Source organism: Biomphalaria glabrata, chromosome 10, assembly GCF_947242115.1.
Source record: "Biomphalaria glabrata chromosome 10, xgBioGlab47.1, whole genome shotgun sequence".
NCBI classification, from domain to species: domain Eukaryota; kingdom Metazoa; phylum Mollusca; class Gastropoda; family Planorbidae; genus Biomphalaria; species Biomphalaria glabrata.
The window spans coordinates 37098803-37241140 of record NC_074720.1 but is presented as its reverse complement, the minus strand read 5'-3'; the positions used below and the strand labels follow the sequence as shown (position 1 = coordinate 37241140).

Genomic DNA, 142338 nt, shown 5'->3' with positions numbered 1-142338 from the left:
AACATCCAAGGCCATTTCGCTAACATTAAATGGTTTCATAAGCATTACGATTCTTAAAAAATGCACTACAGTGGGGTTTTTTTACGTTTGACCCCTAACCCTCTTCAGTTGATCTTTAAATAATGAAAATCGTTTGTGTCGAAATAACAATAGAAATCATTTCTTCTTCTTCTTCTTCGTTCTCATTTTTTTTTTTTTGTTGGAGTGTTCAGATGACTAGACCAATACATGAGATGAACTGCGCAGTGGTTTCCAAATTAGGGAGCTCTCCATATAGTTTTCTTTCTATTGGGGAGAAATCATTTAACTCTTTGGATTTTGTCGTCTCTTGTAGCAAGATTTTTTTTTTTAACTTTTACATTTTGTTCATGGTACCCCACGCCTGTCTCATGTCACTTGTCTTAATTAATCGCTTGGTGCGATAGTTTCTCCTCCCTTCCTCAAGAGCAACGTTAAGATTTCGTTGAGCTCTTTTCCTCTCCTGTCTGTCGCCACTCATATATGCTCAGACAAGAATATATCTAGATGTTGCTTATAAAAAGAATCAATAAATTATTCACTATTTGGTTTTACAACTAAAGTAGTCAGCAGTGCTAAATTAAAAATTAATTTATTAATCTGAAACCAACTACTATAAAAATCAGTGATTAAAGGGAAATAACAGAGATCTTCCATTTATGAAGAGTTTTCAAGCTAATAAGAGAAATTGTAATAAAAGTACAGTATTTTTTAAAAATCCTTTAAAAAAAACAACAACAAACAAAGCTTATCTAAAAGGGGAAGAATTCCGTCCTTAAAACTATATCTACCTAGCTATTTCCCTTATTCGATATCAAACAAAATAATTAATTATCAATAATTTATTGACTAATTGAGTATTTTTGTAGGCTATATTGATTCATGTTTGTTAGGTACAATACATAATTGTTTAAAGTATGAACTTAATCGGAGAATGCGTGAGGGAGAAATAGTGTTAACTATTAATTAATGGGACTAAACCCAACAAATTTAGCCACATGATCTGTGAATACTGAAGTATTAGTTTCCCTTAATGTTATTAAACAAAATAATGAATAACCAGTAATTAATTGTCTAACTGTTTACTTTTTTTTTATTGATTCATGTTTTGTCTATGTCAATGAATAATTGTGCGAAATTCTAGCTTGATCCGAGAATGGGTGTGTACACCAGACAGACTGACAGACAAAGTGAGTTGATAAAAGCTTTGTAAAAATACAGACTGGTTTCAGCGAATAACAATAAGACCAGCTGAATCTAACATTCCGAAAATCAAGACAAGAAAATCGTAAATTGCCAGTTTGAAGTATTTCGTTTATGAATAAAACAAGAGGTTATATAGATCTAGATCTCACTGTAATTAAACCTTGCAACAACCAGCAGCTGTAGCCTATTTCAACGCGATTCTTTCCCAAGAAAAATCTGTCTGTCTTATGAGTTTCGGACGTTGCTTCAACAAGGACGATTATTACGTCCTAACACTAACAGGGGATGGCAGTGCGCACGATTTAAACTTGGAACAATACTGACCGGACGTAGACCATATAACTAAGCAGTTATCCAAGCAGATAAAGCAATACCATGGTTACGTAGCCATTAAAAAAGACCAGGTCGCTTGCTATGGCGCAGCAGTGGCGAAGCTAGGAATTTGCCATCATTCGGGGGCCCAGGAGCTTGACCTCTTTAGGGGCCCCTGCATTTGGACACTCGACATTATAACAAGAGATAACGGCGAACACTCATTAAGGGGCCCCCCTCAAGTGATGGCCCGGGGGATTTTCAAATTCTCACCCATCCCCCACCATAGCTACGCCACTGTGGCGCAGATTTGCTTTCAAAAACCATACGACTCTAGAAATGTAGATTCTAAGTGACTTTATTTAAGAGAAAGTCTGCACTCTAACAAGAGCTACACTGTTGGAATTAAAAGCTTAGAAAAAGGAAAGGTCATGCACAGACACTAGCATTGTTCACTTCCCACAAGAAGTGACTGTTGGCTAAACATTGCGAACGAATTTTGATAAGTGTATTTAAACTGTTGACCAATTTTCACTGAGTCGACCTACATAATAGAAGCTCTGGAAAAGTTGAAATAACGAAAGAATGAGATATCAACGGTGAAGATAATAATGTAATAATAATGCTAATAATGATGTAAACATCAAACATGAAGTGGCAGCATGAGAAGACAAAATATGAAAGATAGAGTCAACAAGAAAAGCATTTTTAAAAATACTTAAAAAAACAAAACAAATCTAACTTTAGCTAACTCGGTATTGAAGTTGAAATACTAACCACTGTGCTAGTGAAGTGTTTATGAAAATAGTTATCTAAAGTTAGTTTCAAACATTAAAGCGGACTAATAAAAGGGACTAATTCAGCTTATATAACCACATCAGTCAAGACAATATCTTTCCCAAACTAATTGGTTAATTTTTATTGATTCTTGTTTTTTCAGTCAAAAGAAATAATTGTGCAAAATTTCAGCTTGACCCAAGTTTGGATGTCGGAGAAATAACGTGTACAAACTTTTTACAAGACAGATAGATTGAGTTAATATAAGCTTTGTATACGAGTTAGTAAAAAACGAATCTCTTCAACCCATTATGCTACAAACAGGAGATCTAGCTAATTGATCAGGCTATCATACTTTGAATTTTGAATTTATTTTGTTTATATCTTAGACATATTGTACAGGACAGGAAAAAAGTATCATCGTGATACTCTGTAACCCTCCCTGACACATTTCTGACGAAGCTTTTAACAAGGTGGCAGACACTGTAGTGTTAATTCAACAGATGGATCCATTAAAAGTATCAATCTCCACCAAGCCTGGTTCTCAAATAGTTACGCATTAACTCTTTCTCTCCGTTATTGTTTAACACGTTCTGATGGAATCAACGTTGGTATCGTCAGTTAGGAGAGAAAGAGTTAATAATTGCCTTCCTTTATCTTCCAATACATTTTTTCCTCGAATAGATAAAGAGTGGAGGGAGAGAGAGGGTGCACACATCACTTTGAAATATCTTTATAATCTCTAGGCAATGCTGCCAAAGATAAAACAGATTGATGAATGTCTGGGATGTGTGTCTCAGTGGCATCAACCACTTGACTGCCTATCAAGAGAGCTAGAGCTCCAATTTCGACCTAACTAGATCTCGAGATAAATGTGTATAAAATGGCATTTTCTCAGGCCCGTAAACAATAATCAATTCATTTCTGCTCACCGAGATTTTTATTGCTAATTGTTGTGTTAGCAGAGGACAATATTTTGTTGTTGTGTTGGCTGTTTCACTTTTATGAAAGTCCATTCTCCATCCACATATTCGCTTTTAATAGAAGACTACCGTTGCGTCAGGGGGCGCGGTGGGTGAGGGTTGTGGGTTCAAATCTCAGCGATTGAAATTTAGAGTTTCGGGATTTTTGGGGTGCCCTTGAGTCCACCCAACTCTAGTTGGGGAAAGTAAAAGAAGTTGGTCGTTATGCTGGCCATGACAGCTTACTCGTTAACCGTTGGCCGTAGAAAGAGGTGACCTTAACATCATCTGCCCCATAGATCACAAGGTCTGAAAGGGGAATTTTACTTTTCTTTACTTACAGTCCAGTCGGTTAGAGAAAGAGTATATTAAAATCATATATATATATCTGATAAAACTGAAGTTTTGAACTTTTTAAAATATTAAGAAAATGAATTTTTGACGGAATTTTTTTTTTCTGTATCAATTTGGGAAGCGGATAATTCTGCGGAAGAAAAAAAAACTTTCAAAAGAGACCCAAAAAAATGCATTCATCGTGCCAGTCTAATAATGTGGACTAGTTGTAGTAAAGAAAGATGAGACAATTAACTGAAATCGTTGACTTTTTTTTATATGACTGATGCGCTAACAGACAAAGATTAAAAAGAATCTAGTTTTATGGCCAGAAAAGACACACAAAAAAATGACAATTGGGCAATACAAAGTGTTATCTTCACTACAATACTTGTTTTGATATTCGTTCAATAATATGTTTTAAAAACATGTTAAGATGTAAAATATTAAATCTATTTGTTTTTTTAAATATGTTTCTCTCTTTAAATATGATATGCGTATACATAGTATATGTCTTCAAAGAGGGTAGGAGCCTCTATAAAATATCCTGCCCAGGGCCAGCACTTACTTAACTCCGCCCCTGAGTATATGACTGTACTATATCTGTCAGATCAGTTTGTTAGAGAATGGGGTGTCAGAATGACCTTTCAATAAGTGAGAATAAACATGTACGTAAATAACAAGCATGGTCCACCTGTTGCGATTCTTTGTGTAAACCAGTGGATCTCAAACATTTAAAATTAAGGACCAATGTACACGAGAGTAAAGGTTGATAACTGCAAAAGAAAACTGTGACATTGTCATTAGCCCTTTATTAATATCGAAAGTATGCATTTGTAGAAGACACCAGGGGGCTGATCGACAACTGTCAGGGAAACCGCATTGTCGCAGTGGCTGAGTGGTAAAGCGCTTGGCTTCCAAACTGAGGGGTTTCAGGTTTTCGAATTCCGGTGAAAACAGATTTCGGAATATTTTATACGCCCAGAGTTGACCCAACTTTATTGAGTACCTGAAACTAGTTGGCGGAATTAAATGAGGCATGGTCGTTATGCTGGGACAAGATTCCTTCATTAAACATCGGCCATAGAAACAGATCGAGTTTCACATCGAAATGCCCTTTAGATCGTATAGAGAGAACCACTGGTGTCAACGCAGATGTCAACGTCTCATTGCCAATCTCCCACATTTACCTGTCGAACTAACTAGAATATTTGAAATGCACTAGTGCGTGAATCTAATCATCCGGAAATTAGAATGTTAAGTAGGTGAACAGTAATACAATTACTCATGGAGGATGTAGGTAGGAGTTTGTCAAATGACGAATAACAACAGAAAAAATATGATAAAAACAGATCAGCTCACGTCAAATGTATGTTTGTCTCATTCTTGACGTCGAAACGACTATTGATTTTTAAAAAAGATCTTTGTAGATTCACGACAAAGATAGAACCAAGAATCTCCCATCACTTCATCACGCTGTCTTTCAAAACAATGTTGTACCCAAGTCAGATAGCAAACGAAACATGACAATAATTGTGATCGTCTGGCGAGGGCGGCGGGTTGTTTTTCTCATTGTACCCAAAATGACACCCAAAATATTTTATTTTTGTTAATATGCATATAAATTTCATCATCACCATTTGTCCCTTGACTTTAGTCGCAGGGGTGCTGTGACAGTTCTCTTTCTCTCTCTCTCTCTCTCTCTCTCTGTGTGTGGGGGCGTGTGTGTGTGTGTGTGTGTTTGCATGCTCCTGAGTTAATATTTTGTTATCCATTTGATATTTACTTTCATCGTTAGGAGGTATATCAACATAAAATAGTTATCAACGAAATTTAATTGCTATTATATTATAATTATACAATACAATTCCAACATGATTTTTAAAGCACATTCACAAACTCCATATATATTCCCAGCACAAAGCTAGGGATCTATCGAGCTGCCATCCTCCCTACATTACTCTGTTCCTCAGAAACGTGGACAGTATATAGAAAACATGCACACACACACAAAAACTGTACCACTTTCACGTCATCTAAGAAAAATACTAAATGTTAAATGGCAAGAAAAAATTCCAGATACTGAAGTCCTTCGAAAAGCGGGTCTGCAAAGCATCCACACAATCCTGATGCAGTCCCAGCTGCGATGGGCAGGCCACATCCCTAATCGACTCCTCTATGGCCAATTAAGGGAAGGAAAGCGATCACAAGGTGGACAATGAAAACGCTTCCTGGTTCACTAAAAGCCTTCAGCATTAATCAGCCACTTGAGAGAAGGAAGCACATGACAGAGCACCATGGCATCACGCTGTGAAAACTGGCGCACACATTGCTGAGGAAAAGAAAACAGCGCTGGCAGAAGAAAAACGTCACAGAAAAAAAGTAAGGCCAACGACACTAGCTCCAGCTGGAATAACCTGCCCGGTGTGCAGCCGAGCATTCCGGACTCACATAGGTCTTACCAGCCACTAGAGAAGGCACAAAACGCCAATGCAAAATCAGCCCCGTGGAAGACAAAAGTGGTCAGCATCGAACCATGATGGATGAACTATATTCCTACACTTAAAAGCAAGTCAAATTACTGTAATTACTGCAAAATCTACAAAATCTAAAACAACAGTCCTATCAAATACATTTATTAATTCAGCAATACCTTATCACTTTAAAACTTAAGTAATTCTAGAGTATAAGATCAAACAAAGTAGATTTAGAGATCTTTTTAGATAGCGAAATGTGTGTCATTGCAGCTGCAGGAACAGCCGGGTGCGGGAGGGAGGGGGCATGGTTGGGCGACGTAGAGAATTATATATACAGAGAAGATAACTTGTTCTCCCCGCCCCCTCTTTTTTTCTGAGCCGCGCTCTCTGTCGCCGTGAAAGTTACGTGGGGTAACTCTAGTCAGAAATAAAAGAGTTATCTTTCCATGACTTTTTCTTCTAGGGTTAGAGAGTCGGCGTGCGTGCGTGGTGTCCCGCATGGTTGGGCGACGTAGAGAATTATATATACAGATGAGATTCGCGTGAAGGGTGATAATTTACAGTTATGAACTCCTAAAAGTGTTCGTCCTTGATTTTACTTGAGAAAACAGTGTATCCTTGTGTGCTATTAGCAAGACACAACACGCTCTATAATAGTGTTGATGTCAGTATCAAAGATAACGAAAGGTAGTTACTAAACACACTTTTACTTACACTATTATCAGAGGTGCACAGTGTAGATTACCTGGGCAGCTAAACAAAAACAAATAACATTCCTAGGTGTTATAGGCCTAATACATGAAAAGTCATCCATCGAATTGCCATATTAATGCAATTATTTAAAGCACTTTGGTTTTTAATGAAAAGAAATGTGTACAAATCGAACGGAAACATAAAACTAAAATGCTATTAAAATTTTGTTTCATCAATGTAAGAATAATGTACACTCTGTTTGTGACCTCTCAAATCAAGAGAACCTAAACAAAGTAGAGCAGGCACAAAATAGAGTGGTGATATTTATAACAAACGAAGTCACATTTGAATAGACATTAGTAAACATTTGACATTAGTAAAATCAGTAAACTCAGAGACACTTCAGGACAGAAGACCATAAAGTAAAGTAGAAATAATACATAAAACACTAAACCATAATTTTTAAATACACAACTAAAAAAATTACTTAGACACAAAGATGGAAGCACATTTCTTATTCTGTATGCTAGAACGATTGGACTAATTCAGAAAAGTGTTCCTTCTTCTCTTCTTCTCATTAGAGCATGGAAATGGTTGCCTGAATCAGCCAGGAAAATCAATGACTTAAGTCTTTAATTAACATTCACGACTAGATTGACCACAGATACTCGTAGGATACTGCTAGGGGAAAACGTCTGTAATTTATAAGATAGGATAATAAGAATTAGTTTGCGGGATGGGAGGTACGGAATTTGGGGATTTTTTTTTAGGGAAGGATAATATAAATCTATCACATACAAAGACCGCATCATAAATGGGAAATTCGAAACAAAATCACAATGGAAATTGACCCACACGATGACCTGACCTCAGCTAGAAACTTAAATTGTACGCCCATATCACGGGGTCCGCAGAACTTGCAACGACCTTCCTGCAGGGAACAATACCAGGCATAAGAAGAACAGTTAGAGAATGGACCGACCTATCATTGAAAGAGATTCTAGTCATGGCGAAAGACGGAAAGGAATGGATCCCAAAAGTCCAACAGACTAAGCGATAGGTGGTGAAAGTGAAATGAATATAGATATATGCATAAGTACTTTGAAGAACGCTAGCATTCCCTTAGATTTACGTTGAAACTAATGAAAACTTATGACACTACACAAATGAGCTTATATAAAAAAAAAAAAAAAAAAGAAGTTCATCGTTGTTATTTTTGGTGCCTAAACCAGAGCTGCGTAACGAGGCATCCAAAAAAACAAAGAATGTAGCCTAAAAGAAAAAACAAAAACATTTTTAAAAAATGCATTAAAAAGAGTAAAGCTTATAATAAGTCTAATTGTATCAATCTCATGTAATTGCGTGTAACTATGTTGACTATAACAAACATAACAATCTGTACAATTATAAATATTTCTACACATTGTTTTAGTTTAGCTTTCACAGTGCGCTATGATCCTATCAGTTGTCTGGACCAGCTGTGAAAGGGGATGGGGGGAAGGGAGGAGGAAGGGGGATAATAGTGAATGTTTGCTTGATCGTTTTGTACATGCATACAAAAAAAAAAGAGCTTGAGTCCTCAAGGGGGCTAATTCAACTTATGCCACCACATCTGTCAACTAATAGCGTTTGTAGAGGTTTTAAACAAGGCAAAAGACAGGGAGGAATGGAGAAAGACGGTCGACAAATCTTGCTTGGTGCCCCAACGGTCCAACAGACTATGGGATAGGTAAAAGGTGAGGTGTGTAGAAGGACTTCCCCCGGAATAAAAATTCTTTAAATTAGGACTTATCTTACGCTTAAGCAATCGTACCAAAGAATTTTTTGTAAGTGCTCCTTTTCGATGAAAGGTATTAAGTATTACATACAAAATATAAAAAGGACTTTTTAAAAAAAGAAACATTATATAAGGGAAAACACCGCATAAACACTGCATACAAATCACTACTGCAATATTTATCTCCCTTTTTCTAAATAAAGCAAAATTAATTTATTGACTTCGACGATTAATAATTGTGCACTTTTCAACTTGATCCGACAATGGGAAGTGGGAGAAAAAAACGTAATCGAATCTTCACTGACAGACAGATGTAGTGAGTTAAGTGTACCTAATATAGGCCTAAGATCTGAAAGAAAAAAGCAGAGAGTGAGGATAAAATGGGTGATAAGTCCTGATGGGGAGTAATTCTCCCATTCCCCCCTCAGTTGCAAAAAAGATTCGACTTGCTTATTAAGCATTTTTAACAAGTTTAACTGTTTTGTTAAAGGGGGGGGGGCGGGATTGCCCCCAACTCTCTTTTGCGCGGATCCGCCAGTGTTACTGCGTGAGATCCGCAAAAGTTATTTCTCTACGGATCTGTATTGTTATCGTGTCTGTGATATGACGCTGTATCCGTATCGCCAGATTGATCTGATATACACTCAGACATGTTCTAACTGTAGCTGTCCACACACAGACACAATAATACGTACACTCACACTGAATTCAAAGGCGAATCCAACTTTTCATCGACAAAGGGTGTCATATAAGATTAAAGGAAAAAAAAAGCTTGCCCCTATCAGTCGTCCACTTATCAGCAGTAAAAACAAAACGTTTTTTAAATTGAGTCTAATTCAACGAGTTTACATTGAAGTCTGCACTTGGAGCCAATGTGAAGGTCGGAGTTCTGCGCCACTTCTAGGCCTGTCGACATAGTCTAGGTATACAATACAGTTTTTAGTTGACTAAACAACAGTTACTGTTCTCACCTGTGTCACGCACCAGTGGAGCCTATTCAAGCGAAAATGTTCACCCCACTGTTTCTCATCGTGTTGGATTCACCTATAAGCAATCTATAAGCAACACAATCTATAGCTAAGGGTCCCCACTTTTTTTTTTGCACCGCCCCCTTCCAACTTCCTGTGATATTTTTAAACATTTAGAAAAAAGAGCAAAAAGAAAATCGCCTAACTTTAATAATAATTTGGGCGTAGCAAATGGGAAGTTCGATTTTTAAGGGCCCCATATCTCAAATAGCTGAGGTCTAAATCCGGTCCTGAATATAACTTTTGTATTTATTTTCTGCCCCTCCTTCACAACAGAAGGTATGTAGATCCTACGTGTATCCATATGCCGTGCATGTTAGCGGCTTAAACTCCACTAATTGTTGTTGTTGTTTTTTTGTTGTTGTTTTTTTGACAGATTCATATAACCTGTTTTATGCTTTAGTGGCACTAGAGAAGACCACTTTTTACAAAGCTATATATCTGTCTGTCTGGTAAACATTTGAACATGTTTTTCTCCCATTTCCCATTCTCAGATCAAGTTGAAACTTGCACATTTATTCATTGTACCCGACAAGACATGAATCAATAAAAATAAATTAGTTATTTAATTATTGGTAATTGATTATTTTGTTAGATATTGAAATAAGGAGAATAAATGCTACTTAATGAGATATGTTGGATGTATATATGGATTTAATCCCATTATTACGTTTTGACACGTTTTTCCCCACTTTCCATTCTCAGATCAAGTTGAAATTTTGCAAAGTTATTCATAATCGATGACAATACACAAATCAATCCAAAAACTAACCAATTAGTTAATCAATTAGTACTAATTAATTAATTTTGTCTTAAATAATAGAAAGGTAGCTAAACCCTGCCCTTTTCAGATAAATTGCAGTAATTAGTGGTTCTTTCACCTTAGAAAGCTTTGTTGTTTTTTTTAAGTAATTTTTATTGTCTTTTTCTTGTTATAAGATTATTTTTTTTTTTAGGATTGAGGGGTTCAAAATATTAAATTTAGTTTCATGCTCTGTTTGATACGTAAAAATTCCTTTTAATAAACTTCAATTTCAACTTGTTCGATATCTAAATTTTATTTATTTCATCGATGTATGGGATCCATTAACAGTGACTCCTATGTATTTTGAGTTTTTAGTCTCTCTTCCCCCTTTTTCTCGACTACTGTTTCTGTTTAAAAGGCCGGACTTAAGTATGTTGACACCATATGCAAATCGGCAACGGTTGGTCTCTCTTTTGCAGCATGGGAGTCTGGGGAGAGTAATGTGTGCTGACTAATTTCATGCAATCTGAGCTGCAGAGATGCATAATTGGGGCCATGAAAATTAGGGCGAATGCCTGGTGGACAGGTTTCCCAGGTTGTCGAATGGGGGCGCCTTGAATAACTGGAGGGCACTTTAAAAAATATTGTAATATTTCACGCATGCATACGCTTATGCTAAGCTTTCGATGCATTATAATGGTTATCATATGGTAGTCAATTAGTGGGCCAATGGTAAGGTAGCACCAGAGGCAATTATAACACCCAGTTCGCTCCTGATTGAGCAGAAAGACAGTGCTGAACAAAAGTGTACCCAAACTGGCGAGGTTCCTCCCGTCTTGATGACCTCTGCGGTTACGCACTTTACACCCTCCCCCCCCCCCATCCCAAACTGGGCCCTCTGTCTGGCGTCTTTTTCTCTCTCTCTCTTTCTCTCTCTCGTTAAATATGTCAATCCATTTGTAAACATATATAAATTCAATTATAGTTCATTGTTTGACCATTTCTGTTAAACAATGATACTAAAAAAAAAAAAAATAAGACGCCCCTCACATATTTTTTCTTTTAAAAAGTTTCTCTTAAGGCTACTCAATGGATTCAAAGAAAGAATGCTAAGAAAGACCTGTGTAAATCACAAATCGATCAAACCAAAAAGAAACTCAAGTTCTATTCTGTGACATTCTAGATACAACAATATTCACTCGACTCTCTTGAGATATTCTCCTTCCGGACAAAATGCGCAGGGGTGGATAACTTATCCGTCACTACTACAAGTTTTACAATGCCTCTGTATAGTGCCACTTAACACTGACACACCTGTATACAGTGAAATCACAACGCTTGACTTGTGGATCGATGTTTTGTTTTGTCAATGCGATCATTCAAGTTTTTAAACAGTTCCCTAACACGAGTTCTGCTGTCAGGAATATAATTTATATTAAGATCAGATTTCTATAGCAAGCTGTCAAACAGTGGCCTAGTCATTACAATAATGTAAGTATGAGGTTAAATGTATATAGTATATACTAGATCTAATATAATACTGATAGCTATCTAGCTGGTGCTTCACAATTATATGTTTTATGTCGGATTAAATATTGAAGTTATAGAGCTATAACTAGGGATCTTAATAAAACAGATAGGCCTACAATGTAACGAATTGTCTTGAATGTGTGTCTACAAAGTAATTTTACTTAAATGTAGGCGTATCAACAAATACGGAAAACAATTATGTAAATTTGTATTTTGATAAATAAGCCGATGCAAAATTTTAAATTTTATTAGTCGGCATACGGTAAAGCACGTTGATTAGTTCATGTCCTCGACCTTTGTTCGGACAGACAAGATTAGAAGTTGGAAGTCGCCCTTCTCCCTACGCAGTCTGTGTGCATTGTAAATGCATTATAGCCTACATGCTGTCCTTCAACCAAAGTTTTTGTGGTGTGTTTTAGAGAATTTGCTGCCATGACTTCCAAGTGTTATTTACGCTGTAAGTTAAGCATGGCCAGCTTATATTTTATTAGCTCACACTATCTTCGTTGTCAAAACCAAAAATCTGTGGCATCTTCCGCCTCTAGAGGTTGAAAACAGCCTGTAAAAGTTGTTTACAAAGGAAACTTCTCATCTATTTTTATACGCCAGTGTAAAGAAGAAATATGAGGGAACATTTTGTATTATGTTACTATAAGACTACCTCCGTTTTAAAAAAAAGTGGCTCAGAGTATGGTGTTTTCAACATCATTAATGCAATGAATTAAAGTCTGTCTCCTATTCCTAAGTGTTAACTATCATATACAGTATTGAGAGATGACCATTGAAAATGTCGTCATTAGCGATATCATGTGAAAGCTTCTAATTATAATGTGAACCCGGAAGGGGAAGGGGGGCTTAAAAAATGTAGCACTTATAATAATTATTTTATTTCATTTTATTTTTGAATTTCCATATTTTAGAGATTTACTGCAAACGTATCAATTTAACACAACAGTTTTTAATAAGTTTAATTTATTTACTTAATATAGGCCTACTATTAAAAATGTAGACCTAATGTTTGAAGTGCATAAACGGTGAACATATTATCAACAACCAAATAATGTAAGAGTTGTAGAAATGTTTTTATCTATTTTTATGAGAACAATTTTATATATGAGCTTGTTGATGATTGCAGCTTTTGTTTATAGATGCAATCATTTTTTGATATAACTATCACAGTTTAAGAACTGTTGAGATGCCATCTTTAAGTGCTTAATGCACATTTTTACACAAAGGCCTTCAAATGAAGAACATAACTGGCACAGAGCCACAAAAGGAGTTGCCAGAAAATCCTAAAGAAATAGTCATAATGGGTACACTGAAAATTGTCGTTGAAAATATCAAGTGTCAAGAAACCAAAAAAGCAACTAATTACAAGCCGAACTGACACATAAACACACACAAAATTACAAGAAAAAAAAGCCTGGGCTTAAAGCCCTATGATCTTAATCTTAGAGGAGGAGTGGATTACGCAGATTTAGACATGAAAACGAACGACTTACTTTTAACTTGCCTTAAAGAGTGAGAAGCTTCGTAGTATGTCAATAATAAACAAATAGCAGATTACTCTGGACTACGTTTGATTGTTCTACCATAAACTTACATATATAAGTCTATGGTTGGAACTTTTGTTATGAATACAGTATTTGATCAGTAATAAGTAGGCCTAATATGCGCATTTGTTTATGATTTTTGGGGGACATTGCATGTCGGGTCGACCCGAGCATTATAAACAAAACACATTTTCTAAAACAAAAGCTATTACAAAGTTTTGTCTGGTAGATGTTATATTTGTAAGGTAATAACCCGCACTAAGAAGATAAGATTAATTGATTTAGCGTAGATCTAGGTATTTTTATGCGAAGAAAATGTATATCATCATAGACATTGAGGAATATCAAACTGTTTTTGTTTTTCTGAAGCATCACCAAAAATTTGTTGTTGTTGTTGTTTTTTTTGGTACATTGGATGCAATGTGGACATCTGTTTAAATCATGATGTTGGTCGTGTGTTCTGTACGTAGATCTATTAGACTCCATTAACTCGCCACCCCCCCCCCTTTTTTTTTTCTAAGTTTCTCCAAATCTCTTTCCCTTCTTTTTTTTTTTTTTTTGTCTTCCTTATTTTCATTACTCGTCACTCTGGTTAAAAATTAAATTACACATCAAGTCATTAAAAATGAGCCACAGAAACTTAAGTTACCTGTCTGCCCAACTCTTCAAACGTTCGTTGAAAATATTGCCTTTTTCTGCTAGTTTAAGAGAACTCGATTCATTCTTCTTGGGGTGGGGAGTAAAAGAAGTGGTGAGCTCTATTTGGTTACCAGTACCAACTCTCTGTGTATGTGTGCGTGTGTTTGGGTAGTGACTTCATCGTAACAGTAGGGGGTGGGGGGAGGATGAATCTTTCGAGTGGGTAACAATAATATTTGTGTAATAACAAAATCCTGTGTCCATGAAAAATTTTAAAACGCGAATAACCAAATGTTCTAAAGGGTTACTTGTGATAGTAAATGTATGTGTTTTGAGTTTCTGGTAGCGCAGTGTGTGTGACTGTGTATGAAATGACCAGTGGACCTTGAGTGTACATGGTTGAGTGAACAGCAGTGTGTCAGGACTGTGTGCAAAAGGAAGTCAGTTTAGAGAACAAGTGGCTGGAGTAAAGAACATAAATAGAGACGAATAAAATAATTGTGTTTATTGAAGCTCGTGTTGGTTTAGTGTCTATTACAACTAATGGGTTAGCACGGGCAGTACAATGGATGGCTGCCTGGTCGTGTGGTATGCGCTCTGGGCTGTTGTTTGGTGATGTCGAAGGTCCCGAGGTTCGAATCCTGCCCGCTGCCATCCCCCGTCTTGCTGCGGGATATTTGGACTAGGACGTAAATTATCTGAATGAACATCCGAAACATGTAAAACAAAGGAATCATGTTTTTCTTCGTGTTGTAGAGTTTAGATGACTAGTCCTATAAGTGACATTAACTCGGCAGTGAATTTTCAGATCAATTTGCTGTCCATATAGTTTGTTTTGTTTTTTTCTATATGGGTCCTTGTTCGGACCTCTCAATAAAATGGAGGATATGGTCGGTATTCTACGGTGCCACTTCAAAAAGGCATATTTCACTAGTCCAAAAGCCACCATGGTATTTTCTGTTCAGTGTTCTACGGTGCCACTTCACAAAGACATATTTCACTAGTCCAAAAACCACCATGGTAGATGGCAGCGGGCACGGTATGAACCTGGAACCATCGAGAAGTCCGAACGACAGTCCTGTGCGCATACCGCACGGCCAGGCTGCCACCCTGGTTTATTATATTATAGGTTTTTGGTAGCCTTCGTACACGTGTTTCAACAATTGTGTGTTAAATAATATTTGTAGGCCTTTATAGTGTCTAGATCTAAATATACACCTGAAGTATAGACTCTAAGACTAATTTTATTGAAAGCCCTAGCTTTGCTCTGAGCTGTCACGTTATTTTCTTCTTTTAATTTAAATCTTGATCGAAACATGTCTTAGACCTTTGAGGATTGAAATGTTCACAAGTAATGAAAAGGTCTAATTGTATAATTAAAAACACGCAAGTAGGCCTACACACACACATACACAAACACACACACTCAAGTGTGACGCGAGTGTAATGAACGCTGTATACCTGCAGTCGCTCAAAACAAAGACACTGAACACATGATAAACACGCGATAGTGTCATTTCAAGACTCAGTGGTTGCTTCAAAAATCAAATCCCACAGCTGTGGAAAGAACGCAGGAATTGATTGGATTCGCTTCATCGAGCTTAGTCGAAAAGCCTCAAGAAACAGTCAGGCACAATTGTTTGTTTGTTTTTTTTTAAGCTGTTCCACGAGAGATCCACTGGCGGATCCAGGGGGGGGGCGGTAGGGGCGATCGCCCCCCCCACTCGGCCGACCCCCCCCCGAAGGGGGGGGCGGACGAATTTTAGTATAGAAGTCACACAATTTGTATACGAATTTATTACTTATGTTAATAATATATACTAATTATTTATATTTCAAACTATGTTTAGATTATTTCGCCCCCCCCCCTTCTAGTATGTTGGCCGATTAGGTGGGGTCGGAAGGGGGCGATAGCATCAATCCGCCCCCCCCCCCCCAACCATAAACTTTTGAGTGGGGGGGGGGCGGTCCAATTTATTTGTAGAAATCACAGCTTGCCAAAAGAATCAATTAAATATCTATATGATTAAAACTTGTTATTGGTATTTTAACCGATCTTTATATTATGTCGTTCCCCTGTTGTCCGATTGGTGTGTGTGGGAGGGGGGGCGAAACCTCTACTGCCCTTCCCACCTAAACCCTTTGAGTGGGGGGGGCGGTCCTACTTGTATGGAGAAATCATAGTTTGTGAGCAAGATTAGTTGCATTGATATATAAATTTGATATTATGTCGCTCTCCTTCAGGTTTCTTGGCCGATTCGGTGGGATAAAGGGGGGGGGGCGATTGCATGTACTGCCCTCCCCGCTCTAGCCCTCTGAGTGGGGGGGGCGGTCATATTTTTATGGAGGAATCATAGTTTGTGAACAAAAAATAGTTGAATTTCTATATAATTGATATGTGAAACCATTTGTATACTATGTCGCACCACACTCTAATCTCAAATTTTATGATTAGTAAATATAAAAGGAAAAAGGTGGAAGGGGCGATACATGCCATCTCCTTTCCCTCATCGGACGAAGCAATAATTTTTCTTTTTGTATTATAGTTAAGAAATTACAAAATGTAAAAAAAAAAATCAGCCACTAATATAATTTATATATGCTATAAATTAAATTCTCGTATCGAGTGGCCCCACCCTTATTCTTTAATGCCAAATGCAATTATTAGCAGAAATTATAAAAAGGAGCGAGGATAAATCGTTTTCATTCTACCGCCCCTCCCATTTCCAGACAGAGTTTATGTAATTTCACATGAATTTATCATAATTATTTTAAGAAAAACTTTGCTTTGGAAAAGTTAGAATTCAAACAAAAATTTTCATTATAAGAGTCACGATTTAGATGAGTAGCCTTTTTTCCAACCTCTACTCAATCTAATATTTTTCTAGTTAAATTTGGGACTATAACACACAATCTATGCTTGAATTTTATTGAATATTATTTATCGAATTTTTTTTTCGGCGGCGATCCTCAAAGCCATAATCTAAATATGTGGGGTATCTGATCTTTTCAAGGAACAAATCGGATTTATTTGCAATGTATTAAGGGCCTATAAATTCATATTAGAATATTTTTGAAGTACAACATTATTCAAAGGTCCTTTTTTAATAGGATGAATAATGAGCTTTAGGTAAGGAGAATGCGTTTCTTCAGCGAAGAATGCAAGAAAACGCTTTTAGCGTCGGGGCTTCGCCCCGAACTCCACTGATTAATAATGAGCTGTAGATATCAGGAGAATGCGTTTCTTCAGTGAAGAATGCATGAAAACGCTTTATGCGTCGGGGCTACGCCCCGAAAATCACTGATGAATAGTGAGCTGTAGTTGTCAGGAGTAGGCGTTTCTGCAGTGAAAAATGAAAGAAAACGCTTTTGGCGTCGGGGCTTCGCCCCGAACTCCACTGATTGATAAAGAGCTGTAGATGTCAGAAGCAGGCGTTTCTGCAGTGAAAAATGTAAGAAAACGCTTTTTGGCGTCGGGGCTTCGCCCCGAACTCCACTGATTAATAATGAGCTGTAGATGTCAGGAAAATGCGTTTCTTCAGTGAAGAATGCATGAAAACGCTTTATGCGTAGGGGCTAAGCTCCGAAACTCACTGATAAATAGTGAGCTGTAGATGTCAGGAGAATGCGTTTCTGCAGTGAAGAATGCATGAAAATACTGAGAAATACTGCTTATTTATTCTTATATATATATATATATATATATATATATATATATATATATATATATATATATATATATATATATATATATATATATATATATATATATATATATATGTGTGTGTGTGTGTGTGTGTGTGTGTGTGTGTGTGTGTGTGTGCTGTACGCACGTTTATGTATAGGGTTAGGGTTTACTGGGCGTTAGGGTTAGGGTTTGGAAAAAAATCGCCCCCCCCCCCACTCCAAAGTTCTGGATCCGCTAGTGGAGAGATCTTGTAAGTTTTGGCCGTTGTTATTTTCTGTTCATAATTACAAGTATCGGTAAAGTACCAACAGCGTTATTGGAATCACCCTTGGGACGCTGGGATCACTTATTTTGCCTACGATGAAGAGGACTCGAACCTTTAAGTCAGTGTTTCCCAAACTTTTTCCTTAACGGAACATTCCGCACATTCTGAGTATTTTGCGAAACAATTTGCGTATTTTTTTAGAGAGATAAATTCCCGTGGTGGCCTACTAGTTAGTTATTCCAGTAGTTCGCGGGACACCTATTCAGGCCTCGTGGAACCCTAGTGTTCCGCGGAACACAGTTTGGGAAACACTGCTTTAAGAGTTACCGGCATATTGTGAACGAGTTTGTTTTTCCTTCCAATCCCACTTCGAAAAGTGCCAAACATTTTTAATGAGATTCAGAATTAATCTCGTTACTTCCATAAAAGAAAAAATACGACTACTAAATTGGGAATCGAACTACAGCTCTCTTAGTTGGGGAGCCATCGTCAATAAGTTACATTTCATATAAACAATATTGTAGATTATGATATATTTGTTAGTTTTATAAAATAATTGATATTTTATAGATTATATATCGTTCTAAACTAGTTGCTTAGTGACAATGACATGTCGGCACAAAAGATCTAGACCTAATTGTTTTATTGATTTGAAATTAAAACATTAATAGAGACCACTGATAGATAGGGTATAAGCATAAACTTATATATAGGCCTACTACTGATTAGTATATAAGTCTATGGTATAACGTATAACCATAACTTTAGTTTTGAAGCATTAAAATAAAATCCCATATGAACAGGCCTATAGTTCGATTAGTCTGGTTCACACCTAATAACAAATAAAGACCTGTTAAGTGATTTAAAGCTTTGACAACGGAACAAGAGTGACTTTCTCTTTATGTTACCCAAACCAAAAATATATAGGCTAGGCCTATATAAAAAACTTCAACAAAAATGTATCATTTTCTTTCTTTTTTTTTTACTCTGATTGACTAGACTCTTTCCTTATGTCTTAATAACGTTTGCTCAAGTGGAGAATCTCTGCTACCCAGGTAAAAATTGTACATTGAAACAAAACAATAAGCAGTCGGTCATGTTTATGGTCTCTTTAATGATACGCCTTTCTTCCAAACACCTTTCTTTATTGACAACTGCTTTAGTTGACCTATCTTAAAAAAAACAACAACAATTACTACAGTGTTTGGGTTTGGAAGGGGGGTGTCTTTAATGTCGGTAGACTTTACACATTCCATTTACAAAGAAAGACCCATAAAACTTAATAGAGTTAAGGGCTAATTTAACAAACACAATTTTTATTATAGGCCTACGTTCGGTAAACCCAATTACTTGTTTATGTTTAGGCTATTTGTCTCTATAGCCTACTTGTGTGATATGAAGTTGTCTGTTAAATACTTAATCTTATTTGCTAATAACGTAGGCCTAACATACTTAATCTTATTTGCTAATAAGGTAATCCTAGTGAGCTGACTGATAGATCAAATAGACTTAAGTTCCCCTTTCAGACCTTGTGGTCTATAGGGCTGAGGATGTAAAAGTCATCTGTTGTTGTTTTTTGTTGTGTTTTTTTTTTTTGCCTACGGTTAACGAGGGTGTCATGTGGCCAGCACAACGACCAACCGCCTTTACTTTTCCCCAACTAATGTCAGGTACCCATTAGAGCTGGGTGCGCTCACCGCGCCTCCATCAAATAGACTTACGGGCAAGTAAAGGTGACTAGATTGTGCTGAAATGTTTTTACAATCCAACATACAAGCTAACATGCAAAATAAAAATATTTTATTTTACAAAGCTCATCTAAGGGGAGTAACCCCAACTCACTGCCATTTATCTCAATACTGCTGGGATACGCATCCTTTTTTCTATCTAAAACAAAATTTATAAAGTACCTCTAATTGATTAACTAAATGGTTAATTAGTTGATTAATTGGTTAATTATTTGATTGATTCGTGTGTAATTCGATACAACATTAATTGTGTAAAGTTTCAACTTGATCCGAGAATGGGTGTGGGAGAAATAATTGTACAAACTTTTTGCCAGACAGACAGACAGAAAGACATACAGACAGTGTGAGTTGTAAAAAAACGACGACGAAAAGAGCTAAATAATTAGACTGTACAGAGAGATAGAGACTCAAAAGCTTCACTACTTCCTTGTAGATTAAATCGCGTCAAATTTCTAAAGTCGTAAACTTTATATTTCCAGCGTTCGTCTCGGAGTTTCCAATGTTTGCAGACGAAGTCAATCGGAGCTCCACGGTAAGCTCCAGATATCTGTTAAGCAGATACAGTACACGGCGCGACAGAAAGGTAAGGATATATCTCTAGGATATACCTCTAGAATATAACTTTAGGATATGCCTCATTGAAATATCTCTAAGATAAGCCTCAAGGATATAGGCCTACCTCTAGAATGTACCTTTATAATGTTCTCTAGGATATACCTCTAGAATATAACTTTAGGATATGCCTCATTGAAATATCTCTAGGATAAACCTCGAGGATATAGGCCTACCTCTAGGATATACCTATATAATGTTCTCTAGGATATACCTTCATGATGTCGTCAACCTCCAGTAAGTCACCAGTCCTTTGCATTGTTAAGGCGTGACAATTTTTTTTTTTTTTTTACATCAACAGCCTGCTGTCCAAACCATTTGTCATAGCGTTGTTATCTTCCCCTTTCTTTGCTCACCTTTGCTTCATCCTGCTACTACTATACCGTACCTTATCTTTTGAAGTCACGAAGAACTTGAAGAACTTGTAATTAGAGGCGTAGCGAGAGGGAGCCAAGGGGGGCACAATGCCCGAGACGCCACCCTCAAGGGGGGGGGGGGGGGCGCCACACGCAGAGAGGCGCCATAAAAAAAATATATTAGATATTTTAGTTAGGTAATACATTCTAAGGTTCCTTTTATTAAATTATTATTAAATACTTTTTATTTATAAGCCTATATTTCTATGTGATGTTCATGGAAAATGGGGGGGGGGGGCCAATAAAGTTTTTTGCCCAGGGTTCACGTTTTGCTCACTACGCCTCTGCACGTAACATAGTCGTCTTATCCAAACTCGCTATGAACATAAAACGAATTATAAGAAGAGACATTCAGAAATAGTTGAACCATGCAGTACAAATCTTGTTTACGAAGGTCTGAGCCAGTGATGCCCAACCTAATTCGACCTGCGGGCCAAAATATTTTTCCGGCACTCGTGTCGTGGGCTACATGAAATTGACCTCAAAATTTTATTAGAAACCTGTGGATATAGTCTTTACATGCATTAATGGGACATCTGAAAGTTATCTCTTTTGTGTGTGTGTGTGTGCCTTGTGCCGACGTTTCGGCGGGCCGGATGAAACCACGTCGCGGGCCATGGCGTAGCAAGGTACCTGTGGTCCCGGGTTCAGGAATGCGAAATTGGGCCCCCTCATAGTGTGACTGAACCCAAGCTGGGCTCTACTGTATCTAATGAGAGAGTACATGTCAATGAAAACAACTTCTACGCCAGGCAGTGCACAAAGTATATCTGTTCCTCACGGGGTAGAAGAGAAAATTTCCTCAAGCTGTGGACCTGTGTTGTCTTGGATTGTGTGTGTTGTCTGCTACTACTTCACTTATTTTAAAGCGAGTCCGAACACATCCAAGGGACACAACAATTAACTATAAAATACTTGATAAAATTTATGATGAAGATTTCAACTGATGTTTAATTACAGATGGGGATGATCGTCTTGTCTGTCTATTTGGCTAGCAGTCTATTCAATACCCATCTTTCTACAAGCCCTAGCCATATTCTTCTCTTATCATGTATTCGTATTTTGCAAAGTTATTCTCTGTATGACTATGTCACTACTTTTACCGTCTCCAATTAAATGCACAATATACAATGACGGGACAAACATAATCTCTAAACTAAACTAGTCACTGCAGATCATTTGAAAGGACCATGTCATTGATCAACCATGTAACATGTCGCGACTCCGAGTCACATGTTGAATCTTCAGATATTCCGAATGTGTATTGGTCGTTACAGATATGGAGATTCGAGGACTTCCCACAGCGCTATAGTCTTGTTTTACATCAGCTTCGTTAGTTAGGAGACGATGGTTTTTAAAGTACCTTTGTAAAGAAATTAATGTTCAGCCTGTGTTCTCAAGTTCGGTTTCCAAGCACAAATGTTTGTTACTTCGAATAATTGGAAGACATATTGTTTCGTTGATTTCTATATTAAAATAAGATTTGATATAGCCATTCTAACGAGATTTTTTTTTCAACTTTGAAGACTTTTATTGGGCCCAGCAACAATTTGTTTACAACAAACATCTTTTTGAAAAAACTTTGTTCGTTAACACATAAAACCTGAAAAGTCAAACACTTGTACAGAGAGTGAGACAAGAACCAAGAGAAAGTTGGGCCATAGTCAAGGTTACATGACTTATGTTATGACATGATTAGGATTTAGTTATTTGTTTCGGGAATAAGGGTAAAGTTTTACTTAGCGACGATGACGTAAAGTTGGTTTAAAAAAACAAGAACGCTCTAAGTGACGCTACAAAGAAGACGTTTCGTGAAGAGCAATAGAATAGATATACGGATTTACGGACATGGCTGACATCGGACGATTCCCTTCTTGATGATTAAATATATTTGTAAAACAACATCAGCGTCGACTACATATTTTGATTGTTTCGGCCTTTCGCCGGTGTTACTGAAGTAGTTCGAGTTCAGCATTACTTCCAGTCAGACGTAGATCTACACTAGTTATATTTCATAGAATTAACACCGAGCGGAAGCCTTAACACTTAATCACTTTCCAGGGTTTCCTTTTCAAACAAGTATTCTCCAAGGCCTGAACCCACACGCTTCAGGTTAGTGATGTTGTCAGCAATCTGCTTGATGGACTCCACTTGCTCCTTCAGATACTCGGACTCCAAGAAATCAGCCATCTGGTGGACTTCACGGTCTGTGCAGACTTTGTGCAAGTCCAACAAAGACTAGTTGACACTCTTCCCAAGTTGAAGTGCAACTTGCATAGCTTCCAGTCCAGTTCCACATTCAACACGACCAGGTTTCTTGATGTCCTGAAGGACGACTCTGCCGCCACGTTTGTTCTGATATTTCCTTTCGGCCTGTTCTCTCTTGAAATTGCTTCTTAAAAAATTTGTGAAATCCAGGAAGAAGTGCAACATGATCATGTTCAATGTAAAAGGCCATTGACTGATAATTAAAGCTTTTATATAGCGCTACTTTCATGCTTATAGCATGCTCAGAGCGCTATGGCCCAATGTCATTTATGGACCAGTTGGGGGGGGGGGGGGGAAGAGGTATCTGGGAGAAGGTTTTCCGTGCTGCCTTTAGGCGCTCAGTGAACACAACTCGGGCCCCCTTCATAAGTAACCAAGCCAAGTCAAGTTCAAGCGTACTTAACCTCTCGACCACGCTTCCACGTGTAGCTAGCATACAGCATGACAATCAGCATGGTAGTTTTGACGACACTGACTAATGGACATTTTCAGATCTTTTGTTTTGAACAAACTTATTAACAAAGAAAGGATATCTTAAGACATTGCGACTCAAGGTTTCGGCTCTAAGTGTTTGAGATTGTCTGAACGTAGACAGACGCAGTGAGACAACATTCTCAGTTCTAATGAGAATTATTTTTAACGAGATGTTGTTTTTTTTTTTGGAATAATGTCTCTACATACTAATAGAAACTATTACTGTACATGTATTATTTACTCATACAATTAATTCAAGTATTTCAACTAGTCAATATGCATTGTAATATTAAAGAAACTAATAACGCATGGAACAAAACAAAAGCAAAAATAATTCATCTTATAGAACCCTTTCACAATGAGTAGCTATCGTTATTAGTTATTATTAAATAAACAATCGAACACGTTAGATTTAAATGAAACGTTGTACTGACAATTTAAGAGTTACCTTCCTTTAATAAATTACATTGTTATTTTGCTCGAACACCGGAAATAGAATTTAAGAACAACGAACATGATTTAATTGAAATGATGTAATAATCTGATGCATAAAACTCTTATAGTCAACATATTCCCTTACATAACCCCGTTTGGGCCTCTGGTGGTCGTGGGCCCGGGCGCAATGAACCCCTTCACGCCATGGTTGCTACGCCATTTGCCGCGGGCCCTATTTTGGGCATGTCTGGTCTAAGGTTTAAAAAAAAAAGAATATTTAATTCTTAAAAGAATGTTGAGTGTCTTTGTTTGCTTACATTTTAGAATGGCTGGACATTGCTGCATAGAGCTGCCCTGTCTGCACCAAGAGATGTTCATTTAGCTGCCCGTGCAGGAATATCTATCAACGCTCAAAATTCTGTAAGTATTATTAAATGCGTGTTCTGGACTAACTGGATGTCGTGTGGTGTTCGCGTCAAGGTTGCCAGAGAAATGTAAACAGGAAGTTGTTTTTTTTTACACACTTGCTTCTGGAAGCTTCGAGGTTCAATACAAAAAAGAAAATAATGTTGGGTAATAAAAATAGTTCCAGAAAATAGAAGAATATTTTTATGTTTGGGGAAACCAATAAATAGAAGAGACGAACTTGTATCAGTCAATAAGTTTTAAGCCTTATGATAAGTCTACTTTTGAATATGATTTATAAAAAGCTAAGTCCCCCCTTTTCAGACTTTGCGATCTATATGGCTAATGATGTATGATGATCTGTTTCCCTTACAAGGATGTCATGAAGCGATCACGACGCCCAACCGTCTTTTCTTTCCCCAACTAATCTCAAGTCTCTTTAGAGGGCGTCCTAAAACTCATGCAGCTCAAAATCCTAGTGTGTACTTGGATTCGAGCTCAGGACAACTCGGTTCGGAAGCCAAGCGCTTTACCATTCACCCACCACGCCCAATGGATTTCAATGATCAAGTGTATTAATGCTTGATATATAACTGCTTCTTTTTGGTGATTTCAACTTGAAGGATGAATTTATGCTTTTTCGAAAATAGACGTTCTGTTGATTCTTCAGCAGTACAAGAATCCCCCGGAAATACATAGACATATTAACCACCCAAGACAGTCGTACATTGGAAAATAGTTCCTATGTTTATTCTTAGTGGTTCATCTCATCTAGGTCATCTATAGTGGATAGTTATCTCATGATTGTGGAAATAGATAAAGAATTCGTGCTACAAATTGAACTTTGTGTCGGGGTACTGTTGGTACCCGGGAAAAAATTCGTAATTAGACATTTTTAAAAATCGGTTTGATTGCTCTGAGTTCCAATATGTGTAACATTTTGCCTTTGTCTAATTAAAGAAAAATTGTGTGAAATCTTGGGTTTTGGACACTGTGTGCGTGGTGGCAAAAAGAAATCAAACTTTAATTATAAGACCCTATGTAAACCCAGTTTTCTGTTGCATTACACTTCTCCAGAGATGGTATTTTCTGTTTACAACATCTCACGTGACTTAAGTAGCCAATCCGTGAGACACACCTACGATCACAAGTTGTGTAGTTAAAAACACTAGACGCTGCAGTCTTTTTTTTTTCCCTCTACCTTCTGGTATGTTCACCATCTATAATACAGGATCCTTTCTTTATGCGATTTTGTCCATCAATCACGTATATAATATGTATATGTGTGCAAGTTGTATTTACAAAACAAATCAGCCTGTTTATGGTTCTTCTTTGTAAAGCTGCACTGACTGAACGCATTTATTGACTACGATATCCGGGTTGGCTGGAGAATATCTTTGTTTATGTCAAGGATGGGGTGTTAGGATGTATAACCTTTTTATTTGGTCAAGGGTTGTTGTCAGGTGTCATTGTCCCTCTCTCACTTGATGGGGTCCGTACTACATTAGGGACCAGCTCATTTACAGCATTGCATGCTATGTCGAAGGGTGTTTTGGGGTGTGGGCTGAATAGATTCTGGTGTAACCACGAATGTTAATTGATTAATAAGAAATTAAGGAAGAACAGCTGATGAAAGTCAGTTCAGATTTAAATGAAAGTGAAGAACAGCTGATGAAAGTCAGTTCAGATTTAAATGAAAGTGAAGAACAGCTGATGAAAGTCAGTTCAGATTTAAGTGAAAGTGAAGAACAGCTGATGAAATTCAGCTCAGATTTAAGTGAAAGTGATGAACAGCTGATGAAAGTCAGTTCAGATTTAAGTGAAAGTGATGAACTGCTGATGAAAGTCAGTTCAGATTTAAGTGAAAGTGATGAACTGCTGATAAAAGTCAGTTCAGATTTAAGTGAAAGTGAAGAACTGCTGATGAAATTCAGCTCAGGTTTAAGAGACAGTTGACTGAGAGATAGAAGCTATTAGGAGCTACAACCTAATTATCTTGTAAACACTGAGATGGTTTTGACAACAAAACTTCCCTTTTCGTTATAAAATCTAAAGCAAACTACAGTCACCTAATTCCAAGAGCGTAGTCAAGAGAGGTTACAAATTTACCAGTGGCTGGGCTCCATTAATAAAGTGCAATTAATAGTCATCAGCCGAAATTGAAAAGACTAAATGTGGCTCAACAAAGATGGCTAAGACGTATTTTAGGAGTCAGTTATAGAGATCGGGTCTAAATCAAGGAAATCCTATGCCGAACTGGGAGTCGACCCCTTAGTAAGGCTGTGACAGAGCGTCGCATGAGGTTTGCAGGACATGTTCTCCGACAAAATGAGTTGCGATGACATGGAGGCCATTACTAGAAAAGCGCAAACAGTGACATCCTAGTACAACTTGGCGCTACACTTTCATGGAGGTCCCCAGAGCAAGTGGGAAGAGGCTTCAGACATCGCCAGTGACAGATGTTTATGGAAGCAGCTTGCCGCCCAATGCGCCGAACGACGCGGGAGGATCTAAGTCAGTAAGAATAGCACATAAGGTTTTTGAAATAAAACTTTTTAATAGCAGGATAATGCACTGTAGATACCTCAGAATATGCATTTTGTTGGCTTTTAATACCGGAAATAGCGCTTGGCTCACAGCCCTCCCACAGACCCCCTTGCAGGCAAGGGCGGGGAGTCTACAATTTTTCCACTTAGTCTAAGTCCAGGATGAACCTAGAACCTATTCTAGGGTACAATACAATAAATGTCTTTCGGAAGAATGTAGGGATTAATTATGTACACACACACGCCCACACACACACACATGATTTTTTTAGACGTGGGGGGGGGGAGATAAAAAAAAATCCCCCCCCCCACCCCCCGAAAAAAATCCTGGCTACGCCCATGATAGACATTTTTAAATTACTCTCTGGCAGGATGGTGATACCGCATTGCACGTGGCAGTCAAGGGAGATAATTACGACACGGTGGAAGCTTTGCTGCAATGTAGCGCGGATGTTACCGTACGAAACAAGGTATACAACTGTGTAAATGTCTGAAGGAATAACTCTCCAAATTACATCCCCTTTTTTCACAGACAATAAGTAGTTTAATTAATTAGAATAGTATCTTTTACAATTTATATCTTGGAGAAAAAATTATTTCTGTCTAATGTAGAGTGAAATGTAGTTCGGATGCAGCTATATTTTGATAATCAATGTTTTTAAATAATTTAAAATGTTTTGCTTAATGTAAAATCAGAATAATCTTAACTTTAGGTAATATCAGTGACTAACCAGGTGAGAGTAAACAAATATAGATCTAGTTGAAATGAAATCAATAACTTTAATGGCGTACTGAGGCATACATCTACTGATCTTTTCTAGATCTAGTCTACCAGTCACCAGTGGCACTGGCAGTAGACCTTACTTGATTCAAGAATATCTTATCTTATATAATTATTAATACAGATGTGACGTTACTTCAAAAGAGAAGATGATTACGGCCTACGCTTCTTCGTGCATGTTAACCAATGACATAAATTATGCCAAGTCACTGGTTTTCCTGGCTGGTTCAGGCAACCCATTCCATGCTCTAATAGCACTGGGGGGGGGGGGGGGGTTGTACAAATTTGTCCTAGCATTAGGAACGAGGAATGTGCATTTATTTATGTGATGAAGGCTATCAGTAGGCCTACATTTGCAAAAAGATATTCCAGTGTATTTACCACCCTTTAGAAGTAACATGCACTGAATTTAGAAAGGAGTTCTTACAAGTATCATGTACTCAATGCTTCTATGTCTTTTTTAAAGTAATAAAACACTATATTATTCTATTGCCCCTGTTAGTCTCAAGTCTGGGCACAATAAATCTTTCAAACTTTGAAATGGCTTGGATACTACACCAGTGAATGAAATTCATAGTCTCTTTCAGTTGTGTAAACCTGAATTCCAAAACAAGTTTAGATAAAGTGCTGGACACAATGTCATAACAAGCCAGCAAAAATGTTTTTATACTTCTGTTAATATTACTGACCAATATGCTATGACAAGATGTGGGCTCTGTAAGCTATTGAAACACAAATGAAAAATATAAAGGGACAATTTTGAGTATTCATAAGTTCGAATAGGTTGCTTCATTAAATTGTTTCAGATTATAAAGGCAAAGCACAATATTGTATTAGAATTTAGAATAATATACAATTTTGATTTAGTATTGGTGGAGAAAAAAAAAGGAAACTTTTTAAAATTGCTAGGAAACAGGTCAAACATAACTTCTGAAAGTGATGAATAATTTAAAGTAGGCCTATATATGATTTTCATGAAATTAATTTCAAATTTATTTATTTTTTATCAACTATACTCTTATTTTCTACATTTGTCTGTTCTGATCTTGTAACTTTCTAGCTAGCACAGAGCCCGGTTGATATAGCACAAGGCGAGATACTAAACCTGTTGTCACAATATCAGGTGAGCCATATTATAACCAATATTGTTTTTTGTTTTTTTTAATGCAATTTACAATTTTTATCTAGATCTATATATTTAATATTCATATTTATATTCATATTGTATCATGTTACATTGAGTCGTATTTTGTTTCAATTGAAAAAATTAAAATATCCTTATTCAAATAATGTATTTTTATGAACAACTTATTGTACATTATTATGACAAAATTTGTTATTAGCTCATTTATAAATGATATGCCATTGTAAAGATCTATTATCTGAGATAAATACTTATTCCCCCCAGCCTGGACCTTTGGCAGCTTACCTGGCAGGAAAATCAAATTCTCTAACCAGGATTTTAAATAATTTTTGGTGTGATGTTAACTATTGTAAAGTACAGGTAACTTACATCTATATAGTGTTAACTAGTTCTTAAAGTATTTTTTCTTATTATTGTTAAAAGTTTAGTTGTTTTTTTTTTATTAGCTCTAGATCTAAATGATTATGGAAATAAACTTTTCGATATATCATAATTAGGATGGCATGAGCCTTTTGGATTTGGTCCAGTCTAAAGCAGAAGAAGGGGAAGAGCCGACAGCATGTGCCAGAATTATTGAGGACTTCAAACCTGTTAGTGTAAGTGACATGTGAATTACATAATTTACTGAACAGGGGCATAGCTTGGAATTTTCCATCATTTGGGGACTGGGGGGGGGGGCTTGACCTCTTTGGGGGGCCCTGCATTTTGCGTAATATTTAATATAAAAAGTAAAAAACTCATTTGGCCTCCCCCCCCTTAAGTGGGGCCTGGGGGGATTTTCAATTCTTCCCCCACCCCACCCTAGCTACGCCACTGTTACTGAAACAAGAACATTCATGAACATTTAAGTGGGTCTAAACTGCTTTTCTTTACCCCTTAGCAAGCAAGTTGATTGATTAAAATATTTAAACCTTCTGCTGAATTGAAGGGAATGGGAGCAGGCAGTATTCATACCCGGGACCATTGAAACTGTAGTTCAGAAAGCATACAACTTGACTACATAGCCCCATGATTGTATAAGGCTTACATTGCAATTCTAGCTTTTTAAACTTTTAGCCTTGATTTGTCTAAGGCCTTAGTCCCAATGGATATCAGTGATTTTATTGAAACATATTTTTTTTCTGTCATGATTAGGAGCTAGTCCATTGTGTCCTGAATGAAGATGTTGATCTACTAAGAGACCTTTTGTCTGCTCCACGTAAACGTCCAGTTAATATCAGATTTCAGGTACTTAAAGTGAACTACATGTGTAGCCTACTTATATTAAGATAATACAACTGGCTGTAAGCTTATCTATAATCTAATAGATATTACATATTACAATTGAGCTTTAACTTGTTAGAATAATTAGTTTTAAACTTACACCTGGTAGTTGTCATCTATTTAAAATCCTGGCAGAAATTTAGATTTTACTCTGGGTTTTAGGACAAAGCTTTGATAGGGTATAAAACTTTTTCTGTCCATTAAATGTGTATATTATATATCATTAACTGTAAGCTTTTTTTTTCTTGTAATAAGGATGCCTATGGCAAGACATTATTGGCATATGCTGTAGACACCAATAACACTGAAGTGGTGAAGTTGCTGGTTGCGGCTGGATCCAAGATTGACAAAGTCAGATGTAAAGAAAACGGAGGGGTTAGCGATTATATACTTTCATTTCATTTGCAGTGTTAAAGTAAATCTAATGTGCCCCTTTCAATCTATAGGGCAGATGGTTTTTATGCGAAGGTCATATGTTTCTATGACCAATGGTTAATAAGGGTGTCATGTGGCCAGCTCAATGGGTGGACACAGTGTGTCATGAAAACCCAGAAATTCAAAATTCCACTCTCCATAGAGATTCAAAACTGAGACCCCTCTGTTTAGAAGCCAATCAATGATACTATATATAACATTACAACAAGAGGACATAAATACATATTTACATATTGAAAGCTTCCTTTGTGGTAGTAATAGATCTAAGTACCAGTAAGCATAGAAAAAGGGATGAAATCAACAAAACATGCTTAAGTATCCATTGTAGGTGGAACAACCTTTATTTTTTTGTTACTAAATGAACACGACAAAAATGAACCAAATGATTAACAAGGAAATTTTGTTCACTACCATTCCATCAGCAACAAAATTGGAGATTAAAAACTGTCAACAACTTTGAATATCTTGGACCTGTGGCTTCAGGTGAAGGATTCAGATATGAATAGCTTGCTAGCATTGCATTGAGCACAACACTAGTCTAAAGCTTGAGACATCGGTTTATTTGTGTAGTTCTTGTATTCTACCTGAAGAAAAGCCCAAGCCTTTCAATGAGATGAAATCCTTTAGAATGTTATAGGCATCATTTACAGAGACCACATCACAAATGAAGAAGTTTATAACTGATCAAAAACTTGGTAGAACCTCACAAAGACATCTTGAACAAATGTAAAAAATCCAAACTCTGGGTGTATAACCACGTTGCAGTATTGTCAGCAGACTTCATATGCATCTTAGGCTGGATGAACTCTTAAAGTTGATTGAAAAAAAAAAGAATGTTGTGAACTGGTTGAAAAATAATTTTTTACATTGACCTACATTCATTAGCTTCATCTTGTATCTTTCATTGAAAGTGCAAATTATATTGCATAGTTAGATCTCAAAATCTTGTCTAGTTGTTTACATTTCAGAGAAGAAAAGAGTCTTTCAAATAACAATTTTGTCTGTACTAGTATTTCTTATTCTTCCTTTTTCATATCCCCACAACCAAAAAATTTTCCAATGTGATTGAATTTACAATGCAAAGAGTTAAACTGAGACTTATCTTTTACATTCATTAATAACCAGAATGTCATTTTCTTCATTTCAGTTGTACCTGAATGCATGGTTGTGATTTGAAATCAAATTAGGATTGATAACCATTTGAAAATTAGGGAAATAATAATTTAAAAAGCCAGCTTATGCATTTTTTTTTTAATTCTTTGCTTACTTTCTTATAGAGCCTGCATTCAAGTCCTTTATTTCATCGCTGCTTGGTCCCAGAGATAGATTCTGAATTAGCTAAATACTTACTCACTGTCCAGAGTGAATCAGAGATGAATGAAAGGGATATGGTAAGTAATAACTGTTACATTACTTACCAAATTATCTGAACAGGAACATTATTTGAGTTAAAAATTAAGTAACATTCCCCTTTCATATTTTGCAGTCCTGACACACGTTAACTCTTTCTATGGCTGACAGTTAATGACTGCATCATGTGACTATCATAATGACTAACTGCCATCTGAAAGAAAGTTCAAATCTTTTTTTTTTTAAGCAGTCAGTGAGCAATAGTTGTATACAGGTACTTTAAAATATTAGAAGGTATTCATTCTGTGGCAATCTTTCATATGATTCTTTCCTTTCAGAATGGTAACACTGCTTTGCTAAGAGCAGTTGAAGAAGGTGCCAGCTTACAGACTATACAATACCTTTTGGATGCTGCTAAGGGATTGAATCTGACTCATAGAAATATGGTAAATGTGTTTTGTTAAATAGATGTGATAAATGGTCTGAATTCATGGAATGGAAGGTCAGCAGAATAAAAAATAAATGAGTTTTATTATTCTAAATAAAACCTTAATGAGTTTTCTGGAGACTGATTGGTGATTTCATTTATCAGATTTGCAAAATAATCAAATTGCAATGGAATAAAATGTAATATCTTTAAAATGTTTTTATTAGGAAATTAGTGTTTTAAATAGTATTGATTATTAGAGAATAATGATTATTATGTAGATTCATCTCATGACCTTGGTTTGAAGGAACAAAATATTAGGAATAAGTACATACTAATTAAACATCATAAACTTAAAAACTACAAATATTATTTTAACTTGGGCATTGTGTAAATTCATATCTAAAATATGTCACATGGTTAGGTTTATGATCATGATTTTTTAAGATCACTGCAGTTAATTTATGCATTGTATTGGAATGGCATTTAAGCTTGAAATTATTGACTTAATATACTGTATATTTTACTCACACCTCTTTGCATATGCACTTCATTTATAAGAGAGAACAAGATTGTTAACCTGCTTATTCCGATGCAATTTTTTTTACTATTCAGAATGGTTTGACTGCCCGTGAACTAGCTGGGTATAAAGGTCACACAGACGTAGTACACTTTTTTGACAAGGTAAACATGTTTGATTGGTTATATATTATTTCTTGTGTTAAACTGTTGCAACAAGGTCATTTTAATTTTTCTAAATGCAGGACCTAGTTATAATAATTAAGCCTTACATTTTCATTTCATTAATGTTAAAATATTTGTATCTTAACAGTTTGTTAATCAACAAAGAGGCAAATCTTTTTTTCTGCATTTAGCTGTCAAATTTTATGGATCAAGTAACCTTCACATTACAGATGAAGTATGTTTTTTTTTTTATTTATATTGATGTACTGTCAATTCTGGTTCATCAAACTATATTGGGATGTCTTCTTATCTTATAGATTACTCAGTTACATTAAAAGAGAAGATGATTGCATTTCATGTGTCAATCTAGTTATGCATGTTGACTTAAAATTAAACTCTGCTTATTTGTTGGTTTTCCTGGCTGATTCAGGCAACCCATTCCATTCTCTAGTGGCACTTGTACGAATTTTTTCCTAGCATTTGGAATACGAAATGTGCCTCTATCTTTGTGTCTTTCTGAGTATTTCATTAGGTTTTATTTTTCTATTTGTAAATTATAGTTCTGTGTTTTATGTATTATTGCTACTTAACTTTTTATTCTTCTGTCCTGAAATGTCTCTTAATTTAATGATTTCACTAATGATGTTACTCTCACCAAATATGAATATTTGTTTGTTATAAATCTTATTTTTTTTTTTATGTTTTCTTGTGTTAAGGGATCCCAAACAGAATATTTGTATTCTAATATTGCTCTAACAATAAAGGTTAAATAGCATTTTAGTTTTATGTGATCATATTGGTCTTAATTATTAAGTAATCCTATAATATGAACAAGCTCGTGGTCTCCATTTGGGACACCTGCCTTTTGGTTTGGCCTGTGAACAATCTTAGCTCCTCTGTTCTCTGACATTCTTTTGAGGTGACCTACCCAACTTCCATTACTATCAAATGGTCTTCATATAGCTGGTGTATTTCTTGGTTTCCTCATGTATGGCACCCTCAATTTTTCTGAGGATTTTCCTTTCCCAAGTACCGGTATTAGCAGATTTTCTGTTATTTTTGTCAGCATCCAGGTTTCATTTGCATGCATAACTACTGGTCTTATGATTGTTTTGTAGACAGTTTTGTTTTCTTAGATATAAATTTACTTTTAAGTATGTGTTGTGCATTATAAAAATCTCTATTGCCTACCACTAGTCTTTTCTTTACTTCTGTCATTAGGTCATTTTTTGAATGTATCTATGTGCAATAGTTTTCATTATATATTTGCTAAGAATTTTTTTTATTTGTTCAAATTGATGGTTATTATATGAATGCAGGAATCTGGCAAAACACTGATAGAGTCTCTTGAGCTGGGAGGCTATTATGAAGATGTTAAAACAATCAAACATATTGCTGATATTGAGGTATTTTATTTAGTATTAAATATTATCTTAACCTTTTTTTTAAACTCATCACAATAATCTATCAAAATACTTTTGTTATTCTAATTCAAACAAGTCCTCTTCTTATTTATTCTCATTTACATTTTAACAAGAATTTTTGTTTATTATAAAATAAAATGAATGAGAAATTTTTTTGTGTAACAACATCTCTTCTAAATTTTTTAAGTGAAAAACTTTTTATTCTCTGAAATTTTAAAATAAACTTTTTCTAATGTGTTACCAGAGGAAAGGCATACAACTATTGGAAGCTGCTGCAAAAGGCAATTTAGAAGATGTAAAGAAACTGAACACTGCCAATTTTCAAGATAAAGTTAGTGAATCATACTGATATCAATTTTTATATGCTAAAATGCTTTCAATACTTAAAATTTATATTGATCACATTATATTTTGTTAAAATTTATCTTATCTTATAAATTAGAAACATTCCATCAAAATCAAAAGAGAAATAATTATGTCCTACACATATCCATGTGTTAATCTAGTCATGCATGTTAATCACAGACCTAAGCTCTGCTAAGTCATTGGTTTTCCTAACTGATTCTGACAACCTGTTCCATGCTAATCTCACTAAGGAAGAAGGAGCACTTGTATAAATATATCTTAGTATATGTGCTTTTATCTTTGTGTATTTCCTAGTGTTATATAGATTTTGGTTTTCTATTTGTAAATTTATGGTTCAATGTTTAATTTATTAATTTCACTTTACCCTTTATTCTTCTGTCCTGAAGCATCTCAAAACTTAGTGATCTTACTAATAATGTCTAATGGGAATAGTCTATTTTATTGTTGCTTTTTTGTGGCTAATGAGATAGATATCATATTATTGATAATGTGATAACATTAAAATTGTATAATTATTTATTTTCCATTACAGAATGGATATACTGCTCTAATAAAAGCTGTGGCCCATGGCCAGGCAGAAGTGGTCAGATTTCTTACCAGCTCAAGGCCAGCATTGAAAATTATTCCAGATAATGTAAGAAAGTCTAAAACATTTTCATTTTTATTGTTAGAATTTATTTTACTTGATAAAACTATAGGCTATTAATATAAGATTAGATATGTAATAACTTTATGAAAATGTTATTCATTACTAAATCTTCTTCTTCTTATTATTATTATTGGTAAAATCAATAAAGAGCTTATTACACAGTTAAAAATATGTAAATCTGATGAAGACTTTTTTTTTCTTTGAAAGATTAAGCTCCCAAAAATAGCTTTAAAATTTTTCACATTTAGTCTGCAAAAAAAAAGAAAATATAGGCTTATCTTAATAATTTATAAATTACTTTTCCTTTGTAGAATAATCGGTACCCTCTACATTATGCGTATTCATTGCCTGATGAACAAAGTATTATAATGACCAACATATTACTGGCTAGTAAACCCGAGGAAATAGAAAAGAAAGCAGATAAGGTAAGGTACCATACTTGACTAGCTGTTGTAAAAATATTCTTTTAATTTTAGTTCATTAACATGAAAACAATACTCATACTAATTTAATAAGACCTATAGGTGTTGATCTACCCCAGTAGTTCTCAATTGTCTTCTCTATTTTACCCCTTGAGGGGTCTATCACAATATTCAAATTGAAAAATAGATGAACATTATAAAATTGCAGTTGCTGATCAGTGGAGAAATACTTTCATTTTGAAATGCATCCCTTTTGTCTGCATTAAATTTTTATAACTTGCTAATTGTGTTTTTCACACTGTTAAAAAAAAAGAGTCTGGTGCCATTAGTATCATTTATATCATAGGTTTAAAAAGGATCCAAAAGTTTTACTGACAACTTATGTTTCTTCAATAGGATGGAATTTTTCCAGCTGAATATATGAATCTACGTGAAACCAGTTCTGTTATTCAAATGCTGACAGATGTATGTACACTTGATGCTTATGGTCAGGTATACTAGAGTTTGTATATTGATTTTCATTTATTCATTATAAAACTAATCTTTTTTTTAGACTGGTCTCAATAAGTAGTGTGACATTGATCTAATAGCAATATTAATTCTATAAATTGTTGTATAGAGATTAACAACATTTTTTTTAAACAGCTTATAGGATGAAGAACACATTCAACTATATAAATAAAGCCACATCTGTATCTATAAAAGGACAAGAACTAAAAGGAAAGACAGTTACAACAGGATACCATATCAGTATAGGCCCTACAAAATTGTTCCACTCAATAGTTTATAAATGCATGATCTTGAAGCACATGTCTTTTCTTTAATTATAATGGTATTTATTTATGTGATTTTCTGTTGAAATATTTTACAATGGATGTTTATGTATAGTTTGTTTTTAAAATGTTAGTTTGTTTGTAAAATGTTTTACATGTTTCGGATGTTCCTTCAGAGTTGAAGATAATTACTTCCTAGTCCAAACCTCCCGCAAGACGACGGGGGATGGGAGCGTGCAGGGTTTGAACCCTGGACCATCGATAAATCTGAACGACAGTCCAGCATGCAAACTGCACGACCAGGCAGTTATAATGGTATTTATTTATGTGATTTTCTGTTGAAACATTTTACAATGAATGTTTATGTATACAATTAAATAGTCTGTTCAAAGACTTAAGATTTGTCTTTTGCTTGCAATGAAATGTATTATCTCCCTTTGGTTATACAGCTCTCATTTTAAATTTTCTTGAATTACTATGCTTTAGATGGTTTACTGTTTTAAGTCATTGGTTAAGATTTGTCTTTTGCTTGCAATGAAATGTATTATCTCCCTTTGGTTATACAGCTCTCATTTTAAATTTTCTTGAATTACTATGCTTTAGATGGTTTACTGTTTTAAGTCATTGGTTAACAAGCATGGATGACATGTAGGACGTAATGATCTACATTTTTGAAGTAACATCAGTATAATACAAGATAAGATAACATTTTTAAAAAATAGCCTTTATAGACATATTGCTTGTTATGATGGGTGGAAGGAAGTCTCTCTGTCCACTTCTGCAAAGCTAAACCTGTTTAACCTGTATTCCTCCTTTGTAGGCTTAATACATGATATGAAGGAATGATGCCCCTCTGTCTACTTCTTCAACACTTGTTTTCTTCTTTAACAACCTTTTTTTTTTTGTATACAACAGGATTGTAATTTTAAAACTAATGATGTTTTGTGATTGAAATGAAATGCATTTTTTAAATAAATCTTTTTTTTGTAATAGCCTACTTATTACATGTATTTTTTATGTTTTTAAGTGTTGATTTTTTGTGTTAAGTTATATTGCAGTCTTATTCAACTTCCTCCATGAAGGTGCAGAGCCAAGTTATACAATTAACCGGAATGTCTCTGAATGTATTTTCCTCATATCGGCCTCGATGTTATAGCTACCTTTAGGATGCACAATTCCTTATGCCAGAGGACAGACATGTCATTGATTATTGCAGAATTATTAATTAAAAATATATCAGGTCAATTAAAACCTATAGTGTTGTCAGTGGATGGTTGCCTGGTCATTTGGTATGTGCTTTGGACTGTTGTTTGATGGTCAAGATGGTCCCAGGGTTTAACCCTGTCTGCTGTCATCCTTTTGGAGGTTTGGGCTAGGAAGTACTTATCTTCAAATCTGAAGGAATAATGAAATATGTAAAATAAAACTTAATAGAGATGTCACAATGTGTATTTAATATGTTATAGTAATTCCAAATACATAAATAGATTTTTTTGACACAACAAGGACAAGGATCTGTAGATACAAATACACTAAACACAAATCCAATTTATAATATTTAATTTCCCGAACTTGAATTGTAGAATAAAAGAAAATGTTCCTCTTCTTTTTGAGCAGTACAATTCTTCTTTCAGAGAAAAAGATGTTTTTGCTAAATCTATATATGGAAAAATAAATAATTGACATCTTTTTAGGCCGCCTGAAGTTTAAGTCTAGTTTAGTCTAGCATAAAATACTCAGAAAGACACAAAGATAAAGGGGCATTCCTTTTTCCATATATGCTAGGACAAATTTGTACAAATGCTCCTTCTTCCCAAGTGCTATTAGAGCATGGAATGGGTTCCCTGAGCAGAATTTAAGTCATTGGTTAACATGCATGACTAGATCCATGACGCGTAAGATGTAATCATCTTTTTTTGAAGTACCGTGTAGCGTCTTTATTTCATATGATAAGAAGATAAAATACTAATTACTTTATTTTTTAGATTAAAAATGATATTTATATAACCTCTACTCTAAATTTTAATATCAAATTGTGACAGGTGTCAGCCAGAAGTAAATCAGCATCAAGATTATAAGTTTTGCTTCTATAGTGCTGTTTTTTGTTGTTGTTGTTGTTTTTTTTTTTGTTGTTTTTGTTTTTTTCTTACAAACCGAAATGTTTATAATGTCAACAAAAAAAAACTCAAGCATTTCACATAGACTATTAACTATTTCGAGGCCCTATGTTCCATGAGGAACTCAAAGGAATGATGATGATGATGATGATTAACTATTTCAAACTTTACTTGTACATGCAACTTTTACTTAATATTGAAATATTTAATGAAATTCTCTTCATGTCCCCCTGCCTACGTGTCTGAACTACCTCACTCTTACCCACTAGGGAACACAGATCATATAATCTATGTTTTGAGAATATACTGAAGCTAATATATGTTCCCCGTGTTGCTAATTTCTTTTGGCTCATTTCCAGATGACTGGGAAATAAAATGTCAAGACATTCACAAATAGTCTAAATAATACAAAGATTAGCCTATTTGCAATCTGCATGAGTAGCTGGAAAATAAACCTACATATTGTTATAACTCTGCAATGCGCATCGCTATCCAGGCTAGTGCTAGATGGTGCGCACTGTGATGACTAGACCTAAAAGGATGTCAACATTAGAAAGGAGAACGATTTCCGCCCGAGAGAGCCTATATGAAAAGACTGTGCCTAAGATAGATGTTGTTTTGTATACCTGTGATGTCGTGTAAATAAACATCTATGTCTCGTTGAGTTGCCTCCCTTAAGTTATTACAATATTATGGCCCATTTTGTCTTGAGAGGCAATGTAGGTTATGTGTTTATAGCTATTATAGCACAGTGCAGGACAGGCCATCGTCCTGTTGGCTCATATCTCTCACGGCTATGGCCAAATTTCGATTCACGGTGCCCCCGCTGCGGGGAGGAAGTGGAAACCGTGCCTCATATTGTTTGACTGTCCCAGACTTGTTGATCTCCGTCTCGACAGGTCTGGGAAACCAAAAATTCTCGACCTGTATGGCGACATTTATGCACTACGCAAGACAACAGGGTTTCTGTCCAGGGCTTTTGCAAGAGAGGATTTGAGCCTCTCAAGCCCTCACTCAAATGGAGTTTGATGACGATGATGTGTTTATAGTTTCCTCTGTAAAGAACATTCCTGAGTCTTAGAAAAATGGATCTTTGTTTATCATTCATTGTTAGAGTTACAAGACACTTGCTCGCCAAAGCAAAAAGGTAGGCTATAGAGGATAATAGAGGAAGTTTTTTTTTTATAAAAATAAACTTACAGTGTATTGGATGAAACGTCATTAATCATTAATACGGTGGCAAGACCGCACTACAAACAGCGATGTCCCTGCGAACGCCGGTATGGACAGTATAGACTAGTATAGAGGGACTTCTTCCCAGTTACGCTGGGCAGGGCACGTATCCAATATGAGGGACGAACGTATGCCAAAAGATGGTCGACGTAACAGATGTGCCCCACGGAAACGCTTTAAATACCAGCTTGGCGCCAACTTGCCTAAGCTGGCATAGCTGGCTGCATGCGGCTTCAGAACGAGACATCTGGAGATCACTCACAAAGGCCGAGGGAAACACATTTGAGATCAAAAGAAAATCCGCTGCCGAGGACAGACGCAGACAGTGAAAAGAAAATCTTAATCGACCACCGGCGGACAATGGTTATGCTTGCCATGCTAATGGCAAAATATGTAGGTCACATCTGGTGATGCGTAGCCACCGGAAAAGCTGCGCTCCTCATTAATCTTCGGACTTAAAGACAAGCTTTATTATTATTATAGTATTTCTTGAGGCGGATTTTCGAAATAGATCCCTTCTTAGTCACTCTCTACCTTGCTGGTGTAGTTCAATGAAATCCTATAGTTGTCAAATATGAACAGCATCAATGTCACAGCAAAAAGATCCCGATTCCGATGTCTTAGACATCTAGTTCGTATTCCGGAAAATCGCCTTTCTAAACGACTTCATTATGGGGAGCTATGTGCTGGAAAGCGCTCTAAAAGACACATTTAAAAGCTCCCTCAAGGAGTGTAATATTGATATTCACGGTTGGGGAACACTAGCTCTCGATCGCTCGTCATGGCGTGAAGCCGTGAGTGTCGGAGTCTCAAGATACAAGGCAGGTGCCAAGGAGAGCGGCCAGCATGAAAAAAACGCAGAACCATCACAAAGCTGAAGGCAGAAGCAGGTCTTTCTGCAGTAGACCCAAATTACCCATGCCATGTGTGTGGCCGGCTTTTTAAAGAGACGATTGGACTTAACAGTCATCTTCGAGTTCATAAGAAATGTGCTCATCTTCGACGACGAAGGAGGAGCTATAAATAATAGTTTAAAGACATGCTCTGCATCAGACGTGGCACCAGCCCAGTTGTATTAGCTGTCGTAGGGATTATCATCGTTGATAGGCTAACTCCCAATACATGACCTACATAGTGTGAACTCCAGAAGAGAACGTTCGGGCAGTCACCAAATGTGTGTATGGTGTCACGCGTGACAGCACACAATCGGCTGAAACCGTCTTCTAATAAAGCAGGGCCTGTTAAAATGTATATCTTTGTGCTAATATGTTTATATTGCGTCATTGTTTGTGGTGAATGTTTTGTGAGAAAGTAGGATGTGACGCAATAAAAAAGATAGTCTTCTATGTCTACTTGTATAAACACAAAGTCTCTGTTATTATTATTGTTATTATTAATTAATGTCTACAGTAATTTATTTACTTACCTGTGACAACAGAACAGTCTTCTCTGGAGGTGTCAGCAACATTAATATCGATAGAAAATTATTTGAAGAAGACATTTTCAAACACGATTTTTGTCGACTTTCTTTTTGTCAGAAAGGTCGAATTTGTCCCAAATCGTTTCCTGACTAGATGTCTTGTTTCTCACATTTTAGTATTTGCCAGAGCTGCCTCCTTCTTTATTGACTTAATTTGACATGCGTTTTGGCTCATCTCGGCCATTTTATTCCACTTTTTATTTTTATTATGAGTTAAAGAAAAATGTGTTGTAGAAGCCAGGTGTAGCCTATGAATTTCTGAAGCTTCAATACTAACTCCGGAAATAATTTTTAATATAAAAAACAACTAGGCCTTTTATCTAAGAAACACTATTTAAAAAAAAAAAAAGGATTAAATGGACTCTGGACTTTCATTTTCGATTCCAAATATGTAAATATTTTTTTTTTTTAAAGTAAAGTTTCCTTTTCAGATCTTGCAACCTATGGACTATGGGGCAGATGATGAAAAGGTCATCTGTTTCTGTGGCCCACGTTTAACAAGGGTGTCATTTCATGTGACCAGCACAACAACCCCAACTAAAGTCGGGTACCCATTAGAACTGGTTGGACTCAGGGACGCCCTAAAATCCCGAAATTCAAATCACCGTCTTCACTTGCTTCCTCCGGGTATCTCGCTTCTGGCGAAACTCTCCAACTGTCCCCACGTCTTGCCCATCTGTTAATTGGCGTTTGCTTACAAGTCTCGTCACTTCTACTTATAGACCGCTCCCTCTTCCTCTTTCCTTAGTAGTTCCAGGTTAGGACTTGCGATTTTGGATGTCATGCCTTGCTCAAAATCAAATTGGTATAGAAATTCAGCTATGATATTTTTTAAAAATATTATTTGATCTTGGTAGGCTGTCTCAATTAGCATGATAGGTCTAAACTCTAAACTGTCCTAAATATTTAGAAGGAAAATGGCTATTTCAAATTTGCTTTTTTATAATTGGCACATTGCACTTTTCAAGCCGTAGCATGCCTCCTCTATATATGTTGTTATCATTTTCTTTTTTCGTATTAAAACAGTATAGATCTGTTCGCGAGCTGGTTTAGGCTATATATATAACTTATTAAATAGAACTTATTCTTTTTAATAAAAGAGTAAAAATGCGATAATTAAAAAAAGAGCGAGAGAGTTGAAATCATTTTGTTGACAATTTCCGGTTTAGAACTTCCTTTTCTAGGGGAACAGAGGAATCGGCGCTAGGTAATGGTTATATAGCTTTTTAAATCGTTAATGATCACCTGTATTATGCTTCAAAATATGTTTAATCCTCACAAGAATTACATAAGTGTCGATGTTTTAATTCTTCAACATTTAAATTTCGTTAGATTTGTGCACCCACTTAAAAATGATTTTTTCTCCATAATGAAAGATATATATTATATAGAGAGAAAGAGACCTAGATTCTAGATCAAAGATACATTCAACATTGACTATGTCAATTGCAGATTAGTTATTAGATCTATATTTTTCCTTTAGTATGTTAGTATCTAAGACTTAAGGTAGATCTAGAAATAGATCAATCTAACATTATCTAGGGAGGTGAAATAAAAAATTGATCTTTGAAAAAATAAATTTTCGTTAGTACATCATTAAAATACTTATATCGAACTTTCCAATGGTGTTTAAATTATGACTGTATGTCTAATAGTTAGAAAGTTATTAATTTTTTTTTGTCGTTTTGGCCTAACATTGTTGCCATGGAACAAAAGAGATGAGTCATCATGAGAGCCTCTCTCTCGCTAAGCCAGCGAGACACCCCCCCCCGCTCAATAAGTTAAAAAGTTGGAATTGAGTTTCGTAGAGGATAAATCTACTTATTAAATAAGAAATTTAATAGTAGATTTAGTATTCATAGTGAATTTCTAGCTCACAAATCAAATTTCATTTATATTTATGAACTTTACTTGTTTAAAATGTAAATATTGATGTAATAAACAAATTATCGGGTCTAGATCTACAAGAATTGTCAGAGAGGCGGGGACAAAATGGCGGCGTTCTGATGGCAGAAAATAACAAAATATTTTAAAAGTGGGATCAAAATCGTCTGAAACAATTATTTTTCAAATGCGCTTTATAATTCATGCGACGACGATTAATACATAAAATCTATTTGAATATATCCAGAATATTAGGCCTTACATGGCCTCCAGTGGTTTTACATTGATGACGAAATTTTCTTATCAAAATTCAGTAAATTCTGAAAAACCCATAGCCCCCAATGGTAAACCGTATTTTCAAGTTTGTGAGCGATGCGACGGAGATATCGAGATAAAACTTGGCAGAATTATAGCCAGGCATGATATCTACCATAGGAAAAAAAATGAATCATTGATCATTTTCCTGGACCCTGTATTGCTAAAAACAAAAAATGAGTATTTTTTATAATAAAAGTAAAAATGACAAATAACTTTTAAAAAAAGCCTTAATTAAGCTTTATATAGGCCATGGTCTAAAGTAATCGATAACACAAGTTTAAAACTTCTCTTATTTCATTCAAAAGTGTGGTTCATGTGAAAAAAAGTCAAAAACGCAATCTCAAGTTTATCGGTCATTTTTTACTTTCACACTTCCGCGTTTTTTCGCCTAGCTACATTATCTGATTATGATTATTCACTCTTGTCTTACTCTTACCCACTCACTCAACTCGCTGCCAAAAAAACTTTTAAAAAAGGCTTGTCTTGACTCAAAATTGAGCCCTTGTCACTTGGTAGGGATGTGAAATAAAAAATTTATCTTTGAAAAAACAATTTTTCGTTAGTACATCATTAAAATACTTTGAAAGAACTTTCCAATGCTAATGGCAGTAATGGTGTATAATAAATTATGACTATGTTTAACAGAAAGTTATGATTTTTTTTGTGTCGTTTTGACCTAACATTGTTGACATGGTCATGGAGTATGATGGAGCAAGTGTGATGAGAGCGTCTGAGACACACACCCCGCTTAAAAAGTTGGAATTGAGTTTCGTAGATGATAGATCTACTTATTAAATAAGAAATTTAATAGTTAAAGTCCACAATATAAAATGTATCCATATTCACCTCTTTTAGCAACGATTTCAATGAATTTAAAATAATAATAGATTTCAATCAAGGCGCTTTTTTCAAGGGCCTATGTACAGAGAGTAAGAAAAACGGATCTCAAAATTTGACGCAATTTTTTAACTTCCTGTCTTACGGATTTTCACATAACTACTACACTTGGCTTCAGGAGGTTTGGGCACCAGCTAAGAGTGGCCGGATCGATGGGATTAAGACCCACAATAAATTCCCCACATATCAAGGTCTGGTGTGAAGAAGGCACAACCCTCTATTATAATTATATATATCTAGGATTCTACATCACACACTCCTTTACTAGGTACTTTGATAAAAATTTCAGACTCAATATATTGTAATGAAACTAATATAGTTAGTTAGAGCTTTTGGAACCGAGTTTATTGATACCTCATTTATGTTTCAAAGTTGATTAGAACAAAAGTTATAACAATTTTAGTGGCGAAAATTTTGCCTATATTTTTTCTTTAAAATTGACCGAAAAAGGAAAATTTCACATTAAAGATGCTGTAACTTATTTACTATTTGAGTTATTTGCATGTAATTTTCACCAGAAATACATGATTATGTCCTCATATTTATTTTAATTTCAAACAAGTGGTAGACTGTAACATTACATTCTTATTCGTAAGAAAGTAATGTATTCAGGAAGTAGGATCAACTGCTAAAATCACTTACACATTTACAACAGATATTTTTTTATTGACAAAAAATGTTTAATACATGAAACTTATAATACTTGACTTAGTAACTTGAATAGCTTTTAATGTTCCTACTGTATATTATTGAATAGAGGAAAGAATCCTTGAAAAAATTAAGAGCACTGCATAGCCTTAATTGTGCAGTCAAATTAGGTAGGAAGTTTAGGCTAGGAGTAGGACGAAATATTCTATAGTAAAAAAAAAAAAAAACTGTTCAGGTACATCTGAGATCTAGACTAGAGCTACCTGATTTGGAAATCCTATTCACTCGTATGAATATAGAATCTAATCTAGATTCTATATCTGTTATCTTAATTATAAAAATTAGATTAAGTTTGCATTGTATAGTCGCTATGCTGCAAGCTACTGCATCCTACGACGTACCGGTATGTAGAAAGGCTGATTGGTACATTAGAACATGCTAAATTGGATTCACATTCATACATTTTCACCTGTGACAGTTTACTGACTGCCTCCAACTGAACAAAAAAATGCATGGGTATAAGCTAGTCTAAATCTAATTAGATGAGCCCTTGCATCAAATTTAAAACCAACTCTTTTAATAGGTATAAATTATTGACCTAAAATTAATTTTGCAGTGTAGGTAAATTTGTCAGGTAAAAATTCTGACTGCATTGTTTATTGTTAAAGTTCATTGCATACTAGTTTATCTTAATTTAATGGGTTTACCTTTTTTATTCAGTTAGATTTGCCAAAATGGGCGCCTACAAGTATATCCAGGAGTTGTACAGGAAGAAGCAGTCAGACATCATGCGCTTTCTTATCCGCGTGAGATGCTGGCAATACAGACAGTTGTCTTCAATCCATAGAGCATCAAGACCCACTCGTCCAGACAAGGCCAGACGACTAGGCTACAGAGCCAAACAAGGTAAGATGTTTTGGTTTTTGTATTTTTAATGCAGATTTATAGAAATTGGCAAAGTATTAATTGGTATGGTTTAGATTTTTACGGCTGTTTCTTACTCTAGGTTTTTTTTGTAATAGTATTTCAAGCATTATTCTTTACTAAAGAGAATCTTAATGTTCTGTGCTGCACAAAAGAACATTTTTCATGTTCTAATAAACTCTTTATTTATTGGGAATTTCTTTTTAAACTGCTTATCTGGAGAAAAAAAACACTCATATTCTTAACAATGATGTGTGTAGTTCACAGTAATCAAATCATCAGTATTTAATATTGCTGTGATCCATTCAGATTATTAGATAAATTAAAGGTGAATGTGTGGGATTATCAATAGACCTCCTAATTAATTTTTTTTTTCATCTATCGCTTCGATGACACCTTTTGTATAAATTTCAGGTTATGTTGTATACCGTGTCCGCATCAAGCGTGGTGGTCGCAAACGCCCAGTTCCTAAGGGTTGCACATATGGTAAACCCAAGACACATGGTGTTAACCAGCTGAAGTTTCAACGTAATCAGAGAAGTGTTGCAGAGGTAAAAATATACCATACATAATTTTTATCTTCCACTAGGTAAAACATTGGTTTCTATGATGAGTTTAATCACGATGGTCTTCTGACTGACTTTTGAGGACATTACTTATTTTCTGATAACCATTGTTTTTATTTATATCAGATTTAGCTTTTACATTCTTGATAACTGTTTATACAGTTGTTTCACTTTTTCAATTTTTCAGGAACGTGTTGGAAGAAAATGTGGTGGCCTCCGTGTCCTTAACTCCTACTGGGTAGGTCAGGATTCCACTTATAAATTCTTTGAAGTAATTTTGGTTGATCCTTTCCACAAGACCATTCGACGTGACCCAGCCATCCAATGGATTTGCAACCCAGTCCACAAGCACAGGGAGCTGCGTGGTCTCACATCAGCCGGAAAATCATCCCGTGGTCTTGGAAAAGGACATCTTTTCAACAAAACTATTGGTGGATCCAGGAGGAGGAACTGGCGCAAACACAATACTGTATCCATGCGTCGCAAGCGATAATTTATATTTGCTTTGGTTATTTCAAACTGTAATAATAAAAGCTATAAATAAAACTTTTCAGAATTCTTTCTTCTGTGTGTGTGTGTAAGTTCTAAATATGTTAAGTGGGAAAAGGCTTAATTTGACTAGTTCCTTCATTTTAGTTAATGTACTCAGGTACCTTTATAGTAGTGGTTACCAGTATACATACTTGTCAACTTTTTACCGTAATTTTCTGTTATTTAAATGCTACTGAATCTCAGTAGATACCTATAATTTATGTATAATGCTACTTTACTCTCTAAATTAAGTAATTTTGCTAAAGGTGTTACTCTAGTTTAATGTTGAATCTCTGCTGTTTTGTGTGTCCTAGTATCTTAATGTTTTCTTGAGTTAAGGGGTCCCAAACAGAGGATGTATACCGGTATTCTATTATTGGCCTAACGAATACTTATTTAGCCATATCTCTGAATGCTGAAGGAATAATTTCCTTAATTGGTATGAAACAAACAATTATCTTGGTATTGGTTTAATTTAGAAAAAAAAAAAGATTCATATACCGGTATTGTCTTCGCCAATGAATAATTGTGCAAAGTTTCAACTTTACCAAGAATGGGTATGGAAGAATTAACTTAGGCCAAAGCTAATTTTTGTTCTCTCTCCTCACCCAACCAAAACATCTTCCCTAATATACTATTTTCTTGGTACATCAGTGATGCCCAAGATACGACCAAAGATGGTAAATCTCCCACACAAAAAGTGTTCAAAATGTATCTTTACCTACGTTACGGCCATGATTTTTTTTTTTAATGGATAACATTTGTGCGTTCATGAAATAGGACTATACTATCTACTATGAAAAGTGAACGGATTTTTACTTTTGTTGTAGAACATGATACCAATGCTAGCCAACATGTTTGTTTTATGAAGAAAGTGTTTAAAAAAAACAATATATAAACAGAACTTACGCCATTTTTTGCTGTGTAAAAAGAAAATTGAAACATACGCGTTTTTTTTTAAATAAAATAGTTTCGGGTCAATTTCATTAAGTTTTTGTATCTTTTCCATCATGTGGCCCGCGACACTAGTGTTGGAAATTAAAATGGCCTTCTGATTGAATTAGGTTGGGCATTACTGGGTTACATCATGAATACACACCATGTCATGCTAAAAAAGCCCCAACTGGTCATATTGTCCGCATGCATCATAGTCGATTTCCTAAACTAAACAATATTCCGAAATTCTTTCTTAATTCTTAAACAATGGGGAAAATGGCTAATCTCTTAATAGCCTCTGAGTACCGGTACCTCGGTGAAGCGCTGAGAAGAGAACATGAAGTAGCCGAGCCTTATGTACCGGTATGTAAAAAGTTCACCAGAAATCTTGTCCACTCCCGCCCTGGCACGCTACGCTGCCTCATCGTGGCGCCCGGGTGAGAGGGGACGGTTAGGCCAAAAGAGTAGCGCAACAAGTGCCTGAGAAAGTACGAGAGTATCATCATTGCTCTGTGCGGGGATGTATAAGAATTCCCACATTGATCTGACAGCGTCAAGGGGCCGTTACATAAATGGCGTGTCCCGCACGGATAGCCTGATAGATCAAAGAAAAATGACGGGGCCCGGTAGTGTGCCCTTCGGCCGCGTCTCTAGTCCGCAAGTACTCTATTACACAGTGGCGTATCAAGGTACCCGTGGGCCCGGGTTCAGGAATATGTTGATGCCTTCCCCCCCCCCCCATGACAAATATTTTGTGTGCTAAAGAAATCCATTAGTTAATAGGGTATGTATCGGTACATTTACTAAAAGACATTCCAATGCAAGTTCCTGAGAACAGCTGACAGAATCATTTTAAGACCATGTTGAAGTACTGTAAAGCACAGTGAACATAATGCGCAAGTGGCTGCTTTTGTTGAAACAATACCTGAAAGCTGTTGTACTGTCCGCTCATATTGAAAAATCATCATTGCCCTGGCATCGTAATTAAAAGTAAGATGGTAGTATTTTATTACTTAAGAGTAATTGTTCAGTCAATCCTGTAGACTTATGGTTCTCACAAATATAAAAACCTACAAATGACAAATTTCTTTGGGTAGTTCGTCATCGGAGTTCGAAATACATTTTTAGAAAAAAAAAATGCGAATTTAATACAATTTTAATTCTCTTTGAGTGCTGTCAAATATGAATGAACAAGGCTCAGATTGGTTCTCCTTTATTAGTATTTTGCTATAATTGCATTGCCTAACAGGTCTATTATGTTGAATCTGTTGGTGGAGGTAACGGTTTGTGGTTTTTTCTTAAGAAGTTATGTAGGCCTACTGCTAAGACATTGTCGTTGTTACTTATGTCACCTAAACGATAATCTTTGCTATGGCCACTAAAAGAAAGGTTGTTGCATGCTTAATCTAGACGAAAACAAACATTCACTATGCGATGAATTACTTTCCGTCAGTAATTGTCAACTTTTTTTTTTTTGACGATTCGGTTATAAAACAAGCAACATTGGTGCTGTGTCAGGGTATAAACTCTAGGCCACTCGAACAACTTTTCAGTGCACATACCAGACGACAAAGTAGCCATTCAAATGAAAGACACTATTGCATGATAAATTTCTGGTAATAAAAAAAAACGATGCTTAATTATTTTGAAAAAAAAAAAGGAGAAGAAAAGAGGTAATACTATCAACGGTGTGATTAACATAGATGAAAAAAAAAAAGAAAGAATGGTAGTATGGGACCCAAACGTCACCACCAGCACACCGTCATCACCTTACAATAAAACTGATGAAAAGCAGTTGCTTACAACGACTCTAGGAAAAACACGGGTTAATGTTTTGATGTTTATATAAAGTTTGTTATGACGTTCTGGTATTTTAAGGAAACTGTAAATTTTTAAAACAGTTTTTACAAAATTGCATTGTAGGGTAGGCCACAATTGATCATTAGTCATGGGACCAGGCAATATAAAACCCCTACACGCCTTGCAACGCTATATTTAGAGTTGAAAAGGTCATACGTTATTTGAAATATGGAGCCCCATAGGCTATAAGTCCAGATATTGTATGTAACTACTAAATATTTCTTGGAGGCCCTAAGCTAGCGCTAGAGCTTATGTTGCATAGAGGTAAATTTGGCCTATTGAGGGACGACTATAGGTTAATAATCACTATTAAGTGTATATATAGAGTATATAATTTTAAACTTTGTTTTTCTAGATCTAGGCCCAGCACCTCGATCGAATCAGTCTAGATTACTTTAGATAGATCTATATAGATAGGTCTAATCTCTAAATATCCAATACTACTATTTCTAGATCTAGACTTCATCTAATTAAATTTAGGTCTACTTCATACATCATTAATGATCTGAGAAAAGAAGATCTAGCTCTTGATCAAAAGCAGTAGAACTAGAATAAGCCTGAAGCAGTAACATAAGCCATAAATTGCGTAACTTGACTAAAACGAAACATGTGAACTGAGGCGCGCGGTACTGCTTGAGCTGAAACGCTGTTCGCTTGACTAGATCAAGAATAAGCCGACAAACAGTAGATCTAACATGCAAAGCCATAAATTGCGTGATTTGACCTAATTTCCCCAACTCTAACATCCACTTTTTATAAATTGGTGTGTTTTGGTCGCCTTCGTTTTCAGAAACTGGCATTCCTGTAAAAAGGAATAGGGAAATACGCTAAGCCATAAACTGAAAAAATTGACATAATTTCCCCTAAACTACGTCATCGACCTTGGTTGTCTGGGAAATACTGATCTCGAATGGCTTCGAGGTCGTGAAATTTAATAGTCCCTAAAACGCACATTAAATTGCTTATATCTAAATAATTACAAATAATATATGTCTAATATTTCGTATGTATGTTTTTTAAGCATTATGAAACTAAAAAAAAGTATTACACCGGTTTCCGCGTCTGACCCCGAAACCTCTTCAGTTGGTCTTTAAAATTTCAAACTTGATCTTCTTTTCACATCTTTTTCCTCATTCAAACATTTTTTTTTACTTGTATTGTGGTACCGGTAGTTCTTCCATGCTTTTGAGGTCTTTTACCAGATAGCACGCTTTTTTTTAAACTGTCGCATCTGTTGAGTTCCTCCTTAATTTCTTGACATTTGTGTTCTATTTTCTTCTTCGCTTTATTCATTTCCTTTGTACTCCATATGTTGATACCTTTGTATTCGTAGAAATATTTTGGGTTGCAATTTTTTCTTTTCCATTTAAGCTCCCAACGCTTGTCACAAAAGTTGGAGTAGGCATATATCCTCTGTTACCCAGGTTTTTTATTTTATTTTGGGGGGGGGGGGGGGGGGCAGTATACCCAGTAGGCCCCTATGTGACTGCTGTGTTCGATATCCTATCCTAGTCATTGGAGCCCAAGAGCGTCCCCCTAATTGTGCCTCAACTATGGCATTGATTTGGGGATCTTTCAGTTTATACATTGTCGAAATTGATACTGGTTTGTCCTTGTTTAAGTTGTAATTTGAAGGTCATCATACCAATGTCATATACAGGAAAACTTGTTTTGGCTGTAAGGATGCTTGACTTTAAACGCTGCGTCACCATGATGGACTTTGACATTTTGAAATTGCTCATAAAATTCTTCTACTGTCTCGTCATCATAGGAGTATTGGCTTGTATGTTGAAGGGTGATGCATTTAACTGCATAGAAATAAGGCGGCTTGATATTCGAAACCATTTTGCAACACATTTGTTGTAGTTCCTCTTAATGACCTCACATTCCATGTTTCTATAGAGATTTTATTTTTGTACGGACAAGCTTAGCCTTTGGTAACCCGGGTGACAGCCGAGCCAGTATGCATTTATTAATTATCATAATTACATCTGATGTAACGAGATAGTTGCATGGCAGGGCGCCCATGCTTGATCACAGCTGAGCACCTCCAATTAGGTGGTTCGACTTGATCCTGAGGCGTTAGTCGAGAAGGCCTTTGGCCCTGTTATCACCCCACCACCCTCACATGGTTCATTGGTCCACCAGCTGAAGCGGTGTTCCAGGGCATGGACCATCAAAGGTGGGCATACTACTTTTTCCAGTGCCATTATGCCTTTCATTTGGAAATGCCAATTTTCTTCACTTCTCTCCCTTATTTCATTGATTATGTTTAATGTATATTATACTCAAAGCCAAATCTGTTAACTGAACAATATATAAACTAGTAACCATTAAAATCGACCATGGGTCAACTGTAGCACGGTTCCTCTGATACTGACCAGAATACAGCATAAAAAGTTGTGTAAGAAAAGTGCTTTCAATAGAATCGCACATACTGAGCATCAGATCAATAAATGCATACAACTCCCTAGTAATAAATTTTAATAGTTGTTTAACACAAGTAACGTTTTTGATGGCCCAATAGTGATTAGCAATGTCAACTCCCTTTCAATCTCTGGTTAACTGGCATACTTAAATTTTTTTCTCGTTCAGGATATTTTTGGTTCATTAAACTAGATTTTAAAAAAGTGAATGAATCCTATCCTTATGTTTAGGAACACAATTTAATTAGAATGATCTAGGTTAGCATTACAAATCACAGCATCTAGCTTTTATTGCTTTTAAGTGTAGAAACTTTCTAGCCTGTTCTGCAAAACTAAACAACAATGACCAAAAAAAAAAAAAAAAGGAAATCAAGACTGTAATTTACATAAAACTTTATTGAGTCATCTTTTCATCAGATTCAAGCCTTGCTAAATCCTTTTTTTTTGCCAGAAGCCTTGGTGACTTTAATAACATTGTACTTGACAGTCTTTGATAGTGGTCTGCATTCCCCAACAGTCACAATGTCTCCAATCTCTACATCTCTGGAAATCAGATAAAATGTTTTACATTAGGATATGAAACACAAAAAACAAGCTAGGTACAACATAGAACTGTATTTCAGATACCAAACAACATCTTCAACATCAATACAGAAGACCATCGTGATTACATTCATCATATAGTGACTAAATAAAAGAATACCAGCAAATCCAAAACATGCCTATTCACACTAAACCTATTGTGATACATAAACATTGGATCAAAAGAAAATGGAGATATTAACCACAATGAACACTCTAGTAGACAATTGAGACTCAACCCTCATTTCTTTGGTGACACAAAACTAAACAGGTGTAAGTGTGATTATGTAATTAGCATGCGTGAGTTAAAACTCAAGTTATGATGTAACATAAGATACTACTTTAAATGAACAAGTAATCATCATTTAAAAGCATGAGAAAACATTTATAAAGTCTTGCTAAAAAATGAGTTTGATTCTACTGATTACCGTGCGTCTAGTAAAATGACAGCATTTTATCTATCAATCACAATAACAAATGATTATTAAATATTATTAGGGTTTTTTTTATTTTATTATTTATCAATTTTTTTTTCTATCTATAGCAAAACCATATTTAGTAATTTAAAAAAATTAAATAGATATAAGATTTCAGTAACTCAGCCCAAATACCTAAAGCAAGGTGACAAGTGCACACTAAGGTTCTTGTGTTTCTTTTCAAATCTGTTGTATTTCCGAACATAATGCAGATATTCTCTTCTGATGACAATTGTCCGCATCATTTTCATCTTTAAGACTCGACCTGTCAGAATTCTACCACGGATGCTCACATTTCCTAAAAAAAAATAAAAATTGAACATATTTTGTTAGGTAATATTCAGCGATTCACAAAGTCATGTTGTACAATGGGAGTGTGTATTAATGCTAGGTGACAATATTTGCAGCTTTATATGTGACTGTTGATAATATACAGGTAGAGAATCAATGGCTAAAACGTTTTTATTTTGCTTGATGTCATTTTACTTTATGGGGTGGTGTAAAAAGAAAACATTTCTGACAGAAAAGCCTGCATCAGTCAAAATTACAATGTCTTCAGTGGAAATTCAGAAGACCATCGTGATTAAACTCATCATGTACAGGAAAGAAAAATGTATAATTTGGTGTAACAACATGAATAGGAATGTTTAAATTTTACTTTCTACTGTTATAAAATCTACGGCTATGTAAGAGATATGTGTGAAGTGGATCAGATGAACAACCAGGTGTGATTTAATAGCTCTTGGAAAGATTATATTTTTTTCTTTGAATTATTTATTTTCTAAATAGATCAGTAAGAGAAATAAAATTAAAAATAAATGTTTTAATAGTTTCTAATTTCAAATATGGAAACTTAATTTTATGAAAAATATAAAAATTAGTAAAGATATAACATTAACAGGATGGAATGTGATGTTAGTAATACTACTAATAGAAAACAAAGACAAGTATAGGGCTAGGCTATTAATGATTCTACTAGTTTAAAAATAGTAACAACCTCAAAATAAAATAACATTTTACTATCACTAGCCAGGGACAGACAAAGAGTTATACCATGTTTGTAACCAAAACCAGTGCTTTTCTTAGGTCCTGTGTCAGAAGGAAAAAATGTCTTCAGTATATATTCAGAAGACCATCGTGATGAGCCTCATCATTTACAGGAACAGGGAAAGAAGAAAAAAAAAGAGACCTTAAAAAAACAAACACTTACCAGTAAAGGGACATTTCTTGTCAATGTAAGTGCCATCGATGGCCTGAAATTGAAAATAAATAAATAAATACATAAATTCATTAATAAAATATTGCTAACTAAAGGTTAGGTTTTTCAAAAGATGAATTTGCAATTATTAAGATGTCCACAAATTGGGTATTATAACTTTTCCCCTTATTTATTAGCTTGAATAATGATACTGGGCCTTAACAATTTTTAACTTCAACTGCACTTAGATTTATAGTTTTTGAAATTTGTGTAAAATGTATTTTCCCATGAGTGCCATGTTCTATCTTTGAGCTTCTTCAGTCTCATAAAAAAAAACAAATTCTGAGAAATATAATTAAAAACACATTTGTTGAGTATGATTGAGACATTTGAGATCAGTTTACATACCTCTCTGGGTGTTTTAAATCCCAAGCCAACATTTCTTACATATCTCAAAGCCTTTTTTGACTTGCCTTGAACGTATGCCTTTTTATTTAAGAAAACTGTAGGCTGCTTTTGAAAAGCACGCTCAATCTAATAAAGAAAAAAAAAATAGAATCAGAATGAGAATGCGACAGATCAAAGTACAATGGATTACATAGATCTAGATTTTTATTTAAAAATAAGAACAGAAGGATCTAAAGCTAGATATAGATCTATCATTCTAAGAACACTAGACGTCTAGATCTTGATTTACAGTTTTTAGTAAGGAGTCACAGACAACTCAGCAACTGTCATGCCGACAGGCGACATGATCATGATGCCGTAGCGTGCAGCGACTGATAAACCTCAGCATAGATCTAGGCTACATTAAAAAATAGCCCTTAATATTTCTCCTATGGATGCAATAGTGTAAGTTTTAAAAAGAAACTATAGTTATAAATATTGAAAGCTAAATTCGGTGTAAAAAAACAAACAAAAAACTTTACACCACATGTACCTGATGATCACCAGTGGCCATGTTTGCAGGAAAGAAAGAAAGATTGGATGATGGGATAGGCGTAGTACAAGGATGTTCTCGCGTTATTTACCTTCATTCAAAGAAAAGTATCGCATTAAAAAAAAAGTTCGGAGAAAAAAAAAGGTGGGGATATTATACTATAAGATTAATTAAAAGAGTATTGTATGCTAAACCAAAGCAGAAATTCATCAATCTACTTTCGATTAATGCGACAAAGTCCATGTGGATATTGCTGTAATCGTGCGCGCATTTTTAAAGTTTTTCTAGCGTTCTTGCTTTTCCTCTTGGTTAGCGTTTCTTACCCTAGATCACAAGATCTGAAAGGGGAACTTAAATTTACTGTTACTACCCTATTTTGATAAAATAATCATTCGATATATGCTTCATTTAATGTAAATGCAGCACCATTGTGTTCTAGAAGAAACTCGAAAGATATGCCTATTTTATTTACCCTCCCCCCACCAAAAAAAAACAAAAAAAAAATAATTTTTTGATGAATGATTTGCTATTGAAGGAAAAGCAAATGTACACATTTCGGTATTTCACACATTTTCAATGGACATATGTATTCGGATGCGAATGTAGATCTAATAATCTAATATGTCATATGCTAAGCATAACTACATTGACAAGGAACATGCGTAGGACGTAAACATCTTATTTTTGAAATAACGTCTCACTAGTCTATTTTTTTTTTGGATAGGAGGGGCGAAATAATTGCAAATTTGTTAAAAGTAAAAGCTAAAGTCCTTAGAATTTGTCATCACCGTGACATAGTCATATAGTCTACATAGTCATAGTGTGGTCTGTTCATATATCTAGTCAATTTGAGCAGAAACACAATTTTGTAGAATATAATCTATATATAGATTTATATATCTAGAGTCTATATAGATCTCGATCTCGTTAAATTTAGTTACGAAGAAGTTATATGCAACCAACGACAAAACAAATATTTATTATTAAAGATTTATAGCTAATTTATAGTTTAATAAATGTAATATTTTGTTTAGATCGCAGATTGGGAAAGATTAACTATAAAATAAATAAATAAATAAAAGATCGAAATGACAAATATACGTCAATGTCAATGTCATTTTCTTCTTCTCCCTAGCAGCTCCAACCGTTACAATGTCTCACAGTCTGAAAATTATTTCAAGTTTAACCAAAGTAACATCTCCTGAAGTTAAACGGAGTTTGACGGTATGTCGTATTTGCTACTTTCTAGTAATGTAAAAAATCAATTCACATTATAGAGTGTAGTTGAGGCTTAATAACCATACCATAGACTGGCATGACAGAGTGAGAGAGTTCAGAGACTCTGAGACTGAGAGACGACAGACTCAGACTGGACTAACCTTGGTTAGGCCAATAATAGAATATGCATCCTCCGTTTGGGACCCCTCAACTCAAGAAAACATTAAGAAACTGGAACAGACACAAAATAGAGCAGTGAGATTCATAACAAACGAATATTCACATTTGACTAGAGTAACACCTTTAGTCTTTAGTAAAATCACTAAATTTAGAAAGCCTTCAGGACAGAAGGCTCAAAAGTAAAGTAGCAATCATACATAAAACACTGAACCATAATCTTCAAATACAAAAACAAAATTTAATAAAATACTCTGAAAGACACAAAGATAAAGGCACATTCCTCGTCCCATATGCTAGGACAAATTTGTACAAATACTCCTTCTTCCCTAGTGCTATTAGAGCATGGAATGAGTTGCCTGAGCTAGCCAGGAAAACCAGTGACTTGGCAGAATTTAAGTCATTGGTTAATATGCATGACTAAATGCATGACGCGTAGGACGTAATCATCTTCTTTTTTGAAGTAACGTCTGTATTATATAAGATAAGAAGATAAGACTGTGGACAGAGAGTCAGACTCAAGAACTCAAGACTCAGAGTCTAGTCTCTAGAATGACTAGATCTAGAATTAGAATTATTACTAGATTTCTATTATTAATAATTAGATCTAAGTATTATTAGAATAATCTAGACTAGATAGTAGATCTAAAATCTAAGACTAGATCTAAATCTAGTTAACTCTAGATTATAGTTATAGTAGATTCTATCTAGTACTTAGTCTTACTCTTAGACAGAACTGAGTTAGTTCAGTTAGACTTCACTTCACTTGGACGACTTGTCACTTGGTCTTAGTAGGCTACTAGGAGTAGACTTATTATTAGACTTAGACTACACTGCTGTCACACTAGCTAGTCAATTTCTTTTGCCCACTGCCCGTGGATGAGCAACAGCTTTCTTTCAACTTAAATATTATTTCTTTCAACTTAAGTATTATTTCTTTCAACTTAAGTATTATTTCTTTCAACTTAAGTATTATTTCTTTCAACTTAAGTATTATTTCCAGCTTACAAAATAAACAATGACAGATCTTGAAGTGTTCTAAGAAACTGGTTTCCTTTGAACAGCCTTGAAAATACATATGCCCACTCAAGAAAGAGGTTTAAAAAAATGTCATCTTTTGGTTCTCTGAGTGAATTTGTGGGTTAGATCAAGGAATGAACTCGATTGATGATATTTTCCAATTGTAAACAACATAGCGATAAATCCTGACATCTTCACACTTTAAGCGAATGCCTGCCCAATGGAGGACAAAAACTTAAAAAGGAGGACATGACCTTTTTTGCAAGATGCCTGATAACATTCTCAGAATCTGTGTGATGCCATGCCACTTTTCATGTAATAAAATGCCTTAGCTTTGACTTAGCAGCCTTTTCTGCCTGATCTCTTTCTCTCAAATGACCAGCATGTCTGTGTCTTATTTGGCAAACATTTGAAATATCTGTTAGACTGTATGAGTTTCATATTCCCAATGCATAGTAAGCACTCACCATTTAATCAAAAGCTCAGTCACATAAATGCAATATATGTGTAATTTACACTACTGTAGACTTCATACAAACTCTATATTATTTATTGAATAACATTAATTAAAAACTTTATTGCAGAGACTCTCACGTGGAGCTTTTATGAGTACAAGTCAGTCTCCACCTGGTCAGTCGGATAAGAAAGCTCCTCCACTTCCACCTAAGAAAACTAAAGGTATGAGTCTTTATTATTGATATAGGAATAGATTTTGCAACAGAGCATCAGGGATAGTCTGAATTCTCCCAGCCTTTAAGTGAATTTATTTTCAGGCATTAATTTCTTGGTAATTAAATACCTATTTTGCAGAAAAAATCTAACCATTCAAAATAATCTTCTTCTTTAACAAAAATCACTGTTCAGACAGATTAGTTTTTTGACATGTTTATATGTCACTAGAGTAGTTTAAAATAACATCTGCCCTGTTAAAGATTTATTTTTTTATCATTTCATAATCATAATTTTTTTTTTTTTTTATTTTATAAAACTAGCGCATAAAGAAGAAGCTCAAGTTGCTGAGAAAGGAGACACCTATAAGGCTGGTGAAAGCTACTTCAGCTTCAATCCATATAGTTTCTATGATTTTGAAAAAGATATGCACAAGCACAGAGCGCCACAGCCAAGTTCTCTTCCCAAGGCATAATTTTCTATTTATTTATTATTAGTTTCAAAGTTTTGTTGGTTAATAAGTTCTTAAAGTTTTTAAAGTTGAAATTGACATTTTAATTGACTTTTTACTGTTATGATATTGTCATCTGAAGATACAAAATTTTTAACATTTATGTCTTCATTTTACTGAAAGCCTAAATATTTGATTGTGTAACAGCACTAAATTTAAGAAAAATAGTTTCAAGAAAATACTTAGTTTTATATTTTTCACATTATTTCTAGCTACTTTAAAAGCAAAAGCAATGCTTGGACTCCTCATGTCAGTGTAAATAGTATACATGTATAATTTGTAATATAGAAACTGGTTTATGAATGATTAAAATATTATATTTGACTTGTGAATTGCAAACAATTTGTTTGAGTTTATTTCTAAATGCTTGTTGTAATGTTGGGAATTTAATCAAAATATTTGTGTGTGTTAGGGTGATTCTTTGCAGACTTTATAAAAATGCTAGTGACAAATAATATTGCATGAGGGTTTCAGTCATAAAGTACATTTCTTACGAACATAATAGATTTCAACTGTGGTAGAAAAACTATAAATCGTTAGCTTTTTTGTATATACTGTGTACTGAATAGGAGGTGTTGAGAATTGACATTGTGTATAAGGAAATATAAACTTAGATTTAGTTTTTCTCTAAACATTGAGCATGTGAGAGAAATTAATCTTAAGATTCATCAAAGTAAACAAATTGAGATGAAGGAATACATTTGTTTATCAGCATGTTTATTTTTGTAATATTACACAATCTCTTTTGAACTTATAAATTGCTTTGTAGCATAACTTAAATATTTTAAATCTTCTGCAGTATCTTAATCTGGAAGTTACACAATATGTATTGTATACAATATGCGATGGCTTTTATTAAAATAGATCATTTGTGTTAAAGTAAAGTCATGGTCAGCCATTGAAACTCGTATGTTAATTTAAATCCTGTAATACAACACAATTTTTTTTTAAAGAAATCAAATAGAAACCAAAAGAAAATTTCTCTTTTGTTTAAGGCCTAAATGAACAAAATCTAAAACATAAAATCTTCTTCGACAGCCAGGCTTACACTTTTGTTATAGCACTAACGTTTGACTGAAAAGGTAAACTTGAAATTCCAAAAACCTTGTGGTTTCTAAAATAAAAGGCCTTCCCTGTTTAATTTTGCATTTTAATTATTGAGATAGTAAAACTGAAATTCAATCATACATATTTACATTTTAATGAGATTGTTATTAATACGTTGCTAAATTGTTTTGTACTGATACTTGAAAAAACAACAAACTTATCATTAACACATCAAATATGTTTGACATGTCAGTGCACAAATGACTGTCTTCAAAGGGATTTTTAAGTAAGAGAATATTGATTCAACCAAGTAGCAGGATGAGTTAGACACTAAACCACCATCATTTACAACAAATGCTTATATTCAGATTGAGGCACAAAACTTATAAAAGAACTGTGTAGTAAACTGAGACAAGGGAGTGTACTCTGTCCTTGAATATCCTTGCATACATTTCAACAACTTTAAATGTACTGGGTGCTTAAGAGTGGTGGGGCCTACTAGCATATAACTTGATTAGTCTTTTCTTTATAGGGGCTAACTTGTGAAGTATAGATATACTTTCAACATCATGTGCAAACATGGCTTATTGCCTCATTATCAAGTGTTTTTTTTTTTTATAAATAATGGTCCAAGAGGTGCTGTTAGGTATTTAGCATGGTCTTCAGAGCTTGCACCTATTTCTTCTTTTCTGCAACTTTGTATGCATTTGAAGACTATTAATGAAATATGAAAATTAAAAAGTAAGTTTGGCATCTTAATAAAACAAAAAAAAAAAGAAAGTGTCAGTTAAACAGTTTTATTACATTTCAAACAAAACTTTTTATGAGATTTTTTTTTCTTTGAGCTACTAACATCATTGAGACAACACTTTATTTCAGGAGAAATATTATTGTAATGAAGTTGAACCAATGGAAGGTAATCAGTTCAATGAATTTAGTATTCTTTAACATTGAGTTGAGTTTTGAGTGTTACAATTGGTTCAAGCTTTCATTTAAGCAAACAATATAACAAAAATACCTGAAATGGTTTTCTTTGTCATAGTCACACATACACTTACTTTTGTTCAGTTTATCACTTTCAAATGAGCAATTCTTTGATTACCAATGTTCTTGTTTTTTATTTCATGATTTCTGGGTTCCAATGTTCATGATTATAAATGATGTCAGTCACAGTAAAGTGGAATCATCATGTAGCTTGTTCCGCCAGTGTCACCAATAGTGATATGAGAAGAAATTATAATTTAATTTCTTTCTTTTATCTGACCTTAATTTAAAATAATTTCTTAATGTCATCAATTTTAGTTTTTAGCATAAATCTCGTACAGTATTTAAAATAAAACATGAGGTTAAGTCAATTATTATTCACCATGTTTTTTTCCTTTATGTGGGTAGTACTGTTTTGAAGTGTAGATGACGCATTCATGGTTTAATTGTTGTCATGTCTGCGCAGCTTTGTTCCTTCTAGGTTTTATTGTCGCTGTCGTGTCATTAACAATGGCTGCTCCACTCTCTGCACCAAAGAAAGCAAGGTTCAGTGGTCCATTTTTTTTTTGTAGTCTGAATGTGTAACAGGGACAAGAATTCATTGAATATTTTGAAGTTCTGGCTCATCCTCCATATAGTCCTGACCTTGCCCCATCAGACTTTGACTTATTTGGTCCACACAAAGGAATTAATGGGCTTTAGATTTACCTTAGATGAAGCAGTGAAAGAAGTGGCTTGCAGCTCAACTAAACTTTCTTGACTGAGGGCTTCAGGAAGCTTGTGCAGGGGAAATTAGTTGAATAATAATACACATGTACATTTCTGATTTTTATTTCTATAAAATTTTGAACTCCATAGCAGATAATAGTTGAATTACCCGCATAATTTCAGAAAGTCTTGTCAAAATGAGGATCTAAATGAATCTTAAAACTTTAAAAGAGAACAATTGTTATTAAAGATAACCTAGTTTGTGTTTTCCAGAGGAGGAAGCAATAGAGATCAAACCACCACAACAAAGACGCCTTCTACCAAATCCTTGGGGCTACTTAGTGGAATGTGAGTTTTATTTACATTTTTTTCTTGTTATTGATGAGATAGAAATACATTTGTTGATAGTTATTGATATTCCTTATTGAAGAGGTTCTAAACTTTTGGGCTAGGCAGGAACTAAAAACAAAGACTCTCATTCTTTTCCTCCATTACCTCTCTTCTTAAAAACAATATTCTTGCTTACTGAGTTTAAGTAATGGATATAGTTTTGTTAGTAATTTCTGTTAATACAATCCAGTGAATTTGTTTGAAGGATATTTTGTCCTATGTAATTAAATGTTAACATACTTCTGTTTGGGAGGTGGAGTGGCTGAGTGCTAAAGCGCTTGGCTTCCGAACCGAGAGGTTCCAGGTTGGAATCCTGGAGAAATTTTGGGATATTCAGGGCACTTTGAGTTAACCCAGTTTTTATGGGTATCTGACATTAGTTAAGGGAAAAAGTAAAGGCGGTTTGGTCGTTGTGCTGGCCACATGACACCCTCATTAACCTTGGGCCACAGAAGCAGATGTCCTTTACATCATCTGCCATATAAATTGCAAGGTCTGAAAGGGGCACTTTACTTACTTGGTAACCTTGTTTTGTCTTTATTTAATAACACTTATTTGTTTGTTGAAGCACACTTATATTTTGTCTTGGGTATAGATACATTTTGATATATGAGATAAAAAATTGGTTTATATATTTATAGGGCCCGGTATGAATGAAGTGAAAGTTCAGGAGGCTAAAAAGAAGCAGGTCAAAGTTAAGAAGCGAAATACAAATGATTACGTTCCTGTGGTTGAGAATGTTTATCCAGTGAAGAGAGACCCCAAGAAAGACCCATTCTACAAAGCCCGCATCAATCTCTGAGCTGCGACCTCAACAAATATATCTGGTGTAAGAAATGTGAACACAATGAGTGGCAACAGAAGAGCTGCTTGTAGAGAGTCTCACACTTTGACAGCAGTTGTCTGGTAGCACCAATGGATTACTTCAGGAGATAAATTACAAACATCAATAGAAAATGTATAGTCTAAATTTAAAAATAAAATTAAAAAAAAAAGACTGTAACTAGAAAAAATAATAATTAAAAAGCTTGTCAAAATTGAACAGGGAGAAGAAGAAAATAAACAAAACAAAACAAAAAATTCCTAGATGTCAATTTTAAGTTTGTTGACCTCTTGATTTTTGCTATTGTCTGCCTCTTAGTTTCTTTCTTTTTCTGTCTTTTTCTTGCATTTCTGGTGCAGTTATCAAATACAAAGAAAAGCTTAACTCCAATATGACACTTTTGTTTGTGAATGCCCAACTTTAATAGTAGCAGCACATTATTTTAAACACATGCAATTTTACCATTTTTTCATATTTGTGTTAAAAAAAAAAGTTAACTCATTAAGATATTTTTGTAGTTTTTAATTCCGTTTTGATGAAATCAAATGGATCAGGAATTAACATTAAGTTTCAAAACTCCTTAGAAATACTTGCTAAGTTTGTAAAACAATTATAATATATAAATATATATGGTTCAGACAAACAGTAAAAGTACATTCATTTCAACTAAAGGTCTGTTGTGGAGAAAAAATATACAGCAAAAGGACCAAAAATACAAATAATAAAAGATTGTATATAGAATAGAATACAAATAATGTCTATCTAAAATTCTAAATAACGGCCTAGTCACAGCTCTATCTAATAAAATCTTGACAGATACAAAGCTACATCTACTGGAGCAAATCTCTGTATTATTTTGGTCTAAAATCTAAAAATTCTTTTGAAATGAATATATACAGACTTAATTAAAGTTATAACTAATTAATATAATTTCTTATACACTGGAGGTTTTATTCTGAATATCCTTTTTATTTCTTTGGTCCAGTAATAACAGGTACCCATAAAATTAAAGCACTTTCTATTTAAGAGGCAATGAAATTTTAAAACATAAACAAATACATTAATTTACTAATTTTGTATATGTCAGAGTATTTATTGCATGTGCAATATAGGTCTAAGCCGATGATTGACTTAGTAGAAAATTATATATAGGTAATAAGGAAATAGGTATCAGCAATGTTTATAAACTGATGCCAGTTTGTTCATTACTTCCATAGTTCACAAACGCATTTACTAAGCAAGCAATGAATACAGGAGTTAATCATGAAGAATTACAATCAGCCAGATTGAACTTACACAATTGACTATACATTTTGTACTTAATGTTGCAACAAGAAACTGTTAAAAAAATGGGTTCAATGTTGTGAATAATGTGGTATAGAGAACAAGCTGTTTTACTAATAAAGTCACTGAAATGTTGAAACCTATATATATATATATATAGGTCTGTGGTTGAAACTTACACACTTTCATAACATTGGCACAATATTTCAACCATAATATGCCTTCAAAAAGTTAGAAGGCATTGGACGATTACCTAAGTAGCGACCAATAGAAATAATAATATCAAAAAGTAAGCTGACGCCAAGCACACTTCTTTCAGCCTGAATCCCATCAGACTAGCGACCAATACATTCATAATGTTTTATGAATAATAGTGGATATTTAATTCGTGTTTGGAAAAAATGTTCATTTTTTCTTTAATGCCTTAAAAAAAATATTTATGCATTGATTGGCATGGAAAGAAAAAATCTGTTTTAACAAGATGGTTTGCAAGACTGGTTGATTTTATGATAACCATGAATTAAAACTGACAATTTTTAAGAAGTATATGACTTCTTGAAACAGTTTTCCAATTTTTATGTATAAAAACAAATTCAAAATGAAGACATAACGTGGGTAAGTTTGCATTATTTCAGACCTAGATAGTAGTCTATGAATCAAACCAGGATGGAAAAAAAAAACTGGTTATAATATCTTAATATTTATCCAGAATAAAACATTTTAAAATTATATATGAATATTTAATTCTAAATTTCAATGTAACAGTACAGATTTTAATGCATTAGAATATATGACTTCTTTTCCACATAAATTTTAGCTACCCCTTTTCAGACTTTGCAATCTATGGGGCCAGATGATGGTAAAGCTCATCTGTTTTCTGCACCTAGGGTTAACAAGGATGTCATGTGGCTGGCACAACAACTGATGGCTTTTACTTCCCCAACATAAATGCCAGATACTTATTAGAGTTGGGTGGAGTCTGGATTATAGGCCTACTAAAAAAATTCCAGAAATTTAAAATCACAGTCCTCAGGATTTGGACTTGAGACCCTCTCAGTTTGAAAGCCAAGCCCTTTACAACTCAGTAACTAGGCCCCAAATCAATTTTACTGACTTCAAGTTTATGGAAGAAGCTCATTTTATACAAAATGTTTTGCAGAGAAAGATTAAATTGTTTCTTTTTATTCAAAATGTTTTGCAGAGAAAGATTAAATTGTTTCTTTTTATTCAAAATGTTTTGCAGAGAAAGATTAAATTGTTTCTTTTTATTCCAACAGTGAGAATAGAAAAAAAAAATTAAAAAAAAAAATCCATATTTTTTTTTGTAATAGCTATAAAACAATGTAAGCCAAATGGTTAAACAAACTCAATTTTTCTAACGAAACATGCATATTTTTATCAAATATCACATTTTAATGTTATTATTGCACTAGATAAACATTCTCACCTGATGAACTATTCAGCAAGACTTGAAGAACACTGAGAGTACATGAACAATTAGTTAGTAGGAATAAACAATGTTTGTAAAGAAATATACTGAGTTATCATTTGTTCATCCTTTTTAAAGAGATTATGGAAATAATTTTAAGAAATTAGTTTAAAATTTAAATACATTTTGTACATAAATTTCTAATATAAAATGACTGGCATGTTTTGCTTTAATAGCAAGAATACATTTTTGTATAAATACATCCTTGTAATAAAAATATGTAATAAAGAAAAAGAAATGTGTAAATTTAAATTTTAGTTTAATTAAATAATTTAGCCCAATAAATTGGATGAATGGATGTAGTCTATAAACTGTTCCTTTATAAATGGAAGCTTCTCACTTATTATTAAAGATGAACACAATCTCTTTATCTTTGTACACACAGACGGCAGTAATATAGAAGTTCAGCACAAGTAAAATTGTAACTTTAGTCATATAGTGTTGAAATGTAATGAATGGGCTATGAACAAATATTTCAGGCCTAGAAGTCTTGACAGAAGGTATTCTGTGCTCTGACAAGTTACGATCTGTCAACTTTAAACTTATGTGAAATAAAAAACAATCCCTATATTTTTTAAAGTAACAAAATAAAAATAACTACAACACTTTAATAATCACCAATATATAAATATTGATTTAAGCTCATAGGCTGTTAGTGTAAGCAAAAATACCAGTTTGACTAATATAAACAGTAGATAAAAGAAATAGGTGTGATGAGTGCTTAAATATGACACACTTGGACAGCACACAGTAATATGACTAGCAAACAGTCTACATCCTTTTGAAGTGACTGTATTATAGCAAAAAAAAGTTTAGAAATTTTTAAAAAGTTATCAATTAAATTGAAAAAAAAACAACAACAATAAATTAATAAATAAATGGACAACTAAAAATTATGGACATACCAGTTTTAACATTTTTTGTCTGTTGAGAAGTATTCACAGCCATACAACACAACATCAGACTATAGCTTATACACTTATCTCGCAGCTCTAATAGTAAATAGATCTACTTTAAGATGAGACCTTCAACCAATGTACTTTTAGCTAGTGTCTTATAAACTTAGCTCACAGCCCTAATTGTAAATAGGTCTACTTTAGGAAGAGACCTTCAACCAATGTACTTTTAGCTAGTGTCTTTTTTATGACACTATCTTGAAATTCCTTTTGTTTTTCATTAGATAACAAACAAAATAATGATTACATATGCTAAGCAAAAAGCTACATGGCATAGAAGTATGCATGCTTCTAAAGGCTTTATTTTTCTCCACACCCCAAAGTAAAAAATGAAAATAAATTATATGGCTTTTTGTACATTTTATTAAATAGGACTTAAAAAAAATATTTGTCCATTGTTTCACAGCAGCTGAAATTCAATTAACTTTTATATTAATGTTTTAGTTGATAAATATAGTCTTTATAAAATAAATAAATAGTTTAATATATTCTTAATAAAATATTACTTTAAAGATCATATTAATACCATGTCAATATACACAAAAATATAATGCTCATGATTCTGAAATCACAAATAATTTGTTAAAATCACTGATTGACCAATCTCACTTCCTGTGAACACTAATTGTGACCACAGGCCTGTTTTGTCCGTCAGTTATTGTGACTGAGGATTCTTTAGTAACAACTACCTTACGGACATCTTGGCTTTGTGTGACGGAATAAAGTTTTCTTTGGACAGGTTTAAGTGGGGCTTCTATTGTCAGCTGCTTGTCATCTGCAATATATGCCTGGATTGTAGAAGGATCGACAGATTCTGTAGAGAAAAAAAAATCCACTTACAAAAATCATGAATGAAAAGAATCTTTAAAATCTGCTTATAACCATCTCTGAATGATACCTTCATTTTGTCGGGGAAAGTATAGGAGGTTTATTGTGCAGGCCAAATGACACCCTTGTTAACCATGGGCCATAGAAAGAGGTGACCTTACATCTTCTGCCATATAGACTGGAAGGAGTACTTTAATTTTTTTACTTTTGTTATACAGTAAGCCTAAGGTATAACTATAATAACTGCAAGGGAAGGTTAAACATTTGTTGAATTCAGATCATGGGGAAGGAAAGAGTAGAAAAAATAAAAGGTAACAAAAGGTCTTTTATGTTCTTTTCTTCACTACTTTGTTATCCATAAAAATTTGTAATTTATAAGATTAAAAAAAAAATTGTTCTATGGTTTCTGTTTTTGTCATGAATGCCTAGCTTTTAGCCTGTACTTAAATAAATAGTAATATTTATGTATATTAAGTTATCTGTTATAGATAAAAGGTTTATTGATTTATTGTCAATGATTTTTAATACACTAATTATTTACATAGTGTCAAAATGAATGCTCTATGGCCCAGTCTACAGAGGATAAACAATAAGTGAACCAATCAAACCAAGATCAATCTTATAGTAGAACAATAGTCTGTGTCACAAGTTTTTCTTCTTGTTGATTGAAGTGCTAATTCATTGATAGTGCTGAGAAGTGCTAAAGTTGTAGACTCTTTCTTGAGATGTCAGATGTTACAAGAAGTTACTGTGATGTGCCAGGGATTCTATAGATGTTTTACTCTAGATCTAAATACTATCTTAGAGATTCAATAAATGAACATCCCTTTTAAATCGAATACTGAACTTTAATTCAAAACTTGGAATCACTATATGTACAGAATTAAAACTGTATCAGATAATAACTTTGTATCAAAGTTCAATAATAAAAATATTCAAATTTACTACTAGATTTAATAAAATACAAGATTGATCTCTACAAATTCTAACTCAAAACTAAAGTACGTCCTATCTCTACAAAATTTACATTCCAACTGAAGGTTCTCGATTGCGCCTTTTCTAACTTTCAATTTAACACTTGGCTTAACCAATGAAATTATTTTCTTCAACCAATCAAAATCACTTCCTGTGATGTGTCAGGCTACTTGATTGATGTATGTCATGGGTATTTCTGACACCTGCAGCCTGTTATCCCATACTTGATATAGCTTATTTTAAATTATACTTTGGTTTATTAAATTGATATGTGACAATCTGTAATGTTGCAACCTGTGGGCAGCTTAGACCAATAGCTTGTTGCATGTCACAGATCATGACATGGCAACAAGCTATTGGTCTAAGCTTACCACTGGTTGGAATGTCGCAGGTCATAGGCCTACTACAACGATTGGTCTCGATCAAACAGACTGTAAAGTTATCAAAACAAAAAATGAACAAGAAAACACATTTGAGTGATACAATCTTAACAATGAATCAGTGAAAAAAACAGCTAATTGCTTAATTGGGCTTTGTGAAAGTGTGAACAAATATGAAAAATTTCTTATGTCTGGGGTATGGTAGAACTTGAGCTATCATTTCATAGTGTAAATATTATTATTGTAGATGTCATAGGTTGCAATATTTTATGTATTGGAGTCTAATAATTCAATTTTTTAAAAATATTTTTATGGATTTTTAAGCTGATATAAGCAACTTTTTAAAGCCAGAACCTTTGGAAAAATTTAGTTGGATTAGGATTCCAAAAAAATTAATTGGCTTAATCAATTATTGTTTTCTAAGTATCACAAACTTTTAACATTATTGAACATTGTTCTGGTTATGTCCCTTTAAATATGATTTTTAAATTTTTTAAAGTAACCTTTTCTATATAGTATTTCAAAATCTCAACATCTTATCTTCTAATAAAATACAGATGTTCCTTCAAAGAAGATGATAATTCCATCCTATGCATGTTCATAGGTCAATCTAGTCATGCATGTTAACCAATGACTTAAAATCATTGTTTAGATCAAATTATACATATGAATAGCATATCATTGGACTGCAGTCAAATGCATATATCAATAAAAAAGGACTATAAATCAGGTATTGGATTTCCTAAAAAAATGAAAGAATGATAATAGAGAAAACTATGTACATCTAGGAAACTGGGGAAGACCAAATGGAAAAAGTTTGTGATAATGTATCAAGTCGCAATTACCTGGCAAATCATATTCTTTGTTAAATTCTTTGTGTAAAGTTCTACCAGATGTTTTTTCTTCATGCTCAGCATGTACTATCAGTTTCCTGTCCATGGTTTTAACTACCACATCCTCAGGCTTAAACTCCCCAATATCTACCTGGAACAGAGAGTTTAACAATGTGAATACAAGTGTAATGTCTAATCCTAACAGGGACATGGCGGTGATAGTGTTATTGTGAATGAGGTCAGTCTGAATTTATAGATGACCTTTTTTTTAAAAAAATTTAGGAATGGCATTAGTTTCATAATCTAACTGAATAATTGAAAAGGGTTTTGTAATAAATAAATAAGCGGCTCAGAATAGGGCTATTTTACAAAAATAAAAAATTAAAAGTTGAAATCCTAATTGGACTTTAATATCTTTTGAAGCTGACTCTACCCAAATAAATAACAACAAACAAAATGTAATTCTATTTCAACAGCCATACAGATATCTTTCTTGAAAGCTATTGAAATATTTTTTTTTAAAAAAAAAGGACACTGTCCAGTTGTGTTGAAGATATTGTTTCATCTTCTCAGCTGTGATAATTGATTCAATTATGTTGATACATTTCAGAGGATTCCTTGACTGAAAAAAACACAACTTGACCTCAAAATAAATAAACCACTGAATGAATACAAGAATAGAAACTCTGAATGCTTAAATAAAAAAATTCAAATAGAATAATCAAACAAATTTAAATCACAAGTCTGAATCACATAAAATATATTTGATAAGCCAAATAAAAAATTATTTGAAAAAAAAATTACCCAATTCTTATCTACAGTTTTGCTCCCTTTAATATTTACAAATTCTAATACCTATGAGATAAATTTTGAATAAAATCTTTATTGGTCTAGGTACATTTACAAAGGCACGACTTTACATATTTAATTTTATACAATTTGTATTTGCTGCTTCCACTTTATGCCACTGTCCTTAAATTCTTAACTTAAAGTAAGATCTGCTTTGTCCGGGAGATGGGATCGTCTGCGAGGGTTTGATTTGGGATAGGGAAGAGAAATTGTGAATATTAAATATTTACAACAGAGTTTTTTAAATTAATAAATTTTTATTATTTTTACTATCTTAGTGACTGTAAAATTTAGGGAGAATAACCCCTGAGTGATTGTGCTGATGTGCCAAAAACCCAAAATATCAAATACATATCTGTACCTGAAGTCTAAGTTTTCTTGAACCATCAGCTTCTGTAACAATTGGATTTTTGACAGGTGTAGCCACATCTAAAGACTTGAGTGGGGATGCACTTTTAATAGGAAATATAGCATCACTGCCTGTCAGACATGGCTGTGAGAGTGGAGCATCCACACTGAGTATTCCATCTTTACTTAGGACGCATTGCATTTTTTCTTGGTCTACGCTGCTTGGAATGTCAACCTGAAATGGTAGAGTGAAATTAATTTTATTCAGCTTAATTTTGATTTTTATATTCAGAACATAATTCAACTCCATTGCTAGGGTCCCCCTCTCTAGTTCATAAAAATTCAACTTCTAATGTTAATGGCGGGGTATAAGTATAAAGATATTTGGCATGGATTCACACCTGGCGACTGTATTCTCTGCTTACTGACGTCTGTGCTGATTTCTCTTCATGTTTGGCATTCACAATCAGTTTGTTCTCTTGAACTTTGACCTGTTTGTCATGAATTAAACATTTTAACCATATTTATAAGAATGCATAGCTATGTTTTAAAAGACTGACAATATTACCATAAAAATCTCAAAACATTACCTTTTAGCACTTCTTTTTTTTTTTAATCTACAGGCCTAATTATAAGAAAGTTTTTATGTTATGGCTAAGGTGATTATTGGGCTTGGGCTTGAAGAAACTATTTATTAAAGATATCATGTAGTCAGAATGGCTAAAAACATAATTTTCCCGACAAATGTCTTATAGGCCTAATCAGAGTAATAACTTTTTTTTTTCAGAACTTCTTTTATGCTTAATTTGTAAACATAATTAGGTATACCTTCTATAAATATACCACTTGCCACTTAGTCCCCCCCCTTAACTTTCACTTTTTTCTTCACTTCAGTTTGGTACTTTGGTTCAATGCATCTATCTGAGCTATCTGCAGAAACACTCTTTTACTGGGGGCTTTTGATCTAGGCCTACTATAATTAACTTAAATCTACCTGTATTTCCTCTGGTTGGAATTCTGTGACATCGAATCTGACTTTAAATCTTTGCACGCCATCTGCGTCAGTTTCAAACATGCTTTTCATGCCAGTGTCCAGGTTCATAGAGGTCAGTGCCTGTGGAGATTTCCCTGTGGGTTTGAGCGTGAAGAACTCTTGGCGCATGCGCTCAAACTCATCTTCCCAGAGTTTTCTCCGTTCCTGTCAAGAGAAGGAAGATAATTTGCTACTATCTATAGGACTAGACCTAGTACCATCTAGTACAATTCTATTTCATTGTATATCTACTAATGATTTAATTTGAGATGAGTGTGATGTGACATGATATACACATGTGTTCAAATATCAATACGTAGCTTATATCATAAAGATATTCAAATAATTTTGTTCACACACTATGATTTCTGCTTAACAATTGGACCGCCCCCACCTCTCAAAAGTCTAGAATAGGGAGGGCAGTAGATGCAATCGCCCCCCCCCCCCCACTCCCCACCGCCACAGAAGCGGCCAAGATACCAGAAGGGAACAACATAATATAAAGATTAGTTTAAATATGTATCAAAAAGTAGCTTTTATCATATATATATATATGTAACTAATATAGTTAAAAAACTGGGATTTCTACAAAACGAAATGGACTCCCCCCACTTGAAAATTGAAGGTGGGGGAGCGGGATTGATGCAATCGCCCCCCTCCCAAACCAAAAAAATCAGCGAACATACTAGAGTAGGTGGGGGAGGGGGGGGAGAGATAATCCAAAAATAGGTTAAAAAAAACCCTCAATTTTTTAAAAGTAATTTCTAAGTGTAGTGAGTTGAAGAGTAAATAAGTAATTTAAAATTAGAGAGCTCTATCTTTTTTATTGATAAAATTCAAATTTACAACCAATTAAAATCACAATTAATATGTATTACTGAAACCATCAAAGACACTGGAAAAGTGGGGTTTTGTTTTGCAGGTTCATCATCCGTTGCTAGGGATACTATGTTTCATATAGGAATTTGTTGTTCTATGAAGTAGTTCTTCAAATAAAAAATATTAATTAATTAATTGGCCTTAAGTATCACTGTATTTGTATTTCTTCATCTTTCACGTCTGACTCAAATATTGGGTCCGCGGTACTGTTTTCTCAAACAGCAGAAGGGGCGAAGTAACCGGCGTCTAAACCAGTAAGCTTTGGTCAGGAGTGGCTCATTAGCCTAGGCTTGCAACCCACCTATCAGGGGGAAATCTGAATTCAAACTTCTGATGCCTTTGCAGATATACCCAAACATGGGAACCGTTTCCTGGGTCAACCCCGAAGAAAAATAAGGAGCAGATGATAAGGCAGTATGCAGCACACAGCGCTACACCTTGTCAGAGCCTGCGAGGCCGCTGATCCCAAACTGTATATGTTGTTTGCAAAGAATTACATAAGAAGCTTTTGTTATAACTCACACCACCAGGGGCAGACTGAGTGTCAAAATCGGACCGGACATTTCTATACAATCCGGCCCACAAATTGTTTGTCACATGAGGGGCATCAAATCATACATGTTCCCAAACGCATTGTGTATCAAAAGTAGTTAGCTATATGAATAAATTATTAGATGATAAGCTCCAATACTGAATGAATAAAGTATTACACTTGGGATTGAGAATTTCTTAATGTGAAAACATTCCTGCTACCATATACATTAACATATACGTGTACTTGACATTCACATTCAAGTCATCTGAAGATCTTCCATCAACGAACATATTGTTTATGATACAGTTTCATATGGACGTCGATTTTCAAACACAACTCTTCATCCTCCGTTATTTAACATTATTTCACAAGGCCATGGGGGCGCAGTGGCGGAGTGGTTAGAATCTCGGTGAAGACTCTATCGGTTACCTGAGTTGGGGAGAGTAAAGGTGGTTGGTCGTTGTGCTGGCCACATGACACCCTGCTCGTTAACCATTGGCCAAAGAAACAGATGACCTTAACATCATCTGCACTATAGATTGCAAGTAATGAAAGGGTAACTTGACTTTACTCACAAGGCCATATATTTCTAAAATTTACTTTACTCACAAGGCCATATATTTCTAAACTTGACTTTACTCACAAGGCCATATATTTCTAAACTTGACTTTACTCACAAGGCCATATATTTCTAAAATTTACTTTACTCACAAGGCCATATATTTCTAAAATTTACTTTACTCACAAGGCCATATATTTCTAAAATTTACTTTACTCACAAGGCCATATATTTCTAAACTTGACTTTACTCACAAGGCCATATATTTCTAAACTTGACTTTACTCACAAGGCCATATATTTCTAAAATTTACTTTACTCACAAGGCCATATATTTCTAAAATTTACTTTACTCACAAGGCCATATATTTCTAAACTTGACTTTACTCACAAGGCCATATATTTCTAAAATTGACTTTACTCACAAGGCCATATATTTCTAAACTTGACTTTACTCACAAGGCCATATATTTCTAAACTTGACTTTACTCACAAGGCCATATATTTCTAAAATTTACTTTACTCACAAGGCCATATATTTCTAAAATTTACTTTACTCACAAGGCCATATATTTCTAAAATTTACTTTACTCACAGGCCATATATTTCTTTCTCAATAGCTTGGAAACCTTGTTTTCCTATCGGCAACTTCATACTTGAGCAAAGCATCTTTGAGTTTCGATTTTGTCGTCTTGGTAATAGTGTTTCTTATGACGTTGAGCCTGTTTTTTTTTTTATAAATGCTGACATCATAAGATTGTAGAATCTCTGGTGCTTGCGAGGAAACATGAATAATTTTACAATTTTTTTTTTTTTTTGCACAGGACTCCAGCAATAGTTGCTTTGTATCTGACTTATTTTCTGTTCCTTCTTTTTTTTTTTATTTAATTCTTTTGCATTTTGATTCCAATCAACGCATTGCTACAATGTTCAAAATAATAATAGTCATTTATGAAGGACTTCGTAACGGGACCAAATCGAGATCTTGCGACAACTCCACCTTACCAATAGAATTCGTATGTGACTGGACATGTTATCTCTAGGACTTAAAACTTTGTTTGTCTCTTTATAGATTCATCCAAATATACTCACACTAAAGTCGATGTCTATAAGATATAAAGGCCTTAAGTTTCTTGTTTAACGTTTAGTATGTATAAAGAATCGAGGTCTACTTGAATCACTATATATGAATGTAGTGTATTTAAGACAATGCTTTAGACTTTATTAGACATAAAAGTGTATTAGATGATATTGCTATTTTTTTAAACACGAATTGTTGCCTTTAAAAAGAATATTATAAAATTTTAATACAATTTACTGGTATTCGTGAGGCCCTGCCTACAGTATTGTTGCTTAAAGAAATGTGTTTAAAATAATATCAGATGTACATTTGCGTAAAACAGTTTTTAAAACTACTTTAACAGCTGGTAAAATCAATTTTTTTCCGTATTTGGCTATAAGTAAACAGATCTTTTAAGATGCGCACAAACCATAATCTTCTCTAAATGACGTTGAAGAGAGATTTTGTGGGCCTATACTAAAGTTTATCTAAATATCAGGGCCGCTTCCCTACCCAAACTTGGCCCCGCGAAATCCGTTTTGCATAGGGCCCCACAATGGTTAAATCCGGCCCTGATATTTAGTGTCTATATACTTCCGTATATTTTAAGGACTTTTTCGTATATTTTGCAATTTCGGGAGATTTCCAGGAGCTCCTGATAAATCGACAGGAGGGCGCGAGAAATCTGTTTTAAGTTATAAAATGGTTTAATTTAATAATTTATACACCTTGAATTAGCGCGGGTGCTATGAAAGTGCAGGGCCCACTGCGGTCGCATAGGTTGTAGTGGCCTAAGACCGGCCCTGCAAAATAGCGGCGTATGCTACGCCGCCGATCGACTAGTTATATAAATACTTTGTGCTTCAAATATAGCTTCTAAATTAAAGTTTTATTTTTGGCTTCTTACGTCTCGAGACACGATCGTTTGCCTTTGCAGTTTCTCATGTGACTAAAGCAGAAAAGGGGGGGGGGGGTGGTAAGGGGGGGGGGGCACGATGCCTTGGGCATCACCCTTAAAGGGGGGGGGGGGCTCCATACACAGAGAGACGCCAAAAAAAAATATTGTAGATATTTTAGTAAGTTAATACATTCTAATGTTGTTTGTATTATTTTTTATTAAATACTTTTTATTTGTAAGCCTATATTTCTATGTGATGTTCATATAAAGGGGGGGGGGGGGTGGCGCCAATAAAGTTTCTCTACAGGTACGCACATTTGCTCACTACGCCTCTGGACCAAATAGGGCCATTCACTGATACTCAACTGTGGTTAGTTATATTATTACAAAATCAATTAATTGCTAAACAAGCAATTTTATTTCTCAAGGCTAGCGGATACATCGGTTATACGGCAACGCGAATTTTAATAGCGGCTCGACCAAAAAGAAAATTTGTGAATAATCATACAACAGTTGCACTTGCTTGCGATCTTAAGTGAATGTAGTGAAGAACTTGTGGCGAAATATTGTAGGCACAGACAAACCACGGACCCCCTACTCGGCACAACCGCAGAGAAGCGTGAGACAATTCAAATTTCCGTTTTAATTTTCTGTCCGGTCTTTTGTTTTAACTGACCCTTTATTCACTATCCAGTGGTCCGGCGCTTACGTAGCCCACTCAAACTCAGCTCACATTCTGCCTTACTAGCTTTACCTACGACTGGAACAGGGCCGACACATGATACGGTATGTGTCGTAATCTGTATATATAATTCTCTACGTCGCCCAACCATGCGGGAAACCACGCACGCACACCGACTCTCTAACCATCCTCTCGAACCCTCCTCGCTCCCCAGGCATGCGCAACAGTGTGTACCCGCAGCAGTGTGTACATCAGTCGCTCTTGTGTCCTCAATCGCTTTGGTATCTCCTACAGTCGTCTGAGCCACGTTGGCTCTTCATTGTTCTCTTCGATTCCGGCTGGTTTGGTTTGCTAACAGGTCTCTCATTGTGGCAGTCTTTGTTTGTCCCCGTACGCTTCTCTGGCTCGCCTTCTTCGCTTTGGAACCCACCCCATTTTGGACGACTGTGTCTTTCAGGAAGTGTTCATTGTCACTAAATAGCGTATGCTACGCCGCGGGTCGGCTAGTATGTTTTATAGTCAATATTCCATTTACTTACTGAAGTAGTCATGTGGGATATGAAGACGATTTAGTCACAACAAAACAAACAAAATGTCTTCAATTTAATTTACTGTTTCAAATATTGTGGGTTCGCATATTTTTAAAATCTACACAATCATTTGCAGCTGTAAAGGAATGGCTTTCTTTTTTTTTTAGCATGGCGATGTCAGATCAGTTAGCCAGGGCTGTAGTAAAAGGAATTCAAGCGCAGATGGTAAGATGCCCCTTTGATGACGTCATTGTGACTGTTGAAGGCAGAGAGTTCAAATGTCATCGTCTTATGCTGAGTGCTTCTTCAGACTATTTTCGAGCAATGTTTCAGTCTGGGATGAAAGAAGATTTAGAGAGGAAGGTCGAGGTCAAGGGCCTTAGTGCTGAAGTTTTCCAATTGATAATAGAGTCAGTGTACTACGCCAGAGATATCCTCACCATTGACAATGTATCAAATGTGAGGCATGCTGCCAATCAGCTGCAAATCGATTATCTTTTACAGGCCTGCGAAATGATCCAATTGAAAAGGCTATCGAAAGAAAGTAGTGTAGACATCTATATCAATGCCAAGTTGCTGAATTCCAGACAACTAATGGATCAGTCTTGGAGTGTGATCATACAGGAGTTTGATTACCTGAGAAAACTGGAAGATATTTTGTATCTTGACTTTGAAGACATGAAGAACTTGGTTAGCGACGACAACTTGTGGGTCCCTTCAGAAGACGTGGTTGTTGAAACAATATTAGACTGGGTTAATTTACGTCAATCCGAGCTCTCGTTGGAGTATGCTGAGTTTCGCGAAAAGGGTAAAAAGGACAAAGATGAAACATCCAACTCGACGAAGCAGGCAGAGCAGGGCACATTGGTCGCTTCCAAAAAGCATAAAAAGAAAAAAAAAAGAAAAAGCTGATAAAGTAGCGAACCCAACCAGTGAAACGGAGCTCAAGGAAGATGTCGATTCTTCAAGTGTAAAAGAGAAAGAAGCGTATTGTCGTACAAGCAAAAACATCTTTCTAGCTGAGCTACTGGCTGCTAGCAAATTGTTTTTAGTTAGTGGAGTATGTTTGCAGAATCTAATAGAAAACAAGCTAGTGTTGAAAGACCAAAAGGCTTTTAGTCTTGTACAAGAAAGCTTACGTTACCACCTCCAGCCTGCCAGACGTCAAGGCTATTGTCCCACGTATGGCATCCACAGGAATGCAAGCTTATATCAAAATGTTATACTGACCCTTTCTAAAGGGGAACCTATGAAATTTTCATGTAGAGCCTCAAACGGTAAATGGTTTTCGTTACCTTTAGACCAAACACTTAACACACCAGCTGCTTATAATGATACATTGCCAGTGGCTGACGTAACACCAACCGACAGCGGCAGAGCTGTTTCATATGAAAATGATATTTACTGGACTGACGATTCCGGCAGTCAGTTTGCAAGTAGATATAATGCCTACACTAATACTTGGAGCCCTGTTGCTAACCTCCTTGTTGCTAGAAAGCAGCAGGCACTTGTTTGGCTCGGCCATTATCTTTATGCTATTGGAGGTCTTGATTGTGATTCCATTGAAAGATTTAATGTCGAAGAGGAAAAAAAAGCTCCCAGAAGTGGCCAATGGGAGAATTATGGCAGTTTAGTTATACCCATGAAAAACCTAACCGCTACCACATGTGGAAATCTTATAGTCGTGTTTGGTAGCGAGTCAGACGAAAGCACAACCACCATGGTTCAAATCTTCAACACTCAGACAATAACTTCCAATATTGTTGTGGACAGCATGTCTGGTGCTGCTAAGAACATAACCAGCTTCAGCCAAGGGAAAGACACTTTCGTCCTGCAAGAGAGTGGCGCTCTATGGAAGGTCAGCGCAGAGTGCAACAAGTTTTTGAATATAGAGTTTCAGTCCATGCTGTGGGGAGATCCTTTCATTCTGCAAGCAGCTATCGTCTTCAACCAGCAGCTTCTCGTATTTGGAGATGGTGTTGATCCACAAATGCCCAGAGAATGGGATGTTATGTCTTTTAAACATTTTCAAAGAATTAAGATTATAGAACGACAGGGTTATTTTTTTCTTGAACAGTGTCCTGTTAAAGAAGTTTTTGGTTACACCAGAAGTTTAAATAGTTGCTTGTGTGTGTTTGTGTATGTGTTATTGCCTTTGAGTTTCATATTTTACTCTTGTAGATTATATCTTTTTTTACAAAGCTTATATCAACTCACTCTGTCTGTATGACAAAAAGTTTGTGCACGCTATTTCTCCCAGACCCATTCTCGGATCAAGTTTAAAATTTGCACAGTTATTCATTGATATAGGCAAGACACTAATCAATAAAAAAAAAGTAACTAATTAAATAATTAATTACTGGTAATTCATTATTTTGTTTAATAGCAACAAGGGAGACTAATACTTCAGTATTCACAGATATGGCTAAATTTGTTGTTTAGTCCCCTTAAATAATGGTTAACGCTAATTCTCCCTCACGCATTATATGATCAAGTAGATACTTTAAACAATTATGTATTGTACGTAACAAAACATGAATCAATAAACAAAAATACTCAATTAGTCAATTAATTATTGATAATTAATTATTTTGTTTGATATCGAATAAGGGAAATAGCTTGTACATTATAGGTAGATATAGTTTTAAGTTCTCTCCCTTTAGATAAGCTTTGTTTTTTTTTTAGAAAGGATTTATTTTTTATTTCGCTTGTTTTATAAACACATTGAAACTTCACATTCATACAATTATGTGTTAATTAGATCTTCAGAAATAAAACAAATCACATTATTATAATAATTTTTTAATAATAATATTATTTGTATTATTAATATTACTTCTTTAGCGCCTCTACGTGCTACCGTATGAAGCGCTCTGGGTCGTTCTTCGCATATTTGGGATAGCTGGAACTGGGAGTAGGTGTCTGTGTATTTCTAAGTCTCTCAGCCTATGATTAGCTGAAAATTATTATCTATGACTATTTCTAATCTTAGTCTCAAACTCAAATCTTCAGATCGACAGCCAAATTATTAATACCACTCAGCCACACGCAGTGTAGGCCTACAAGACATACCGGAGATCCTTTTATGTTCTTGTGAGTGATATCACCTACGTCTTTTAACCATCAGCAGGTAGGGTTATAAATAGGGTCACCGGCGTGCGTCCCAAATTTTCCATGTTCTACGTGGTTCTAAATACTGCTTGTTGTAATTATTTGATAATATACATGCATAGTAAAGACGGGAAACGAGCCGAACCTGAACCGAACGAACCTCACTTACGACTGAAACGAACTTTAAAACTGATCGGTACGAACCGAACGAACTGTCCTTACCTTGACCGAACTGAATCGAAGATTTTGCTATGTTTTTTTTTTTTTCTTTTTACTAAGAACTAAAAACAACTTTCAGTGAGATGATTGGACAGTTATTTTTAATTTTTGGAAAACTTAAATCATTTTGGGTTGTCTTCTTTTGATTCACCGCGAAGAGTATAACGATTTGATGATTGACGAGAATATTTACCATGAAGAGGGATAATTTATTTAAAAAAAATATTTTTAATGTTTTTTTTTTATTTTTTCTGTTATGTGGCCGGCGAAACGAGTGTCGGAAATTAAAACAGCCCGATTATTCCTTAAAGTTTGAGACATCACTGTTTTATCTTATAAATTAAATTGAACATTATTAGGCCTACATGTACACACTTTTGCTTATATCTATTTTCCTAACATCGAACCGAACCCGAACTTTAGATCTGACAGAACCGAACCGAACCCGAACTATACTCGTCATCGATTAGAACCGAACTCAAACTTAAATCTGACCGAACCGAACCCGAACTTTAAAGGTTGGGTTCGATTCCCATCTCTAAGGCATACCTTATCTAACTACGGACATAGATAAAAGCAGAACTGAGAGGATGATAAGGAAGTGCCTCTGTACCTGCATCCTGTTCTCCATCTCGCTCCACTGTTTAATCTGTCGGTCCTGGAAACTCATGTCATCTTTTTTTATAGGCACGTGAATCTCAGAAATATACGTCCTCTGTGCCATTGTGTTGGTTTGTCAGCGAGATAACCGCAGCTCGAACAGGAGTTACTGTCCCTGTATCAATTTATTCTTCGCTTGGCCAGCCGTTTGGTCTGATACTGTATTCTTAGTAGCTATCCAACGATTAGAAATAAAATATGGGGTACACTCTGAAAGAATAAAAACAGAGCACATTAAAGATAATTAAATATTAATTAATTAAATATCTAATTCAATCTTAAGTCATAAAGAATTCAGATCTCAAAGGCACACAGCCTCAGTTACCCATTTATGTGCTCCCATTATTTAGTCGTCTTTACCAGGGGCGGACAGGCCCGGGACAGGGTTTCAAAATCGGCCGGGCATAATTATACCATCCGGCCCGTAAATTGTACATTACATAATGGACATCCAATTTTACCTGTCCTCATTATCAATAGCTGCACACATGCACACAGTGAACACTATATCCTTATAAGAAATATAGGCCTTATGTTGCTTTTAAGTCACTAAGTATGTAGGCGCCAAAAGGATGAAGCCTACTAGATCTAGTAGCACTGTCTACAGATGTATGCTATTACATTATTTCGGAAAATGTGTTATATTAAATTACTCGGCCCCAGTAGAGTCTATATAAGATTTTTTAAAAATACGTCACTTAGAGGGACCGTTTTATAAGAGGATACTATAAAACCTTTAACAATTTAATTCGTGCCGCAGTGGCGTCCATGCCGCCCTTATCTTATAAAAAAAACAGACGGGAATTAAAAAAAAAAATGATAAGGTTACTGTGGTCCTACCAGTCCATTTGAGTACAAGCCAACCGGGCATTTGCCCGAATGCCCATATAGCCAGTCCACTCCTGGTCTTTAGTCTTGATGTTAAAAAAAAGTTTAAAGATGTTTACGACTGGGAGTCACAATTCCCACTGGTTTAGATTATTAAACATGAATTCACAACATTGAAAAACGTAATATTGATGCATAGAACATGAAACGATCTCAGGCAACGGTGCTTCTTCATCTTTATAATTGTCGTAAGAGTCGAAGACTCTTGAAACTTGGCCAAAGGAAGCTCCCTACCATCGGCCTGTCTGAACGGCTGTCCTGTTTAGGAAGGATCCGAATAGATTTTTTACATCCTTATTGCTGATACTTCCGCTGATAAAGAACGGCAAAGTACGGCTGCTGAACCGGAAAAAAAAAAGTGGAAAGATTTTAAGCGAACTGTCACAGCGCCCCTACGACATATGAGATTATCGATGGCTCGGGTTACAGGCGAAGTCGAGGGCCGAGCTTACCGGAGAAACGCCACCATATTCCTTCCCACATCAGCCATAAAACGGCTACTTGTGAACGGATATGAATAGGTTGGATAGGTTGTTGGAGCTCTTTTCAAAGAGCTTAAATATTTTACTCTACAGTGCTGAAAGAAAGCGCGGGGGATAAGCGGAAAAGCGCTTGGCCTCCGAGCCGCGGTCCCGGGTTCGAATCCTGGTGAAGACTAGAATTTTTAATTTCGAGATTTCTGGGCGCCTCTCAGTCCACCCAGCTTTAATAAGTGCCTGACATTAAGTGCGGAAAAGTAAAGGCGGTTGGTCGTTGTGCTGGTCACATGACATCTTCGTTAACCGTGGGCCACAGAAACAGATGACCTTTACATCATCTGCCCTAAAGACCGCAAGGTTTGAAAGTGGAACTACCTTTTACTTTACAGTGCTGATAAGTGCACACAAATTTAGTTTATCAACATTTTCTATATTCTGTACACCGGATGCACCGAATAGCTATCTATTTATAAGTTATCCGCCATATCTGAAAATCCCTACTAAAATATATATTTTGTTAAAGTCTTGTACATAGTTGTGCTTTTCTGTTATATAAATCATCACCGCTCTAACAATATTTTGTTACAAAATATTCATTGAAATTTGGATAAAGGCTAGTGGGGTTAATAATCACAACAATAATACAATAACAAGAAATATATATCTTCGTAAGAACGTCTTTAAAAACTTGAATAATGGGAAAAAAAGAAGAATAGGAGTGAAACAAATTTACAAAGAAATCTATGTGACATTTTTAGATTAAAATATAATCCGCTATAAACAAAGTAATTCATTAAAAGTGACTGGAGATAGATTGAAAGATTAGCGGTTATCATGTATGTTGTGCAGACGTGGCGAATCAGGTTTATCTCCCTTGCTTACATCAAAGTGGAATGTTTTTTTGTAAAACATCTTCAGAAAGATATTGATTTGTGTGTGTGTGTGCTTCACAACATGGTGGATTAACCAAATTCAAAATAATACAAAATACAAAATAACCAATTTTTTTTTCTTAAAATAATAAAACCAAGATTAATGTAAACAGTAGGCCCTAATACTTTGACAAGATTAATGTAAACAGTAGGCCCTAATACTTTGACAAGATTAATGTAAACAGTAGGCCCTAATACTTTGACAAGATTAATGTAAACAGTAGGCCCTAATACTTTGACAAGATTAATGTAAACAGTAGGCCCTAATACTTAGACAAGATTAATGTAAACAGTAGGCCCTAATACTTTGACAAGATTAATGTAAATAGTAGGCCCTAATACTCTGACAAGATTAATGTAAACAGTAGGCCCTAATACTTTGACAAGATTAATGTAAACAGTAGGCCCTAATACTTTGACAATGTGTGGATTGTATTTGATATACAATAACAAGAAAATATTTAAAAAGTATTTCATTAAAAATACGACAATACCTTCTTTATACAACTTATAGATCAATTATTTTTTCTAATAATAATTAATAAATGTTGGATTTAAAAACAATTGAACATTTTTCACCCCCATCCCCCTTTCCGAGAAAGAATCTTGGTTAAGCGTATAGATCTAAAGACTTTATAATTTTGCAATGCTAGGCCTTTAGATCTAAATTTAGAAAACGATGCGCAAAATGGTCCTGAACATGAATTTATTCAACTCTTGAACGAATACGTTGACTTCCGAAGACAAAAAGAGCGTTAAAGATAAATATTTTCTGGTTCTCTAGCCAAATTTAAATTTATTTCCTTTTTTTTTTTACTTTGAAAAATTATATAGGTCAAGCTAGATTTTGTCCTAGAATGGACAACGAGCTAGTAATTCTTTTCACAACGATATACATCAACTGGCAAATTTCTAGGAACATTGTTAGAGCCGTTTTCGAGATCAGTGCCCATTTTTTCCCCACAAGGTTCCATGAAGATATGAGTTGAATAGAGACATTGTCAATACAAACATCACATGAAATCTTAGCGAGCCATCGTGAAGTTTGAGGATCTCATTTTTGAAAATAGTTATTTAAACGTTTGAACTTGTCAAATGATAATAAATCACATACAAAATGCAAGTTGAAAAAAAACAACAACAGTTTTTGTATGAAGGCCCACATGTAGGCCTAGTTGAAAGAGTTGATATATAAAGTGACGATTTCTAATAATCTTGCAAAAAAAACAAAAAAAAAACAAGAAAAGCTTGCATGGAAAATGACTAGTTGGAAGAAAGCGTAAAAGACAGAAGAGAAGACTAAGACTAAGACTAAGTCTGCTTTATTGATCCTTACGGAAATTTGTTGTGATTACAAGGACTCTTATCTCATATAAAGACAACACAACAAAAAAAATACACATAAATACAACAGACAACATAAAGAGTTCATTCAGCGACTATACACAGGTATCTTGGTGCATTTCATGTTCCTTGATCAATGAGTGGCGGTGATAGAAGATCGATGGATGACTTTAAGTTTCCGTGCTCACAACCCAAGAAATTAAAAAAAACGCAATGACTAGAAAACAGTTTCGCATTCTTAGAATAATATATTTTATTTTAATTTACCACTCATTAATGTGCAGGAGAAAAAAAAACAAGAAAAACATAGAAAATACTTTAAAAAAAAAACGAAGCTTATGTTAATTGTAATTGTGCCAATTAGTTGGATCATTCACATATATATCTATGGTTGACCTAGACATAATACATCTGTTCGATTAGAAATATTTTTTACCACCAATAGTATTGTGTTTGTTTAGCTATAATCCAATCACTTGTTTGGACAGTTGGGATAAATGCATTAAAAAATGTTCACGCAGAGCTCAGGGAGACTAATTCAACATATAACACCACATGTGTCTAGTACGATTTCTTTACCTTGTTCAGGATTCCAATAAAAATGATTGATTACCAGAAGTTAATTAACTAATTGGTTAATTTTTCAAATTGATTCTTGTGTTGTATGGTAAAAGAAATAACTGTGCAAAATCAGCTTAAGATTGGGACATTGGGTGTGGGAGAAATAACGTGTAAAATCTTTTTAACCATACAGACAGACAGACAGACGTAGCTTATATACGCTTTGTAAAAAAATAAAGAATTTGTGACGACTTATGTTTACGTACATCACTGACATAAATATTTTTATTTTTGGATCAAATTCGGGCTTTAGCATATCCAGCACTGAGAGGCTACAGTGGGTTCGTTAGTGAGTGTATAAGGATGTTGTACACAACTGAAGGCGAAAGCACTTTAATTCCTAATGAGGAGACACAATGAGTTCATAAAGACGTCATGACTTATGGTTTCCTTAGAAGTCTTGGATGAAATCAGATTCTGGAACATTTAGAAGTTTATTGTTGCATTATACTCTTATAACCCTATTGGCGGCGCGAAAGGGTTAACTGTAGGTTCAGCTGACACACGTGAACTCAGGCGATGGACAAGGGACAGTACTAAGGTTACATGCAAATATGACCAATGTTATGGTCATGTGATCGAAAGCCTGCGCAGACGAGAGACACAGTGTGTAGGAAAGCGGCAGTTCAAGACCGGAGACGGGACTGTTAGTCGACCATGAAGTCGGTCCTGGTGCAGTCCTCCAGTGAAACGTACGAGTCCAGGAAGAGACAGTAGAGTTGATGAGTTTAGTACAGTGATATACAGTCTAACCTTGTCTTAGTTGATTGTGTTGCCAATTGTGTCGTATTGGCTATTTTATTAGCCCATTATTAAAGTACCAGATTATTTGGAGCCTTGTTGCCAAGTTCTTGATGTGTTGTGTTGTGTTTAGCAGTGTTTACAGAAGGCCTGAGTAGGAGAGAGAATCATAACAATACTAAGAAGCACCCATCTACAAAGGGTTCTGGATACTCATCGTCGTCATCGTCATCCGCCCGAGTCCTTGAGCTGCCCAATCCGGTCTCGCCCAATCCGGTCTCGCCCAATCCATGCCTCTTTAACATCCCAACAGACTACGCCTAATGGTGCATGTTTTCCCCTGACCATTTTAAACTGAATTCGGCAGATCGCTGTCTTGCATAAAGACACACGAGACATGCGCGAAGCACAGTTTGACCTGAGTCGTGCAGACAAGAAGGTATCGGGGTCAATGACATGCAAGCCGGCAAAATCTTCTGTACTTAAATCCTTAGTTCTTATCCAGATTTACAAGAATGAATCCGTGGATAAGATTGTATCCATTTAATATTGTAGGTAACCGACATCATAAGCTGCCACTTACGGTCTCAGAATGTACTTTTATTGCCTACACTGCAAATGTACGTAAAATATGAAGACACAAAAATCCATTGAATCGGTCAAGGCTGAAGTCCACACGTCTGGTCAAAGCCATTGATCTCCCTCCACTTGCCTCTCCCCTTGTCCCTAGAAAATCTGAACGAACACCCCCCCCCCACCTGCCCCCATTATAGATCTTGGAAACGGATTACATGCTGGGAGAGTGCGTGTGAGCGAGAGAGAGAGAGAGAGAGAGAAGAGCATAGAGACAAAGACATAGAGTGGGCGAGCAGAAGAATGAAAGAGAGAGAGAAAGAGAAAAACAAGCGAGAGAAATCTATCTTTCTACCTACCTACCTACCTACCTACCTACCTACCTACCTGTCTATCTATCTATCTATCTATCTATCTATCTATCTATCTATCTATCTATCTATCTATCTATCTATCTATCTATCTATCTATCTATCTATCTATCTATCTACCTGTCTATCTATCTATCTATCTATCTATCTATCTATCTATCTATCTACCTGTCTATCTATCTATCTATCTATCTATCTATCTATCTATCTATCTATCTATCTATCTATTTGCCTGTCTGTCTGTGTCTGTCTGTAAGTATGTCTCTCTGTCTGCCTGTCTGTCTGTCTGTTTTCTATCTACCATACACTTCCCTTACTTTCCACTTTTTAATATTTTTTTCGTTCCTTCTTTCCCAACTCCTCCCTATTGTTTCTTCTCTCATTCTCTTGCAATTAAAAAAAAAAAAAGAATCCAATTATCTGTGCAAAATAAGGCCTATCTGTATCATCTCCTGTAATTAAAGTAGAAGCCCGTTAATCATAAAGTAGAATTAAATAACATTTTTTTGTTGGCAGCTAATTGTATTCAAATAAAGAACATACCAGAACGAGATGAGTAGCACATAAGGTTTTCAAATATGTGAAGGCAATTTGTAATACGAAACAAATATCTCACTCCACGAAACTAGGTCACTAAGAGAGGCAAGAGACTTAGACAAATGGTCAGATTTAACGTTCTATTGATTGTATCCCCTGTTTCAAGCCTGGGGTAAACAAGTCATTCATCTCATGCAGTTTTTTCCCCCCACTGGACAGTATAACCAGCCAGGGGACAAGGTTGTGGGGGAGAGGGGGGGGGGAGCATAAGAGGAAGGGGAGATGATACGTGCAGGACAAAGGAATTATTAAGATTGGGTCGTTCAATTATGTCCCTTTGTTGGGAAGGCTTAATATGGATGTGTATTGATTGAAAGTGTGTGTGTGTGTGTGTGTGTGTGTGTGTTGGTGAAGAAAGTGAAGAAAAAAAGAGAAAGAGGGGGATAGAAAGAGAGAAAACAAGAAAGATAAAAAAATGATGAAAAAAAATGAGGAGAGAGAGATAGAGACAGATAAGAGGAGAGAAAGAAAAATAGTTAAACGAAAAGTGACAGAGAGAGAGAGAGAGAGAGAGAGTAAGTGAGAGAGAGAGCTATCGCAAACATTTCAAATGTAAGCACATTTCTGTCCTTACATCTTTTTGGCAACTACAGCAGAGAGCAACAACAATCACAACAACAATAATATCCTGTAATAGTTCTCACTGTACTAAACCTTTATACTCACTCTGTTGTGATGTAAGTATGTGTCAATGTGTCACATTCTTTTGTGTATTTATATCGATCAACATTTTGTGTGTGTCATTAACTAGAATCCCCCCCCCCCCCCCACATACTACATTTCTACATTATATATTACAGACGTTTCTTCAAAAAAAGAAGATAATTACGTCCTACGCATTTCATGTGTCAATCTAGTCAAGCATGTTAATCAATACACTCTGCTAAGTCACTGGTTTTCCAGGCTGATTTAGGCAACCCATTCCATAATCAAATGGCACCAGGGAAGAAGGAGCACTTGTATGAATTTGTTCTATGGAATGAGAAATGTGCCTATATCTTTGTGTCTTTCTGAGTATTTCATTAGGTTTGTTTTTCTATTTGTAAATTATGGTTTAGTGTTATTATTATTATATTATATTATTATTATAGCTACTTTGCTATTTATTTTTTTGTCCTGAAGTATCTCTAAGTTTATTGATTTTACTAATTGTGTTACTTTAATCAAATCGGAATATTCGTTTGTTATAAATCTCACTGCTCTATTTTGTATTTGTTCTTATCTTATCTTATATAATACAGACGTTACTTCAAAAAAAGAAAATGATTACGTCCTACGGGTCATGCATTTAGTCATGCATATTAACCAATGACTTAAATTCTGTCAAGTCACTGGTTTTCCTGGCTAGCTCAGGCAACCCATTCCATGCTCTAATAGCACTAGGGAAGAAGGAGTATTTGTACAAATTTGTTCTAGCATATGGGACGAGGAATGTGCCTTTATCTTTATGTCTTTCAGAGTATTTTATTAAATTTTGTTTTTGTATTTGAAGATTATGGTTCTGTGCTTTATGTATAATTGCTACTTTACTTTTGAGTCTTCTGTCCTAAAGGCTTTCTAAATTTAAAGATTTACTAAAGGTGTTACTATAGTCAAATGTGAATATTCGTTTGTTATGAATCTCACTGCTCTATTGTTCTAGTTGCTTTGTTTCTGTGAAGATTTCTTTTAATAAACCCAAATGTTTTGTTTGATTTTTAAAAATAATTTCATCATTATGGGGATTCCATGATAACATTTTCATTTATTATTACAACTAAGCTTCCAATATTTTTTTCGAAAACTCTTCGATTACATTACAGAATTACAGGTAAATGGTAACACGATATTTCTCAAGTACAATCTAATTATAATTATTAATAATAGGCCTACTTTTGAACTAGATAAATAACAAATTAGAAAAAAAAACTGCCCAGTTGAGCGAATAGTGAATACTTTGGTTATATTGAAATTCATTATCATCATTATCATATGACGTATGTCTTGGGGCAATGCACTGATAGTATGATATACATTATGTAGAGAATTGTTCTCTTTACACAAGCTTAGGTAAAAAAATAAAAACATTCTGATTTTTTTTTAAAACAAAAAAAAAATATAACTTGTTCTCAGTTTGTCGAAGCTGAAATAATAATATAAATAAAACAAAAAAGCGAAACAAAAAACGAAAGGATGTAATCTGAGCTGAAGTGTTTTGTCAGCGCAAACCCAAGAACAATTAACTCTGCAGTCTCAGTTAATTGATGGCGCCAGTTTCCCACTACACACCTGATCGATAAGCTTTGACATCTATACTTCTGTTTCTTCAGCGACCCGATCCATTAAAGCAGTGATGCCCAACCTAATTCGACCAGAGGGCCATTTTAATTTCCGACACTCGTGTCGCGGGCCACATGACCGAAAAGGTAAAAAAAAATATGAACTAAACAAAATGAAATTGACTTTAAACTAATTTTATGAGAAACTCATGGATGTAGTACTTACATTACTTAATGGGATATTGGAATGTTGTTGTTTTTTTTCAGGCGTCGGAAAATGGGTTCATTTCTTTACTTCAAATGTGAGCAACATTTTAACAAGTCTCACCACCGACTCATTTTCTGGTGTCTTTTTGTTAAATATTCCCACCAATGCCGCCATATTTGTTTCATAATGCTGTTCATATGTGTTTTTGTGTTTAAACAGCCAAACGTTCTTTATAAAACAAATATGTTGTCTTATTATCATGTTCCATAAAAAGTAAAGATCCGTTCACTTTTCCTGGTACATTTTCCATTAAAGTGTTCAATGTTGTGGTACCGATGCATTAAAAAAAAAATAAGGGCCTAACGTAGGTAAAGCTACATTTTTCAACCTTTTTTTTTTTGGGAGGGGGGGGGGCTGGGGTATTTATCTAAACTTTGAATCGACGTTTCGGCGGGCCAGGTAGAACAACTTCGCGGGCCGGATCTGGCCCGCGGGCCGTATTTTGGGCATCGCTGCATTAAAGCGTTCTTATCTAAACTGTAGGGAACATAATAAAAAAAAATGCGTCCAATTGTTATTTCCCCCTTCTCTTTTTATGGAAAAGTCCACAGGAAACTGCACTTAAAAAAAAACAACAAAGCTTATATCAACTCACTATGTCTGTCTCTCTGTTTGTACAGATTATTTCTCCCACACCCAATCTCGAGTCAAGCTGGACACTTAATTCTTTTATCTGACAAAACAAAAATCAATAAAAAAATTTAATCAATTAGTTGATTAACTATTGGTAATTGATTATTGTGTTTGGTATCGAACAACGGAAAGAAAGTGTACTTGGCTGATGTGCTGGTATATGTTGAATTTGTCTCCTTTATACTTGGCTAACTATGTTAAAAAACGCAAGTTAAAAATCTATGGCCATAATGCAAGATCTTAGGGGCTCGCAAAGACCCCTTCCTTCGGGGAACAGTACCAGGAAAAAGAAGAAGACAGGAAAAGCGATGGGAGGACAACATAAAAGAATGGACAGGCCTGCCATTAAAAGAGGTTCTAACTAAGGCAAAAGACAGAGAGGAATGGAGAAAGACGGTCGACTAATCTTGGATGGTGCCCTAACGGTCAAACAGACTAAGGGGTAGGTAAAAAAAATACTTTACTTTAAAGTTTGAAACTAACAAGAGATAGCTATTAAACCATCTATTTCCATAAGAACTTCTCTAGTGAAGTGGTTAATCCGCGGAATGAAAGGAACCTAAGAAGACTAGAGCCCTTGAGTTCGAATCTAGTTCGTTCAATTTTTTTTTAAATAAATGCATTTAAAAAGCGATCATGGTAATAATAACCAGGTAGCAGTTTTTTTTCCTCCTTTACCCCTTTCCAAACTGGTTCAGATAAGTGATACAGACAAGTGATACAGACAAGTGATACAGACAAGTGATACAGATAAGTGATACAGACAAGTGATACAGATAAGTGATACAGACAAGTGATACAGATAAGTGATACAGGTAGGTGATACAGATAAGTGATACAGACAAGTGATACAGATAAGTGATACAGATAAGTGATACAGACAAGTGATACAGATAAGTGATACAGATAAGTGATAAGATCATGACGAATTGAGAAAGCTCAATCCAGAAGCATGATATCACGCTAAACAAAAGCATTTGGTAACAATATTTCTAATCGCACAGATTTATTATTTTTAGTCTAAATCTATTACAAATTTAATTACATGACCACCGACGTGGTCAATGATTATGTCTGCGCTGGAAGTGGCAAAGTATGTAGGTCGCAGCTTGGGACTGCGTAGTCACGGGAAATACAGCACTCCTCATTAACCTTCGGACTCGAAGACAAGCCTTATTATTACAGTTTTAATGACATGACTGATCCAAACTAATTGATACAATTACGTTTGATATAAGCTTTGTTGTTTTTTTAAAAACATTTTTCTTCATTTAGCTTGTTTTCACTGTGTACACTCACTGTACGATGTACAGAAATGTGAAGCAGTAGTAGCACAAGTAATAATAATAATATCGATACTCCCTGTTGCTATATCAACTGAGGGGGCACTGACAACTGACCTCATAGATATATTCGAAGCCCTAAGAATTCCCAATAGGATCCTTATTACTGTTACCTATAAAAGCATGCTGCTAGTGCAGACCTGCCACACCATTACATTTTTCAATGGAGAAACTACAATATTTTTTTTCCTTTTACCTTTAACGAAGTTCGACCCTGGCAGTGCCAGAGATTGAAAATTAATTCATTTCAATAATAATAATTTAAATACATTACCACAAAATTCCTCAGGGGACACTGTTAAGGAAACTACAATGAATTTTTTTTTCCTTTTAAATTTAACGAAACTCGACCAAGGCAGTGCCAGAGAATGAAAATTAGTTCATTTCTACAATAATAATTATTATAATAATAAAATAACAATATAATCACAGCTGACAACTGACCTGGCAGACATATGCGAAGGCCCTAAACATTCCTAAGAAGACTCTCGTTACCTGTCACAAGGCCGTACTGTTGCAGACCTGCCAGATCGCCAGAAAATTTCTGAATGGACACTGTTAAAGGGAGACTACAATGAATTTTGTTTCCCTCTAACGAAGCTCGACCCTGGCAGATGTATATTGATTCATTTCTAAAGTTTGCTTTGACTAGTGGGTAGTAATACTGGTAAAAATATATCTAGTTCAGTGAAGTGAATGTAGTTAAGGTGGGACCATAGACATAACTAAATATAGACTGGCCGATTAAAGAGTTTTATGAAACGAAAATTTGTGACTTGCAATTTTGTGTACTTTATTATACAGCATTTATGAGCAGTATAAAAGTTAAGTATTCATATCTATTTCAGCCATAACCTATATAAGTATTACAATATTTTCACTAGTGTTTTTTTTTTTTTAAATCTCTCAGCGTGAAGATCATGTAATTTTTCATATTTCGGAAATCCGAATACAATAGATATACATGTTTTCAAGTTACATGAAGTAACTTCCTTCGGCCAGTCTATATTTATTTATGTCTATGGGTGGGACAGACTCAAATATTTGAAAAGCTGAATCGCAAAACACAGGAATGTACGCAATATAAAACAAAAAAACAGGTCATGATTTTTAGATTTATATATTAGATAAGTAATGGTAAGCTTAGCGTGTGAAGCATACACTAGCAGAGCTTATCTTGGGATAAAGGAATCAAGTAAATAACTGTCTGCTATTGGATAGGTTATCTTTACATTCCTGAAATATTTACAAATGTTTTTCTCCGAAACGGAAAAAATAATGAAAACTTTATTTGATACAACGTAATGAGAATGATTCACAGCTTGTACTTTTTTTTTTTTTTTGGTATGCTAACTTGATTTGTTGCAGCAGAACTAGCCGCTCTGTATTGAGAGACCACTATTATTCATGCCATTGAAAAGATGGTTGTGATAAGGGTATAGACAAGAATGCAAAACTAAAATGGTGTTCAACCTTACTTACACCAATAAGGCTTGTCTTCGAGTCCAAAGATTAACGAGGAATGCAGTATTTCCCGTGGTTACGCAGCCCCAGCTGTGACCTACATATTTTGCCACAAGTTTCAACTTGTTCTGAAAAATGGGTGTGGAGTAATAGCGTGTACAATTATATAAGGGGACGAAAACCCCAAATATTCAGCCATATATGTGATAACCGAAGAATTAATTTTCCCCTTGTTGGTACCAAACAAAATAATTAATTACCAGTAATTAATTGACTAATTGGTTAATTTCGTTAATAAATAATTGTGCAAAGTTTCAACTCGATCCGAGAATGGATGTGAGAGAAATAACGTGTTCAACATTTTTACCAAACAGATAAACCAATAACGTCTATTTATATATGCTTTGTAAAAAAAACAACAAAAAAACATTAACTAAAGCCGGAAACTCAGATCTCCATCTACCAATCTATATTCTATATGCCTATGAAGCATAGGCCACTTTACTATCTGGTTTAGCCAAGAGAACGGACACTTCCGGTGTCAAGCCGCCTGCATTATTTACAGGTAGTCAACAACAGGTGAGATTTCAAGCCTGATAAAAGGAGACCGGGACAATATGGTGGCTATTTGATTAACGAACCTGTCAGAAGTGAACGAGCAAAAAGACATTGATGGGGCGCAGACGATGGAGTGGAATTTTTTTTTTTTTTTAAACCTTTTTTTTTTAAAATAATAAGTTCATAAATTTTAGATTCTGCTTAGAATGCAGAGCGTAGTATGGTACAACATTATGTTTTATATGCCACGATATCATATCATCAGGTGCTAGAATAGAATAGATAGAGCTCAGAGCCATGACAGCATGAAAGGCATCATAAAATAAATGATGTAATTCTATAAATTAGTTTGGATGGTATGATTGGGGAACTGACATAAGAGTACCGGTATGGTTTGAATGACATGATGGTAGAAGTGGCATAATTGCATAAATGACATGATGGTATAAATGACATGATGATATAAATGACATGATGGTATAAATGACATGATGGTATAAATGACATGATGATATAAATGATATGATGATATAAATGACATGATGATATAAATGACATGATGGTATAAATGACATGATGATATAAATGACATGATGGTATAAATGGCATGATGATATAAATGACATGATGATATAAATAACATGATGATATAAATGACATGATGGTATAAATGACATGATGGTATAAATGACATGATGATATAAATGACATGATGGTATAAATGACATGATGGTATAAATGACATGATGGTATAAATGACATAATGACACGAAAGGCGTGGTCTAATGATTAACATAATAAAATTTATAATTATTAAATATCATTAACTAAAACACCAAACTAAATTGCAAGATAACAACAATGTTATGGCTATATCTATATGAATTAACTCTTTACCTTCAAGACTGATACGGAAGTCAAATGTTTAAATATCCCTTTGAAATGACCACAAAGTCAAAGAGTTAAACGTGTATTGCATAGGCTTTGAATTGAGAAACCTCTGTAAATTGTATGCAATCTAAGAAGTGATAGTGATGTTAACCTTAAACTACTGTGCACTGGTAGAACTGTCATACCAAAGAAGTATATTGCAATGAACAGGCCGGCCGACCTTTGAGTGCATAGGTGTGAGGTATTGTTGGTGTGTATGTGTCGGAGAGAGTTTGAGATAAAGACTGTGTGAGCTGCAATACTTTGTTACTGTGTGTGTGTTTGTGTTGGGGAGAGTGTACTGACAGACTTAGATCGATAGAACAGTTCAAAACTGTGTTTCTGAACCGGGCGTATTGACCTAGCGCAGAGTTTCCTCCCCTGCCCCCCCCCCTTTCACATATATATACAAAGACATGTACGCGCTCACATAAATATTTGTGTTAACACCTCAGACAAACTTAATCTCATTGAGTCGGGTTTGACTGACCTATCAACTTTCTCTGACTAAAATATTCCCCCTCCAGGAGCTAAGGTTTAGTACATTTAGCTACAAATGTATATAAACTACAAAGTCGACATGAATTCGAGGGAGAAAAAAAAGGGCGTTTCAGACAATCGGCACAATTGGCGGAGCTGGATGAAAGTAGAACTCGCCATACATTATTTTAATCAGTGGATTTGAATGTTGTATTAATTATTATTATGGCCATTTTGCAAGATCTTCAGGGCTCTCAAAGACCTTCCTTTAGGGAACAGTACCAGGAAAATAAAAACAGACAGAGAAAGAGATGGAAGGACAACATAAAAGAATGAACTCCTTTCATTGGTTCTAACTAGGGCGAAAGACAGAGAGAAATGGAGTCGAATCTTGCATGGTGCCCCAAAGGTCCAACATAATAAGGAAAAGGTAAAAAAAAGTAATTATTTTAGCTATTATTACATTTTTGTTACTTATTACTTTATAAAAATAAAAAAAGAAATCTCATTGTAAGAAGGTCATAGAAATATATTTATATGACGGTAGCTTCGTAGATGTTATATTTAAAGTGTTCGAGTGTTGGAAAAAAAAAGAAAAGCACTGCCTTCGGGCGCCCATTTTCTCGGCGATTTAACTCCAGGGAGATTTATGGAGATTAGGGTTACCATATGTCAGGGAAAAGGAGGGAATGTTCTCCTTTTGGAGGTAGCGTCCTCCCGGCTCTTCCGTCCTGGCATGCATCGATCTAAAGGGTAAAAATGTCTGGCTTTCCCTGTAATGGTTTATTATAATACCATTTTAAATCTCATGGTTTAGACACGCCCATTCACTCATAAATATTGTATTGTCAAGTATCGACATGTATACAGTATCTAGAAAAATGCGTTAACGGACCCCACTGAGGAACCTTACAGTGCTACCCCAAACCATCTAGTTGGTAAAGGATTGTGCAAGGTCAGCATTTTCGTTTAGGGGTCGTTTAAGTAAAAGGTTGAGACGCAATAGTTAAGTTGTTTTGCAGACGTATATTTATCAACGTTTCATCTATTAAATTTGAAGCATGGTTTTTAAAAAACAACAACAAACAAGCAAAATAAAAAAAAAATTACTTATTTTAAAAAAAATTATCTAGGGGAAAGAACTCTAGATTTATAGTCGTAGCTATCAATACTGTTAGATTTATTTACCTTAATCAATACCAAACCAAACTAATTTATTACTACGTATGAATTAATTAATTGTTTTTGTTTTTTTATTGATTCATGTTTCGTTAGTGACATTGAATTCTTCTTCTTCGTTCTCATTGTTATGTTGGAGCCTTCAGATGACTAGACCAATATATGAGATGAACTGCGCAGTCGTTTCCAAATCAGGGAGCTCTCCATATAGTTTTCTTTCTATTGGGGTGTTTTGGGGCCAGTGTCTTATACGGGCCTCTTGGTAAAGAGAGCAGTTTTGGAGGACGTGGTCGGCATTCTCTGGTGACACTCCACATGGGCAGATTTCACAGGTTCCAATTTTGAGCTTCCGGTACATGTGTTGAGTGACATTGAATAATTGTGCAAAGTTTCGACTTGATCTGAGAATAGGAACTGAGAGAAACAACGTTTGCACAAATTGTACCAGACAGACAGACAGACAGACAGAGATGATATATGCATAAAAAAAACAACATTTATGATAGTAAGAGGGTAAAATTACATTTCATATATTTACTGAGGTCGTCGTTGTTACGAGAATAGCATCTGATAGGCGAAACAGAACTTTGAGGTGGCGAACTGCCCAAGAAGCAAACTTCACGCCAACAAACAGGGAAAATAATTGTATGGTATCTTCGCAATTCATACAGACACACACATGCTGACACACACACACACACACACACACACACTCTCTCTCTCTCTCAGTATGTTAAAAAAGAGACTCAAACTGATTAAAACCAACAGTTTGTAATGTAAAACAACAACAACAAAAAAACAAAACAACAACAAAAAAACAACAACAACAACAACAGAAAACAAAAAAAACAAAAGTCCTATTCAGATCAATTTCCCCTGACTGACACAATGTCTGGCATTTGTCCAAGTGGCCAGGTCATCACGATATCATCTCGTGTTCTGCTGTAGTGTACAACTGGTCCCTTTGTTTCACGTGGAAAACATTTTTGTGTGTTTACATTGTGATAATTGCATCCACATCTAGATCTATGTGTGTGTGTATATGTGTGTATGTGTGTGCGCGACTTTGTTATTAAAAGCGTCTATGTTTGTGAGTGTGTGTTTATCTCAGAGCATCGGCATGAATGTAGGATATCTTCTTGTTTTGTGTTTCACGAATGTCAACGTCCTTGTTTGCATATCTTTGCAATGAGATACAAATCAATACAACTAGCCGACCCGCGGCGTAGCATACGCCGCTATTTAGTGACGGGTGAACACTTCCCGAAAGACACAGTAGTCCAAATGGAGTAGGTTTGGGCTTGGGCAAACAACTGTGTGCGCATGCCTGGAGAGCGAGTAAGGCATGGGTGCGGGCGGGAGGGGAAGGAGGTTTAGAGAGTCGGCGTGCGTGCGTGGTGTCCCGCATGGTCGGGCGACGTATAGAATTACATATACAGAAAGATTACAACATGAAATTATGTAGGAAATTAAAAACGATTCTTTAATAGTAGGAAAGGGAGTTAAATTAACAATTAACATTGCACAGAGTTGCTTTATAGTGCATAAAGTAATAAACAAGCAAACTAAATGTATAAATTAACAAATAAATAAATATTTATATATACATTTAAATGAAAAATCGTCTTCAATTCCAAAGATTAAGGAATAATGCAATGTTTTACGAGGCTATGCAGACACATCTGTAGCCTACAGGCTTTTTCACAACTGATACTGACAAAAAAATATTTTTTACAATAACGAGTGTATCATATATATATATATATATATATATATATATATATATATATAGAGAGAGAGAGAGAGAGAGAGACATACTTACAAAGAAATCTCATTAATTTTTTTATAGTAGAGGTTCTTTTTTTTTTTTTTTTTGGCTTACACTAATTAGATCTATATATTGTTACATGCTAACTCGTACAGGAGATTTCTTTGTCTTTAGTGACGAAGCCCTCGTGACCCTAATGTTCTCTTTTTTTAAAATTAAAATGTCAGCTTCCTTAGCCTTCAATAGTCTTTTTTTTATTGATGTATCACTCTATACGTGTTATACACACACACGTTTTAAGAGTAGATTAAAGGGTATTATAAATTGTCAGCTGTTGGCCATTTCGATTCGTAAACCAATTAGAGTCATGTTTTCATTGATCCGGATGTAAAGATTCGAAACCGGAACTTGTAATGCACCATTCCACCGCACATGCGTCCTGTCCCACAGTCTCAGCCACATAAATAGGTCATCCATTAATGATATCCTCACAATGTTTGTTTATATGCTTTGGAACCACCCAACTTTCCAACTTCTGTTCTGTACGGACGTCATATATAGATGACCCCACATGAATCGATTTCTTAACTCAAAGACTTAATTAACTCAAAGGGATTTGGTTAACTCTGTTGCTTCTAAAGATATTGCCTAAAGATCCATATAGTCTAGGTGTCTATCACATGATTTCCGTTTGAACAATTTGAAAGAAAATCTTACGTGCTACAAGAGTTAAACAACACAAGTCCCGTCTGCCACGTTTCTGTAAAGTTTAGTTGTACACAGGGTAAAAGATCTGGATCTAAGTAGTTACTCACCCTCCCCCCACCTACACAAGGTATAAACTATTTAAACAATGTCTACCAAACACAGCGGGGACACGAGGCTCACACATCTCTCACAGCGCGCACAAGATCACACAAGGAAACGGGGGGCGATCTGTTGATGCTGGAGATTTAAATATAGTGCAGGCACGCTCTCGTGGGGCTAAATTTAGATTTGAACTTTCAAAGAGAACGTGTTTTTTTTTTTAATACTCTCTAACACCATCTGCTTCTACGTCTGCTAAAAAAAAACTCACTTTGATTTCAAGCAAGCTTCACATCGTCTGGGTTTTTGAAAAAGTTCGTATCAAAGTAATTTATTTTGTGCTAAAATGTGAGTGGAGGAATGAAAGTTGAGATAGAGATAACACGGCTACAAGTGCACTCATGGAAGTAACAAATAATTCACCAAAACTTAAAGCAAACTTGTCCACTTACATAAAGTTACGTAGAGTCGAGAATTTTTTTGTGCTTTTGATAGTTGTTAAGTTCCCTTTTCAGATCTTAGAATCTATAGGGCAGATGATGTAAATGTCATCTGCTTCTTTGGCCAACAGTTAACGTGGGTGTCATGTGACCAGCACAACAATCAGTCGCCTTTACTTTTCCCCAACTAAAGTCAAGTCTTCACCAGGATTTCAAACCGGGAACGGTCGGTTCGAAAGCCAAGCACTTTACCACTCAGTCACTGATAAATTATTATGATAAAGGTCTAGAGTCTAGTTTTATAAGTCGAATAAAATTAAATCAACAGCTAGAAGTGACTTGTTGAGAGGGGTGTGTGCATTTGAAAAAGTGGATCAGATGGTCTTGGGGTGAAGGCGAGTCTCAAAGAGAGTACTTGTAACATTATAATGCTATTAGAGAGTACATGTAACATTGTGTTTTTATTTAGACAGTACATGCGAAATTATGTTTTTATTAGAGAGTACATGTAACATTGGGCTATAGTTATAGAGTAAAATGTTTGTTTTGTTTGTTAAATGTTTGACATGTTTCGGATGCTTTTTCAAAGTTGAACCTTTATCTTCCGCAGGGCGACGGGGGATGGCAGCGGGCAGGATATGAACCCAAAAAAATAAAGACGAACGAACGACAGTCCAGCTCGCAAACTGCATGACCAGGCAGCCATCCACGAGTACAAAAACTTTTTTTTTTTCAAAATGTACAAAGTGGTCCCCCAAAACTCTTTGCATTAAAAAACATAGAGGGGAAATAACATTAAGGCAACCAGAAGACTGATTACTACTTACTCAAGGGAGAGGTCAAGAAGTTAGCTTCAGTTAGGGCCTTAACCTGAATGGGTCAAAACAACTTGCTTGTCTACATGTTGTTGTTTTTTTTTTAGACTCTATGAATTGTTTTAATAAAAAGACACGATGAGCTAGGCTTAGTCTCAGTGACACATTCTAGAAGTCAACCGATCAACACATTTTACATAAGACGCCTATGTAAAGAGTGAAGAATATTTTATAATAAGAATGTATCATTTTACAAAGATAGAGTTGATTTAAACTTAGACTAATCACGCCAGCGATACCAGAGGCGTAGTTATGGTGGGGGGATGGGGGGAATTAGAAAATGCCCCCGGTGCCCCCAAATGAGTGTTAGAATTTTTTTTTTTACATTAAATATTAAAAATTACGCCATTATCTCATTTCATGATGTCGAATGCTAAAATGCAGGGGCCCCTATAGAGGTCAAGCCCCCAGGGCCCCCATATGATAGCCAATTCTTAGCTACGTCACTGCGCGACACCCTTCAAAATTTCTGCCCATAGTATTAAGCAAAAAAGAAAGAGAACGATTAGACTGTTGTGGTATGAATGTCAGAAATATAATTGGACCCAAAGCCGAAATGTTTGGGTAACACTTCTAGATCTAAATTAAGATCTAAATACGATATGAAGAGTATAAAAATTCATAACTTAAAATTTACAGTTCTATAAAAATAAATACAACATACTTTTCAGAAACCATCTCCATGCGTTATAAATAATACAATTAGAAATATTTTTCACATATTCTATTCAATGACTCAAACAAAAAATAGATCTAGAACCCGTATCGACTTCATTAAAATTAAAATAGGGAGAAATTAAAATAGTTCGAAAATGGGCAATGACCTAAAATGGGTCTGAAGCACTGGCCTATATGTAATAAAACGGTGCTGAATAAAACAGAAAAACATATACATACCTTTACATTAAAACCAGAAAAAACAAAACACAGAGACTGAAAAAATTTACTCCTTAGGAACAATTGACGGAGACAAGATCTAACGTTTTAATCCAAAGAAATAAATAAAAACAAGAAACATTCGTCTGGTCACCTGAGATCTCAAGGCAGAGGATGGAGGGCGAAGCAGACGTCGAATTTGGAAGATACTCTCTCACCCCTCGCCGCCCCATCGCGCCATGTCTGCAGCTCCATTACGTTAGAACGAGAGGGAGTCAATATTCTGCTAGGCTAGACGTTTTCACCGCGCAATCAAGTTGGGACGAAATGTTTGGTTTTGTCAAGTCGGTACGTACGTCTGTGTGTCCACATTTGTTTCATTAAAGTGGCTGGTGGACGTTCAGTGTTAGACAATAACGCCATCCTATTGAACCCAAGAACCAAAGAAAGCTTCTCGTTGTTGTCAGACTGGTTATCGAAGTCAAAGTAACAGTTTCCAACCGTGACTGTGTCAAAGCAATTTCTTCTATGGTCAATAATTAACGAAGGCGCCATATGGCCAGCACAACGACCGACCGACATTACTTTTTACCAAAAGTCAAATACCCATTGAAGGTATTGGAAGCTGGATCGACGTTCTAAAAATTGTATATTGATATACGAGTCTACATTAGGATTTAAACCCGCAACTCTGTGGTGTCAGAAGCATGTATAGTGATACTGAATGTATTACTTTGTTGTTACTTATGTAGGAAAGAGTTGCGTACCTTAACTTAATTATTCCAAGGGTATGAATGTGATTAGTGTGTGCCGTTATGTGGATTTAATTTAGATGTATGAGCATGGGAGTTTTTGGAAATAATTAGAGTCAGTTGTTCCTTCGGAGGGTCAATGGGTACTTCAGCTGCAACTGTGTTTTCTCTTAAACTGTTTTACATTAAAGTGTTTATAACTTTCTCTCTACAATTGGTATTTGTGGAAGGATTGAGCAGTGGCGTGATTTACCTTACAAACAAAGGATGTTAGAAAAGAATTCAATGTTAAGGTATGATTTAAAAAAGGTCAAGTTTAGGTCAAAACATTTAGAATGAAGACACGCGGTAATCAAAGCAAGCTGCCTTTTAAAAAGTTAATTGAAATGTGTGAATGTCAAGAGTTGGTCAAGATAGAAGAAATATTCTAAAAATTCCAGGTCTAAGAGTTGCTGCCCTTTTTTGAACGAAATATCTTTGCAACTAACTTTCTTTTTTTTTTTTTACAAAGAAAATACCCAGAGTAATCTTACTTCTTTACATATATGTAGGTGATACTGTGCACATCAAAACGAAACAAAATCATTTAGACACATATTTCTGGGAGTAAAAATAGTCAGGGTCTCTTAGAATAAATAGTTTTGGCACGAAACGAAATCATTCTTCAACCTCAAAAATCTAACATTTACGAGAAAACAACCGAGCCTCACGTGGATACTGCAAGCTTTAATACACTTGATACTTTTAACTTGGCCTCTTCGCTTTCTGCGACATGGCAAAATTTCAGTTGGCAGCATAAATTTAAACCATTTTCACGACATTAAAAACTTCCACAACAATAATTAAGCTGATATTTATAACATGGAACAAAATATTGCAATCTCCTGCCAAGTGAAATGTAAGTAAAGATCATTTTGAAATAAAGAAGAAAAAAAACCACCATTGAAATAAGTCACGTGACAGCTTGAATTCCAGGAGAGAAATGCAGGTCTAATGGACCTCATTCACCAATCGTAAACAAACAACATTTAGTCACGTGATCTTAATGATAAAACAACGGAAAAACAACCATCATGAATTAAACATTAGATCGTAAATAATATAGAAGCGATAGAGCACCACGTGGCTAAATGTTGTTTGTTTACGATTGGTGAATGAGGTCCATTAGATCTACTAACATGACCGATTTGAAAGAAAAATATTTGTAAAGAAATCTCGATGATCATGTGCAGGGTTCATCTCGACCTAATATGGCTATGTCACGTGGTAGGGCGGAACACGGTTGTTACAACAGCAAAACAGATTTGCTTTGCTTCATTCGCATTTCTAGACAGAGCACACAATTTCTGGAGAACTAAAAATAATCTCAAGGGAAACAATAATCAAATCAAACGAAGAAGTAACCGCTGTTACGAATATTCAAGGAGGAATACTTGGGTCTTCACTATTTAAGAGCAGGAATATTGGATTTATTCATGAGGATTCGTTCTTGAATCTAAATTATATTCCAGAGCCACATGCTGCAAGTCGAATGTCCGTGTTTCGTGTTCTGGTCAGTACATTTTCCTTTTCAGACCATGTGGTCTATAGGGCAGATGATGTAAAGGTTATTCGTTTCTGTGGCCAACGCTTAATCTATATTTCATCCATAGTCCGTCTTCTGTCATTAGAAATATTATTGCTGTAATGCTGCCATTATTTAGGTCTTGAATCTATGTTAGAATACTAAGATGTATACTTGGATATGTATTGTGTAGTAACTTAGTAAGTACTTAAATCTACCAAAACAATGTATCATCAGTTCATACGAAACAAAATGCTTTTGAACAAAGGCAGTTTAGAAGGAAGTTAAAAAGAGAATTAATCCTTACAATCAGGGGCGGATTTACAGTGCAGCGATCCAGGGCTTATTTCTCCACATTGGAGGGCGGTCTTCACAAAAATATGCATACTAAATATAACAAGATTACAAAGACAGTTTGTGTGGAAACACAAAATCAAAATTGGCCCCCGAAGTAGTCTACCCAGGCAGGTAAAAAGGCAGGTTTCAATATTTTCAGAAAGAACATCAGAATGAAATTCATTCAAAGGCAAATGACAGAGAAGAATGGAGAAAGAAAGTTGACCGATCTTATGTGGTGCCCCAACGGTCCAGCAAACCAAGGGATAGGTGAAAGTGAAGGTTAAGCTAGATGTGAACCTGGCCTAACTGATTTCATATAATGATTATCTAATTGATTTAATTGTTTTGTAAAGGGTTAATCTCTTATTCAAAGCCTCAAGGGAAAAAAAAACATTTCCGTAAAAAAAAATATTAAAAAATCCTTTAGTTTAGGGTGCCATGTGTTCGGTTGTTTGGTTGCAGTTGACGCGATAATATGAAAAACTACTCAAATAATTGTTGTTTTAAATTACGTTCCACTTATATGCATATTAAATATAATTTTTCTCTTTAAAAACAAAAGTGAACATTTTTTTTGTAAATGTAGTAGTTGCTATGACAAAACTTACTTAACTTAGCAATACATTTGTAAATTTTTTTTTTTTTGTAAATGTGTTAAAAATGTTACATAGTCATCTCCCTTACTAAATAGCCTCCAGTATTTGTTATTAATAGTGAATAGTTGTAAAAATTTATGCAAAAAAACTGCTTGCATAGTTGATTTTAGAAATTAAAATTTTCGTGTTCAGAAAAGAAAAAATCAAAAATTAGAATGGTCTAAAATATCATGATGTCGGATTTTCAATATTTTTTCTAGTTTACAAGATCTAAACGGGACGGACGAACAGACAGACAGACCACACAAAAATAATAGCGTCTATTCCCCTTTCGGGGGCCGCTAAAAAAAAAGAGAAAAAAATAAGATTAAATGGACAAGTAATCCAATTTGTCCTTACCATAGCATTAATTAGGTCCATTTGCATTAAAAAAGGTATAGGAGGCTAAAAAAAAAAACCCTGCCCAGTTTTGGCACTTACCATTGCAACAAGATTAAATGGTGCTTTTAAAAGATTGATATTAAATTTAGTCGACAATATTTGTTTCGAGTTATATTCTTATCATACTTTTATAAACTTAATAGCAGCAGATTCACAAACTTTAATTTAAATCGTTTAAAAATTATTTGCCGAAAAAAAAAATCAAATAGTCAATTTAGTATATCACTATGTCGAGCAAAGAAGTATTCAAGGCAATTTTTTTTTCAACCATTAAACAAGAGGAGGCTACTCAGTTTGACAAATCACGCAGAAGTAAAATTTGCATTCAGACGAGAGTAATGTTTATTGATCATGGAATATAGGCCAGGGTTGAAAAGAAGAAATAGTGGCGCTGGTGATGGATAAGACGGAATTTTTAATCTGTGGTACTTTATGTATAGAATTTTATATTTTAAACATTATCAATTACTGATCTTACATATCGTTCTCATTTACATATTCTATCTATCTATCTATCTATCTATCTATCTATCTATCTATCTATCTATCTATCTATCTATCTATCTATCTATCTATCTTTCCGTCTGTCTTTCTGTCTATCTATTTATTTATTGTACAATTTCCTAACGTAAACTTTACCTGTAAAGTTTGAGTGAAACTATTCACTTTATTTCCTTAACATTTGTGTAATATATTTAATTTTTTTTTCTGTGTAATGCAATGTAATCTAACCGTCTGCCTCACAAACTCTCTGCCTGTTTGTTCATGGGGTTATTTAGTACATAACAATTAAGTTTTTTTTTGGTTGTAATTGTTTCAACATTCCTGGTCAATGCTTGCTTATAATTAGCATTCCTCCCAAACCAAATCTCTCACTGCACCATATACACCATACAGAAAATCTCCACCGTTAAGAAAACAGTAAAATATAATGCTGGATAATACCAACCAGACTGGTGGAATATTAGAGGCTATAAATAGAACACCGACATGCCGCAGTAGTTCCTAATATTTAGCACACACATAACCATCTTTATATATATATATATATATTGACTTTGCAAGTCCATACCAGCCATTGGGCGGATTGGGCATGGGTTGGGCATAGAATGTTTCAATCAGTGTAATTCTTTTGTCATCTTGGCTACTGTCTTCTTCTTTCTTCAACCTGGACATGTTGCATTGCTCCAAAGCTTATATCAACTCACTCTGTCTGTCTGTCGGTGTGTCTGTCTGGTAAAAAGTTTGTTTCTCCGACACCCAATCTCGGGTACAGGTAAAAGTTGGCACAATTATGTTTTTTACCTGACAACACGTGAATCAATAAAAAAAAAATTAACTTATCACATAATTAACTATTTGTAATCTATTATTTTGTTTGGTATCTCGAACAAGGGAAAGAAATTGTACTCGACTGAAGTGGTGGTATAAGCTGAGTTAGTCCCCTTTTATAGCCCGCCGCTCTAATTTAAAACAAACAATATTTAACTATACAGTTTTCTCTAGTCTTTAGTACCTTACTAGTAGAGTGGTTAGTAGGCCTACGTCGGTCCAAGGAGGCGTGAGCCACGAGTTCGAATTCAGGTTGTTTCCCCCCCGCCCCACCCTCTTTTTTTTGTTAATATAAAATCCACCCAGATATCCCAATTCGTTCTACCCCCCCCCCCCCCATTTACCCATCTGGTCCATATAAGTGATAGGATTAGTGTGTATTGAGATAAAAGATATTGTCTCATGACTCCAATCTTTATTTTTCGTTCAGACTTGTTACCCAACAGGAAATTGTTGCAGAGACAATAGTGACAAAATGAAAGCTAGGAACCACCGATCAGTTTATGGGAGTTGCTTAAATGATCACTTTGAGGGACTAGAAAGTAAATATTGACAGGACTTAGAACATCTTTAAAGAAGATCAATACTGTGTATATTACTTAGTGAAAGTAGACCGCAAAGCGTAGTTTTTATCTACAAAAAAGGGGGTTTACAGGGTGCGGGATGTTAATTTATTGGAATCACTTAAAATAAAATGATTTATTAACCTCGCTTTATCTCCGATTATTAAGTCAATAAATTGTAAATAGCAACTTAAGATAGTTCATTGAAACTCTTACAACAGCAACGGGTGACAATTTTGAACATGTTTTTTTTTTGGTACTACGTACTTGTAGGCTACATTTCTCTTTCAGATAATACAATGGCCAATCGACTGCTATTAATTAGGTAGCACTATTGCTGTAGCTGCTCTTTTTTTGTTCCCTTCGTTATCACTGGAACCAGATGTGCGTAGGCAATTAATATCATCTTTAATTGTCAGACTATCTAGCGCGGTAAGTAGATAATGGTAGAGAAGTGTGTGTGTTTGTGTGTGTGTGCGTGTGTGAATAGGAAACGGAAATGTTGCTAGGTGAGCAGAAGAGAAAGGTCAGCGAATAGATGAAGTCAAAGTTGAAAGGGAAATAACTTCTTTACTGCAGGCGGGAACGAAAGTTGTCTTATCGGTAATCACTTACTTGTAATAAAAGTTATCCTCTTATTATGCACTCGAAATGTATGTTTCCAAGGTAACGACGAGGAAAGGGAGTGTTCGTTTTTTTTTGGTGGTGTAGAATGATGAAACCGCGAGCTGTTCTGTCATCATTTATGTTAAGAAGACGCGCTAGGGGAGACGAATCAGAGACGAAAGAGAGTAAAGACGTGTTAATTGTAATGAGTTGACTTTTGTTTAAAGATAATTTCATTTTGTTACTAGATCTATTATTTATATGTCATCTCAATTTAAACGTGTATGTTGCATTAATCAAACGTTATATTACGTTTTTGTTTCAAGAAATAAGTTTATTCAAGTTATATAAAGTTAGTTCATTAAAAATAGTGTACACCAGTTTATTTGTAGAAGCTGTCTGGAGCTACGAACCAACATCCGACCATTAACACCTCTCTTCTAATATCATATTTTTATTATAGCTTTTGATATAGCGCTAATTTCATGCTTATAGCATGCTCAGAGCGCTTTTGGTCCAATCTCATTTGTGGACCAGTGGGGGGTAGGGGGTATCTAGGAGTTGGTTTTCCGTGCTGCCTCTAGGCGCTTAGTAAACACAACTCTGCCCGAGTCGGGTGTCGAAACCTCGAGACCCCTTCTAGGTAGCCAAAACAAGCCAAGTTCAAGCGCACTTAGCCTCTTGACCACGCTTCCCATATATCGGAATCAACAATTTATCAATCAAACATTTGACGCTTAACAAGTTTGAATCTTGTATGTCGCCTCATGACGGTGTCGCCCATTCAGTAGGACGTAAGATTAAGTTTGCTCATTTGTCTTAATTCGAGTCGCTGAAATGGAGACATTGCTCTGAGAAACTTTCTGTGAAGTCACCGTGCAAGCGTTTCGCACATTCAGTTTTTTTTTTAGCGTCGAGTCAACGTCAAGCAATACTACATTTTGTAATTAAAACTCAATAATAGATTCAAACACTTAACATAAAGCTTGAATTTCTTTCTAACTTATGGACTGAATTTATCACGATATAACTCTTCTATTCCATTTAGAGGTTACCCCCAAAATCAGAAACCGAAAGTTCTTAAATTTTATGGTTACAGAATCTAATTACCCCCCCCCCCTTTTAAAAAAAAACAAAAAAAAACAACTATTTACTCTTCAGTGTAGATGCAACATTGACGCGTACACCATGTACATACGTACATTTTTTTTTAAATTGCTAAATTTATCATATTGGTTTATTAGCTTACTTAGACAAACTGTCAAGCTTATTGCATTATGATTAAATTGCCTCTACTTTTGCCAAATGGTTTAGCAACTGTGAACGATGTAACACAACTGGAGTCATACATGTAAACTCAGCAGAAAGAGGCTAAGGACAGGGGTACGATTATTGCTGTCACTGAACAGTCATTCTGTTCGTTTGTGTGTGAAAGGAGTCTGTCAGAGTAAATAAGAGAGAAAGGAAGAAAGAGAAAGATGGAGAGAGAGAGAGAGTGAAATTGAGAAAGAGAGAGGAGGGAGGAAGAGAGAGGAAAATGGAAAGATTGAAGACATAGAGAGTCGGAAAGAGATTGAGAGAGAGAGAGAATAGTGAAAAAGAGAAAGGAGGAGAGAGCGAGTGAAAGAGAGATGGATGGAAAGAGATGGAGAGAGAGACAAAAAGATGGAAGAAAGCAGAGGGTAATGAGAAGAAGGAAAAGGGAGAGAGATATGTAGAGAGACTGTCCAGAGAGTAAGAGAGATATAGAAAGAGAAACAGAGTTAGAATGGCGAGAGAGAGAATAGAGAGATTGAGTGTGAGTGTGGAGGTGTGTAGCGTGCTGCTAGATCAATACTCTACGTACTCTACGTATTCTGAACTCGGGATATTGATCTACATCAGTGGGAGTTGCCTCCATCGACTGACCCACTTGCTTTATGTTTACGGCAAACATGACCTCTTTTTAGATGATTGATACTAAAAGATTCCACAATTTGACATCTCTTCGACTCATACCATTATAATCTGGTTTGACATATTGGAATTTGACATACTATCGAAAGTATCGTTGCTTTAATCAATATAATGTTTGAGATTTATTGCAAAATCGGAACATCACAAAAGAGAATACCTTTTTCCGGAACAAAACAGAATTTAAAAGAGAACATAAATTAACAAGAACATACAACAAAGAATGATAAAACTCTACAATATAAACTTAAAGATATTAAAACACACACACACACACACACACACACACACACAAACAGTAATTCAGACTAATTCAGAGGCGCACTCCGGCACGTACTGGTGGAGCGGGCCGCAGTTGACGAAAGGCACCAAAGTTTCATCCAATATTTATCTTTTCAAAACGAGATCCCCATTGGTCAGGTCTCTTAGTAAAAGGGCCATACCACGTCGACCTATTTATCAGTTTCAAATGATGTACTTATTTTTTTTTTTAATTTTGCAATGCCTATCAATCAACGTGTTCCATCGAATGGGCCCAATGCGTATCAACCAATGTGTTCCCTCGAATGGGCCCAATGCGTATCAACCAATGTGTTCTCTGGAATGGGTCCAATTCCTATCAATCAATGTGTTCCATCGAATGGGTCCAATTCCTATCAATCAATGTGTTCCATCGAATGGGCCCAATGCCTATCAATCAACGTGTTCCATCGAATGGGCCCAATGCGTATCAACCAATGTGTTCCCTCGAATGGGCCCAATGCGTATCAACCAATGTGTTCTCTGGAATGGGTCCAATTCCTATCAATCAATGTGTTCCATCGAATGGGTCCAATTCCTATCAATCAATGTGTTCCATCGAATGGGCCCAATGCCTATCAATCAACGTGTTCCATCGAATGGGTCCAATTCCTATCAATCAATGTGTTCCCTCGAATGGGCCCAATGCGTATCAACCAATGTGTTCTCTGGAATGGGTCCAATTCCTATCAATCAATGTGTTCCCTCAAATGGATCCAATGCATGTCAATAAACATGTTCCCTTGAATGGGTTCATTACATATCAATAAGCATGTTCCCTTGAAAGGGTCCAATTCCTTTCGATAAACATGTTCCCTTGAATGGGTCCAATGCCTATCCATCAACGTGTTATCTCTCTCTCGGAAAAGCAAACATTGTACATCCAATTGAAACTTTTCAAAATGTTCCAGGCTTTTTTTTTCTGCTTTCAGGCAAAATGTTTTTCTTGACAGACTTGCCAGGTGTTAAAACGTGTGGCAGGTAAAAGAATTTTAAATCTGTTGAAGTCTACATGATGTCTTGGTAAATATCCACCCACTTACCTACAAACTTGTATCTTTGAATAAAAATCTGGCCTCTTTTCAAATTAAACAAAATATTATGGTTTCCTTTAATTTAGAAATGAATATTTGTCGTCTAAAAGAGTCCGTGCATCCAGCCAAAATAAAAATCTAGATGGTATACAAACGATTGGGGGATGGTGCAACATGCCAGTTTGTCCAATCTCTATCTTTTTTAAATTACTAATTGACAGAAACGACTGGATTAGTAGCCAAACACATGTTTATTATTGTTTATGGATGCCAGTCCGGTCGCGTGATTTGCGATCTGGACTGTCGTCTTGGTGGCTCCTGGTTTAAATCCAATCAGCCGCCATCCCTCGCCGTCAAGCTGTGGGGGGTGGGGGGGGGCTAGGATGTAATAATCTTTAATTGTGAAAAAAGAACCGAAACTTTTAAAATGAAAATGAGATAAGTCTGTGGTAATAATACATACTTTTGATTGCTTTGTTTGTTTTTTCGTGTTACGATCTTTTGTTATGAGAACACCAGTTCACGTAAAAAACATTAATTAATACCATATATCACTGATGCGACAAGTGATGAAACTTGTAAGCTCGATCTACTTTTTTTTTTCTGTTAAAATACCAAGATTCTAAGAATTTAAAAAGAATGGGAAAAAAATACAACAGGAAAAACATTGAATATGTGTATATCCGGTGTTTTAAAGATAAACCTAATGATGCTGACAGTTTTTAGAGACATGAGGTATATTAACAAGTTCGTAAGAAAGCAATAAATATTCATAGATATGAAAACTAAAAAAACAGACCAAAAATGGGGTTCTTTTACGGCTCGCTTTCAGAACGAGGCCAAATTCACCACCACAAAAGAAAGATTTAAAAAACCTTTAGAACACGAAATATGAATATAGAGTTAAATATTTGCGTATCACTTTTATTTTATTAAAATGAGGGAAATCTTTGAAAAAAAAGAAGCTATTTTTTAACAAAAACTCCTTACTTTAAAGGAATATTAGAAATAGTTATATTTAATCTCTAACCTATTTCTGTTTGCCTTCCGGTTGACAGTAAAATAAAAAGTGCAAAAAGGGGAGATATTTTATTATGTTTTTGGAGCCCATGACGTCAGACGCATAGATCTGACACGAACTGCGACCTCTAACCTTTGAAGCCCAGATCGTCCCAAATGCCAGACGAATCTCTCTCTCTCTCTTTCTCATCTGATTGAACCTGTTGCACAGTGACCCGATGTCTTTGCTTGGCGTCTGGCAATTTTCAAGGTATGCTGGGCAAATACCCACGTGACTTTCTGTACACTTACACAGGGCATTGACTGGCCTAATTACACGTACTTATACACTCAAAGTATACACACCTACACATAATAAATGCTATCAGACATTGACAAAATGTGCAATTAAAATTTGTAAAGGAGTGCGAACATGAGTTTTAGAAAAAGTCGATATTTTCTACCAACCCTTCCCTCAAAATACATCGCTCCACACCTAACGGTCTGAGGACAACATACTGGTAGGCTATTTAGCTAGGTTCCGTCCAGCCCGTCGAAGCCTTTGCTTACAGTTAATAATGCAGCAGATGTTTGGTTACAGTAGACTCGACGAGTCTATTTGAATGTGACTTCCAATGTTGAAAACGGGTTGACAATACTTTCAAAGTGCATCAATGAGATAAGTATTTTTTATATGAACAATGTGGCCTTAAATAAACAAGAAATTTCTCCTCCACCTCTAAAAAAGAATATATATATATTTAAAAAGCTACTCGCCATTTCCCCTTAATAATAACAGTTCAGCCGGACCCAATATCTATAAGGCTGTTATAACCGGAAGTGATAATGGAAATAAGCACACTAACCAATAAAATGCTCCAATGGTAAGCCTCTCAAATAGCCCCTGACAACCAGTTCAGTTGAGCTAATAAGCAACCATATACCAACGATCCACCACTAGAGGTTAAGAAAGCAGGAATGACCATCCAAGGAATCTAGTAGGGGTATCTGCGTGGACCAAAATATGTACATAATAGTATATGTTAGTTTTAAAGTGCTGCACATTTAAAAACGATGCAGGTTTCCATTGTTCCATCTACCCATCAAAATCTATAGGATGAAAAGAAAAAACAGAAGCCAACTATTCACAAAAGAAGGGAACCCCTCGTAGTCAGACATTGTGAAAAGAAGTTGGGTGCATTGTGGTTAAAAAAAAGTAGACGCCCACTGACCTTTCACCTCAGCATTCATCAATGATTGACTTAATCTTCAGAAAAAAAGCTGACCTGACAGTGGAAGTGTTCTGGACTACACCCTTCCACCTTAGTACAGACAATACACCGACTCACCTGGACGTGAACACGTCTTCTACCTGCACAAAGAGTACATGCAAGGTGTGCAGGTTTGTACATTTGTCTTTTTTTTTTTTTCAACTGAATGGCAGTTATTGTGAACCGACTGAATGGCAAGTATTGTGAACCGACTGGATGTAAAGTATTGTGAAACGACTAGATGTTTAGTATTGTATTATCGTATTGCTCTTTAGAAATAGAGAGTGTCTTATTATTAATATTATTATTAATTAATAGAGAAAAAAGAAGAGGGGGCAAAGGAAACAAATTTACATTATATTTTTTATATTAGACGATTATTTGTCTTAACACTAAAGGACATAATGATGATCAATTTACTAATGCACTAGGGCATTTCATACGTGTAGATGCACTACTGATAAAGTGTGATTTTTGCATTTAAAAAAAATTAAATGCTAGGACTTCTGGGTATTAGATGCCAGGAAAAGAAAACAAATGAATTGGTACTTTTACAAGTCAACCTACTACTGTAAAAAGACGAGATCCGAGCCTATTCAGTTCTATTGAGTCGACTCAATATCATAATCATTAAGTTAGGGAGCCCTGCATACCATAGACTTAACGCTTTTAGTTGTGCCAGGTTTCTCCTTCAAAATTTACCGTTTGAGGCTGTTCCAGTGAACGAATCCAAAGAATTGGAAATTCGGTCCCAATTAACGTGGGAGAACAATAAATAAATAAATTAAAAAAAAATTAATAAAAAAAAAAAACACGATTCCCTAAATGATGACATATCTGTTCAAAATTAATTTTAGGTTAGTCATCTTAACTGCTGTTTTTATGCGTACAAGTTATCGTAGCGCCAATATGTTATATAAATTAAATAATTCATATTATTATTAAGATTAGTTTTTTCTTTCAGCTTCAGCGTTCAGTGTCCATTTTTTACAACTATATAGAAGTATAGACTTCTATGCACTAAGCTAAACTTTATCAGAATGTTTCACTAGACAAGATCCTCTCACTAGTTAGCGCTCTATCAACGGAGAAACGAATGGTACACATGTGTTCAACTGCCAGGTCCCTTTAAAAAAAATCAGATTGAGGATCACTGTAATAGTCTAAAATGAATATTCTTACTGAAACACTACTGAAACACTAGATAGAGAAACAAAAATTCATTTCCCTACATCTACATATGTTCTCGGTTAGTTCATGGTTAGTTTCTCTTTAGTCAAGTCAGTGTTCCATTAGTAGACAGCCATTACTTTCGTCAGTTACGTATCTTATGGACTCAGTTAGTGCTTTACTCCCTTTAGACTCGTGAGTACACACATATTTTCGTCTGTACGTTGTTACTGAAAACTTTCTGATGATGTCATTTTGAAAGTTGTGGAGTTGTCGCCATTGGTACAGCAAATAAATAAGTGTACTCTCTAAGCAGAATTTTATTTCTGAGAAATGAGCGTTGGGTTTTCATGACGATAGATTTAAAAGAAGCAGATGCATTAGTTACTTTTTACGACTACCAAAAAGCAGGCCCGCACTATTACGTGGCAGACTATTGAACTATTTCATTTAGGGACACAATACGGGAGGACGAGACCTGTTCAATCAACAACTAAACAGTACGAAGCCTAGACCCAACTAGATAGAAATGTACTAACTGTTGTTAGTCGGTCATTAGCTTGTAGCACCAAGCAGCTAGTACAGCTGAACCGACGTAGGCGTATTAAATTTCTTAAAAATAAATACACTTTAAATAACTTGAACAAACTTCTCTTGAGATGAGATATAAATCTAATAGTAATAATATGAAAGGTATTTAAAACAAAATAAAACTCACTGCAACAACCCATCATTATTCTTTCATGTTTCTATATCGTCTGCCGTACTTTACATACATTATGACAGACCATGTCGTGATTTCATCATTCTCCAAGACCAACAATTAATGCTCCCTTTCTTCATCATCACATGGGAATCTCGTGTAAAATAATGAAGAGAATTCATAGCTTAGCAAGTAGCGAACCAACCGTGGCACGAATGGATGCATTTCGCCCTGGCACTTGGCTTGTAGAAGACCACAGGGTCCAATGAAAGTTGGTCGTTCATTACTTTTAAGATGTACAAGTAGCTTTTGAGTGTTATGACTCTAACCCTTGTGTGAAGTCATTACTTAAATAAGTGTTAGGACACTTTTACTTATAGAATGTATTACATTCATTTTTTTTATTGGGTGACTGGAGGTCACTCACAAAGGCCGCGGGATACACATTTGATACCAAAAGAAAATCCGCTGCCGTGGACAGACGCAGACGGCAAAATTAGTAGGTCACAGCTGGGGCTGCGCTGCCACGGGAAATACGGATTCCTCACTAATCCTCGGACTCGAAGACAAGCCTTATTATTATTCATTTATACTGCCTTTTTGTAAATGTAGTGATACAAGATGACATGAATTTGAAAAGAGGAGACGGTACCGTCATAGTCATGATTCTGGTCTGGTGGATAAGCCACTCGGGGTATTTTATCTTATAAATTACAGACGTTCTTACTAAACAGAATATAATTACGTCCTACGCCGCTACACGTACCCGTGTGCCAATCTAGTCGTGCATGATAATTAGAGGTCATTGGTTTTCCTGGCTGATTTAGAAAACCCTCTCTATGCTCTAAAGAGTTAGGGTAGAAGAAGCACTTGTACGAATTAGTCCCAGCATATGGAATAGGAAAAGTTCCAATATCTTTTTGTTTTTCAAACTATTTTATTAGGTTTTTTTTTGGTATGTGTTAGTTATGTATTATTGCTACTTTACTTTTTAGTATTCTGTTTTGGAGTTGCTCTCGTTTTTGTTATTTTACTAATGGTGCTACTCTAGTCAAATGTGAATACACTTGATATGACGCCACCGAGGGCAGCGTACCATTTAGTTGATAGTAACAGATAGCGGAGGAAAGTCAAGCTGAAAACTAGAATATAAGCAATGTAAACAAGATGTCAGGTAAGACTGTTGAATAGCTGCAATAAATTCACTCTCAAAGCATCAACACAACACGGCTGTACACAAAGTAGGTCAGACACGTGGTTGTAGTTTATAGGTAGAGTCAGTAAGTCAGTGGCGTCACTAGAGTCAGTGTTGACATACTACAAAACCACTGGGTATATAGTAATCGCAGAAAAAGATGTCCAAAACTGTATAGACTAAGAAAAAACAAAAGAAGGCAATATTAATTTTTGATGATTGTATTAGTAAAATAGTTTGTTATTTAAATAGTTTTCTGGTATATAAACTAGGTTTTAAGAACGAAGGAATTTTATGTTTATTTTTATTAGTAGTATTTCGTTGTGGTGATGTTGTTTCGTAATATAGCGAGAATGTAAGCCTACAAAAAGTGGATATAGATCGAGATCTCAAGCCAAGCCGCTATTCGGACACATAACGTAATATCATGAAAACATTTAATTTGGCATTTAATCGATGTATGTTATAATACCCAGATTCTAAGTATTTAACAAGAATACTGGAGGGTAACAGATATACTTAGGCCTATAATTATAACTTTTGATATTCAATAATTTGTTATAGAGAATCGGTATAAACTAGGTTCTAAGATTGACAGGGCTTTATGATTTTTGATGTTGCTGACTATTTTGTTTTGATTATAGAGGAACTGGTAGGTCTAGGATTTGGATCTTGTTCAATGTTGTCTAGATATTGCATTCTTTGTTCGCCACATTTCTGTAACTAGGTAGGGGAGAGTAATAGGGATGCTCTCTCGGACTCTCTAGCTTCCCTTGATTACCTGAAAGAGTATTAGAGCTCCGACTTTCAATATGGTATACTTTTGTAAACTTCTTGCCACACTTCTATAATTATAAGAATATGCAAATTTCTCTAAACCAAATACAAGATTTATCTAATCAATGACATTGCTAATCAGGTGCGTCAACGTTACAGGGGCATCGAGACATTCATATCTTACAAAAATGGAATGTACAGAAAACAAAAGAAAAGTGTTTGGAACCTTTGATTACGTCATTTCCCCCTGGAGACGTGCGTTATGTTTGGTAAGAAAATAGCGTACCTCTGGGTACGACTCGTGCCGGTGACCGATGAGACCATTTGCTGTGGTTACGTAACAAAGACAAAGCTCAGCAGACGACAAGATGTATTAACTCTGATCAGAAACAGCCGAAAGGTTACAGTTGGAGAAGCGTGGGAGGGGGGGGAGGGGGCAACATAGCTGATACCTTTTGGTGGAAAAGCCTCAAGTGTTTCGTAACACCCATCTCTTGCGTCACTTCCTGTGCCTCACGAGGAACGAGGAACAGATAAGCAGATTGTGGGAATCGGTGATTTGGGGTGGGGGGGGGGGTAGAGAGGGGAAACATGGATAAAAACAAAATATCAATACAAGAAAGGTGGCGTATGGCTTCCGGGCTTTGAGGCTAAATATACGTGTAACTCTTATATACACGAATTCAAAACAATGTCTGACGTCTTAAATACAAAGCAGGCGATGTATTCTTTCATTCAATTGGTACATACCAGACGAGAGGAATTCGACTAATGCGCGAGCCACTTATACGTGAGTGTGCCTCGTAGCTACAGCCCCACTTAGCTGTCAACTAATAGTTTCCCTAAACGAATCTGAGCCTACGCACCAAATCTCGTATATCAGAAGTAAATAGTGTCTCTTGGCCAAAAGCGAAATCTCTCGTTGCCACATAGATCTATGCCACATCGTAGCCTACATGATCATTTGTGTTATTATTATAATCCTAAAGTCGCTTTACAAATTAAATAAAAAAAAAATTAACATTCATAACAAAACGAGGCAACTAGTTACAAGCAAGTTTTATAGTACAGGCCGACATACTAATGCACCCATGCTAAGATAATGTTCCTCATGAGAAGTAGTTAATTATTAATTGACCTTTTCATATAAAAAAAGATTCTGTTTAAAAAACAGACTTGCCAGGACTGATTAATTAGTTCCCAGAGAATTGTATAATTGTGTATTACATCATTGGAGTGGCACTCAAACATTTTCAATTTTTCATTTCGATAAAAAAAATATTAAAAAATACTTTAAAAAAAAACAACAACGCTTATATTAATTGTAGTTGTATCAATTAGTTTGTATCAGTCATGGAATTAAATTTGTAATAGATCTAGACAAACAATAAAAAAAAAGCATTTATACAAAAATGTGGGGGGAAACGACACGAATTCAAACTCATGGCTCAAGCCTTCTCAAGCCAACACGGTAACATCTCTACAAGTGGAGAGCCTATGAACATGGACGATTGTTTATAGCTCCTCCTTAGTGATCGAAGATGACCACATTTCTCATATCCTAAAACGTCAAATATGACTGTAAAGTCCAATCCTCTATAGTCCCGTCCTATTTTTTAGGTTCACTAAATCTCGGATGACGACCAATCAGGGGGACTTTATTCAGCATATACTACCACTTCAATCAAGTACAATTTCTTTACCTTGTTCGAGATACCAAAAAAAAAATTACCAGTAGTTAATTAACTGTTTGGTTAATTTTTTAAATTGATTCGTGTGTTGTCAGGTAAAAGAAATAATTGTGCAAAATTTCAGCTTGATCCGAGATTGGGTGTGGGAGAAATAACGTGCACAAACTTTTTACCAAACAGACATACAGAGCTGATATAAGATTTATAAAAACAAGAACCTAAGCTAGCTTCCTTTCTTCTACTTTTAGTTTCACGTAAAAACGTTTTCAGATGCTCTTTTAAATAACATACACTTTTAATATTCAAGTGTAACTGTATGCTTACAAAAGTTTTGTCGTTTATCGTATACAAATTTGTGAAACAAAAAGGCACAGCTAAATGAAACTGAAACTAGAAGAAAAATAGCTACCTTCAATTGCAACACATCGCAAACAAGATTCAACTGACAATGGCTGCTCAATGGCATACATTTGAAATGTTACGTGTAGGGTTATGTCGTAAAGAGTGTTAAGTAATTAGAAATATGAATCTAACAAGATCTGTACATGTTGGGATGGAATTTCGAAAACAAAGATATTCTATCCCAAGAAACTCAATAACAAACCAGACATTAAGAATGTCTGTCAATGCTGAAACGAAATAATTGCCTTAGCTATAAGCCAATATAATCATGTGCAAAGGCTAATTTAAATTAGTTCCAGCTTGAAACACATGTCGTTTACCTGAAAATGTCAGTTATATTTGCCTTCCAATCATATAAAGACTAGTAATAGCCTGGTCATGTGATATGTGTTCTGGACTGACGTCTTAGTGGTCCCTGGTTCGAACGCTGCAAAGTTCGACCTAGGATGTAATTATCTGAAACTCTGAAGGAACATGTAAAACAATCCCCCCCCCCCCCCATCCACACTCCAAAAAAAAACAAAAAAACAAACAAGGTTACAAAGATAGTTAAACTCAAAATCAGCCCCCGAACTGGGACGGACGGACAGACAGGCCACCCAAACTAATAGCGTCTTTTCCCCTTTCGGGCGCCGATAAAAAGTGAAACAAAACCAGCCTTCCAATGTTATCAGATCGTCTGTATCTGAGCTCCCATTAGCTGTACGTGAACTGGTTACAGTCCTAACTGCTAAAGGTCAAAAGGTTAATAGTAGTCGTTATGAAGATACGTAAAGGGGGACACAAATGAAGGGGAACTCTTATGTATCTAAAGTTACCATCTTACATCTAGTCCCAGAGTAAAGCGTCTATTTATGGCCATACAAAATGACGTAATCTTACAGATGTAGAGCTATTCCAAATAATTATCTAGAATAGATAATGAATCTAGTTTCGTATATCCCCCCCCCTTTATTTTTCCGAATGAAAATTTGACATTTAGAGTTTCTGTGCATTCGTTCTCCTGATAATTAAAATGTCATCTCCAGTTTTTGTTAACGTGCTTTATATGATGGCGTTAACATTTGTTTGCATACTTTTTTATTTTGACATTTCGCTATTTCATATTCGTTAGAAAAGTCACACTACCTATTGATTTTTTTTATAATGCTAGATCTGGACACTAGAGCTATACCTAAATTAGTGAAACCTGAATATGTTAGAAAAGTTTATCTATTGATTATTTTAAATGCTAGATCTGGACACTAGCACTGCATATCTATCTATCTATCTATCTATCTATCTATCTATCTATCTATCTATCTATCTATCTATCTATCTATCTATCTATCTATCTATCTATCTATCTATCTATCTATCTATCTATCTATCTATCTATCTATCTATCTATCTATCTATCTATCTATCTATCTATCTATCTATCTATCTATCTATCTATCTATCTATCTATCTATCTATCTATCTATCTATCTATCTATCTATCTATCTATCTATCTTATATATAATTCTCTTCATGGCTCAATCATTCCTGACACCACCAAGAAGTCATGGAAAGATCACACTTTTATTTCTGCAAGTCGGACTAGAGATATCACACGTAACTTTAGCGGCGAAAAAAAAAAAGGGGGGGGGGGGAGAACATGTAGTATTCACCCGTCACTAAATAGCACGGCCGGACTTAACCATTGTGGGGCCCTATGCAAAACAGATTTCACGGGCCCAGTTTGGGAAGGGATAAGGATAATAAGTGAAATTTAAGAGTTTGTATTAGAAAATAAATTCGTCTTTGCATTTTATTCATTCTTTACTACGTACAGAATTACTTTACGATCCTTGAGTGTAGCGAAGTCATACAGTATATCATAAAAATTATGTTTCCTACATAGATCACGTAGAAAGAATTACCAAATGTTTCAATCTATCTTCGAGAATTGTTGACCTTAAGTAATTCTGCATTAGTTTGATGCGTAGAAGCTTCTTTCACCAGATTCCAAAATTACGGGTAATGCATAATGCCGTTTTTATTAATGGCGCGTAGGATTGGCGTTTTCCATATTGGATGACACCCTAAAATGACAACTTTGTCTATATTTCATGAGATTTTTATGAGCTTTCAAAAGATTTTAATAATTTCCAGAGATTTCCAGGACTTTTTCGTACATTTTGCAATTTCAGGAGATTTCCAGGAGCTCCTGGTCAATCAGGAGGCCTCGGAAAATCTGTTATAAGTTATAAAATGGTTTAATTTAATAATTTACACCTAGGATTAGCGTGGGGCCTATGAAAGTGCGGGGCCCACTGCCGTCGCATAGGTTGCAGTGCCCTAAGGCGAGCCCTGGAAAATAGCGGCGTATTCTACGCCGCGTGTCGACTAGTTTTGATTATTTTAAAAGCTAGATAAGAACTTGAGAGCTCCTCTATTCAAAGTGTGAACGTTGAATAACATGCCCCATGGTAGCATTTCGTGATCTAGACGTGAGTTTTATTGTTATAACTCCACCATGCACACCGCCATCCAAGATAGTGCAGAAGGTGCGCACTATTAGTGACTATTCTAGGAAGGATGTTGACACTAGGAAGAGAGAACGATTTCCGCCAAGTCTAGAGCCGATATGAAGATGCTGTGCTCAAGGCAGATGTCCTATGTGTGTTGTCATGTCCTCTTGTATATATATATACATATATCTCGTTGAGTTGCCTCCCTCAAGTTATAACATTATGTTTCTTTTGGGATTTCTGGCAGTTCGAGTCCCGACACAAGCTCTGTTGTGTTGCTTAATGGCAGCACGGAATCTTTCTCCCTTTCCCCTCTGGTCCATACAAGAGATTTAACAAACACACATACACACACAATAAAAGACACACATCCACACTAATATACACACATTTTTAAATCTTATTTTTCAGTACACCAGTAAGTCACGTGTAAAGAATGTTAGAACCTCTAACAAGAGTGGGTGGCATTTTACTCGTTTTGTTTGTTTGTTTGTTAAAAAGTGAGATCATTACACCAAAATATCAGAGGTCAACGAAAATAGAATCCTTAAATTTTCTTCACCAAACCATAGACTATATATTACATGGACTGCCAACTCTACGCACTAAGCCTATATTTTTCAATAAACAAGTCCCGTTCACGGAGGCGTCCTTGGTTGCGTGGTAAATTGACTTCCGGTAGATTTTTTTTTACGTATAAAGAAACCATTCTCGAAGATTTTTACCACCACTTTTACAGCAAATCATGAATGGAAACTGAATTGTTAAAGAAGATGTTACAGAGGTAAGTGTGCACAAATCAATTTCTGACTTAGATCTATAACTGTAAAGTTTTATAGCTGATTTTCTTAGCCAATATAGACTAATTAGCCAAGCCTGTGTATTTTCTTGTTTACGACATTGATTGAATTGAGGTTCTTGTGAGAGCATAGCCTATATATATATATATATATATATATATATATATATATATATATATATATATATATATATATATATATATATATATATATATATATATATATATATATATATAAACCAAATAGTAAGACTTATTCAGAAGGATAACCCGGTAAATTTAGATCTATATGCTCTTACTATAATAGGCTAAAATGACCTTTCGTTTATAAGTTGTAAAAAAGTCCTATATTATGTGTAGGCCTAAAGTAAAAGTAATAAGTCTAGATGTAAAGTTTTCTCCGAGTTGAAAAATATAAGAAAAGTATGTTTGGCGTTTAGATGCTGTCGTTGATAAAATAGAAAAAGTACATTCTGTGATGTTTTATGGCAAGTTATTATAACACATTGCAGGACAGGCCACTGTCCTGTTGCCTCATGTTTCTCACGGCTATGGCCAAATTTCGAATCCTGGTGCCCCCGTGCCTCATTTTCTGTTTGACTGCCCCAGACTTGCTGATCTCCGTCTCAACAGGTCAGAACCAAAAATTCTCGATCTGTATGGTGACATGTATGCACTACGCAATACAGCAGGGTTTCTGTCCAGGGCTTTTGCAAGAGAAGATTTGAGCCTCTCACGCCCTCACTCAAATGGAGTTTGATGATGTTGACTTTTTATGCCCTTTTTTCTGTCTTGGTGAGAGTTATTGTAAGACTGAACTATTGACCTGCAGCTGTCGAAGTATTGACTAGCCTTTGTAATAATTACTGCGAAAGGTAGTGAGAGCAGCATCGTCGTCAAACATCAGTTCCCTAATCAGGTTATGTAGTTTCCTCGTTTTGGTCAAGCCAGTTTAAGAAGCCTTCCATTCGATCTACTGTGGATATATAGGGCCTACTCCATCTTCCAAGGCGCTATGAGAGTACAGACGAAACAATTCCGAATAGTGTTGATGGCCAAAACCCATCCTTGTTTTACCCTGCTCTTGATAGATAATACCGGTACCTAAAAGTCTTAGAGGAAGAACTGTCAAACTTTACAGTTCATATCATGTGAAGCTAACAGTAGTTTCAATAGCTTATTTGGACAGACAATTTTCACTAGTAAAAACCACTTCTGCTTAGTGTGAGCATATTGCTAAATGAAGTTCATATTTCTATTACTTTCTACTCAAGTCACCCAAGAGAAATTTTATTTAAAGCGAAAACTTTTTATAATACATTTTTCGTTGTTTTTGTGTTTTTTTTACTTAAGGAGCATACTACTTCCAAAAACCTGATTTGATTGTCACTAACTTTCAAATTGAAAGGGATCTACTACAAGTGAGATTTTTTTTTTACTTTCTCCAATAACATTGTGTTATCAATACATGTATCACTTTAAATTACTTGTAATTGTGAAATAATAGGTAAAAAATCTCCTTAAGTACATGTTATATTTAATCCTATGCATAAAATTTATTTACATAAAAAAAAAATCATTAAAGCAGGCCTAATTGTAGAGAAAAAATTATTTCTTGTGATTACATTGAAATCAACTTTAAAGATGCTGTCCATTGTTGTAACATAAAGTAGTCTTACATTTTTTAATTAGCAAATATATATATTTATAACATGTCTAAACTAGTTTGAATTTCTTTTCTTTTTTTCTCAGCTGCTCATGAATTTCGAGATTTTACAGCTAATAGAGGAACAAATTTTATCTACTTCCACTTAGCCAAACAGCATGGAAATATGCTATTGTAATGAGTAGAAGATATTTGTCATTTAGAATATCATGCAACAGCTAATTATCAGTCCACACATTTCAAGATGAGGAAAAGAACAGTATAAGCTACATTCATTGATGCATTATTTATACAAAAATGTATAGTCAACCCAGTCATCACTCCATTTTTTTATGAAGCCAGTTACAGTTACCATGAAGGGATGAAATTTCAGATAATATTCTGTTTATTTCATGAAATGAGAATAGGCCTACATCAGAAATTGAAATGGTCATCTTCAGTATTTAATGTTTCATCTAAAAATGATAATTATATTAATACATATTTGATGTACAAACAAATGAAAACCATTCAAACACTTTTTTTTTGTGAAGTATAGATGATTAAACTTGTAAGTGTCTGAACAATACTACATCGACATTAACTTATTATTACAGACTTTTTACAGGAATGTATCTTAAGCTGGACTGAAAGAGAAAGTTGCTATAATTTAAATAATAAAATTTAATAGTTTGAACATGTAACTAAAAATTGAATAATGCTAACATTTATTGACAAGTGAATTTTGGTAATGATGTGCTTTCTATTTTAATAAGTCAATAATATTAGTAAGAACAATATTATCTTCACTTTCTTAATATTATAAACACAATATTTCCTGAAAAGATTTTTTTAAATTATAGAAATAATGCTCAAGTCTTCAGAAATGGTAGTTTTCAGAATCATCAAATCAAGGACAACATAGTATTCATGAACTTCCAGCTATCAGCAAGCTCCTAGTAGGTATTATGGAGCACATTCTCCTTCAACTCAGAGGATCACAGGCACTGGACAAATTCTAGTACTGTTGATGGAATAGAAACAACATACATTAAATTCATAACAAGTCACCAATTCAATCTTAGTTTCATATAGTACCAAACTTCCATATGTTCAAGTCCTTTACGGATAAAATCAATTCTGAAAACATCTAACAAAACAGTTCCTTAAAAAGTATATTAGGAGTATAGTAAAGTATATTAGAGGTTTTACACAAAAAATGCTATGGGAACATATTATGAAACTAAAATATTACAAAAAAAAGGAATAGTATAATAATAACAATATTTAATCTTTGACATTATATTCAGTAATATTATGAAAATTTAATGAATGATTAAATGCACTTGAAAGTGAAGGGAACAGATTTAAAAAATAAATTCAGGAAATTTTCTGCACAAGCATGCTGAGGTAACCCAAATAAAGAGAGTCATTGAATATTGTACTGAGTGTTTGAAACATAATTTTTTACTGCATACATTAAATTATAAACATATCTTTGCAAATTTAAAGGGAGAATTTGAAGACAGCTTTTATTCTTTTTGCACTAAGATAAAAGTATTAAATTTTAAGCTGCCCTACTTACTGGAAGGAGGCCTGGTGGCTTAGCGGTAAAGCGCTTGGCTTCCGAACCGGGGACCGGGGTTCAAATCCTGGTGAAGACTGGAATTTTTAATTTGAGTCTGAGTCTACTCAGCTCTAATGGGTACCTGACATTAGTTGGGGAAAGTAATGGCGGTTGGTCACTGTGCTGGCCACATGACACCCTCGTTAACCGTAGGCAACAGAATGGTCAGAAACAGATGATCTTTACATCATCTGCCCTATCGATCACAAGGTCTGAAAGGGAAACTTTACTTTTTTTTTTACTTACTGGAAGTTTCGTAGGAAGAGTTTCTGGCATAACAAGTGAGTTTTGTGGCATTCATCCTATTGATAAACTCTTAGAAATAAGAAAGCATCATTTCTTCTTGAAATATACATCTGCGGAAAAGAAAAGAACAATTGCTTTTAATGTGAGCAATAATAAAATTCTAATTAAATTTAAAAAATCTCCAAAATATTTATAGTGACTTAGTTCAAAGAATTATGTAAAGACTTTCTTTAAGCATTTTCTCAACTCATCTGACATCCTTTTCCACCAAGATAACTGGTTAATCTGTACTTCTAATTGAGAATTGTTGCATAATATATTTAATTCTTATGCAAGAAAGTATAATTTGAAGGAAAACACCTTAGATAACAAAAGAGTGGTATTGGCCTGCATGAGAAAATTATCACTTTAGAAATACCCTGCACAGGCTGGAGGGAATATAATATGTTTTATTTACAACATAACAACAATATTGTGTAAATATTCACCTAAAAGTTAGCTTTAAATAAAATAGCACATGGATTCTTACAATTAAAATAGACTTACATAACGTTTAAAAATAAATGATTAATTACTTAAAAACTTACTGTTAAATGTATTTATACAGCTTCTGGCACTGTGTGAAAACTCCTTTGAAAACAATAAGAGCATATTGTGGCAGTATCTGGATAAATACTTGATTCCACACATTGAAGGGTACCATTCAACATCCTTTGTGTACTTCTTTGGTAGTTAAGAGAAAAGTTAAGATCTAGATCTACAGTGAATAAATAGCACAATTTGGTACCTATTGCCTACTAGAATATGTGAGAATAATGAAAAACGAAAATAGAACCGATTAGAATGTCTAGTCCAATCTAGTACAGTTGTTTATATCTAGGCAAGATATGAGTTGTGATCAAAAGAGCTAGATCTAGTACATGAGTAGGGCCTATGTTAATGGGCATGGCTGTAGATAGTAGTATTGCTCATCAGAAACATTAAATCTGTAGTGTATAATCAGTGTATAAATCACAAATGGCAATAGATCTAGAATTCTAGATACAGATTCTAGATCTTATAACTTTGTCTTTATTATAAGTATAAGAGTCTAGGTCTATTATTATCATATAAAATATAGATATAAACTAGATATAGATTCGTTAGTAAAGATAAAGTAGATCTTCAAATAGTTTAAAGAACGATCTGTGACACTGTGAGCCAAGCACTTCCATTCATGATTCACATATGAAGAAGCTAAGGCTAAGGCGCCAAAGCCGCCAAAGGGCTAAGTAAGTACTAAGATGAAGTTTAAGTTAACAAGTCAGGAAGTCAGATTAAAATTAATCATCATGATCAAGGTAAGATGAAGCTGAACATCTAGACTTGAAATTATCCTAGATCTAGTCTAGAGTCAACTAGAGCTAGATTCTATATAATAGGGGGCCTATATAGATTCTATATCTTCATTCTCTGGGTTTATCAGACACACAAAGATGATGAATCTAGAGACTCGACGTTCATAATATTTTTAGTCATAATTTTGTTAAGAGTACTATAGGCATAGCCAGATTTTTTATAAAAACAAATTATTATTTTACAAACTTAAAAATGGGCATTTACATAAATAGTGTTTAGTGTTCTATTATATATATATATATATATATATATATATATATATATATATATATATATATAGTAGTGTATAGTGTGTTGTGTGTAAGTTCGTATTTGTAGATAAAGTTTATAGCCATAGGTCACTACATCTCGTTGAAAGTCTACATGTTAATGTGTACAATCACTTTCTAGTGAAGTAGAGCCTAATGATTCTAAAATTTTATTGGGCGAATATATTCGAAACAATATCAGATCTTTTTATAGCTTTTAGAAGAATTGGATGTTATTTGGGATTCTAGTTAGTTAAATAAAAAAAAAAACTAAAAACTTGAAGGCCGAAATTTTTATGCAGATTTTTCAGTTAGTCATACATACATCGTTGATTTTTTTTTTTTATGGTTGATTTTCCATTACTATAGATAAAAATGCACATTATCTAGAAATTAAAATCAAATTGAATAAAAAAAATATTTGTAGATCTGAACAAAAGTTGGTAAAGATGTAAGATTGTAGGCTTATTGACTCACTATATTGTTATTTTATTTAGACTGACTCATTCACAGACTTAACTTAGGCCTATATCACCCATTATATACAAAATTAATAAATGACACTCTCAGAAATGTATTGACTCTTTCAGTAAATCGCTTATCACATTTAAAATATACATTGTAAAAATAATGATAATAATTATCAAATGTGATGAAAAAAAAAAAAAAGAAAAACAAATAATCCAAACTGGCAGCACCAATTAGCAGACAATTAATGTCGTAAACAAGAATACACGAAATACAGGCTTGGCTAATTATCTATATTGGCTAAGAAAATCAGTTACAAAGCTTTATAGTCATAGATCTAAGTCACTATTGATTTGTGCACACTTACCTCTGTAACATCGTATATGACAATTAAGTTTCCATTTATGATTTGCTGTAAAATTGATGATAAAAATCTTCGGGAATAGTTTCTTTATATAGTAACAAATTCTACCGGAAGTCAATTTACCACGCAACCAAGGACGCCTCGGTGAATGTAACTTATGCTTAGTTTCCTTAGTGTTGGCAGTCCATGTAATATATAGTCTATGACCAAACTCATAGACAGTGTTTAAAAATAGTAACGTACAGCTTGACTAAAAAATAAAAAGCTGGCAATGTGTTCCTTGCAAGAAAAGAAACAAAATGTTGAAAAAAAAAAAAAAGATATAGTCTCATCGGTGCTATATGAGTCTATTTCAGCTGTGAATGATGGAGAGCAATTTCTTTAAGTGTAAAAAAAAAAAAGGGGGGGGGGGGGAACCTCAGGCTCTTTGGTATACCAGTGCTATCTTAGCCAGTATTCAAACGCGAAGAGGGTAGAGAGATGAAGTGATGAATTGATAGTCTGGCGAAGTGGCGTAGCAACCATGGCGCGAATCTAGGTCAAGGCGCCCGGGCCTATGGTCAATAGATTCCGCATGGGATCAAAAAATGTCTGATATTTAATAATTTTAAATTTTACTTCATCCATTATGTATTCAGCATGATTAAACAGTATTTCTATCATAAAAGAAAGTACCTGCCTCGGAATGTTTTTTTTTGTTTCTAAATTCCTATCTTATCTTATATAATATAGACGTTACTTCAAAAAAGAAGATGATTACGTCCTACGCGTCATGCATTTAGTCATGCATATTAACCAATGACTTAAATTCTGCCAAGTCACTGGTTTTCCTGGCTAGCTCAGGCAACCCATTCAATGCTCTAATAGCACTAGGGAAGAAGGAGTATTTGTACAAATTTGTCCTAGCATATGGGACGAGGAATGTGCCTTTATCTTTGTGTCTTTCAGAGTATTTTATTAAATTTTGTTTTTGTATTTGAAGATTATGGTTCAGTGTTTTATGTATAATTGCTACTTTACTTTGAAGTCTTCACCACTACATTCTGGTAGACTTTATTCCGTATTTCACACCCAACCTGAACCATATTCCTGACCCCGAGCCCACGGGTAGGCCAACCTTGCTAAGCTACTGGACCAGTGCTATGATTATTGGTCTCTATTAAAACACAAGATCAAAGGAAATAACGCCAATTAAAAACAAGGAATGCTTATTGGGTTTTTTAAAGCTTAATATAAATCCATTTAGTTTTAACACAGTTTAAATACTGTGTGCATTTAAATTTACATTCTAATTAAAACATGGAGTGCTCAATACGCGAATCAAATCTAATCAACACGCTCACGCTGTTTAGTTTTATTTCATTGGATAAAAAGAAGCGAATTTTTTATTTCCTGGTAATAATCAGATTTATTTTTTTTATTTACGTATCAAGCTTGCTGTATATTTACTGAGAGAAAGTCACAATGGTGAACTAGAGTGCTCCGATGCTTGACTTTACCTTAGCTGACTTAACACTTGATTTTTTTTCTATTTGTCTTTAGTGTTGAAGTTTTATTTTCTCTGCAAGGTATATTTGATAAGGTAAAGTGTTGGGTTCCAGTGATAAGATTTGAACAGGAAGAAAAGAAAAATAAGATATAAATTGTGTATATATGTGGGTATTTCTCTCCGTGTGTGCGTGTGTGTGGAGAAAGAGAGAGAGAGAGAGAGAAAAGGAGAGATCACTTTTTGGCTTGAATTTTGCTTAGTAAGCATTTAAATAGATAATAAACTTTAGAAAGAAAAAACACTTTAGAATCTTAAGTGTTTTTTTTTCTGTCTCAACATTTCAAGATTAATTTAATTTCACTCCTTTTCAAAAAGAGTTCAATTCTGGTTGCTTAGAGTTAGGAAATAAGACAATCCAAACTATCCATGGGTCTTATGGCTAGACGTTCATACTATTCACTGGAGTTGTCAGTGGCGTAGATAGGGTGGGGGGAGAAGGGGGTCCAATTTTTGAAATTCCCCCGGGCCTTAACTTGAGAACCCAAAATGAGTGTCCGAAAGCTGTTTTTACATTAAATATCACGCCATTATCTCATGTCAAATGTCAAAATGCAGGGCCCCTAAAGAGGTCAAGCCCCCCCGCCGACAAATTCCTAGCTACGCCACTGGGAGTTGCCCAATGCATGCGGAATGAAATGTACTTGTACAGTCTAGACCATACTTTACAGAAGGCCTCAACACTGACCTACAACAACATCACAATCTATGGGCAGTTTAGACCTGTGACGTGGCAACGAGCTTTAGGTCTAAACTACCCACAGGTTGTGACGTTGCAGGTCAGTGTTCAGGCCTTCTTTATCGAAAGGTCTTGGTACAGTTCACATTTGTTTTGTGTGTGAAACTCTGTGACGAAATTTGTGAAGGCAAAAGTTGAAACCACAGTTCGCCATGGATAGGGCCCCTATTCATGAGCACCACAGAGAACAGACAAGTCCAAAGAGTTCATGATAAGTAAAGAACTACAATTTACCAATGACATGGCAATGTATGCCTTCCTTCTTTAAAATAATAACATGTTAGATGGCGTTAAGTTTCATTCAAACTCTTTTTAACTCTTTTTAATCACAATCGAATCTCATATGTCCCCTTCAATTTTCAGAATACATATATTAATAGGCCTTGTACGGTACAAATAGTGTATACGTGTTTTGTATCACTTCGCGGATCTAGTTGAAACATAATACAATTATTAATTGTCCCTCGAAAAACACGAATCAATAAAAAAATTTAACCAATTAATTACTGGCAATTAATTAATTTTGTTTGATATAGAAAAAGGTTAGAAATGTTACAGCATTGAGATATATGTCTGTAAATGTGCAGTTCTTTTCCATATATAATTTTTTTGTTGTTGTTTTTTTTTTGTTTTTTTTTACAGATTGTTCTCAGATCAAAGCTACTTTGTCTTCTATTCCATATCCCAAAGTCCAAAGCTGAGTTGCAGAACTTTACACTCAATGCTGCTCTTTGAAGACTAAATTACTTGACGAATGTGTTGGGGGGGGGGGAGGGGAGGGTGAAGGTTGCTTCTTGCTTATAACCTTCGATGGTGCTTTGAAAATCCAAGCTGTCGTTACGATTCAGTTTGTAAAAGTTTCAAATGTCATTGAAGGCTAGAACTAGATCATTGAACCACAGAGATGAATAAATACTCTATGAACGATCTACAATCTAAGATTGAGCCCATTCCAACGATAAGAAAATAACTTCCTGTAGCAAGGCCGAGAACTCAAATTGAGCTGATGTTAACGAAAAAAATACATCACCTAACCAGAGTTATCTCTAAGAGCTGATAAAGAAATGTATTCCTACAACCCTAGCAGTACACAGAAATAGAACATCGTGAGGAAACTTGTCCGAAACTTCCTTCCCTGCTCTAGGATAAGATACCTAGCAAAGGTAATTGTTAAATGGACATACTGGCATTTACCTACCAAGATTAGATTGTAAGCGCTGTCTTTTTTTTTTGTTCTATTATGTGAAACTAGGTTTACATAGTGAAGCAGTGTTTCCAGTGGCGTAGCTAGTCATTAGCCATCATTTAGGGGGGGGGTGGCTTTACCTCTTTGGGGGACCCTGAATTCTGCGCAATATTTAATACTTAATGTAAAACAAAAAGTTAATCTGTGAGTTAATTGAGGGGATGCTGCTCGAAATAATTACTGAAAAGAAATGTTATCTTTATGTGTGTGTCTGCACCGGTGAAAAAGATGCTTCGTTATAAGTACATGGAGATTTAAAGACTAGGCTATTCAATAAAAAGACTTCTCATACACTACAGGATTCTAGGACATAAAAAGACTTCTCATACACTACAGGATTCTAGGACATAAAAAGACTTCTCATACACAATAGGATTCTAGGAAATAAAAAGACTTCTCATACACAACAGGATTCTTGGAAATAAAAAGACTTTTCATACACAACAGGATTCTTGGAAATAAAAAGACTTCCCATGGAGGATTACTGGCAAAAAAAAAAAAAAAGACTTCTTATGGACCGTTCTTGAAAATAAAAAGGATTTCTTATGCAGATTTCGTGGAAATGAAGAAGTCTACGCTGAGGTGTGGAGAATATTTTTTTAAAAAACTATATGCTGTCAAAATAATAGAGTCGTAACAAGGAATGTCTAGATCTACTTATTTATTGAAAAATATAAAATTTGTTTGGCTCTGTCTCAAGTTGACCTTCCGATCTCCCCCCTCCGTTTTCACAAATACGCAAACAAAACAAGCAAAATATTTTTCAAAAACAAAGCCTATCAAAGGGGAAAAAAAAACAAAAAAAAAACCCACTGCCATTTATCTCAATGTTGCAGGAATAAGCTCTTTTTATTATCTCAAACAAAATTAATTACCACTAATTGATTAAAGAATTATTTTTTAAAATCTTGATTTATCTATGGTCATCGACTATGAAATTTTTTTTAACTTGATCCGAGAATGGGAAGTGGGAAAAAAAAACGTGTACAAAACGCAAAGGAAATAACTCCACATATACAGCTACGTTTCTCAGTAGGTTGCATTTACTTCTATTTTCGATCCCAAACAAAATAATTAATTACCAAATAGTTAATAAACTAACAGGTCAATTTTTTAAAATTGATTCATGCTTTGTTATGTACAATAAAGTTATTGTGTAAAGTTTCAACTTGATCCGAGAATGGGTGTGGGAGAATTAACGTGTACAAAATTGTAACAGACAGACATAAAGACAGAGTGAGTTGATATAAGCTTTGTAAACACTAATACAGTGGATTTGAATGCAAGTCTTGTGTTAGAGGATTTTTACTCCGAACCAAGATCAAAATCTGTACCAGCTTGGAAAAAAGCTTTTAAAAATATGTAATTAGTGTTGGCCACGCAATGAAATACAATACAATGTATTGCCCCGTACATCATGGCTGATTGGTCGCGTGGTATCACCAAAGGACTGTCGTTACGATGATCCCGGTTTGAACCCTGTTCCCTCCCATGCCATCCTGAAGGAGATTTCGGGCTAAGAACGAATAATCTTCAGCACTGAAGGAACAGCTGAAACTTTTAATGATGTACTTACGTAGGCCTGCATTATGCTCTTGCTTATTTTGACGTAGAGTAGTAATATGTTAGAACCATTGTCGCGCGCTCTTCTTCGCTGCCAAAATAATCAAATCGCTTGGCCGCATAACAGACAAGTGACATAATATATGTCTGTGTAAATAAAGTGTGCTATACACAACGCATCTATTACATGTGTTGCATCTTACAACATTATTTAGTAGGTTGGGTTTTTTTTTTTAGGGTGGTTGCTGTGCCAAATAGAAGGGAGGTTAGCCGGCTGTACTCTAAACAAAGGGAGTGAACGCAGACTTAAACAAAATGAGATTGGGTGATTGGTTGTGGCGTCTGACGTGCTGTTGCAACTTTAGAACATTGAATGATTCAGTGCCCTTGTCTACCTCTGCACCCCTCCCCCCACCCCTTTTTTCGACACGTAAGAATGCCACATTCACTTTCTCTATAGACAATAGATCTCTAGTGAATCAATTGGGTTCAGTTGTCAAACTAACTAGACAACTAGGCTACATGCGCCTAATTAGAATAATTAGAATAGTCCAGTCTTAAAACATTATTTAGGACAATTTTATCATTGTCTGCACTATTGGTAGATTTTCTATTGTTCTAGGTTATAAGGTTGTGAGATCACGCTCGTGACTGGACAACTAGTGAGTCAAGTTTGGTCGACGATTTGATGGATTCCTATATACTTTTGGAGGTGCGGTGGCTGTGTGGTAAAGCGCTTGGCTTCCGGACCGGGGTTCCCGGGTACCAATTCTGGTGAAGACTGTGATTTTTTAATTTCGTGATCTTTAGGGCGCCTCTGAGTGAGTCCAACTCTAAGGGGGTACCTGACATTAGTTGGGGAAAAGTAAAGGCGGTTGGTCGTTGTGCTGGCCACATGACAACCTCTTTAACCATGGGCCACAGAAACAGATGGCCTTTACATCCTCTGCCCTATAGATCTCAAGTTCTGAAAGGGGAACTTTGTATATATTGTAAAGAATCTCACTATCCAGGCTCTCTGCAAACTGCACCTTACACCACTACCTTAAAAGAACTTGACAACTCAGGGCTCCAAAGTAACGTAACAGTTTAATGTCCAATAAATTACTGCCAATACTGAATAATTGGCAACACGTACACTGTACAAATATCTCTCCGATAACACCGTACCGCCGTATCAACTCTTGCACTGGCCTCTCCGTCTCGTTCCGGGCTTGCACTGGGTTCAACAGTTCAGGACTGACTTCACACACTAGGCTCGTTGTGTCGGACTCGATCGCAGACCAAGATCAAGACGCCAGTCGTCTCAACTGTACTTGACAGTACTCCGCACTGAACCGTCGTAATGCTCTGTACAGAACCACACCGTTGAACTGTGCTGTAGTCGACCGTGTTCTGAACCCCTGTCGTGAACCGTCTTGACTGCGACACCTCCGCTCTTCATATAGGGTCCCTACTGGCCTTCTAGAACCGGACAGTACGTCGCTCGACCATTCTGGGTGGTCAGATGACTACATCCCTCGTGACGCTCCTGATCTCTGTTCACGACGCTCGTCACGGTTGACCGCTCGTCTAGCACTGGCCTGGGGCGATTTGCGTCGGCTGACTACACACATACCACTACCCCCATCTGTGTCACCACCAGGTTTATAACAATATATTAGAAAAAACTGCACACACTTTACATGCTATTGTGTTCTAGTATCTTTGTTCTAGTGTCTGTTCTATTGTCTTTGTTTCAGCATCTTTGTTCAAGTTTTTTTTTGCTCTAGTAGATCTATCTGTAGTCTAGTATCTTTGTTCTAGATTTGTATCTTTGTTCCATCACATGTTCTAGATCTGTATCATAGTATCTGTATTCTGTTATCTTTGTTCTAATATATGTTTTTTTCGAATATGTGTTCTATTATATTTGTTCTAGACTTAGTATCTTTGTTCTACATTTTGTATCAAAGTTATAGTACGGTTGTTATGAAGTGTGTGTGTGCGTTTATATGGTTACGGTGGAAAGAGGTTAGTGAATGGATGTGAATGATGCAACATAGGTGGCATTGTCGTCACTTGGTCTTAGTTAGGGGAGACGACTCCAGAACGTGAGACTGAAAGGTAGTGTTATTGTAGTGAGTAAGAATTTGTTAAGAAATAGTATAACTAAAGTCTGCCACATTTAGTTGATTTCACATTAAGTTGATTTTGTCTACATTACAAATACTTTTGTATTTTGTTTTGTTCACAAAAGGAAGTTATTCAAGTTATTAACGACGGTTCATGTCACAGTGCCCCCGCTGCGGGGAAGAAGCGGCAACCGTATCTTATATTCTTGTCGACCTCTCGAGACTCGCTGGATCCTGTTTCGACATGTCTCGGAACTTCGGAAGTCACGTGTTCGGAAGTCACGTGTTCTTGACTGGTGACATACGTGCATTGCACACAGCCGCAGGGCTTCTGTCCAGGGATTTAGCAACAGATGAATTGAGCTTCTCGTGTCCCGACTCAAATAGTTTGTTGACGATGTCTACGTATGTTCAACCTATTGCCTTCATTGAACTACCCAACATTCCTCGTCCCATATGCTAGGACAAATTTGTACAAACACTCCTTCTTCCCTAGGGCTATCAAAGCATAGAATGGGTTGCCTGAGCTAGCCAGGAAAACCAGTGACGGCAGAATTTAGGTCATTGGTTAATATCCATGACAAAATGCATGACGCGTAGGACGTAATCATCTTCTTTTTTGAAGTAACGTCTGTATTATATAAGATAAGATAAGATGTTCATTGTCTTGAAGACTATTTGGTGAAATCCTTCCTTGTCATTGATCTTATTAGCATTAACTCTTTCTCTCCTAACTGACGATTCCACCAGAATGTGGTAAATAATTATGGAGAGAAAGAGTTAAGGGATTCCTACACGCTTTTATCAATGAAATTTACTTTCATTTAAAACTTTGAAACGTTTGAGGTGCAGAAATAAAAAGGTAAAGACTCAAGTACATTGTGTCGCAGTGGCGTAGGGTTTGAGGCCCTGGGGGCTTGATCTTTTTAGGGGGGGGGGGTCCTTGCATTTTGACATTTGACATCATGGCATGAGATAAAGTGCTTAATAAATATGTGTCTAAATTCAAACAGGTATATGTTAACAAAAATAAATCTTTAAGACTCGTTTAATGAATAATATTGGGCGAGATAATGCACAAGTGACAAATCTCATATCGTTATAACGTCCTCTAGCTCAACGCTGTCAACATTTTTTTTACTCCATGAGAGTAGCAACATTGTATGGCAGTAGCGAAATATTTAATATTTAATATAAAATAAAATTGATGACACTCATTGGGCTCCCCCCCCCCCCCCGCATTAAATGCGGACCCGGGGGGAACTTTCAAATTCGGACCCCCTACCACTACCCTCGCTACGCCACTGTTGTGTGGCTAGGTCAATGGTACGTGAGCTTTACAGTCCGTCTACAGCAGCGGTTCTCAACCTTTTATGCTCGGCGACCCCTTTTTTTTTACAATCCCCCACTCTGCCGCAACCCCCCCCCCAACACACATACATCAATAGACAATAACAATCCATATTTTCGATGGTCTTAGGCGACCCCTCGTAAATCGTCAATCGACCCCCAAGGGGGTCGCGATCCACAGGTTAAGAACCCCCGGTCTACAGCGTGATACAAAAAAGCCACGAATGTTTGAGAAACGAAACAATTATTCAAAAGTTTCGCTGTCAAAACAAAAATATTAAAAAAAAATGGGGGGGGGGAGGAGGGAAGTAACGTATCTAATAAACTATCGAGAGTTTAGGGTTTAATCCATTGGCACAGTCAGCTCATCGCTATTAACACGCCTTTTGCGGAAACACGTAGAGATTTAATTAAAGACTATATTCCCACCAAATGTTGGTCTAACATACAGCGAACAACACGTAACAATCTATTAATAACAAAAGCCGAAAGAAATTAAAAGTAAGCAGAAAAACATATCTTTGATGTTTGCAAATTACCTGCAGAAATGAAAACATATGGATACAGAAAGATCCAGGGCTGGATTACGAATGTTTCAACACGGCTACATCTGGGACTAGGAGATCTAGATCCACAAGTAAATGTTGCCACATTGGCATGCAATAACACAAAATAAAAGTGGCGCATGACTTACCTGTGCTATAAAGGAATATACAAAGAATTTTTAGTTTTGTCCGGGTACATAAATCACCACATACACAAAATATTTAACACTGGCGAGAAAGTATCAAAACTGGCCAGGATGGGGTGATAGATTCTAACTTCTTTCTGGAAATTTCAGTTTTCTGCGCCGGTCCAAAAATTGCTCTTAACGGAAATTCGTTTACTTTTTGATACCAGTGGGTGTGAGTTTCCTCCGCCCCCCCCCTCTCTCTTCTTCGTACCACCTCCCCCTACTCCTGCTCTCTGTGCTTAGCATGCTCACCTTGTTGTTGGCGAAGTTAGCCAATGCACAGGTAAATATACACGAGGAAAGGTCTAGAGGTCTAGGTATGACTTAATGATAGAAGCATTCGACCCACTTTGCGTCACCGTATCTAGACTCAGTGATAGATTCGGACAAAAAAAAAAGAAGAGGATTCTTGACAAGGAGGCTTTGCATTACTCAATAGCTAACAACTTCTATTTTAGCATCATAGAGCTATGAATACACTTGATATAATACTAAAATGTTCCATAGGGCTTCAAATAATAGACCTACAAGTCTTAAACACACATTAGACTCGTAAACCATGAAATATAACGTCTGTATTATATAAGATAAGATAAGATAAGATAGACAGGTGACTTTTTTTTTTTAAAACCAGGAAACAAGCAATACATTTAAATTTATTTTCTTTATTTCTTATTGGGGAAAATTGTTTCGGATGCAGTACATTTTGGGTACCGACAAACTTTCATGAACGGCTTGTGGTCGTTACCTGAGGTTCCAACGAAAGCAATTAAAAAAAAAAATAAATCCTATTTAGTGCTCAAATAACACAATAATACTCAATACTGTGGAGAGACGAAAGCTGAGCTGGTTCGGTCATATCGTAGCCTAAGACATGACTCACTGTCAAAAGTCATTCTTCAAGGGATGGAGAACTAACATAAGGGTCATCCAAAAAGGCTGGCTTGGACAGAACATTTTGTGTTAATATTGTGCATTATTGTGTGTTTGTACGCTTAATTATATATTTTGTTGTTCGTGTGAATGTATACGTTACCTATGTAACCGTGTGTGTGTGTGTGTGTGCGTTCAAAGTACCCTGCTGAGTCTCTATCGATATCTTAAGAACCCCTGTTGTAAGGTCGTTTTTAAACTGAGGCGGATGATAGATAATGATGATACCGGTGGCAACATTCCTGCCGCTATCGGCTGCAAGGGGATATAAAAGTAAACCCACTTCAGTTTTAAAATAGGACTTACTTCCCCTCTGGAACCAAACTGATATTGGTGGCACTGAATCGTTGACAATGTTGGCGTATCAAACGTTGCCAGCAGCAGGGCACCACATTGTTTCCTGTTCCCTCCGCACATAATTTCCCCGCACATAGTTTGCTGTTCCCTCCGCACATAGTTTCCCCGCACATAGTTCGCTGTTCCCTCCGCACATAGTTCCCCGCACATAGTTTGCTGTTCCCTTCGCACATTGTTTGCTGTTCCCTCCGCACATAGTTTCCCCACACATAGTTTGCTGTTCCCTCCGCACATTGTTTCCTGTTTCCTCCGCACATTGTTTCCTGTTTCCTGCGCACATAGTTTCCCCACACATAGTTTGCTGTTCCCTCCGCACATAATTTCCCCACACATAGTTTGCTGTTCCCTCCGCACATAGTTCCCCGCACATAGTTTGCTGTTCCCTTCGCACATTGTTTGCTGTTCCCTCCGCACATAGTTTCCCCGCACATAGTTTGCGGTTCCCTCCGCAGATTGTTTCCTGTTCCCTCCGCACATAGTTTCCCCGCACATAGTTTGCTGTTCCCTTCGCACATTGTTTCCTGTTCCCTCCGCAATAGTTTCCCGGCACATAGTTTGCTGTTCCCTCCGCATATTGTTTCCTGTTCCCTCCGCACATAGTTTCCCCACACATAGTTTGCTGTTCCCTCCACACATAGTTTCCCCCGCACATAGTTTGCTGTTCCCTCCGCAGATTGTTTCCTGTTCCCTCCGCACATAGTTTGCTGTTCCCTTCGCACATTGTTTCCTGTTCCCTCCGCACATAGTTTCCCCACACATAGTTTGCTGTTCCCTCCGCACATAGTTTGCTGTTCCCTCCGTACATAGTTTCCCCACACATAGTTTGCTGTTCCCTCCGCACATAGTTTGCTGTTCCCTCCGCACATAGTTTCCCCACACATAGTTTGCTGTTCCCTCCGCACATTGTTTCCCCACACATAGTTTGCTGTTCCCTCCGCACATTGTTTCCTGTTTCCTGCGCACATAGTTCGCCCGCACATAGTTTGCTGTTCCCTCCGCACATTGTTTCCTGTTCCCTCCGCACATAGTTTCCCCACACATAGTTTCCTGTTCCCTCCGCACATAGTTTCCCCACACATAGTTTGCTGTTCCCTCCGCACATTGTTTCCTGTTTCCTGCGCACATAGTTCGCCCGCACATAGTTTGCTGTTCCCTCCGCACATTGTTTCCTGTTCCCTCCGCACATAGTTTCCCCACACATAGTTTGCTGTTCCCTCCGCACATAGTTTCCCCGCACATAGTTTGCTGTTCCCTTCGCACATTGTTTCCTGTTCCCTCCGCACATAGTTTCCCCACACATAGTTTGCTGTTCCCTCCGCACATTGTTTCCCCACACATAGTTTGCTGTTCCCTCCGCACATTGTTTCCTGTTTCCTGCGCACATAGTTCGCCCGCACATAGTTTGCTGTTCCCTCCGCACATTGTTTCCTGTTCCCTGCGCACAATGTTTACAAAACACATGCAATAAAAAATAATATAATAATAATAAAGTTTCCCAAAAATTGTTTGCAATGAAAGTAAAATTGTTTACATGAAGGTATTTTAGTCGAACTCCAAGGATCAACTGGGTTTCAATGTGAACACTTTGGCACAGAGTGAATGTAAACGGTCTATAAAGTATTCTAATATAAGGTGCACTATCAACGAACTCATGAATGACCAAGAATGGGCAATAATAGGGGCCTACTCTTGACTTGGAGAACTAGGAGACATTTTGTACTATTGTTTCCTCGCAGACTATTAGTCATCTTATAATTATTTAAATGATTATTCCAAGAAAAATGTTAGACATTTGTCTGCCAGAAGGAACAAGATACAGATTTGATTGGTGAAGTGTGTTTAGTGCATTAAGTAAAGTATAATCGTGGCTTGTAATGCCATTTTTTTTTTGTCTTCCTTAAAATGCGCTATTTTAATTTGAATGTTAACACAACCATATATGGCCTAATCTGGAAAAATCTCTTCCTTGGATCAATTAAATCATAATTTTTGGCGAATATTGGAGGCGATAAAGCGCTTGGATTCACCGCCGGGGTCCCGGGTTCGAGTCCTAATGAAGACTGGGATTTTTAATTTCTTGGATCTTTGGGCGCCTCTGAGTCCACCCAGCTTTAATGGGTACCTGACATTAGTTGTGGAAAAGTAAATGCGGTTGGTCGTTGTGCTGGCTACATGACACCCTTGTTAACCGTAGGCCACACAAACAGATTGCCTTTTACATCATCTGCCCTATAGACCACAAGGTCTGAAGGGGGGACTTTACTTTTTTTTATGGCGAATAATAAGTAATACACAGGCGCATGCATGACATAAGTTATAGCTGCTTGGTCGTGTCATATGCGCTCCGGACTATCGTCACGAGGGTCTTAGGGCTAAAATCCTTCCAGGGCCGGATTTACAACAGTGTAAGTCTGTGGAACCACACAGGGCCTTCACATTTCACATTTCGTAAAAACCAAATATGCATAATAAATATAAGAAACAAATGGAAAATTCGATAAAAAGTTCAAGTACTATATTTCTTTCTTCAAAAATATATCTTATCTTATCTATTACAGACGTTACTTAAAAAAAGAAGACAATTACACCCAACGCATTTCATGTGTCAATCTAGTCATGAATGTTAATTAATGACTAAAACTCTTGCCAAATCTTTTTTTTTTTTTTTTGCTGGCTGATTCACGCATGCTTTTATATTGGCAAGCTTGAAGAGGGTAGGGGTCTCACAAAATCCTGCCTAGTGCCTCCACTTATTAAATCCGGTACTTATCCTTCTTAACTGCAGAAGGTTTTTTTAGAACGTAAAAATCTATTTTTATTTTTAAACGCATTTATACTACATTTTGAAGAAGTTGGGGACCTCCATACAATTATTAAATCCGGCACTGATTATCCTGTCCCACGCAGGAGGTTTTGACAAGAGCCTAATGATTTTTAAATCTATAGGAACGTCCAAAACTTTAGGATATAGGTCAGGTTATTGCTGTATTGATCTAGGTCAGCATAGAAGCAGACGACACCATGTTACCAAAGCCTTACAAAGTTGTCAAATTGATAT

At 35.5% G+C, this 142338-nt stretch overlaps 6 protein-coding genes, 2 long non-coding RNA genes, 1 other non-coding gene and 1 pseudogene across 17 annotated transcripts; 6 read left to right on the top strand and 4 right to left on the bottom strand.

Annotated features, from left to right (window-relative positions):
- Positions 1–11602: 11602 nt before the first annotated feature.
- Positions 11603–37622, top strand: LOC106053124 (E3 ubiquitin-protein ligase MIB1-like). 2 transcript variants are annotated; one of them, XM_056044010.1, is made up of 19 exons: positions 11603–11819; positions 20231–20334; positions 24281–24376; positions 27279–27377; positions 28749–28811; positions 29097–29192; positions 29330–29428; positions 29967–30059; positions 30351–30470; positions 31808–31921; positions 32219–32326; positions 32923–32991; positions 33140–33226; positions 34311–34397; positions 34660–34746; positions 35314–35415; positions 35742–35855; positions 36249–36317; positions 36498–37622. In XM_056044010.1, the coding sequence occupies exons 2-19, from the start codon at positions 20251–20253 to the stop codon at positions 36507–36509; spliced, it is 1599 nt and encodes a 532-aa protein (XP_055899985.1). In that variant the 5' UTR covers positions 11603–11819; positions 20231–20250; the 3' UTR covers positions 36510–37622. The 2 variants fall into 2 exon arrangements, with proteins under 2 accessions (XP_055899985.1, XP_055899984.1); XM_056044009.1 differs by having other exon boundaries at positions 11607–11819; positions 36249–36344.
- LOC129928674 (soma ferritin-like) lies at positions 22826–23568 on the bottom strand (annotated as a pseudogene).
- A 4964-nt stretch (positions 37623–42586) lies between the features above and the next one.
- LOC106053123 (60S ribosomal protein L15-like) lies at positions 42587–47238 on the top strand. Of its 2 annotated transcripts, none has more exons than XM_013208595.2 (4): positions 42587–42662; positions 45923–46108; positions 46541–46677; positions 46880–47238. In XM_013208595.2, the coding sequence occupies exons 2-4, from the start codon at positions 45937–45939 to the stop codon at positions 47183–47185; spliced, it is 615 nt and encodes a 204-aa protein (XP_013064049.1). In that variant the 5' UTR covers positions 42587–42662; positions 45923–45936; the 3' UTR covers positions 47186–47238. The 2 variants fall into 2 exon arrangements, with proteins under 2 accessions (XP_013064049.1, XP_055899995.1); XM_056044020.1 differs by having other exon boundaries at positions 42612–42662; positions 45927–46108.
- A 5583-nt stretch (positions 47239–52821) lies between these two features.
- Positions 52822–55742, bottom strand: LOC106053122 (40S ribosomal protein S11-like). Its single transcript, XM_013208594.2, has 5 exons — positions 55642–55742; positions 55110–55235; positions 54714–54756; positions 53639–53801; positions 52822–52988 (listed from the first exon to the last, which is right to left on the bottom strand). The coding sequence occupies exons 1-5, from the start codon at positions 55660–55662 to the stop codon at positions 52865–52867; spliced, it is 477 nt and encodes a 158-aa protein (XP_013064048.1). The 5' UTR covers positions 55663–55742; the 3' UTR covers positions 52822–52864.
- On the bottom strand, positions 54029–54104 carry LOC129928894 (small nucleolar RNA SNORD35). Its single transcript, XR_008780420.1, has one exon. It is a non-coding gene; the product is annotated as a small nucleolar RNA SNORD35 (small nucleolar RNA).
- Positions 55743–56717: 975 nt separating the features above from the next.
- On the top strand, positions 56718–63202 carry LOC106053121 (uncharacterized). The gene is made up of 6 exons (XM_013208593.2): positions 56718–56865; positions 58641–58734; positions 59049–59194; positions 61163–61199; positions 62249–62323; positions 63007–63202. Exons 1-6 carry the CDS (start codon positions 56794–56796, stop codon positions 63165–63167), a joined length of 585 nt encoding a protein of 194 aa, XP_013064047.2. The 5' UTR covers positions 56718–56793; the 3' UTR covers positions 63168–63202.
- Positions 63203–63695: 493 nt separating this feature from the next.
- Positions 63696–138132, bottom strand: LOC106053120 (major egg antigen-like). Of its 7 annotated transcripts, none has more exons than XM_056044012.1 (7): positions 137952–138132; positions 81249–81505; positions 72125–72328; positions 71532–71621; positions 71144–71365; positions 69946–70084; positions 63696–67731 (listed from the first exon to the last, which is right to left on the bottom strand). In XM_056044012.1, exons 2-7 carry the CDS (start codon positions 81357–81359, stop codon positions 67523–67525), a joined length of 975 nt encoding a protein of 324 aa, XP_055899987.1. In that variant the 5' UTR covers positions 81360–81505; positions 137952–138132; the 3' UTR covers positions 63696–67522. The 7 variants fall into 7 exon arrangements, with proteins under 7 accessions (XP_055899987.1, XP_055899989.1, XP_055899992.1 ...); XM_056044014.1 differs by lacking the exon at positions 137952–138132 and adding an exon at positions 137797–137934; XM_056044017.1 differs by lacking the exon at positions 137952–138132 and adding an exon at positions 101875–101957.
- On the top strand, positions 77473–80108 carry LOC106053119 (kelch-like protein 6). The gene has a single exon (XM_056044019.1). It carries the CDS (start codon positions 77474–77476, stop codon positions 78215–78217), a length of 744 nt encoding a protein of 247 aa, XP_055899994.1. The 5' UTR covers position 77473; the 3' UTR covers positions 78218–80108.
- LOC129928677 (uncharacterized) lies at positions 105674–111228 on the top strand. The gene is made up of 3 exons (XR_008780143.1): positions 105674–105837; positions 107599–107739; positions 111099–111228. It is a non-coding gene; the product is annotated as an uncharacterized LOC129928677 (long non-coding RNA).
- On the top strand, positions 122477–124937 carry LOC129928675 (uncharacterized). The gene is made up of 3 exons (XR_008780140.1): positions 122477–122688; positions 124057–124124; positions 124456–124937. It is a non-coding gene; the product is annotated as an uncharacterized LOC129928675 (long non-coding RNA).
- Positions 138133–142338: the final 4206 nt, after the last annotated feature.

What these genes read in the sequence shown, in the direction of transcription:
- LOC106053119 (XM_056044019.1), top strand. Translation starts at nt 77,474, where the DNA reads ATGGCGATGTCAGATCAGTTAGCCAGGGCTGTAGTAAAAGGAATTCAA.
- LOC106053121 (XM_013208593.2), top strand. Translation starts at nt 56,794, where the DNA reads ATGTCTCACAGTCTGAAAATTATTTCAAGTTTAACCAAAGTAACATCT. An exon ending in AAGTTAAACGGAGTTTGACG is followed by an intron (nt 56,866 to 58,640) that starts GTATGTCGTATT and finishes ACTTTATTGCAG; the next exon opens with AGACTCTCACGTGGAGCTTT. An exon ending in TCCACCTAAGAAAACTAAAG is followed by an intron (nt 58,735 to 59,048) that starts GTATGAGTCTTT and finishes TTATAAAACTAG; the next exon opens with CGCATAAAGAAGAAGCTCAA.
- LOC106053122 (XM_013208594.2), bottom strand. Translation starts at nt 55,662, where the DNA reads ATGGCCACTGGTGATCATCAG. An exon ending in GATTTAAAACACCCAGAGAG is followed by an intron (nt 54,757 to 55,109) that starts GTATGTAAACTG and finishes TTTCAATTTCAG; the next exon opens with GCCATCGATGGCACTTACAT. An exon ending in CAAGAAATGTCCCTTTACTG is followed by an intron (nt 53,802 to 54,713) that starts GTAAGTGTTTGT and finishes ATTTTTTTTTAG; the next exon opens with GAAATGTGAGCATCCGTGGT.
- LOC106053120 (XM_056044012.1), bottom strand. Translation starts at nt 81,359, where the DNA reads ATGGCACAGAGGACGTATATTTCTGAGATTCACGTGCCTATAAAAAAA. An exon ending in TCCAACCAGAGGAAATACAG is followed by an intron (nt 71,622 to 72,124) that starts GTAGATTTAAGT and finishes CATGACAAACAG; the next exon opens with GTCAAAGTTCAAGAGAACAA. An exon ending in CAAGAAAACTTAGACTTCAG is followed by an intron (nt 70,085 to 71,143) that starts GTACAGATATGT and finishes TCTCTGTTCCAG; the next exon opens with GTAGATATTGGGGAGTTTAA.
- LOC106053123 (XM_013208595.2), top strand. Translation starts at nt 45,937, where the DNA reads ATGGGCGCCTACAAGTATATCCAGGAGTTGTACAGGAAGAAGCAGTCA. An exon ending in AGGCTACAGAGCCAAACAAG is followed by an intron (nt 46,109 to 46,540) that starts GTAAGATGTTTT and finishes TATAAATTTCAG; the next exon opens with GTTATGTTGTATACCGTGTC. An exon ending in ATCAGAGAAGTGTTGCAGAG is followed by an intron (nt 46,678 to 46,879) that starts GTAAAAATATAC and finishes TCAATTTTTCAG; the next exon opens with GAACGTGTTGGAAGAAAATG.
- LOC106053124 (XM_056044009.1), top strand. Translation starts at nt 20,251, where the DNA reads ATGTTTGCAGACGAAGTCAATCGGAGCTCCACGGTAAGCTCCAGATAT. An exon ending in AGATGAATGAAAGGGATATG is followed by an intron (nt 31,922 to 32,218) that starts GTAAGTAATAAC and finishes CTTTCCTTTCAG; the next exon opens with AATGGTAACACTGCTTTGCT. An exon ending in TGAAAATTATTCCAGATAAT is followed by an intron (nt 35,416 to 35,741) that starts GTAAGAAAGTCT and finishes TTTCCTTTGTAG; the next exon opens with AATAATCGGTACCCTCTACA.